Source organism: Zingiber officinale, chromosome 7B, assembly GCF_018446385.1.
Source record: "Zingiber officinale cultivar Zhangliang chromosome 7B, Zo_v1.1, whole genome shotgun sequence".
Classification (NCBI taxonomy): Eukaryota; Viridiplantae; Streptophyta; class Magnoliopsida; order Zingiberales; family Zingiberaceae; genus Zingiber; species Zingiber officinale.
In genome coordinates, this window is record NC_055999.1 from 7,227,189 (window position 1) to 7,365,743 (window position 138,555).

The following is a 138,555-nucleotide window of genomic DNA, read 5'->3' on the forward strand; positions in this document are numbered from 1 at the left end:
CTCCCCCTCAATCCTAGAGGTGGAGGCTTCATCATCTTGAATATGAAACAAGGAGTATGCTCCCTCCTTGTTCCCTTCGTTGCATTCCCTTGAGGATGAAGCTTCTTGGATTTCCTCTTCTTCGGAGGTTGAGCATCTCTCAACCTCGGAATCCTCCTCTTGGTCTTGCTCCAAAGAGTCACCCTCTCTGGATTCTGCTTGCTCTTGTACAGTGGAGGGGATCTCTTCATGAAGCTTGGCCAATTTGCTCCATAAGTCCTTTGCATCTTCAAATTCTCCAATTTTGCAAAGGATGGTGCTTGGCAATAAGTTGACCAAAAGCTTGGTCACTTTTTCATTGGCCTCGCACCTTTGGATTTTCTCCGAGCTCCATTTGCTTTTCTTGAGAAGCTTGCCCTTGGAGTTTGTTGGAGCTTCGAAGCCTTCCATTAGAGCAAACCATTGCTCTATCTCCATCATAAGAAAGGTTTCGATTCTTGATTTCCAAGAATCGAAGCTTGTGGATGTGTATGGTGGAGCCACCCTTGTGTCAAATCCAAGTCCATCTTGGAATTGCATCTTGAAGTTGAGCTTGATAAAATCTTGAACTTGAAGAATTTGCTCCAACTTCTTCACCCTCTAGCTTTTCTTGATATGCTTGACCCTTCCGGCGATGATTCCGGTGAAGAGCGGCCTCGCTCTGATACCACTTGTTAGGACCAAAAGTAGCTAGAGGGGGGGGTGAATAGCTCGTCGCGTTCGATCGATGCGCTTCGTTGCTTGGCGTTGCTTGGCGTTGCTTGTTGCTTCTTGGATGTGCAGCGGAAAATACAGAAACAAACACAAACATGCTAACACTAGGATTTTACTTGGTATCCACCTCACAAGAGGTGACTAATCCAAGGATCCACACCAACGCACACACCCTCCACTATGAATAACACTCCTTTATGGTAACTACCAAAGGCGGAGAAGCCCTACAACACTCTCAATACAAGAAGAAGAAAGGGAAATACAAGTTAAGCAGAAGCTTACAAGATGTGCAGTAAAAACCCTAACCCTAACTTCTTCCTCTTGCTATAGATCCGCCTCTTGACTTGGAAAGCCTCCAAGAACCTTCAAGAACTGGCGATCACGTGCTTGTAGAGAGCTGTGGAGGAGCTGGAATGAATCTGAGAAGAGCTCGTAAAGAGATGCCGAAGACCACGCTCGCCTGCGGCTTTAAACCCGACGCAACGGTCGGATCCCGATCGATTCGAATGTTCCGAATCGATCGGGGAGGCTTTGGATCGATCCACGGATCGATCAGCGCCTATCGCTCGAACGGCGGATCGATCCACGGATCGATCCAGCGCTTATCGCGCGAAGCAGCATCGTCCCGATCGATCGGCTGATCGATCGGGACCTCTGGATCGATCCACGGATCGATCCAGAAGCTTTTTGTTCGCTGGGAAGAATCTGGATCGATCCACTGATCGATCCACAGCCTGGATCGATCCACGGATCGATCCAGCACTTGGTTTTTGCCCAAAACCAAGTCCCAAACCTCCCTAACCAACATCCGGTCAACCTTGACCTGTTGGTACATCATGCCTCGCATCTGGTCACTCCCTTGACCTGCCAGGACTCCCCACCAAGTGTCCGGTCAATCCCTTTGACCCACTTGGACTTTTTACTCGTCGTGCCAAGTATCCGGTCACTCCATTGACCTACTTGGACTTCCACCAGATGTCTGGTCAACCTTGACCCATCTGGACTTCCTTCCTTGCCTGGCTTCACTCACCAGGACTTTCACCTAGCTTCACTCACTAGGGTTTTCCATCTGCCTAGCTTCACTCACTAGGACTTTCACCTGGCTTCACTCACCAGGATTTCCTTCTGCCTAGCTTCACTCACTAGGACTTTCACCTGGCTTCGCTCACCAGGATTTTCACCTGCCTAACATGCCAGTTAGGACTTCCCAGTCAAGTATCCGGTCAACCTTGACCTACTTGACTCTTCTTCGATCAATATCTTATTGTCAAACATCTAAACCCAAACCAAGACTCAGCTTGGTTAACCAGGTCAACCTTGACCTGAGGGATGTTGCACCAACACTAACCAGGTTTTTACTAGCTAGATGACTCAAATTGATCAATGTATGTTATTTAAAGCCCAGATTTATAGCGACGCACTGACATAAACATCTGAAATCTAGGGCTAGGTCCTAAGCATCTCACCCATTCTAAGTTATCAAACAAGTGATCCTACTGTGCTTGTGAGATGCTGGCTCCTAGAACTATAGGATCATGCAATTCTACGGTAAGACCTAGGCTATTCCAGAAAATGAAAATAATTTTGAAAGAATTTTTGAAAACCGAAATTTTGAAAGAGGTAATTTTTACAAAAATAATTTTGAAAAAGAAACTAAGTAATAATTTCCAAAACAAAAGAACCTATTCTATAAAATATAACCCTAATTGTCTTCTTAGATTACTAAATTCTGCTTCAGGTAAAGGTTTAGTAAAAATGTCTGCCAATTTAGATTTAGATTCAATATAATTAAGTTCGATATTCCCTTTAGACACATGATCTCTAATGAAGTGATGCTTAACCTCTATATGTTTAGTTCTAGAGTGATGTACTGGATTTTTCGTAAGATTTATAGAACTTATATTATCAATGCAGGTTTTTTACATTTTTATAATCTAGATTAAAATCTTTTAATGTATGAAACATCCATAACAATTGGGCTACACATTCACCCATTGCTATGTATTCGACTTCAGTGGTAGATAGGGCAACACATTGTTGCTTACGGTTAAACCAACTAACTAAAGATGATCCTAATAATTGACAACCTCCACTTGTACTCTTCCTATCTAACTTACACCCAGCATAATCCGAATCCGAGTATCAGACTAAGTCAAAATGTGGGGTTCTTGGGTACAAAATTCCTACATTAGTAGTGCTTTTTAAATATTTAATAATTCTTTTAACCAGTGAAAGATGGGTCTCTTTTACATAAGTCTGATATCGAGTACACATACTAACTGCAAATAAAATGTCAGGTCATCTTGTAGTTAGATAAAGTAAACTCTCTATCATGCTTCTGTAATACTTTAAGTCAACAGGTAGCTCATTATTTTCAAAATCTTTAACTCAATAAAGGTTTTCATTACTTAGAAAATTATTTTTCATATTTATGTATTTTTTTTTTGTAGATATTTTTTTAAATCTTCATCATACTTTTAAACTTAGAAAATTCTTTTTCAAAATTCATTCTTTTCAAATTTTCACTTAATACAATTCTTTCGATAGACTATCAAATTTTTTAAATATTTTTTAACTACTTATATTTTAAAAAAATTTCCAAAACACTTTTAAATTAGGAAAAAAAAATTTTGAAAATTTTTCAATATCCTTTTCAAAATTTTTCATAAAGTTTTTAATTTAGAAAAACTTTTTCAAAATTTTTCAATAAGCTTTTCAAAATTTTCATTAAGCTTAGAAAACTTTTCACGAATTTTTCTTTTCGACTTTTTCAAAATTTTCATTAAGATTTTTAATCTACCTTAATCTATATTTGTTCAAAATTTTCAAATAGTATTTACCTTAGGATAACTTTTTCAATAATTTTTAACTTAGTATATTTTTTTTTAAACCTCAAAAAGTACTTCTATTTTTGAAAACCTTGGTTGTTTCTATCTGATATTTTTGGTTTATTAGTCTGCCCCTATTTTTGATGTGTGTCAAAGGAGGAGAGATAGTGAATTCAAGGAGAGTTAGTTAACTCAAAGGGAAAATTAAAAGTTAAATTGCTTGTTTATTTACTTGTTGCATATTTTTAACTTAACTTTGAACCTTGGTTGCTAAACATCAAAAAGGGGGAGATTGTTGGTGCAAGCTGCACCAGAATCAAACCTGAATTTTGATGTTGTCAAAGGTTCAAGTTAAGTCTTGTTGTGATCTAACAAGTTGACTGAGTGTGCAGGATGTTTACTCAATCGAGAAAGCCCTAGCTGAAGTCTAAGCGGAGAAATCTTAGCAGATCGTGGAACCCAGGTGCAAATCCAATCAAGTCTAGGGGACCCAATGCTTGGTGGTATGATCGAGAGGTCTGGAGGGCCGAAGATCGAAGGAAAAGTCCTGGGGAGCCGATCAAGGCTGAGCGAAAAGTCCAAACTAGATCTGGAGGATCAAAGTTTGGCAGGTGGATTATGTAACAACCCGACCCTCTTGGCCCATTTGGCGACATCTCAAGTCGTCGGCCCATTTGACGACCTCTAATGTCGTCGACCGACGACCCTTGGGCGTGTCGTTACTCACTAGGACTTTCCACCCCTGGTCAGTGGATTTTTGCCTCCCCCAAGATTCAAACTCTAGACTTCCAGGCTTAAGTACTAGAGTTTATGAATCCTGATAACCAAGTGAGATCATCTCACTTGGTTACCAGGATTTATAAACTCTAGTACTTAAGCCTGGAGGTCTAAAGTTCGAATCCTCGGGGAGGCAAAAATCCACTGACCAGGGGTGGAAAGTCCTAGTGAGTAACTACACGGCTAAGGGTCGTCGGTCGACGACATTAGAGGTCGCCAAATGGGCCGACGGTCGACGACATGAGAGGTCGCCAAATGGGCCAAGAGGGTCGGGTCGTTAAAATAAAAGGCGCCTTTTTATTGTAACGACCCGGCCCTTTGGCCTCTTGGGCGACCCTTGTGGCAGCCCACTGGCGGCCCTTATGTCGTCGGCCCATTTGGCGACCTCTCATGTCGTCGACCGACGACCCTTTGGCCGTGCCGTTACTCACTAGGACTTTCCACCCCTGGTCAGTGGATTTTTGTCTCCCCCAGGATTCGAACTCTAGACCTCCAGGCTTAAGTACTAGAGTTTATGAATCCTGGTAACCAAGTGAGATCTCACTTGGTTACCAGGATTCATAAACTCTAGTACTTAAGCCTGGAGGTCTAGAGTTTGAATCCTGAGGGAGGCAAAAATCCACTGACCAGGGGTGGAAAAGTCCTAGTGAGATCATCTCACTTGGTTACCAGGATTCATAAACTCTAATACTTAAGCCTGGAGGTTTAGAGTTCGAATCCTGGGGGAGGCAAAAATCCACTGTCAGGGGTGAAAAGTCCTAGTGAGTAACGGCACGGCCGACGGTCAATGGTCAACGACTCGCCAAATGGGCCGCCAAATTGGTCGGGTCGTTACAGGTTGAGGTAAACAAACTGGAGGAGCGACTGTGAGGTCGAGTTCTAGAAGGGAACAACCCTAGGTCGCTGATCTAATTGAAGAAACCGGGAAGGTTTCCAAGTTGAGATCAAGAACAATTCTACTGTTATTTTATTACTCATTCATTATTATGTTGTGTGCTAACATCTATGTTGCAGGAAATTTTTGTTCTAACACTGTGCTGCAGGTCAGACTAGATCGGTCGACCGAACCAGCGGTTTAGTCGACCGAACAAAGCATAACAGACAAAATCAGAAAGAAAACAGCTCAGACCAGATCAAAGTCAAAACCAGATCAAAGCTTGATCGGTCGACCGAACAGTAAGATCGGTTGACCTATCCCTGGTGACTCAGCACAGACCAAGTTAACAAACATCGATCAGCATAAAAGGGAAAAGGCTGATCGGTCGACCAAACCAGATGACCGGTCGACCGATCCAATCAAAATTAATTGCAGCATTAATGAGGATCTCGACAGATTTCGACGAACAGGGAAATAGACTATTCGGTCGACCGAAAAATGGGTTCGGTCGACCGAACCATTCATGAGCATTTACTGCGACAGATCGAGCCAGCTACAGTCTTCAGTGAGGAAGGAATGGAGCTGGTTCGGTCGACTGAAAAGAGGGATCGGTCGACCGAACCTCCAGTACTCTTATAAATTGAGGCTCGAAGTCAGAGGTAGAACAAAACTTTCAAATCAATTCTGGTGCTCTTCTACAAGCTGCTCACGCCTACGATTTCAGCAAGCAACTTCATTCGTGCCGACCAAGCTTCGTCTTTCAAATCTTATTGTCGGTATATTTATTTTATATTGCACTTAATTTACATAAGATAGTAGGTGTGTTACTGTCTTAACATTCTTGTATCTGTACGATTCGCTTCTTTCCGAGGACTTCGGAAAGAAGGTTTTTAGTGCTTTGCCCATCGGTGCGGTCAAGGACTGCGGGCCTTCGAGTAGGAGTCGAGCTAGACTCCGAACGAAGTAAAATACTTTGTCTCCTTTTTATTTCCGCTGCACGACTTTGATTTGAAAGAAAAGAATAGTTTTAAAAAGTGTGATATTCACCCTCCCCCCCTCTATCGCTCCAAACGATCTATCAATGAGTACGCTGGCGGACGAGAAGCACACAGCGATTCTGAGGGACGAGAAGTCGGAGCGGAAGCTTGCTCGAGAAGACCGGAAGTTAGGTTCGGGTGAGGCTTATTCCGGATGACAGAAATCACCAAAGCAAGCGGAGTCGGAGTGAAAGACCCGAACCGAGGCGAGCAGCACCGGAGCAGAAGGCCCGGACCAGAAAGTCAACCTGGTTGACTTAAGTGGTCCGGGCGCCCGGATCCATTCAGGGCGCCCGGATCGTCCGGGCGCCCGGGACCATTCCGGGCGCTCGGAAGTGGACTTTTGACCGGATCACGTCAATCATGATCTGAACGTTGGGGGATAAAGTGTTATCCCCCCAGGGTGCACGGAATCCCTTCGGGGCGCCCCGACCAAGGTTATAAATACAACCTTGGTCCAGAAGCTTTTAATCAACTAAAACATTGTGATTCCAACACTTGTGTGCTTCTTTTAGAATTTAGCTTCTTTCTTTTTGCGCTTTCATTGCTGTAAGAGACTTCTCCACCTAAAGGAGATATTCTAGTGCGACATCTTCCTTGGATTAACAACCTCCCTGGATGTAACCAAGTAAATCTCTCTGTGTCTCGTCTTTTCAATTTTAATTTATTGCTTTCTTAATTTATGTTAGTTTAAGAAAGTTCGAGAAAGGTTTTTCTTTTTTGTTTACAGGCTATTCAACCCCCTTCTAGCCGGCCGCCGTGATCCAACAGTTTTAGTGTGATTAACAAGTTAAGTTAGGTCCTGTCGGTTTTTAAACTTATGTCTAAGTGTGCAAGAGCTTAGGAACACAGGTAGTCGAGCGAAAGACGCAGCTGGCGAGAAGGATGGCACGCGGTGCATCCGAGGGACGAGCAGCTATGGAAGAGTACACCGGCGGACGAGAAGGAAGCGTGCGTGGTTCCAAGGGATGAGAAGTCGGAGCGGAAGACTACTCGGGGAGCAAGAGACACAACTAGCGAGAAGGTCGGCACAAGGTGCGACCGAGGGACGAAGACTGCAGATGAGTACGTTGGTGGATGAGAAGGAAGCACACGACAATTCTGAGGGACGAGAAGCCGGAGTGGAAGCCTGCTCGAAAAGACCGGAAGTTGGGTTCGGGTGAGCCCTATTCCGGCTGGCAGAGATCACCCAAGCGAGCGGAAGACTCGGACTGAGGCGAACGGAGCCAGACCAAAAGACCCGTGCTAAAAAAGTCAACAAGGTTGACTTTTCCACCTAGGGCGCTCGGAACTGTCTGGGGTGTCCGGAACAGTCCGGGGCGCCCGAAACCCTTCCGGGCGCTCGGACCGAAAGTATATCCAGATCTCTGTCAAACTGATATCTGTGCGTTGGGGATAAAGTTTTATCCCCCAGGGTGCCCTGAACACTTCGGGGGAGCCCCGACCAAGGCTATAAATACAGCCTTGGTCCAAAAACTTCAAATCAACTCAAGCAATTCATTTCCAACACTTGTACGCTTCATTTCTAGATTAGCTTCTTTGTTTTTGCGCTTCACTGTTGTAAGAGGCTTCTCCGCCTAAAGGAGTATTTAGTGCTACACTTTCCTTGGATTAACAACCTCCCCGGTTGTAACCAAGTAAAAATCCTCTTGCCTCTTCTTTTTGTTCTATTTAGTTAATTTACTTTATGCAAGTGTTAGTTTAATAATAGTCGAGAAGGGTTTCGTTTCATTATTTTTCAGGTCATTCAACCCCTTTCTAGCCGGCCGCCGCGATCCAACATCATATTGGCATCGTCTATGGGAGCATATCCTGCATCCAAAACGCAAATATGGAGGATGCTGAACGACTCACTACAATGATGCTAACAAAGGAGGAACTGAACATGCTGATATAAGCCCGAGCGAATAAAATGATGGAGCAACAACAGTAACTGGCGCTAGTAGAGCGTTATGCGCAGGAGCCCGCAGCCTTAGCAACGGGTTGATACCATGGAGATGAAGACTTTGATACTATGTAGAAATTGATACCAAAGAAAAGTAATCGTCTTTATTGATGAATCCAAAAAAAGGGTTGTAAGAAAATAAAGAGTACAAAATCTTATATAGTGAATTATCAGAAAATCTAAATCATAAATTAAAAAGGTAAAAAACTAAATTGCCCTCAAGGTTATAAACAAATAATTCTAATTATATAATCTAACAGGCTTATATTTGTGCGAGCGGCCCTTGGATCCGTATTTGGTGCTCGGAGGTGCGGGACGCAATGTCGTCCAGAATGCATCACTTCTCGATCGACAAATGGATAATTGCCATTATTTGTCTTTGGCTACTCGAACCAGAGGGTTCTGAGATAGCTCTGTCTGTAGACTGGAGCGTTGGGATAGGTCGGATGAAGGAGACTTGGGCCGCTGGCATGGATTGAGGCTACATGAAGGTGAGCAGTGGTGCACAAATTGTTCCCTGCAGTAGTCCGGACAATGACGGTATCTGGTCGGATGACACGGAGGTGTGGAGCGCTGCGACTTCCTGCTCGAGAAGAGTAGGCATGGATGTCTCGTACCGCTCGGAGGATGGTCGTGAGGCGAGCCATGTCTAAGCTGACACGAGCCATGTCTTTCTGCAATGTTACACTTCTTTCTAATACTCGCTAGTCGTTGGAAAAATTGATATAGGATTCAGAGCTGGGGCAATTTCTGTATGAGGTTAATTGTATTCATTTCAACTATGTTGTTCAGGTTATAGATAATAAACATGAACGGCTTAAGCTACTTGTTTGCTTAGGCTGTTTGCATTTTAAACAAATAGTTTCCACAAGGCAATGCTTAGGGACTGTTAACTTCAATATCAGAGCATGATATCTAATTAATAATGTTTAAATCAAGAAAAAGCAATTATTAAGCTTCATGGGGAGATCACAGTCTGATAAATGTTGGTACAGTTTATACAGTTAGGAAGCTAATCAGCAACTCGTCCATCAGCTGTACTGATAATATGTAGCCTTTGGATGGCTTCATCATCACCTTGTTGTGAGGTCGATCCATTAACAGAACTTCCAATGGTTGTTGCAGTTAACACAAGTAACAAAAGTAGTCATTGGCTCATCGGCAGAACGCGTTTGCATTTGATAGTACGTAGTCTTCCTTTGTCCGCATCGCCCACATTTGAACTGATCAGTAATTGCTTTAGGAGCTGCTCGTCTCTCACATTTAAACAAGAGCTTCTCCTTTAGCTGTTTGTAGGCCGCTTTCCGATCATCACTCGCCATATCTTGGGTGGCCATAGTTGCTATTTCCTGTGGCTTCACATGACCAAGGAGAGCTCTTCGTCGAAAGTCTTTGTTATTGTTGTCCCTCAAATTGAACATTATAGATCTGTATTTGTATTTTTGAGAACCAGTTGAGAGGCCTAACTTCTCAAACAGAGCAGATTCCACAGATACAGCTACACGGATAGGATCGCATGCATCGACTTCATCCAGGATGTTCCTCACTTCGTCTGTTTTGCTTTCAGCTGTTTCCTTAGGAACTCGTGAAAAGGCTTCTGCAATAAGCTCTCGGATCTTATCACGCACAGGATCGTTACACTTCACCATTGAATTCAGCTTAAGTGAGTAGGTATCCAAGGGAGGTTTCTTTGAAAGAGTTTCCATATTCTCATCCTTGGAAAAGCCATCAGAATTGGCCTTCTCTGATTTGACAGACCCTAGTTTGGCCACTTCACCATTCTGTTTTACCCGGCCATACTGTGCCTTGTCAGTTTCAACACATTTCGATGCAGCTTTTGGATTCCTGTCAGCCTTGAGTTTCATTGCTTGCTCAATTTTCTTTTCAACCTTTGGAACAATTTTCTTGTTATTTTTCGATGACTCCTGAACAACTAGATTCTTCCAGTACTGAAGCAAATCATTTGCCACGGTCCGAATCTCACCCTGGGAATGTTTTGTCAGAAGGCGAAGTTTTTTGCCAACCTGCAATGCAAAACCAACTTAAGATGACACAAACCTAGAAAGCAGAAGAATGCAAAATATTCCCCAAAAAAAACATCCATAAACATTCCAATGAATATAAAAGAAACTATTGTTCAAACAAAGGGAGCAGTGAAGGCTGAAATGCAAAAGATAAATTGAAAGAGTGTAAGTGATTTACCAGGGTGGCCACCAAACTCTTCCTAGTAACCGGTATCTTCTTCAACCTCCGGAGAGCACTGACACAACGTTCCACCTCAGTGTACTTCCCGCCGTTCTGGGTCCTGTCCGCGGCCCTTTTCGCGGCCCCAAACGTCTCCAAGAGCTCCTCCTCCATCAGGCCTGATAGAAAGGGGAAAGCCATAAGCATGACAATGGCGCGAAGGATCAAAATGGGAAAAAAATTGGAAAAGAGAGAAAACCAACAATGGGAAAATCGAAGAAGAGAGCACACGAACGAACCTCAGAAAGAGAAAGCGGCGAAGAACTGCTTGTTTGCTTCAAGGGGGCGGAGCGCACCACTCGCCGGCTTCTGCGAACGGAGTGTCGAAGCGGGTGTTTGCGACGTATTTAAACAGAGGGGAGTTGATGCTTTGAACCCTCTACGTATTTATAAACATTTCAAAAAATATAAAAGTGAGTAAACTAACAACCCTAAAAAAAATTATATATAAAAACGAGGAACAGAATTTTTTAAAAAAATTTGGAAAAATAAATAAAACCGAAAAGAAACTTAACAGAAACTTATGAAAAAAAATATGTAAATTATTATACTATAGCTACAAAATCTACCGGAATTAAATTTTTAAGTAGAAAAATAGTAAATTAGAGTAAAAAATGAGTAGTTATGATAAATTTTTATCTTTTAATTTATCAAATATGATGTAAAATATATAGAAATAGCATTAGCAATTCAGTTGTTTTTCTCTGGAAAAAACAGATTAAGAGAGATGAGAAAAGTGAGAGATTTTTCTTTTTTCCACGGTACCATTAGAGCAGTAAATTTAGAGCCGATCCGTCTAATCCCACGATCCGCATGGATCACTCCGCGGTAGGCTTGGATTGACCTGTGGATCAAAAAAAAAAATATTAAAACTAAAATGGACTAACAATTATATACATCTCAAAGCGCAATCTTATTTGAACATGGAACATGTCTCCTTTCCTTTGGACTGTCAAGGGAAGCTTCAATCATGTGATTGAAGAACGACTAAGAAAATAATCTATTATTTATTTATTTCATACGGTAATTAAATCCAACCCAAAAGAAATCTTAATTATTAAGTTGATTATTGAGGAAAAATTATCTAAATTAATTAAAGTTTTTCAAATATACCAACAGGCATCCGAGCATGTAATGTAGGAGGTCTAAGTTTAAGTCCTCTAATGAATAACCAAGAAATCTAAAGTTCGAATAGCTACGGTGTATTATAAGAGATTTTCCAAAAGTGGACTTAAGAATACTCCAATAGGCATCCGAGCATGTAATGCAGGGGATCTAAGGTTAAGTCCTCTAATAAATAATCATGGAATCTAAGGTTCAAATAGTTACGGTGTACTACAAGAGATTTTCAAAAAGTGGACTTAAGAATACTAACTATTTGAATAGACCTCCATTAGCGCTTCCCGATTTCGTAGTTGGTGAGAAACTCTCTCGTTTAAGGTCTCGAATGTGCTAAGTGCATCCTTATAATATTTCAATTTGTAACGTGAAAAATTAATAAATTGTAATGTCATCAACCCCCTAATCAATAACCTAAATTTAAAATATTTAAATTATATATATATATATATATATATATATATATATTTGGTGAGCTCGTGAGTTGGTTTGTCTAACCTGCAACTCACCTTAAGTTGGGTTAGATTGAGTTGAAAATTTTTCAATCTTTTAATTAAGATAACGTGTTAACCTATCCCGACCTGCCAAATGGTCGATCCGCTACGGGTTGATCCGCCCCACCATAGCTCTAGTTACCATTTTGACCTAATCACCATTTAGTTCGATCTACTAGTCATAGCCTTAATTCAGTTAATAATGTTGGTGTAACATCCCTCAGGTCAAGGTTGACCTGGTTGACCAAGCTGAGTCTTGGTTTGGGTTTAGATGTTTGACAATAAGAAATTGATTGAAGAAGAGTCAAGTAGGTCAAGGGAGTGACTGGATACTTGACTGGAAAGTCCTAGTGAGTGAAGCTAGGCAAAAGGAAATCCTGGTGAGTGAAGCCAGGTGAAAGTACTAGTGAGTGAAGCTAGGCAGAAGGAAATCCTGGTGAGTGAAGCCAGGTGAAAGTCCTGGTGAGTGAAGCCAGGCAAGGGAAAATCCAGATGGATCAAGGATGATCGGACATCTGGTGTTGGGAAGTCCAAGTAGGTCAAAGGATTGACTGGATACTTGGCACGAGGAAATCCAGATGGGTCAAGGTTGACCAGACATCTGGTGGAAGTCCAAGTAGGTCAAGGGAGTGACCGGATACTTGGCACAAAGAGAAAAGTCCAAGTGGGTCAAAGGGATTGACCATACACTTGGTGGGAAGACCTAGCAGGTCAAAGGAGTGACCAGATGCTAGGCATGATGTACCAACAGGTCAAGGGTGACCGGATGTTGGTTGGAGAGGTTTGGGACTTGGTTTTGGACAAAAACCAGGCTCTGGATCGATCAGTGGATCGATCCAGGAGCTGGATCGATCCAAGCCTTTCCCAGCGAACAGAGAGCCTCTGGATCGATCCGTGGATCGATCCAGATGTCCCAATCGATCAGTGGATCGATTGGGACGCGGCTGCTTCGCGCGATAAGCGCTGGATCGATCCGTGGATCGATCCAGGCGCACAGAGGCGCTCTGGATCGATCCATGGATCGATCCAAAGCCTCCCCGATCGATTGGGAACATTCGAATCGATCGGGATCCGACCGTTGGCGTCGATAAAGGCCGCAAGCGAGCGTTGTCTTCAGAATCACTTCACCGATTCACTCCAGATCTCTCGCCAACTTCTCCACAGCGCTCTCAAAGATCAGATTGCCAGTTCTTGAAGGATCTTGGAAGCTTTCCAAGTCAAGAGGCGGATCAAAGGGAAGAAGAGAAGCTAGGGTTAGGGTTTTCTGTACTCATTGTAAGTTTTGCGCTTGTATTTTGTTTCCCTTTCCTTTCTTCTTGTACTGAGAGTCTTGTAGGGTTTCTCCGCCCTCGGTAGTTACCGAAAAGGAGTGTTTTCATAGTGGAGGGTGCGTGCGTGGCGTGGATCCTTGGATTAGTCACCTCTTGTGAGGTGGATACCAAGTAAACCAACCGTGTTAGCGTTGTGTGATTTGTTTCTGTATTTTCCGCTGCACATCTTAGAAGAAACAAGCAACGCCGAGCAACGAGCGAGCGACGAGCTATTCACCCCCCCTCTAGCTACTTTTGGTCCTAACAAGTGGTATCAGAGTAAGGCGCTCTTCACCAGAATCATCGCCGGAAGGGTCAAGCATAACAAGAAAAGCTAGAGGGTGAAGAAGTTGGAGCAAATTCTTCAAGTTCAAGATTTTATCAAGCTCAAACTTCAAGATGCAATTCCAAGATGGACTTGGATTTGACACAAGGGTGGCTCCACCATACACTTCCACGAGTTTCGATTCTTGGAAATCAAGAATCGAAAATTTCCTTATGATGGAGATAGAGCAATGGTTTGCTCTAATGGAAGGCTTCGAGACTCCAAGAAATTCCAAGGGCAAGCTTCTCAAGAAAAGCAAATGGAGCTCGGAGCAAATCCAAAGGTGCGAGGCAAGTGACAAAGTGACCAAGCTTTTGGTCAATTTATTGCCAAGCACCATCCTTTGTAAAATTGGAGAATTTGAAGATGCAAAGGAACTATGGAGAAAATTGGCCAAGCTTCATGAAGAGATCCCCTCCATTGTGCAAGATCATGAAGAATCCAGAGAGGGTGACTCTTTGGTGCAAGACCGAGAGGAGGACTCCGAGGTTGAGAGATGCTCAACCTCCGAAGAAGAGGAAATCCAAGAAGCTTCATCCGCAAGGGAATGCAACGAAGGGAACAAGGAGGGAGCATACTCCTTGTTTCATGTTCAAGATGATGAAGCCTCCACCTCTAGGATTGAGGGGGAGCAATCCTTGGTGACGCCGGATCAAGAAGAAGGAGAAACTTCTACATCCGGGTCATGTGAAGAAGAAGAAGATGGTGTCACCTCCAACATTCAAGAAATATCAAATGGAGGAGCAAGTGTCATCCCTACACAAGAAGGTATAAATGTTTCAATTAAAAATAAAAATCATATAATATGTTTTGAGTGTAGGGAAAATGGACACTACAAGAGCAAGTGTCCTAAATTAGCCAAGAAGAAGGGCCAAGTGGCACAAAAGGGCAAGAAGAAGCCCAAGGAGACCACCCCCGGGACAAAGAAGAGCAAGGAGCACATTGTGTGTTTCTCTTGCAATCAAAAGGAGCATTATCGAAGTCAATGCCCAAAGGGGAAGAAGGTGGTCAAGGCTCATGGAGGAAGCTCTAGTTAAAGGGGAGCCTCTAAGGTAAAGAAGAAGGTAACATTCATTGAGCCTATCCCGTTACATTATGGTAAAAAGCATGATAGTTCAAATTTTTATCATTTTAATGCAATTTACCATAAGAATAGAAAGCATGAGGACTTTAAGGAAAAACATGTGGCCTTACATGCCAAAACTACTATCCCTAAGGCTAGGAATGTAGATAAAAACATAGGCGATAACTCTAAGGATTCTAGATACAAGCCTAGAAACAAAAATGCTCATGGATCAAATACTAAGGACCTAGTGAGAGAAAATCAAGTCTTGAGGTCAAGACTTGATAAAATGGAAAAGACCCTAAAAAGGATGGGAAATATCCTATTAGGGCAAAATGAGCATAACTTAGGGTTAGGAAAATCAAAGTCATCCAATGGCCATAGAGGTTTGGGATACAAACCAAAAGCTAAGAAGGATGTGCCTAGTTATCATAGGGTTCCATATAGTTATGGAACTAACCCTAAGTCTAGAGGTCAAGTCAAGGATACAAGGGAAGATATCCCTAGAAGTATCTTTGCAACCAAAGTGACTAAGACTTCTAAAAAGTCACTAACAAGGTCACAAGGGAGGTCATCCCTAGAGTTGACCTAGAAAATGTGACCAAGGCTTCTAAGAAGCCCAACAAGGTCACTAGGAAGGTAGCTAGGGAAGTTATCCCTAGTGAGTACCTAGAGCATCCAAGGAGCACCAATAGGTGTTGGGTTCCTAGGAGCATCTTTTCTACCCCATAGATGGGTTAGAAAGTGTCAACTCCGATTAGAAGGGTAGTTAACCCAACTTTGAGGAAATTGACACTCAAGGAGCATTTTCAAGGTTTTTGTTAACCTTTGAAAATGGAATGGAATTATCGTTTACTCTTTGAAAGAGTAAAGTGTGCCAAATTTGAGTAGTTTTGGTTTTATTTTTTAAAATGGCACATATTGGAAAATAATAAGAACTACTAAGTTGGGATTTTGGTATGTTCTGAAGAAATTTAAGGTCAATCTAAGCCTTGATTTATGTGATTACTCTTGAAGAAAAAAAATGGAATATGCCAACATTTGAGGATAAGCTTAATTTAATTTGGCATATGTTAATCAAGAGAACTAGAAATGCCCAGTTAGGTTGTCGCACTCTCTTGAAGCATTTTGGGCAAATCTAGGGTTTAAGTTTTAGGATTAGCTAAGATTAACGATACTTAGATAGGTAATCTAGGTATATTTTATTTATGCTAAATCTTGTCATGATTGTTTGCTCATAACATATCATGGCATCATATTTTATCTTATTTGTATTTTGCATTCATGACTTATCATGAAAAATACAAAAATATCATGTCATGTCATACATACATCATGTAGTTATAGAAATCTTTCTTTTGAAAGATATTTTATTTTGATGTATGCCATAACATTATCATGCATTAGTTTTATTTCCAAAATTTAAGGACAAATGGCATTAGTTTAGCAAGTGGCATTTGTTTACAACAAGTGGAATAAACAAGTGGCATTTGTTTAACAAGTGAATCAACAAGTAACATCCTTTGTGGATGTCTACCTCTCAAAATGCCTAGATAGATATGCATGATCCCTAGAATAGGGCAAAACTAAAATCTTACATCTCACAAAGACCTATAAGATGACTTGTATGTGTTTCAGTGAATATTAGATACAAGTGAGATGTTAGGATGATGAACAAAACTCAAGATGTTGACTTAGTGCATTCTTTTGAGTTTTAAGCTCATCAAAACACATAGTTATGTGTTTTCCCATCATTGGGAAAGCTAATGTACAAGTCATGTGCATTATGCCCAAGGAACATGGTGGGATATTGGTTTTGAAAAATGTTTTAAAATGCTTTTGGAAAACCTTGGTGAAGGCTATCTTTTGATAGTAATCACCATTGAATAGTTAGACACAAACTTGAAGAAAACACTAAAGTTTTAGCAAGGTTTCAAGTTTGTGTCAATCTTTGAAAATATGATGTATTTTCATAGAAAACTATTTTTCCTTGATAAAGTTTGCCCTAAATAATGTCTACACGAAATTTCATGATTTTTGGAATTTTGTAGAATTTTCTAGGGGTTTCTGAAATTGGCTGAAATTGAATTTCAGCAATATCAGACCTTCAATCGATCAGTGGATCGATTGGAGTGTCTCAATTGATCAACCGATTGATTGAGAAGGAATTTCCTGCGAGCAGAAGCTCGCTGGATCGATCAGCCGATCGATCCAAGAAGACTGAATCGATCAGTGGATCGATTCAGAAGGTAATTCCTGCGAGCAGAAGCTCGCTGGATCGATCAGCCGATCGATCCAGGAAGTCTGAATCGATCAGTGGATCGATTCAGAGAGGTTCAATCGATTGGAACCCAACTCCAATCGATTCAAGTTGCTGATTTTGGCTGGGAAGGCCTGAATTCAGCATCTTTGAACCATGTTTAGTCTAGGTAACCATTCCAAACCTTCAAAATACATTTGTATACATAAAAAGGGTGTTTTCATGTTGAAAACAAGAATGGATCGGTTAAGGAAGACTAAATTGAAGTTTAGGTTGAGGTTTGTTTCAAATTTTGAACATTTGAACCTCAAAACTTCTAAATTTGGGTTTCCTAAAGGTTTAGGGATTCCAAGTCATTGTTGGTGCAATGACAGAAGTTTACCACCATGTCTTTAGGGGGAGGGACTCTTTAAAAACATGAAAATTATTATTCATAAACCTTGGAAGGTGGTTAACCTTCCGTTAAGAAATTGCTCATGGATGAGTGTCTGAACTTGAAATGGGGAGTGGATATCCTCAGTATTTCAAGTGGTCTCAAGTAGTTGAAAAATGCTCAAGGTTGGGCATTTGTCTACTTTGAGGAAGAAGTGAAGGATACATGAAGGATATGGGACTTTCATTATCGTGTTGATCACAACGAGTGATGTTGTGAACAACGATGGGCAACTCTTCAGGGGGAGAGTCAACAATGGATTTGTTGAAGAATGCCCGAAATTGAGGCATGGGTTGATGTGTGCCTGAAGATGGGTTGAGCAAGCCCTACGAGGGAGTTTGATGTGTGCCAATAGGGGGAGAATGAAAGAACTTGTAAAAGGGAGTAAGTTAGGCTTTCATTATCTAAGAGGGAGTTTTCCCTCTTAGGGGGAGAATGAAAAGCTTAACTTATGCTTTCATTACCTAGTGGCATGAAGAATGAGGCTATGGGATTAGTCTAACTTACATGTGGCATTGTAAGTGTTATTGTGGTATTGTCAAACATCAAAAAGGTTGACCTGTTGGTGCAACATCCTTCAGGTTAAGGTTGACCTGGTTGACCAAGCTGAGTCTTGATTTGGGTTTAGATGTTTGACAATAAGAAATTGATTGAAGAAGAGTCAAGTAGGTCAAGGGAGTGACTGGATACTTGACTGGAAAGTCCTACTGAGTGAAGCTAGGCAAAAGGAAATCCTGGTGAGTGAAGCCAGGTGAAAGTCCTAGTGAGTAAAGCTAGGCAAAAGGAAATCCTGGTGAGTGAAGTCAGGTGCAAGTACTAGTGAGTGAAGCTAGGCAGAAGGAAATCCTGGTGAGTGAAGCCAGGTGAAAGTCCTGGTGAGTGAAGTCAGGCAAGGGAAAATCCAGATGGATCAAGGATGATCGGACATCTGGTGTTGGGAAGTCCAAGTAGGTCAAAGGATTGACTGGATACTTGGCACGAGGAAATCCAGATGGGTCAAGGTTGACCAGACATCTGGTGGAAGTCCAAGTAGGTCAAGGGAGTGACCGGATACTTGGCACGAAGAGAAAAGTCTAAGTGGGTCAAAGGGATTGACCATACACTTGGTGGGAAGACCTAGCAGGTCAAAGGAGTGACCAGATGCTAGGCATGATGTACCAACAGGTCAAGGGTGACCGGATGTTGGTTGGAGAGGTTTGGGACTTGGTTTTGGACAAAAACCAGGCTCTGGATCGATCAGTGGATCGATCCAGGAGCTGGATCGATCCAGGCCTTTCCCAGCGAACAGAGAGCCTCTGGATCGATCCGTGGATCGATCCAGATGTCCCAATCGATCAGTGGATCGATTGGGACGCTGCTGCTTCGCGCGATAAGCACTGGATCGATCCGTGGATCGATCCAGGCGTTTTTCCCAGAGCACAGAGGCGCTCTGGATCGATCCATGGATCGATCCAAAGCCTCCCCGATCGATTGGGAACATTCGAATCGATCGGGATCCGACCGTTGGCGTCGATAAAGGCCGCAGGCGAGCGTTGTCTTCGGAATCACTTCACCGATTCACTCCAGATCTCTCGCCAACTTCTCCACAGCGCTCTCAAAGATCAGATCGCCAGTTCTTGAAGGATCTTGGAAGCTTTCCAAGTCAAGAGGCGGATCAAAGGGAAGAAGAGAAGCTAGGGTTAGGGTTTTCTGTACTCATTGTAAGCTTTGCGCTTGTATTTTGTTTCCCTTTCCTTTCTTCTTGTACTGAGAGTCTTGTAGGGTTTCTCCACCCTCGGTAGTTACCGAAAAGGAGTGTTTTCATAGTGGAGGGTGCGTGCGTGGCGTGGATCCTTGGATTAGTCACCTCTTGTGAGGTGGATACCAAGTAAACCAACCGTGTTAGCGTTGTGTGATTTGTTTCTGTATTTTCCGCTGCACATCTTAGAAGAAACAAGCAACGCCGAGCAACGAGCGAGCGACGAGCTATTCACCCCCCTCTAGCTACTTTTGGTCCTAACAAATAAGATTACGAATAAACTCACCATTTGCTAGGATAATTCAATCATTAGAAAATCGGATCATGTCACCACTTTTCAATCAATCCCTTCATTCGATTGATCAAGCCGATTGAACTGGGAACTGTCCCAACTGGTTTCAGCTGATGGGCAACAAAAGTGAGACATGATTGTGCTATAAAAACGGGAAGCAGTTATTGTTAAATTGCTGACTCTTTACGTGATGGCCGTGTTCTTGCATGTCCATTTTAAGGGTGTGGCCAAAGCGCGGTTAGGGTCCCCATGTGGAATAAACCAGGCGTTTTCCCACTCCGCAAGGCACTCAATCGATACGGGTAGTTCCATGTACTTTTCAGCACTTTGCGTTGGAGTTGATTCCATATGGCTAAGCTCTTGAAATACGTACCACAACAAAATCAAAGATATTGACTTGTCATTTTTCATTTGAATTTCCTACATTTCTTTTGTTCTTTCTCTCTATTTCCAAAGAATCCCAGCCTTAATAAGCGTTCTATATTCCTGACTAAGTCTAATGTTGCTCTAATTAAGAAACGAGTCACTCTGTTTATTCTACGCAGTCAGCCGCAAGCATGAAGCATTCAAATTTCAAAGATTGCTTATATACCGAGAGAGTCTTCCCAAAGACCCAAGAACGCGACCAAGTCCTACCCATTCAATACACTAAATTCTAGAAAATAAGACTGTTGAGGTTTAAGATGACCTCCCTTTCGCTCTCTGTCTATCCAGCTAGTTCAAAAAAATCTTACGCTTCGAATCCATTTGTGAGATTCAGTGGCACATGGAGGAGATCTTATCTCGAATCCTTGACGCATGCAAGATTGCAAGAGAACTGGAGAGCAGCCTTCTCCTCTACGTCGATGTCGCATCTGATGCGCATTACCTCTTGCGATCTTGCGAGGAGATTGTTGGTGCCTTCAACAAAGCCGTCCATGGATTATATGCCATGCAGAGTAGCCAAGCTCCTAGTGTCCAAATGCTCCTCATGAGTAGTGCCGGTGAAGGAACGGGAAATCCTTTTTGCACTGGTGTTCCAGCACCGGAAAACCAGCCGGCGGTCACAGAGTCTGAAGGTGGCTTAAGCTATGTTCACTCAGGGGCACCAGGTCAGAGAAAGGGCAAATCTTTGGTGCCGAGATCCTCCAAGAAGAGGTGAAAACCGAAAGCTTGATATCTTCGATCTGGTTCGTTATACTATTAAATTATTGGAAAGCTTGATCGCACCAGTTGCAGGAACGAAGGCATTTCAATTAAGTTGGTGCCGGCTCAACCTAACATGGAGAATCCTCCTGATGATGGATATACCTGGAAGAAGTATGGTCAGAAAGAGATACTTAATTCGAGATTTCCAAGGTAAACTAAACCCATTGTCGATTTAAAAATCAAATCTCCAATTGCATCTTATTCCTAGTAACGTTTTAATAATATTTTTTCCGCAACTACTTCCATTGCTAACGCAGAAGCTACTATCATTGCACCCATAAACATCATCATGGTTGCAAAGCAAAGAAGAAAGTGCAACGGCTTGATGATTATCCATCAACACTTGAAGTCACTTACTGTGGTGCTCACACCTGCCGCACCTCTCTAAACCAGATCCTGATCCCCAATGACAACAATAATAATGACGACTCACAGGGAGGGCATTTAGGGGCGCAGGCTGCCTTGCAAACAGTGGCATCACAACCCACTTTGATTCAAGATCATAACTGGTTCAACAGGGAGGATAGCAGCAGATATATAGAACAGATGCAGGGCGGTGGAGAGGTTGATTGCTCTGTAGCAGAATTTGAAGATGTCATGTTTACTTTAGGGAGCAATAGTACCTTGGATGCCATCTTCTCTCCAAGCCAAGGGAAACCGTAGGAGTAATTAGATACATTTTTTATATACTATCGTAATTTATTGTATGACATGCATTTATGTCTTTTAACTTGTTTTTTTTATTTTCCTTCCACTGAGTGGCTGAGTCTAACACTGTGCAATTATCTTATCAATGATACTGAACTCCAAATTCATTCTTGTCATATGGATGGAGTTCTGAGCATGGCACAATTGTACTCTTTATTTATTTCTTTAATGAAAAAGACATACAAAAAGGCACTAGTTCATGTTTACCATAATTTATAAGATGACAGTTCCTCTAATCAACTACTTTCTTTACTGCCCTTCAAGTAATATGTTTTTGTGAAGAACTCAGTTACACAAAAGCTTTGCTATTGCGTATTGGAATAAGGAGAATCGATAGCAGCAGCTTTAACTGAATTAGACCAGCCAGACGGGTTAAGTACAAAATTGTCGGTGATAAAAAAAACACCAGAACTTATTGTGCTGTTGGAGCTATGCTTAATAAATTTCAGGAATACTATTTCATGCTGAAAAGTTATAAATTAATATAAAATTCAAAACTAAAAGAGATGGAATCCAATCATTAGCACAGGATTCTCTCAAAACATGCAGAATTCACTTTAGCTTAACAGAAACCACATTTGCAGCTTATGGAAGTTTGTGTATCATGCACTTCCATAGTTCTAGAAGATCAAGTTTAACTTCCATAGTTCTATATATGTATAGGTGAAATTAAGAAACATTGAAATTAGACGAATTAATTAAGGACTAATCACAGTACTTAATTTACTCGTGCATTTGAAGATGAATTACACAGAACATCAAAGCTTTGAACGAGAGGAGGGGGGGAAAACAGGCAACCAAGAACATTCATGCATGGATTTGATTCTAATTATAATTCATTAAGGGAATATAATTAATTAATGATTCATATCTTCTTCACTGTCTTCTTCAAAGAAACAACTGACGGCACGCTGCACAGCTTCCTTCACCACCTGCGCTTCCATGCCTTGGGCCTGATTATTCAAACAAACTTTTAAATCATTTTTTTAAAATATGAATAAAAAAATTAAGGATTACTTGACTGATTAATTAATTAAAAGTGTCTTACTTCTCTTCCAATAGCTACTAGACGAAATGGATCGGTGCAGGAGGCCTTTGCTTCCACCACATGAAGACCCAACTCCTCAAACGCGTCTAGAACTGAAGCAAGCAGTCCTGGGCAGCTCTTCTCTGAGTACACGTTGATCAGAAATCCTTTCTCTAGGGTTTCAACAATCACCTTTAATTATTCTTACAATAAAAACAATCAATAACAATATCACATCAAATCAGGAAAAAGTAGAGAACGAATAGCGCAGGAGAAATAGATGATCACCTGAGGCGAACACAAGGTGCTGTTACTGCTTTGCAGTACTTGGCTTTGTTCGCATGCAGCTTCTTCTTGTTTCAATCTTCCAACTTTTTGCTTCAGATCTTGGATGTATTTTGAGGCATCTAATATGATGGAGGACTTTCTGAGCTGCCATGTATACAGATAAAAATCAATCATACACAAGTGATTAAATCCACAAAATCTGAAATATACATATAGTGTACGTGATTAATTATATAAATATTACTGCATGAGAGTCTGTGAGCGAGCGAAGGAGTTGCAGCTTCTCGTGGAGCGCGGCTCTCTTCTGCTCCCTCGAGACCATCTCCCAGTCGTCGCGATCGATCTCTGCAACCCCGCTATTACTATTACTATGGAAACTAGAAGAGATATATAGAGACTTATAAAGAGAGAGGAGGTAGCTAGCCTGTGTTGTGTGTCACTGCCACAAAACTTACCTGAATCAAATGTCCAAACCGCCCTCGTTCATTCTTTTTAATCTCTGCGCTCATCCAAACTGTTCTTCCTACTCATCGACGTTGTCTTTTATTCAGCGCGCGCGTCTTAAAATAATTAATATGGCGAGCTAATCATGCAACAAGCAGTAGAAGTACTGTTCAAGGCAAGTACCCCAGCAGATGATCCAAACCCCAACAGCTTTTACTTTACAGCTCCACGTACAATTAGTTTGCGAGATGAATCGTGATATAGGCGTTTAATTATTTTAATCAAATATATATGAGCTAGCGCGCGAGCGTGACGTGCCATGGAATATGTGGGGCGGTGTGGGGAGCAGCAGCGACAGCGTCGTTGGTATATAGTTTGTTTGCGAATGTAGCGGGAGGTGGTGCTGGTGGTGACCGGTGCGGATGAGCCGTGCGCGTGCATCCAAAAGCTTCCTCACGGGGAGGATTTACAGTTTGTCGGCTTCTGCACATTCCGGTTCTATCGCGGTCCCAGCCCCGGCGATCCTGGTGTATGTATGTGTCGATTTATTTATTCAGCTAAACCAAGTTAAAGGTTAAATGCATCAAGCTATTTAAATAATAATAATAAAAAAAAAGGAAATTATACTAATCGGGAAGAAAGTTAAACTGTCACGGTCGCGTGAATGAAATGACATGCCCGGAATATTCCTGTTCCGCTGACACGCACAGTTGGAGAGCGTTCATTTCGACGGGTGACAGAGATATTCGCAATCGGATTAATTACGATAATCAATCTTACGAAATACTGTTACTGCAATTGACATCTGCATTGCTGACGACTCTTGTCCGAACCATGGACTTTGTCTAGCCTTCACCATTAACCTTCACCGGTACTTCAATTAACTACGTGCCAACCAAACACCGAACGCTTAGCAGTACTTTAGTTAGACTACATGCACCGCCGGATCACATGCGTGCGTTCTATTTCCTAATCATCACAATCCGACAAACCATGCGTACCTGGCTCTTGTCCCTTAGCGCAATGCGACCCACTTCGTGTTGCATCAGTTCGCCAGTTGGATGGACCTCACTTTAACTCGGGAGCCAGTTCATTGGGAAAATTTTCCATCCTTAGTCGATCGATCGATCGATCGATCGATCTTGGTGTGAATTTTTTGAGTATCCAACTCATTTTAGTTGTTAATTTTTTCAGGGTTTAGCTGAAATATAACCCTAGCTACTGCATTCATGCGTTTCACCTCCAACTTCATAGGAATGCATATCAGAGAAATGTTTATCTTTATTATTGTTACTATTATATTAAATATATGTGATATTATGTGGATTGGTCACATGAGTTTGGAACGAATGGAAGTACAGGATCACATGCAGTTGCAAACAAACAAGAACAAGCTTATCAATGTACCCTACATATGAGTGTCTCGTTTACTCGCAGTCGTCTTCGTACCATTGCAGACTTTGCAGTCGCACAAAAGTAGATAATGTTAGACAAATTCTTATTTTAGTCGTCTGAATTATCTTAATAATCTAGAAGAATTGATGTATGGGATCATTCAGGCCCAATCTTGTGCCCAATATAAGTTTGGTATTTCACCAAATTAAACATGTTTATTTAAGCATGCATCCACAATCTAAAAATTAAAAAATTGAATCTACATGCTTATTTAAACCCGAGCTTATGGTACAATTTCTGAAGCAAAAATTAATATATTTAAGTTTCTTCTGAACTTATTGTGGTTAAAATTTTGTCACGCTTTAATCTTACATGTGCTTCAGAATTTGACCTTAAGATCAGCTTACATATTAGAAATGAAACAGAACTATATAATTAAAAGATAAACAAACCATGGTTTCTTTACCACCAAAACATAAACATTGTCAAATCCAATACATTGAGCAAAAAAAAGCGGGTAAACATGAGATCAGATCCGTTATTGATGCATTGCCGAAGAACTAATGACGAACATAGAGTTTACCGACGACATGTAGGAGAGCAACAACTGCAATAAATCCAATGCTCATAAAGAGAACAGTGTTGGGAGACATCCTGGCACCAGCAGCATCATCAGTGTAGAACTGGAGCATCGTACTGGCACCTCCTCCGGCAGCTGCACCACCGCCGCCAGCTGTTCTCCGCCTCCGCAAACTCGCAGCTGCTGCTGCACTTCCTCTGGGTGGACCTCCAGCATTAGCCACCATTTTGACTGTTGTATAATCAATATTTATTAATCCCAATTCGAATGAAGTATGCCAAATTGATAGAACACAATCATATCTTGTGAATGAAAAAAAGAAATAAATTCTATCAAAATCCAAATTCAACCGTTAAAATTAAACACAACCTATTAATTAAACTAAATCCATCGAAAATAAAATTCAACCATCATTATGAAAGATAAATATTTAGGTTATGGGATAAAATAGGAAAAGTCACAGAAATTAGAACTCAAAATTCTCAATAGCATAGATATGAAATGAAACAAACAGTACTTATGACCTTTTTTTTAATCAAAGTGAGATAGAGGAAACTATATTTTATTTGCTCATGAACCATGAAAAGTATGACCCATTTAACGCATTATGCTATTAAATAGTGATTACAATACCTTTCATAGTTTAGAAAGTAAACAATTATTCAAGACAGGAATCTTAAAATTATTTTATTATTTTTAAACTAAACCCCACGATTGATTATTTGATTTACAATTTGAAACTTCATCAAAGTGAACCATGCATGATACTCAACTTGAAAACCGGGGCGCAGGAATAGGAGCAGTGGCATTTAGAAGCTCGTACAAACCATTTACTTTATTTATACATTACTGAAATCACAAAAGTTCTTGTAATAAGGAAGCACTTGCGAGAAAAGAAAGATAAGATCCCAATTTTAGCCTAAAATGCCTCAATCACAATTCACGAATGAAAAAGTAAATAAAGATGAGAAAATCCTAGAAAGCGTGTCTCATATGAATTTTGCTAGATCCACAAACTGTATTATACATGCTAGTGAGTACCGGATCTTACATGCTCGAGCAATAACTAATGCGGCATGACAATTAGGACAGGAAGGGTGCAATAATCGTCATTAAAAAGCCAGTAAAGCTAGCTTTCAAGAATTTCCAGGTAATTAAATACACAATATCCAAGAATGTATTCATCAGCCGTTCAGTTGACCGCAAAATTCCCATGACTATGAAATTACCAGCTCCTAATGGTTTCTACTAATGGAAGAGCAGATCAAGCAATAAAGCATCATCGAAAAGCATATGAAGCTGCAGGATCTTTTCAGAATTGAAACGGCACTAGTAGTAAACAGATCTACGTTGCACAATCATTTGACATTATTTAACAACCACGATCATAAACAAGAAAGAATTCAAGGAAATAGAAAAGGAAGCAGAATGGAACTGTTCCTTCATCCAAAAGCTAGAAATTGTCTTCAAAGATCGAGATCCACAACTTAATACCAACAGATCATGCAAATCGAACTTTTACGAGGTGAGTTAAATATATATCTTCTCACATAACTCTAGAGAAATCTCAGGTCGAAATATCCGGTGCAAAAAGCATCCACCAATCTAGGAGGAACCGAACCAAGGAAGGGATAATAAAAAAAATTCTATAAGGGACGCATGCGAATCAAAATCATACCTTCTGTGACGGACAGAATCTAGGGTTTCCGAGGAGCTATCGCCGATGACGAAGGGGAAGGACCGTCTTCGTTGTGCTCTAAACGTTTCGATTGGACGTCTCTTATTCAAATGAGCCTTTATTGGCCCTAATGTCCATCTGCAGGCCCAAGGCCCAAAATGTATTCCTGGTTTATTCTCTCCAAAGCGAAACTCTTCCTCTCATTTTTTTCCCCCTCAAATATAAATTGGAAAAGCTTTCTTTAATCCTTTTATTCATTTCTTTTTCCTTTTTCAACAAATTACTGAAGCATACAGGCAAAATTGTCAAATATATCTATCACATAGATAGATAAGCTTTAAAATTAGAAAATAACATATCCCATGTTATTTTTACCCTTTCGATTCAATTATTATCATATAGCAATCGATTAAGATACGATTCATCATTATAGTAATATTTGAATAGATTGTTATATTATAATAATCGATTAAAAAATCTGATTCATATTAAAAAAAATTATTACTCTAATAGGATATATGAAAATGATATTTGAGGATATTAATATAATTAAAAGAATTAAATAAATACATAAGACTTATTATATATTATTTTGAACTCTTTTGGTTCATCAATTAATTTTGATTTAAGAAAATTCAGAATGATACGGAACCAAGTTATTTGTTTAGTTCTCTTTAATAATTTTTTAAACATAAATCAGATTTTTTTCAGATATATTTTTAAAAAATTGTATTCTTAATATGACATATAAAAATGATATAATAATTAATAGAACTAGATAAAAACATAGGACATGATTTCATATCATTCCGAATTCTCTAAGTTCATTAACGATTTTAGTCAAAATAAATTTATAAATCTAGAGAACTCATAATGATATAATCTAATATTATACTTTCATTTAATTATCTTGATTGTATTTATGTATTTAAATATTATTTCAGATGTTATATTGAAATAATAAAAACTTTTAAATATGAATGTGATCTTTTTACAACGGCTTTGATTACATTCACGTGATTCAATAATTTATCATTTTTCTCTATTTTTCTTTCCTATCCATTCACTTTCTCGATGGGATATACCAATCGGGCATCGCCGAACTTTACATGGACAGGCCCAAAGTCAACCCTAAATGTCAACAGCATTCACAATTCTTCAGTGGTTGTACGTCCTTGTTCTGGCCACCCAATAAATGTTGGGAGCTCCGTTACTTGTCTTTATTCATATATATATATATATATATATATATATATATATATTCATTGGAAGAATGGATGGTATCGCTCATGTCAAATGATAAACACCAGTATCCCATAATAAAATATAAATAAATAAATAAATTATAAAAAATATTTTATCTTATCATAATATCTATTTACACGAGGAAATTATATATCCAATGAAATATTTTATACTCAAAAATTTGAAAACATAATATAATTTTACACATTAATATGGCAAAATATTTTTTTGAAATGATATCTAAAGTCATACCGATAATGTTTTTTTTATTTTTTTAAAAAATGAATATTAAAATTAAACTAATTGCATATCGCGGTAGGTACAGGAACATGTAATTTTCCTCAATTTATTTAGTTGATAGGAACGGAGAAAGATGAAGGGATTATCATAATAGATTTATATAAGAACATAAATTATATACCCTCAAGTTCTTAAATAAATTAATTTAAAAAATAACTAAATATTATAGACATTATATTATTATTACTGAAATAACTTTTAAAAAATGTATTCACATTAAAAAACATATAATAATTTTGATCTACTTAAAAAGAAAAAGCATAGTTGAATAATGTTTTAAATCTGCAATTAAATGAACACCTACTCTGTCCTCACATTGCATTCAATTCAAGGTGGCTGCAACGACCTCCAATCCTACTGTATAATTACGCATTAAATTAGAGTAATATTGGAGCATATATAATTCAGCATGCTTCGTTTGAAAGATCTAGATCAAATAGCATAGGCATGCCCATTTAAATAGATCAAACGACCGTATCTACTCGTTCCAGCAGTTTTGGAAGTTTCCATTTTTGCTACGAGAATCCAAGCCGTCGTATATTAAAGTAATTTAGAAGAATCCGCCATGGATGTTGGATTTGGAGACTCGACCCATTAGATACGGCATTTGCCAGGTAATGATAATTTTGTTTTCGTTCCTGTACGGTGTTTCCGATTAATCAAGCTACTTTTACAGCTTCAGCCCCACACGCTTTAACTGACTGCAGAAATTCCTGCCAACCTCTTAAAACCTTGCAGTAATTAATTGAGACAACCATCATGGTGGCAGCAAAGGGAAAAAAGTTTAGCATAAATTGCCATGGCTGATAGGTCTTGCTCTTCCTCATCGGCAACTGCGCATTAGGTTCTCCACCTCAAGTGTTTCGTGGAAATTGATGTGTCTGCGTGTTTTTTTTTTTCTCTCCTCTTCTTGCAGAGAATGATGGGGGTTTGTGAATGATCCCCCTTTTGCTCAAGGATGTTTTTTTTTTCCTGTTCTTTCTTTGAGAAGATGAATCTTTGATCCCCTTCAGCCCCCAACAAGAGATTTCAGGTGAGCCTACTCTTCTATTCCATGATTCTGGGGGCCGTAGTTTCTGGTTTTTCTTAATTCTCTTTGCGTTTGGTTTGAGCGTGTGATGTTTGCAAAAAAAAAAAAAAACATTATTTTTTGCTTTGAAGGTTGAAGATGTGGTTTAGTTGAAAGAAATAGGAATTGAATCTTGCAGAATTTGACAGGTTTTCATTGGATATGCACTAATTTTTTATTTAGAACAAATTTGATAATGGAACTCTTCTCCTTCTTCTTCTTTTTTTGGGGTTTATCAGAGTACAAGTAAAATAACAAGATTGCAAGAACAACCGGTAACAAGGATAGATATAGTGGAGAGGGCATGAAAACAGATTTGAGGCAAAAAGGACTTGAAAACAGTATCTACTTGTGTGGAACACCTAAGGAATTAAAAACAAACTAGCAGAACACTCAAAAGGAGCTCAATTGATCTTATTAAAAAAACAACTTTGAGATAATTATTGGTAGATGAAAGTTAAGAAATTCTGCCTTGTTATTACTGCAGTTTTTCTTGGTTTTTGGGTTCTTAAAATAGCCAAAACATTGAATTTAGCATTAAAAAAAAAAGGCCTCTTCATTTTGTTGCATCTTCCTCATTTAAGGCTCTCTTAAGGGACTCTTACTAATTTTAAACTTCACCTATCTGTATGAAAAGAGAGATGATTCTGATTTTACCATCTCTTGGTTGCTTTCTTCATGCCAGTCTTGTGCTGATTAATTTTTTTTTTATCAATTGTACATGCAAATGAAAAAAAAAAGAAGAAGTGGTTATTGGTGTGACTTTTGCTCTTTGCTCACTATTTCAGAAGAAGAAATCAGACACAAGCTCTAGATGAGTTCATCTGAGCATGGCGAGTGCATAACCGATACGAGAGAGGATGTGCCTGATTCGATAACCAGGCTTATGGATTACATTCCCATCTGCATACCCACAGTCGACCAGGAGCTACCGGGTCAAAATCACTCAGAAAAAAGATTCCTAGATTTTCTGAGAGCTAAGCCATCCACAGATTGGTTCTTTACCCGTCGTCGTTTCCGCGTTCCATTTGTTCGAAAAATCGACCGGAGAGCATTGATCAGATACTTGAAGAAATGGATAAAGAACCCGGAGAACATTGCTCTTGTTATCTGGTTGATGTTTGTTGCAGCTGGTCTCTTCATGCTGTTTCTAGTTATCACTGGGAGTCTAAATCAAGTCATACGAAGTAGCACCGAAAGAAAGAAATGGACCGAGATCATCTATCAAATTCTCAATGCCCTTTTCACAATCATGTGCATATATCAGCACCCCAGATTGTTCCATCATTTGGTGCTTTTGTGCCGATGGAGGTTACCGGACAGAGTGGCACTACGGGCAGGCTACTGCAAGGATGGATCTCGAAGAGCTCACGAAAGGGCTCACATAATGCTAGTCGTCATCCTCCTCCACATAACTATCTTTTCCCAATATGTGCTCTGTGGCCTTTACTGGGGATATTCAAGGAAGGATAGGCCAGATTGGGCTGTTAATCTGTGTACAGGCATCGGTATCGCAGCTCCAATAATTGCTGGTGTTTACTCAGTTTTCGGCCCGATAGGAAGAAATTCTGATGATCCTGAAGATGCTACTGTCACACAAGAAGTTCAATCCGAGCTTGTGATTTATAACAACAGAAGAGTAGTTGTGACCAATCCTGAGTGGATCGGGGGGCTCTTCGACTGTTGGGATGATAGAACAGTTTGTTTGGCCTCATTCTTTTGCACATGTTGTGTGTTCGGATGGAACATGGAGCGACTTGGACTCGGTAATATGTATGTTCATATAGTCACCTTCTTACTTCTAATTGTGGCTCCTCTAATGGTCTTCAGCGTCTCTGCCCTCAATGTCGAGAACAATGCGATCAGGTACATCGTCGGAGTAAGTGGCATCTTACTTGGTGTTTTTGGGCTAGTTTATGGTGGCATTTGGAGGACCCAGATGAGGAAAAGATTCAAACTTCCTGCAAATCCCTTCTGCTGTGGCTATCCAGCAGTTACAGATTCATTGCAGTGGCTCTTCTGTTGGTCCTGTTCTTTAGCTCAGGAGGTGAGAACTGGAAATTTTTATGACATTGAAGAAGATAGCTTTTGTAAGGAGGCGAAAACTGAAGACGGAGTTTTGGTGCCTCTGCCAAGGGAAGATGGATCAGGTTTTACGGTTACGTCGAATGGGAAGCTTCTCCTTAGGAGCTCTTCTTGTCCGGCCACACTTGATCCTCCAAGTCACTTATCATACTTGAGATCTTCCACTCAACATGTTATGGTTCCACCTCTTCCAGCCCTGATGCAAATAGATGAAGACTAGTTAGCAAAGGACATACTTTTTGCTAGTGAACAAGCATCACAAATGTTCCAATCATCGACCGATATCTATAAGGTTGATCAGTTTGAATGACTCTTTCTAAATTCTTGAATCTCGAGAGACAGATCTTTTAAGAAAAATTCTTTTGTAATGCGATACTTTAATTTGCTTAGAGCAAATGCTTCATGTACCTTTCACAGAACTTGAAAATTGGCCTGCAAGAATTTGTAACTTGATTTTGGTGGTATATATAGTAGAGAAAGCTTAACAAAATCCTGAAAATACTCTCTTTTTAAAAAAAACATATTGGCATTAATCAAATGAACAAATAGTTTTAGAGATGATCAACAAAACCTATAGTTAAACATTCTGAAACACTTAAGAGTTAGTTACTATTATGAAAGAGAGATAGAGAGATTTTTGGCATTATAAAGGACAAAGATGTAATCAAACTCTTTATTAGTTCTGTAACGAAAGTTCTGGGAGCCTTCCTTTCATACCGTTCTCTCACCAATTAAATTATCTTCAAACTATTTTAACTGCGAGACTACCTAAATTTTTTAGGTAATGAAAATGAAAGTGATTGTTTTCAACATATTATATATAAAAAAATATATTTTTTTTTGCTTGGTACGACTCCGTAGGCGTCATCTTACCTGTAATGCCGTATAAATCAAATAATAATTAAGTTTAATTTAATCAATAATTTCAAAGCTGATGAGAATCATGCCGTACTCTGGTGTTCTTTACGTGATCCCAAAAGATGGGTGACATGCCCGCATGCATCATCAAAAGTAAGAACAGTATGGGAAATTAATTAATATTCTAGAACAATGATTAATATATATGTGTGTGTGTTATTTCATAATTATTTCACAATATGCGTAATTTCTCCTCCTTGAACGAAACTTTCTCTATCATATTTTTTTCGACTTTTTTGTGTGTGTATGTTTACAAAAAAGTATATAAAGATAAATTCAATTGAAAGTTATGGTTTCCCATTAATTCTCAAGAATTCAAGCATGATTTATATATCTATATTTTTTTTGCGATATTCAAGAATTATTTTTTGTTACTAACAATATATATAATTAGACTACCTCACATAAACACATATTTTAAAGCCTTCATTAGAATCGATTATACATGTACTATATTTATATATATAATTGTGTAATTTTATTATAGTTTTTCATGTATTAAATGACCAACACATTCATCACATTCCACTAAACTAATTAGTCAGTAAAATTTTAATTAAATCGAAATAATTTACTGAACCAATTTAATTAGAAATTTTAATTCAGTTAATTTTAAATTTTATTTTTAAAAAAAAATGATTATTTTGATTTATTTGATTTGATTTCAATTTTAAAATTCTAAAACTGTGATAAAATTCGTTAGGATTAGTCGACTCATGCATCCTAAGACTAACTTGGTCGGTGATTATTGATGAAGAAGTTGTCGATTTTGAATAATTCAATTGGTTAATGAATTAATCAATTTTATATCGATTCCATATCTATTTGATTTTTCTAAAAAAATTTAATTAATTCAATTTCACTTAGATTCAGTCGAGTTTATTTTAATAGAATGCTTACCTCGACGTGCCATGAAAAATAAGAAAGAGCCGTACCGACACCATTTCTTATTAATTAATTTAACTCCACATACACTAAACACATACACAAAACAACACAACTTAAAAACCCCCCCACAACTCCCAAATCCCATTTAACTCCTAATTAATTAATTACCTCCAACCGCCTTAACCTCAAACACAATCAACAACACAAACAATTACTCAAGGAACATATTTATTTGCATTTTATTATTTTATAATGATATATTAATTATATCGCAAGGACGAGGCCGGGCAGTGCCTTGGGGGATCGCTGGCTCTGCCACACCCGCACGCAGCACTGAGTCAACCCGGGCGACTCGTCGTCGGAACCGCGGGCGTCGCCTTCGACCCGAGTGACGGTGAGGGAGGTGTTGAAGTACTCCCGCACCTGGGTGATCACCCCGTCTGGGCCCACGGTCCACGCGTGGACCCACACGGCGGCGCCGGGACCGCCTCCCTCCGCCACCACGATGGAGCCGAAGGCGGCCACCTCCTGCGGCAAGAACTCGAAGGCCTCATCCTCGCCGGTGAGGAGGCGCTTCAGGTGCTGGCGATTGGGAGGGCCGTGGAACCACCACTCGAGGTCCGGGGCCAGCAGCTGGTTCAACGCCCCCGCGTCACGCCGCTTTATGGCCTCATACAGGGCTTTCACGGACGCCTCCGGAGAGATCGGAATCGCCAGCTCCGGTGGTGAGGGAGGATGAGGAGGGAGGGAAGAAGCAGGGCACGAGGTGAAGAGGGAGAAGCGAGTGGGGTGAGTATATATAGGCCGAGAACAGAGGAAGAAGAAAGGTGGATGATGAGTGGCGCTGGTGCTTTGGGTCCCACAGTAATGTCATTATTATTTGGTATTTAAATGGGTTGGATAAACTGTAAACGAGAATTATTTTGCTTCTTTGTCAATACATATATGAAAGGGATATATTATTGGAATGACATGACCCTGCGGCGTAATGTTTAGGTTAAAGGAACGGATCATCTAAAATATATTCAGGGTGGCTCCAGCAAATTCTCTTTTATGAAATCTGTAGTATTATGAGATTTTATCGATAGAGATAGAGGATATTATCCTTTATTTTTTCAGGATGACTCCAACGAATGCTATGAAATCTTTAGTATTATGAGATTTTATCGATAGAGATAGAGGATATCATCATTTGTTTTTTATAAAAATCATCCTTCCATATTTAAATTTCTAGATCTTGAATATATTCCAACGTACACTTAACATTTATATATACATATTTATATTTTTTTATATCCGGACTAAATATTTATTTATCATTTTTTTATATACGTAGGATTAATACTAAGAGACTCTTAAGATAATAGATTTATCTTTATTAAAGAAAATGTTTTATCTTTTTTTATATGTAGTGTAGATGGTGGACGTATAGTATCTTTGGCATAATAACTATAGGTTGATTTTTTTGATTTTTAAGAACTGATAATTTGAAGTTTACCCATCATACACCTAACGTTTATGTATTTGTATTTACTTTCCTCTATATCCGTAGGATTGATATTAGGAGACCATTAAGATAGCGGATCTATTTTTTTTATTAAAGAGAACATATTATTTCGAACAAATCCCGAAATTCAAAACTACCAGTTATCCAATAAAAACCTAAGATTCCTAATAATAAACCAAAATCCCCTACACGATTAGTTACAAAAGCTTTTTGACAAGCACTTGCTGTAGTCGGTCGTGTGAACCAAAATCCTATTAATAAATAAGAACACATTCCCACTAGTTCCCAAAAAAACATAAATTTTTATCAAATTTGAACTGGTAACTAATCCCAACATAGAAGCATTGAAAAAACTCATATAAGCAAAAAATCTTAAATATCCTTGATCATGGGATATATAATTGTCACTATAAATAAGAACCATAATTCCAATTATTAAGAACTTATGATATAGATTTTATCTCGTCATGTGATTAATATCTATATACTTATATTTACTTTTCTTTATATTTATGGAGCTAGTAGTCAATAGATCGTTAAGATAGCGAACCTATGATTTTTAATTATTAAAGGGAACGTTTTAGTTGAAAAGGGTACGTTTTAGTTGCTAAGTGAAGTCGATGTGGCCATTTTAAACGGCTGTCAAAGTGACGGTTTATCAAAGGGTACGTTCTACATTTTGCATCATTTTTATATGTTTTTTTTGCGGTGACAAAAGTTCACATATTCTATTCTAGAAGGATAATAAATTATGAGAGATTATTCCGTCATAAATCATCTTTAAACATAAATATGAGATAATTTAAAATAATATTTATACCTATCCAGAATTTTATCTGTTGATCCGGTGTGATTAGCAATAAAGGGTGAATTATCTGAAATTATAAAAATATTTTTCTCAAAACTTTTCACTTAAAATAAATAGCTCGTCGCGCTTCTCGTAGCTTGCTTCTTTAATAATGATATACAGTAGAATGAACTCGAAGCAAATTTACAATCCTAACATAAAAGATTTACTCGGTATCCACCTAAAAAAAAGTGACTAATCTAAGGATCCACACACACAAGCACTCTCCACTATGAAAATACTCCTTTACGATAACTATCAAGGCGGAGAAGCCTTACAACACTCTCAATACAAGAAGAAAGAAAGGGAAGCAAATACAAGTAAAATCTTACAAGATTTACTCTGAAAAATCCTAACCTTAACTTCTTCTTCTTGTTGTAGAACACCTCTTGACCTTGGAAATGCAGCAACACTTTGTTCCAAGAAAGCCTCAAGAACTTACGTCGATAGCCTAGAGTAATCGTTGGAGATGGCGTGGAGGAACTGGAAGCCGTGTGGAAGAAATCGCTCGCCAATGACTATAACTTGCGCAACGGTCAGATCCCAATCGATTGAGAGTCATTCAGAGCGCCTTTGTGCTCTCTGGAAATGGCTGAATCGATCGACCAATCGATCCAGCCTTTCTCGCGTCTATAAACAAGAAATCCAGTCCCCAATCGATCGGTCGATCGATTGGGCCACACCTTCTTCGCGGCACACATCCAATCGATCAACCGATCGATTGGACTACGGTTCAATCGATCGGTTGATCGAGTGACCCTCCTTTGACTTGTCTAAATCAAGTCCAAGGTTCCCAAACCCAACATCCGATCAACCGTAATCTGTTGGAACCTCATGTCTAGCATCTGACCAACCTTGACCTGCTATGACTCCTTCACCAAGTGTCCGGTCAATCCCTTTGACCCACTTGGACTTTTCTCCTCGTGCCAAGTGTCTGAACCTCCATGACCCACTTGGACTTCCACCAGATGTTCGGTCACCTTTGACCCATCTGGATTTCCTCGTGCCAAGTATCCAGTCAATCTTTTGACCTACTTGGACTTTCCAATACCAAGTGTCCGGTCAACCTTGACCACCTGGATTTCCACCAGATGTCCGGTCACCCTTGATCTATCTAGATTTCCTCGTGTCAAGTATCCGGTCAATCCTTTGACCTACTTGGACTTTCAATACTAAGTGTCCGGTCAACCTTGACCACCTGAATTTTCACCAGATGTCCGGTCACCCTTGATCCATCAAGATTTCCTCGTGCCAAGTATTCGGTCAATCCTTTGACCTACTTGGACTTTCAATACCAGGTGTCCGGTCAACCTTGACTCACCTAGATTTCCACGTGCCTGACTTCCTTTGCCAAGACTTCCTATCTGCCTAGCTTCACTCACTAGGACTTTCACTTAACTTCACTCACTAGGATTTTCACCTGCTTCACTCACCAGGATTTTCTCACTGCCCGACTTCACTCACCGGGACTTTCACCTAACTTCATCCACTAGGATTTTCCAACTGTCTAGCTTCATTCACTAGGTCTTTCACCTGGTTTCAATCACCAGGATTTTCCATCTGCCTAATTTCCAGTTAGGACTTTCTCAGTCAAGTATCCAGTCAACCCTTTGACCTACTTGACTCTTCTTCACATCTAACTGGTCAACATTGACCAGAGGGGAATTGTATCAGCAATCTCCTCAATCGGACGATTGCACCTGCAATCTTCATGTATTGTCAAACATCGAAACTCAAACATCAAGACTCAAGCTTGAGCCAACCCAAGCTTAGTCAACTAGGTCAACCTTGACCTAGGGATATTGCACCAATAAAAAGAATATGAGATAACCAGATTTACTTTGTTTGTAGTCGGGGATGTTACTAATCCAAGATAAATAAAGCGCATTTACGATACTCCTTCTTCGACACAAGTCGGAGGCAGAAAAGCCTCGCATAAGACATTAACAACTCAGAGAGTAAAGAATAGAATATAAAATTCGAGTACAGTAAGTGTTGTCTAAAAATTAGATAAATCAGTGCTCTATTTATAGTGCTCTGGTCAAGTCTATCCGTTGCTGATATGGCGGACTCCTGGCGCTTGGATGATGATCCAGGCGCTCCCAGCGTGGCAAAGTCTATTTTCACGAAACGGCTTCACAACGGCTGAAAGATAGAATTTTTCATGTCCGGGCTCCCGGACCGTTGCTGACGTGTAACTAAAGAGTGATCCACTGCAACGAGGCACCTGTTCAGCACCCTGGTCGTCTGGGCGTCCGAACGTTCTGGGCCCTCGGACCAGTCAGCCAGTGCTGACTCGTCCGGCGCCTTCTTTGGTCACTGACTTCTTCTCCGGTCAGTTGGGTGATCATTTGGCCTTCCGGAGTTGAGCACACCCAAACCCAACTCCGACCTTCTTCTCGAGCAGTCTTCCGCTCCAACTTCTCATCCCTCGGAAGCGCCACACGTGTCCTTCTCGCTCCACCAATATACTCTTCCGCAGCTTCTCGTCCCTCGGATACATTGAGCCCATCGACTTAATTCCCTTGTCATCCTTTTCGTTCACTATGTCTTCCGCTCGACTTTTTGCGTTACTAAGTCCCTACACACTCAAACGTAAGACTCAAATACACAAAACCTAACTTAACTTGGTTGATTATATCAAAACTAACATGAGATACTTACAATTTCTTTCTTTTTTATGTGAATCAACCCAAGTTAACTTAGAGTTAAAAAATAGTAAAGTAATGAATATATAAATTAAAGCATTTAATATACAAATTAAAATAGTTAATAAAAAAAATTATACCTCCTCTAAACTTAATCTTTTATCTCCTCCTTTGATCAAATTAAAAATGAGGCTGAACATTGAAAATAAATTTATAAAAAAAAACTAAGGGAAGCAGTGACTAAGACTTAACAAAAAAAAATTATGAAAATTATTTGTCGAAAATTTGAATTGTTACTATTTAAAAAACTTGTTTTTGAAAAAAAAAATAATTTTTTTAATATTTGGAAATTCTAAAATTTTTTATCACGGTTAAAAATAGTAATATGGAATAGTGATAAAATTTTCATGAATAAATAACGGTTAAACATAGTAATCTAGAATAGTGATAAAATTTTAAGAATAAACAAAATTAATATAACTGGTTATAAATTATTTTATATAGAGAGATACATTTCTTTTAAAAAAAATATTTAAAAATAAATTTTGAGCTCGAAAATTATTTTATAAATATTTTAAGTAAAAAAATAAAAATATATTGATAGAAAAATTAAATTTTTGAAATTTGAATTTTTAAGAATTTGTAATATTAAAAATTAATATTTTGATAAATAAATTATAGAAATTAATTTAACAGTCAGAAAATTTCAAAATTATTTATTCTAACTTAGAATTTGTTGTTTTGTGACTGTAAAAATTTTGAAAAAAAATACTGAAAGTAATCTTTGCAAAAAATATTTTTCTAAATAAAGTAATTCAAATCTAGTAAATCAATTAAAAAAATTAAACTAGACATAATTTTAGATCCCAATATAGGTTCTTACCTACCGGATTAACAAGATATTTTTTAGGAATAAATTTTTATGATACCTTTATAATTTAACCCTTATGGTATCTAAAATACCAATTAAGCCTACCGTAATTTCTAAAATTTGAATTTTGAAAAGAACTTAAATTTAAGCATGCATCATTCTTTTTCAATAATTCTATTTGTTCTTTTAATTTTTCATTTTCATTTTTGACTTTATCAAATTTTTCTAGTAGACATGTTTTAGCTAAAATTATTTTTAAATTCATATTTTCCTTTTTCACATTTATATTCTTAGTTTTAAGTTTACATAAAGATTTAGATATTGATTTTATACTAGAATATAATAGATCAAGAGGTAAAAGGCATACCTCACTTACCAAATCTGATCTGAAGCTGAATTCATCTTCTTCACTGTTGCTTTCTTCAAATGTAGCTCCTCCTTCATCAATACTTTCTTCTTAGTAACTCACTATTAATGCTAGTCCGATGTAGGCTTCAATTTCTGACTCTGATGACGACGATTCGACCCACGTCGCTTTAAAGTTCTTGTGTTTCGATTTGCTCAGCTCTTTGTTCTTTTCCTTCCTTTTCAGCTTTGGACAGTCATCTTTTATGTGTCCCTCTTCATTACAATTATAGCATCGTACCATTCTCTTGTTCCGTGGAAGCTTCTTGGCTTGAGACTTGTTGAATTTGTTAGTTTTAAAAAACTTGGAAAATTTTCTTACCACGTATGTTTTTTCTTCTTCGTCAAGAGATGCATCGGAATCCGATTCAACCTTTCTCGTATTTAGGGCGACGTTGTTGTTTGAGTCTTTGTCTTTTCTTATTCTTGCATATCTAGATTCATGTAATTCAATGTAGGAAATAAATTTTCTAAGCTACTTACCTAAAGGTCCTTGGAGATGTAGTAGGCGTCTACGATCAACGTCCATTCGGCAGTTCTCGGGAATGCATTCAATGTAACCTTATCAAGTCTCGATTCGTTACCACTTCTCCGAGGTTGTTGAGTCCGATGAGCAGTTCCTTGATCTTAGCGTGCAACTGAGCCATAGTTTCTCCCCTTTTCATCAGTAGATTTGTCACTTGATTCCAGAGCAGATCCCGTTTTACTAGCTTTGCCTTTGAGGTTCCTTCGTGCAGCTCTAGGAAGTTCTTCCAGAGTTCTTTCACTTACTTGTAATCTTCGATCTGATTGACCTCTTGAGGTGGTAGAATCCTCAGCAGATGAAACTCCGCTTTATTGTTGGCCGTGAAGTCCGCTTGCTCTTTGTTGGTCCAGTGATTTTCTTATTTTTCGTCGTCGTTTTGATTATGAGGTGCTACAAAACTATACTTTATAGTTAACAAAATATCAAAATTCATTTTGAAAAATACCACCATTTTTTTCCAGTTGATGAAATCTCCCATGAACTTTGGTGGATGAATACTTGCTCCGATCATTTCTTCACTACTTCAGTTGATGGTTAATTCTTCTGAGGCGGTCTGACTTTGATACCAATTGTTGGTCTCATGCGATTGACAAGAGGAGGTGAATTGCTTGAAATTACAAAAGTACCTTTCTCAAAACTTTTGACTTAAATTAGACAAGCACTTAATCAAATTAGAATGAAATAAAAAAGAGTATGAGACAACCGGGTTTACTTGGTTTGCAACCAGGAATGTTACTAATTCAAGGCAAATGAAGCGCGTTTACTAGACTCCTTCAACATAAGTCGGAGGTGGAGAAGTCTTGTATAAGATGTTGACAACTCAAAGAGTAAAGAACATAATAGAAAATTGGAGTACAACAAGTGTTGTCTAAAATCTAGGTGAACCAGGGATCTATTTATAATGCTTTGGTCAAGTCTATCCATTGCTGACTTGGCGAACTCCGAGTTCCTGGATGGTGATCCGGGCGCCAGCATGGCAAAGTCTATCTCCATGCAACGACTTCGTAATGGCTGAAAAATAGAATTTTTCATGTTCGAACACTTAGACCATGTCCAGGCACCCGAACCATTGCTGACATGGACCCGAAGAGTGATCCACTGTGATAAGGCGCTTGTTTGACACCCTGGTGGTTGGGCGCCCGGACGGTCTGGGTGTCTGGACCAGTCAGTCCAGTTCTAACTCATCCGGCGCCTTCTCCGGTCGCTGGCTTTTTCTCCGGTCACTTGGGGTGATCCTCCGACTTTCAAAAGTTGAGCTCACCCGAACTCAACTTCGGCCTTTTCCTCGAGCAGTCTTCTACTCTATCTTCTCATCCATCAAAAGTGCCACACACGTCATTCTCGCTCTACCTGTGTACTATTCCACACCTTCTCGTCCCTCGGATGTATCGAGTCCATTGACTTGATTCCTGTTTCTCGTCCACTGCGTCTTCCGCTTGACTTCCTACATTCCTATGTCCTTGCACACTCAGACGCAAGACATCAAATACACAAAGTCTAACTTAACTTGATTAACCACATCAAAATCACTACGAGGTACTTACAGAATCATGTAAAACTTCTCTCATGCCTCTTAACCATGTGACGGTCTACTATAAATTAATCATATAATTTATCTTTCTTCATATAATTTAGGAGAGACGGTGAGGAACACCGTATTTACCTTTTATTATCATTAATTTCAACTTTTATATTTTATGTAAAGATGCACAGTGTATTTATTTTCTAAAAAACTATTCTCTTTTTAAAAAATATAAAAAAAAATCTATGTCGATGGACTTTAAAACAGCTACCCAAACTTCTTAATAGATTACAAAAAAACAAAAAAAAAAAATCGTATTTTGGTGTGTGAAAAAAAGATGAAAAATCCTTTTGTTCTTGTACTTTAAATATACATTTCATGTTGGGTTCAACCCGTAAATAAGCGGGCAAACAGGTCGAGTTTAGCCGACGCCAAACTTCGCTTCGAAGTATTAGGCAGTCCACTCTCCGGCCTCCCTGACCCCCCAATAAAAATGTGACCCTTTCGGCCTTCTTCAGCTCTCGTCTCGCCTTCGCCCTCTCTTCCTCCGCCGACGCCGCCTCTCTCTTTCATCAGGCTTGTCGTCACCAGCGTGCCTGTAGAGCAGCATCCATTTCGGTCCGTTGCTTTAGGATCCGCAAAACCAAGGTCAGGTCACGGCAAAAACTCTGGCTTCCAATAAAGACTTTAGTTCCGCCACCGCCGACGCCCAAGGAAGCCGGGAGAAGGAGATGGAAGATCCGAAACGGATGGATCCCCGTGACCCCCTCAAGGACGTGGTGGCGGATTGCACTCGGCGGTGGTTCCAGGATGCGCTCAAAGAGGCCAAGGCCGGGGATGTAGCGATGCAGATTATGGTCGGTCAGATGTACCATGTTGGCTATGGCGTCCCCATAAATGAACAAAAGGTGGGTTTCTTTTGCGATTTATTGTAATATTTGTTTTTTCTTTACCATTCTTGTGTCGGACGGTTTAGTGATCTGGGAATTTTTCGCTCTCAACGATTCTGACATAGAAATTAATAAGAGTACAATGTTCTTCGGAAAATACAATTAGAATAAAAATGTAAAACTAAATAAAGATACGGAGACTTGAATGAGGGGTAAAAAACAAAAGGTAGCTGATATCTGTCCTGTGGCAAGATGTTGACACTCGGGCGGATTCAATTTGATCATACATCTTACATCTCAATCTGAAATGTTCCATTTACCAGCGGTGACAATGAGAAATAGAGTTTGCACTCTTTGCATCCTGGAACAGTGAGAAAAAGTTGGAAGGAGAATGGATGAAGAAGCAGTGGTAGGAGTAATTGTTGTGATGCAAGTCAAAGATTCTTAGGTAAAAGGTATTGATCCTATCTTACATCGGTGAAGGTTGGAGCACCGGTGAGTTGACCTGGAGGTTGATTGGAAGAAGACCTTGAACAAGGAATGCTTGCGAGCACACGAAGAAGGGAGGAAAAAGAACATTAGTAAACAGGCGAGGGGGATTGACGGAGCCACTTCGACGCTCAAGTAAGTGCAAGAGAGGAGAAAATGGCAAATGAGCAGTGGAGGACTGTTGAGTTTGTATGTAGATGATAAAACATATCTATGCCTGTGGGGGAGAGACCTTTTATAATATTTTGTAATTCCCGTATTAATTAGATGTTACATCTGTAATAAAGAATATGTCATGTCATAGATGTCAAAGAGTCATGTCGCCCATGTCCTCGTATTGTAGAGATCTTATGGGGATCACACTGTCACTCCTACCACTCCACGTGTTCTGACGACCCATGTATTCTGATAACACACATGTTTTGACAATCCATATGGAGCCCATGAGCTGCCTAGTCAGTCAGAATGACTAGTAGGTCGGCCTTGGAAGACTAGAGAGTTAGCCTTGGCAAGTCAGCCTTGATGGGTTGGCCTTGGAAGACTGGAGAGTTGGCCTTTGCGGGTCGGCCTTAGAAGATCGGTCGATCGACTTTGGCAGGTCGGCCTTGGCAGGTCGCCCCGTGGGTCAACCATGGAAGATTGAAGAGTCAGCCTTGGCAAGTCGACCTTGGAAGATTGAAGAGTCAGCCTTGGCAAGTCGACCTTGGAAGATTGGTCGGTTGGCTCTGGTGGGTCGGCCATGGTGGGTCAACTCAATAGAAAAGAGGTGGTCCCATTGGCCCTCCTTGATTTTAACCCGGCTCAACATCCGATTGACCATCATTTGCATTTGTGGCAGCTTTTCATACTCCCTGTATCACAAGTCTCCCCCTCAAACTTAGTTGAAGGAGGCACTAGTCTGATTGGCTAGAGAACCTATCGTAAAGCTAAATTGCTCCCGACTAAGGTGTCAGGAAGAGTCAAGCGGGAGCGGAGCCTATGAATTGAATGGGAGTCGAGCTCATGATTCAAGCTAGAGCGGTGCTTGAAATCGGTGGGAGCAGTGTCGGGAGTCAAGTGGGAGTGGTGCCTATGAGTCGAATGGGAGTGGAGTCCATGAGTCAAGTAGGAGCAGTGCCCTAAATCGGTGGGAGCGGAGCCCCGAGACGAGCAAGAGCGGTGCTTAGAATTGGCTGGAGTGGAGACCGGAGTCAAGCAGGAGCGGAGCCCGGAGTCAAGCAGGAGCGAGCCCAGAGTTAAGCAGGAGCGGAGCCTAGAATCGTCAATTTTGGTTGGGCTCGTTGGGTTGGCCCGCCCCGTCAAACAATTTAAGCGGGTTGGGTTAGAATTTTATCAACCTAAACCCGCTGCGGGCAGACCCACGATTGGCTTAGGTTGGCCCGCGGGTTGAGAAACACATACAAGCTAAGTTTTATGTCAATTTATTATTATTTTTTTTTGTATAATTTTGAAATAAAAATAGTATTTTTCATCCAATACAAGTATTCGTCTGTGTCCATTTATATTTCAAATACATGTTTATGGATACATTTGATTGAATAAACCTTTTCGAAATAAAACGTTGAAGATATGAAATATTTTTTTGATTTTTTTTAAAGATTTTGATGGGCCCATGGGTTGACCCGCCAAATCGCAACCCACCTTGGATTGGGTTGGGTTGGAAATTCCCAACCCGCCAAGTTGATGGGTCGGCCTGCCTGCCCCGCCAAATGGTTGGCCTGCCATGGGTCGACCCGTCCCGCCACAGGTCATGCGGTGCCTGGAATCGGTGGGAGTGAAGCTCAGAGTTGAGCTGTAGAAATACTCGGAATCGGTGGGAGTCGAGCCTAGAGTTGTCAGACGGGTCAACCCGTGGTGGGGCGGGTCGACCCGTGGTGGGTTAACCATTTGGCGGGGCGGGGCGGGCCAACCCCCCAACTTGGCGGGTTGGGAAATTTCCAACCCAACCCATTCTAAGGCGGGTTGCAGGTTTGGCGGGCCAACCCGCGGGCCCATCAAAAATTTTTTAAAAAATTAAAAAATATTTCATATCTTCAACATTTTATTTCGGAAAAGTTTTCTACAATTAAATGTATACATAAACATGTATTTTAAATATAAATGAACACAAACGAGTACTTATGTTGGATGAAAAGTACTATTTTTATTTCAAAATTATAACAAAGAAAGATAATAAATTGGCCTAAAAATTAGCTTACATGTGTTTTTCAACCCGCGGGCCAACCTAAGCCCGAGCGGGCCGACCCGCGCGGGTCGCGGGCCTAGGCGGGTCGACCCACGACGGACTTGGGTTGATAAAATTCCAAACCAACCCGCTTAATTGTTTGGCGGGGCGGGCCAACCCGACGGGCCCAACCTAAATTGACGGCTCTAATGGAGCCCGGAGTCGGTCGGAGTAGAGCTCAGAATTGGCGGGAGCTAGAGTTGTCAGACAGTCCGACCGGGGCAGGCCGACCCATGGCGGGCCAACCATTTAGTAGGTGGAGCAGGCCTACCCGTTAGAGCTGTCAGACGGGCCAACTCGTGACGGGGCGGATCGGCTCGTAGCGGGCCAACTATTTAGTGGGGTGGGGTGGGTTGACTCGTCAACTTGGCGGGTTGGGAAATTTCCAACCCAATCCAGTCTGAGGCGAGTTGCGAGTTTGGCGGGCCAATCCGCGAGCCCATCAATTTTTTTTTTTAAAATTAAAAAAATATTTCATATTTTCAACGTTTTACTTTGGAAAGATTTCATTAATCAAATGTATTCATAAATATATATTTTAAATATAAATGGACATAAACGAGTACTTATGTTGCATAAAAAATACTATTTTTATTTTAAAATTATAATAAAGAAATATAATAAATTGACATAAAACTTAGTTTACATATGTTTCTCACGTGGGCCAACCCAAGCCCGTCATGGGTCGACCTGTGAGGGTCGCGGGCTTAGGCGGGTCGGCCCGCAGCGGGCTTGGGTTGATAAAATTCTAACCCAATTCGCTTAAATTGTTTGGCGGGACGGGCCAAATCGACGGACTCAACCCAAATTGACGGCTCTACTACCCGTCACCTTGGCGGATTGGAAAATCCTCAACCCAACCTAACTCAAGGCTGCTTGTGGGTTAGGTGCACTAACCCGCGGGCCCACCAAATAAAAAAAAAAAGTCTGCGGTGGCTTGGGTTGGCCCCCAGGTTGTTCATCTAGTTAAGAGAAAATGTTCATGAAGCAAAATGAATTTAACACCTATTACTTGGGAAAATGCAAGTTAAGAAATCTTAACATAAAGATGATTATAAACCAATCTAGTAACCACAATTGCATCAATGCACTACAAAAGAACAACAATTGTGTTGTTCGCTCTAATGAACATGAGAGAAGCGCCAAGGGAACTCAACGACTGTTCAAGGTGCATGAGCGACTGCTTCAACATTTCCTTAACCCGCGGGCCAACCCAAGCCCGTCACGGGCCGATCCGCGTGGGTCGCAGGCCAGGCGGGTTGGCCCGTTTCGTCCCGCTTTTAAATGGATTGATAAAATTTCAACTCAACCCACTTAAATTGTTTAGCGGGGCAGGCCAACCAGACGGTCCCAACTCAAATTAACTGCACGAGCGAGAGCATAGCCTAGTTGACTGAATTATGTGTATAAGTAGGTCCGACTAAGAGGTCATTGGGAGAATTCTGTTGGAGATGCCCTTAGATTGTGCCATTGGTAACGAACTAGAATTTTGTACAAATGGATTGAAATTTTGCCTTCTTGAATGGGATTGGATTTGTGAATTTGATTGGATTTTGATTAATTTTATTTTAATTGGAATTTTCATTGGAAATGTTGAATGCCGAGTGAAGCCGATTGAATTCTTTCCAATTGAAGAATTGTCAAGAGGGCTGTCGAACGACATTTCCCGAGTGAAGCCGATTAGTCGAGCAAGGTTGCCATTTGGAATTAGTTGCATGACCTCGTGATTGAGAAGCTTCTAATTGCCAAGGAAGACTTGTGGGGTTGCTGATTGACATTTCCAATTGAAGAACTTTTTCGTTTGGCTATCGAACCAATTGAAGCCGCTAAATTGCTTTAGCCGATCGGACATGTGCTGATCGGTATGACCACTTGCTCCCAATTGAAGCCAAGTGGATTTTGCCACTTGGGATCTGTGGTTTTGCCGATTGCATCCGAGTGGATTTTTCCATTTGAAGCTGCTGATTAGCTTTGCTAATTTGGAAGCGTGAGTATTGTTGGTGGGTGGATTTGAGATGTTGAATGAAATTACTTGTTCAGTGGATTTTAACAATTGAATTTGGTCAATTGGAGATGTCGAATGCCGGGTGGACATTTTTCCGTTGAATTAGCAATCGGTCATTCTGATTAGCTTTTCCCACATGAGCAGTGATGATTGGCTTTGGTACATTGGAGTTTGATTGGCTACTGAGAATGTGCTTTGGAATTTTTGTCCCTTTGCAGTCGATCGGCTTATGTCATTGTTTTGGAAATTTTGCATGTGAAGTCATTGCCGATCGAATCCACCGATTGGGGTTGTCAACCGACGGGCGACGGCTACGATAGTTATGCTGAATAGGCGGTTGTAATGCTAATACCGAGCAAGCTGCTGTAATTTTGTAGTGTTGAGTTGGTGGCTGAGTAGGTGCCGTGCAAGCGACTGTAATGCTAGTACCGAGTGGGCAAGCGACTATAATGCAAGTATCGAGTGGGCGGTCATAACTTTGTAGTACTGAGCTAGAGGCTATGTAGGTGTGTGGGAGCACGCTTATAACCTGGTAGACATGAGACGCGAGAGTCTTTGGGCACGTAGGAACCACGTTTATAACTCGGTTGAGAGACGCGAGTCTTTGGACACGCGGAAACCGTGCTTATAACTCGATCAAGAGACGCGAGAGTCTGGATCGACCGGAGGGTCGTTGGGCACGTGGAAAACATGCTTATAACTCGCAGTAGATACTAGAGTCTTTTGTCACGTGAAAACATGCTTATAACTCGCAGTAGATGCGAGAGTCTGGATTTTCCAACGGGAGGTCGTTGGGCACGTGGAAACACGCTTACAACTTCGAGTAGATGCGAGAGTCTTTGGTCACATGGTGACATGCTTATAACTCGCAGTATATGCGATATACGAGAGTCTGGAATTTCCGACTGGAGGGTCGTTGGGCACGTGGAAACATGCTTATGACTCGCAGTAGATGCGAGAGTATGGATTTTCCGACCAGAAGGTCGTTGGGCACGTGGAAACATGCTTATAACTCAGTCGGGAGACATGAATCTTTGGTCACGTGGGAACACGCATGAAATTGCAAAGAAGAGCAACTCATATTCAAAAGATAGAATCATAGGCACTCGAACCTGATGCGCAATTTTGTGATTATCTTGTCACTGTTCTGGATATAATAGCGACCTCGCGACCTCCGATTATCCACGGAGTCAGGGAGAGAAATATAATAGAAAACCAAGCTTTCTATCGGCTGAGGATTTGACTCGATCCCTCAACTACCAAATGCTCGCGGAGCCGGGGAGAGAATACAAATAAGGAACTAGACTGCCGATCAAGAATATATTGAGATGGCTTGAGCTGGTAAGCTGCTAATGCCGGAGGGCGAGTGGAGATTGACTTTTCTAATTAAAGTTGATTGGAAATTCCCCATTGCCGAGTGAATCCCAATGATGCCGATTGGAAATTCCCCATAATCGAGTGATCCAAATGAAGCCAAGGGGCTACCACTTGGATTGTTCCTGTTGCGTTTGGATGGGCGTTGTGATCTTTGGAGTTTGCTGATTGGATGCTAATTAAGGTTTCCTTTGAATTGCCGAGCTGATTTTGAATGGGTATGGCCACTGGGATATTTGCTTTGGCCCCATAATGTTGACTTCGCTCCTTCATGGGATCGTTATCGATTGAAGCCGAGTTGAAGTTTGATGGGCCTATGAAGTTACCGATCGGATGCCACTTTATGCATTTTGATTGGAATTCCTGATCCAATTGAAATTGCTGATCAACGTATCTTTGCAAATTTTGACTTTTGCTAATTTGCATATGATGCCTTTGTAGTCGATCGGCTTTTGCCCATTGGCATGTGATTGGAAGTTAACCACTTTGGAGCTGACAAATGTCGAATGGAGAATGACTGAATGCCTAGCCAAGTTGATTGGAATTGCTGTTGGATAATTTCCATCCACGTTAATTGGATTTTTCCATTTGAAATTGTTGATTGGCGTTGCCAGTGGATTTTAGCAATTTTGACTTTGCTTGGAAATTCATCCCTTGAAGTTACCGATCAAATTCTGCCCGGAGTTGCCAATCAGATTCTGTCGACTTCCAATCTGGAGTTGTCGATGGCCATTTTGGAGCTGAGTAGTGCCCTCGACTCCTGAATGCCCACAGAGTCGGAGAGAGAATAAGGATCTCGTCAAGACGTAGACCCGTAAACTTCTAGCGCAACAATTGAACGAGGATGATGCCTAAGAAATTTCATTTTTCCTTCTGCATTGTGGCAACAATGTGTTTGTCGAAATCCTCTAGGGTCATGGTGATTGCAGAGAGTTTTTCAACATTATCCATTTCCACGTTTCAGATCAAGCGTACGTTCCCACAAATGGTGCTAAGTTTGATCCCGTCTAAAATTGGTGAATGCGGGGGTGTGAGTTGGCCTGGAGGTTGACTGGAAGAAGACCTTGAACAAGGAACGCCCACAAGCATACGAAGAAGGGAGGAAGAAGAACGTCAGTAAGTAAGTAGGCCGGGGGATCTCTGCACAGTCACTCCTATGCTCAAGTCAGTGCAAGAGAGGAGAAAATAGCAAAAGCGCAGTGGATGATTGTTGAGTTTGTGTGTGGATGATAAAACATACTAGAGGAGGGATCTTTTATAACACTTTGTAATCCCCGCATTAATTAGATATCACATCTATGATAAAGAATATGTCACGTCACATATGTAGAGGGCCATGTCCTTCATGTCCTATACTGTAGAGATCTTATGGGAATCACAGTCACTCCTACCACTCCACATGTTTAATCCACGTGTTCTAACAACCCACATGTTCTGACGACCCATGTGTTCTAACAACACACATGTTCTGACAATCCATATGGACTCATGTGCTGCTTAGTCAGCCAGAATGACTGGCGGATCGGCTTTGGAAGACTGGAGAGTTGGCCTTGGTAGTCAATCTTGGAAGACTAGTCGGTCGGCTCTATTGGGTCGTCCTTGGCGGGTCAGCCTTGGAAGACTAGAAAGTTGGCCTTAGTGAGTGGGGCCTGGCAGGTCGGTCTTGGAAGACTGGTCGGTCGGCTCTGACGGGTCGATCATGGCGGGTCAGCTCAGTTGAAAGAAGTGATCCCGCTGACCTTCCTTGACTTTAACCTAGTTCAGCATCCGATTGACCCTCGTTTGCATTCGTGGCAGCTTTTCATATATACTCCCTGCATCAGGTATCATGCTAGGGCCAGGTGAAATTATACTAGGTGCAGTCAATCAAGTTCGTTGACCGAATCATATGATTGAGCACAATTAAATAGACTTGCTTGCCAATTGAATAGACAGCTAGGATCTATCTTTGTCATGAATAAGCAAATGCTGAGTTAATGTTACAATTGATTTATATAAAGACTTTTGTTTTTTTTAAAAAAAAATCCACACACCAAAACCAGCACTGGTATCTAAATTTTAAACCTTGGTCTTTACATTGTTCTTTGCTCGGTAGGTGAGTGTTCAGGCTGATGTTTGAAGTATTGGATTCCTACATAGAGTTAGGGAATGTTGTGAAGTTGCAGTAGAATCCTTATTTTTCATAATTTCCTGTTAAAAAGTTTAATACCTGGGCGTTATGGTCACACTGTCATATTTTCAATTCGTTTATGCTGCGCTGCTAATTACTTCCCTTTAACTTCTATTTTGAAGAAGTATCCATGTCAGTTGACTTTGGAATTTCCTGAAAGGACTGTGTTTATGCAATGGGACACATGAAAATCTCAGATGAAGCCCACATATCAGATGGAGACCAAATCACCTGTCATATTTTCTGTATTCAGGGCCACCAAATATGTCACTTGAGAGACCTTGACAACGTGACATGTGCATGTACATTTACTTTTTTCAGTTAGAAGAAACCTTGCTGAATTGAAAAATCATCATCTAACTTACTTACTTTATGTATGTATATTTTTTGAGAGATGGTGCAACATTGATATAATGTTAGAGAATCTATGAAACCTTGTATATCTCCTGTATGTTTCGTTCATTGCTCTCTTGTATGTATTGGACTTTTCAGGCACATGCATGGATTACAAAAGCATCTAAGTATCGTTCATCATCTTGGAAGTTTAGCGGCAAACATCCAGGTTTTCTTCTTCTTTCTGCTGGGAAGAAAGTCAATCATGTATGAAGATCTTCAGTCTAAACTAATGAAATTTTGTGTATCTTAGGTTATGGTGCTAGTGACTCAGACTCCTCCGATGTGGAGAATATTGTGGTGAAATCATGATCAGTGGTTGCTCAGTTTTGAAGAAGGAACATTAACGTAGGTATCTCCATCCTCCTTTATATCACTTCTGCAAATGATGTTTTGGGTGGAATGATATTGAATGTTGATAGCTTAAGTAGTTGTTGACTAGGAACTAATTTGTTGATTATTCTTGCATATTGCTGGGAAGTAAATGGAGAGAAATTTTAAGTATGTTATATATGTGAAGAAAACCAAAAAGCATGTATAATTGATTTGGGTTGCACTTGTTTGGGTGGAGTCTTATTTGTGTCGAATAGTTGGTGAAAGTTTCACAAGTGAAATTGTGTTTAATAGTGACTGTTTTTTCTGTTTTTGGCTATAGATTGTTTTATTTTGTACATTTGAGTAGAACGATGTAGTAACAAGCCAGATCAGTTGCAAATTCTTTCATTGTATGCTTTAAATGTATACAACTGAACTTTTCCTTTAGTTTATTAGGCTTCTTGCAAGTTCATTTAAGAATGCTTGTGTTCTAAGAATATGAGTTGCCATGTACATTATCTGTCACCTTAGCTTTCTCTTTACATTCAAAGCACTTTGATAGCTTTTTCTACCATTTCGTTTGCATTGAATAAATTTGAAGCCTGAAATTCCACAACCAAGGAACGTCATTTGTTTGATAATATAAATAGTAGCATTTTTTGCAAAAGTAAATAGTTTTCGAGGACTTCTTTAGCTACCTTCTTTATAGAAGACTCACTTTTGGACATGCTTTACTGAGAACCTATCCAAAAATTCCTGTGCTACATCTTTGTAAAATAAAAGTGTTTTTAGCATTTCAAAACTTTGAATTCCCACAAGGTAAGAAATAATATAATGCACTGTATATAGCAAAAGGAAAGAAGTCATACCTTTGCATGATTTTCTTAATGATAAACTTATGTAAAGACTGTTGATTTTGTAAGTCCTAAGAATATGGATTTAGCAGGAGGAACTCAAACAATTTTGTGATTTTGAGAAAAAGAACATGGAGTTTGTAATGTTATATACTTATATTGTTATTTTGAAACCGTACTTTATTAGCATATGCATGTTTATTTCAGTTAATGTGCTTGATTAGAACTATTTTTGGATGCAGGACGGTTCTCACTTTTCTGGATCACACATTGACATCTATTGACAGCTCCATCCCATTACCCATGCCTATTTCTAAACTCCGGTGCTCAATCAAACTCGATATACATTGAGATCGATTGGTTTCTCCATGAGAATCCACTAGTTTCTTCTGCATCAGCTCATTTTTATTGCTTATTTCTTTTCGTTCGCTGAGAATTCTCGCACATGAATATTTGATGGCATTCGACTATTTGAGGTTTGGACGGCGTCGTGCCATCTTAATCTGGAATTTCAGGTAGCTAATTAATAGTTTCTGGATGATAGGTTTGGTGTCTCTTTCTCATTTAATTACAACTGTAGGAAGTAAGGATGAAATATGCACAATGTTTTAAATTCCCTCTATTTAAATTCTGTGTGACTTCTTGAATTTTGGCTTGCAGTCTGGTTGCATTAGTTATGCTAAATAATGTTACGAAAACTGTCGATGAAATATGGACTTCAGATTTTACAATCACACGCCTCAAAAATTGTATTTTTTACGAAATAGGGTCCCACACTATTTTTTACTGCTTGTCTATCTTTCAATTTATAAATCCTCGATTTTGAAATCTTTAATGTGTATCATGATTTTCACTTAGAATCAACTTGTTGGGTGTATTGGCATCCTCATTTTTAGGACCTTTTCGCTTTACAAATAAATCTTCATGCAAGGAGATATACAATTCAACTCTAAAGAATCTATATTCATCTAAAATGATAATTTTTTGGATAAATCAACATGGTAGGAAAATAGAGCAACGCAATTAAGATCCTGGCTCTCTAAAAAGGAATGAGCTTATGCAAACGTCAAATACCATAATTCTGGAGTCAAATTCCAAATTGAAATCAGCAAACAGCAAAACTTCTCAGCAAAAATATCCCTGCTTGTAGATTGAGTAACCGAACCAAACTACACATCAAATGATTCTAGGCATTTTCGGTAACAGGGTACTCAAATACCACGTCTTTCCCACAGAGCTTTCGATAAACTCCTGAGAACGTCGTGAGTTTATATTCAGTGTTGTTGCGTTCCTTCGGGTCAAGGAAGATCTGAGGGGCAAAAAAAACAATAATAAATCATTATTTCACTCAATAGAAGCAGCCGTGAATGAGTAAAGCAATAATTTTTATCCAATGAAGGAATAATTCATCATAGAAAATACACCTTGATGATCTTAGAGCCATCCAGGCGATATCTCACTCGCTTCCCAACAATTTCAGCCGGGTAGACAACATCTTCTAGGATGGCATCGTGAACTGCTGTTAGAGTGCGGCTGCGGGGGCGCACAACAGCAGAACCTTTCTTTGGCGGCCTCAATATCCTTCGCGTGGCAATAAGAACCACATCCTATAGGGTGAACCAAATAGGAGAAAATATTCAGAAAATAATAAGTTGAACATTCAAGAAACCAAAGAACAGGCTTCAAAGCTGAGGAACATAATGTGGCTATTTTGTATTAACCTGTAACAGAACTTGCTAGTGAAATGCAACACTTTTGCTACTTCTGGATTAATCTCATGGTACGTTAAAAATTCAACCTAGTGAATTAATCAAATAGGGAATCAACCTAACATTGTGACAGGCAAAGACCTCTATGAAACTTTTTTTCATTTTGGTGATTGTTGTCCTAAATCAACAACAGCCTTACAAACACGGGTGTCCAAGTTATAATGAAAATAATGTGCATCTTGCAAAATTAAATATTTATATATATATACCAAGGCCCCGGGGTAAGGTTGAGTTGACTAGTGCGAGGCAGAGTTGCTATCATAAGACAAGGGTTCAAATCTCGGCAAAGCCTAGGAAAAAAGCCCTACTAGCACTGGCTAACTACAACTTCCCGATTTACCTTCTTACAGATAGTCGTGACACCGACCGTGTGGGGCCGCTAGGGTGACGTATTCCACTTTTTGCTACCATTATATGTATACTGAGGCTCAATGTCAAACTGACTTAGGATCACGGTGTTTTCAGGTAAAATATTGAATGTGTATCAAAGAATTTTCACTAGTTGAGGGAAATGAGATTTCCTCTAGTAAAGGATCATAAAATGCAAGTCACATCATATTTTAGTATCTTCGTAACAATTAGTATCATAAAATGAATTCACGACTTATATACCTAGCAAAAGTAACTAACCAAAAAGTATTTTAAAAATCGCAAAATGGATAAACTACACATTATAAATTGTCCAAACAAAATGAAAATTTATTTTTCTTCAGCAAGCAACATTTCATAGCTGAATTCAGTAATGGTGCAAATAGAAGTTCATGCTTGGCTTACCTTCCCACTGAACTTCTTTTCCAACTCCCTAACCAGCCTCACATGAATCTTCTTGTAGGCTTTACGAAGTCTATGCGGTATATGGATAACCACAGCTTTATGATTCCCAGCAATATCCAACTGACTGCATAACAAAATTGAAAAGCGGAAATATTAATAGAAATCTATGCTTGAAAAAAAATGGCCGTGCAAAATCAAACTCACACTGCTGAATTGATGTAAAGGTCCTTCAAATCACTCTTTAATTCCTGATTTCCATTCTCAAGATCAAAAAATGCCTGAAACATATAGAAAATTTTCAGTAATCAGTATTATTTAAAATAATAGCAAACAAACGAGCAGAATCAATATTTGTAACTAGCCTGAGCAACTGTGTCCTCAAATTCAGTTGGCTCGAGACCCTTGTCCTTTTGGATCTTTTTCCTTGCAGTAAACATTTTGCACGCTAATGCTGACCGAGCCTACACAATGACACAGAAGGAATTCAAATTATTAATGTGCACATTCGGAAGGAAACACAAGGAAACTGCCACAATCTAAACATATCAACTTGACGTTGCCAGGATAGTTGCGCAAGTATGTGTTTTTATGCCTACTTATTGTTGCGTGTAAATTAAAATAAACCATTGTTTCACCTGCTATTCCTATATTATTAAGAAGCCCAAGAACCGATTTGGGGAAAAAAAGAATGTGCTTTAACATCGTATTTAAATGCAAATATAGGCATTATGCTCGAAGATTCAAAGTGAATTTTTCGGGAAAAAAGAAATATATATCTGGCGGAAACAAAATCATCAGTAAAAAAAATAGCCAGAATAATATTGCATAAGAAGCAATCGATCCTAAGCACTCTCAGGAAAGAAAAGAAAACAATTCATAGAAGTAAATCTATGAAATCAATGCTACAACAAGACAAAGAATATAAGATAAAAATTGGCGATGGAAGTGGAGTATTGGAGCCAAAGTAGTAAAGGGAGCACCTTGGCGCCCAGGGAGGCGAGGAGAGGATCGCTGCTGCCGGCGCCGCTTTAGGGCTTTCGTCCAAGTCCAAGAAAGGGACCAACCATTTGCTCGCGCTTTTATGAACCGCGCACAATACATGACGGCTTTCTTGAACCTGGGCCGTTGCCTACCAAGCAAATTTCATGCCGTCGGATAAAGATCAGGGCTAGCCAATCCGGATTTGAACGGCTCAGATACCGACTTGCCCGTGTCGCTCTAATGTTAAGTGTGATATATGGCCCGTTTTCTTTTTCTTATAATTAATATTCATTCTATTTAAATTTTAATTTTTCTTATTATTTTTACAGTTTTTATTATTTCTAAAAAATAATAATAATTCCAATTGTCCGTCCAAAAACCCAGCATCTTTTGATTGTCCCGATTTAAAGAAAAAATTCTTACAAATATGTCATAACTAATGATCAAATCACGAATGCCTGAATGATAACCTATATATCCTACTTCGATATCATAACCCTGGAACTAGTTTTTATTATTTCTAAATTTTAAAACAAGAGTGCCAATTCAGATAAATCATATTGAATTTGAATTGGATTTTTAAAAAATCATAAAAAATTTGAACCAGAACTCGAAATTGAATACAACTCTAAACCTCTAAATTCTAAATTTGAATTCAACCAATATGAATCCGACCCTAATAATTTGCATAATCTGAAAAAGAATAATAAATTATTTTTTTTACTATTTTCTTTGTATTTGTATTTCAACACTCTATCATTATTATACATATTGATCTACATCTTAATTTCAAAAAAGAATTGATTTAATTCTTAAAAATCATTAAAATCTAAATTCGAATCAATCTAGGTCGAATCCAATCCGAAAATCTCCAATCCTAAAATCTTGGTCGGATTTGAAAATTTTCAATCTATAATTAATTTTTTTTTCAAATCGACTTAGATTTATTTTTGACTAATCTATTTTAGATATTAGAGTACGTGCAAAATAATTTTTAACATAGCAAAATGCTTTTATAGACTATAAAAATCTTAGATTAGAGGAGTGTTTGGTAGAATCTTTCACAACGCACTTCTTAGATTTTAACTATATGTAAGGACTTTTGAGTATTTGTGGGTGCTAACTTTTGTTTCAACTTCTATAATTTTTATTCAACAATTGAAAGGAAAAATTATTGGGACCGAAATATAGCTAGAGAGGGGGGGGGGGTGAATAGCTCGTCGCGTGCTCGTGGTCGGCGTTGCTTGTTTCTTCAAAGATGTGCAGCGGAAATATACAAGAAACAATACACACAACGCTAACAAGTAAATTTATTTGGTATCCACCTCCAAAGGAGATGACTAGTCCAAGGATCCACTCATACACACACACCTTCACTAATAAACACTTCTTTTCGGTAACTACCGAAGGCGGAGAAGCCCTACAAGACTCTCAATACAGAAAGAAAGGAAAAGGAACGAAAGTATAAGCAAAGCTTACAATGAATACAAAAAACCCTAACCCTAGCTTTCTTCTTCTTGCTTTTGATCCACCTCTTGACTTGGAAGAGCCTCCAAGAACCTTCAAGAACTGACGATCTGGAGCTTATAGAGAGCTGTGGAGTTGCTGTCGAGGATCTGAGATGAATCGGTGAAGTTCTTAGTTCTCTACCGAAGGAATCGAGCGGCTGCAGCTAAATACGACGCTAAGGGTCCGATCCCGATCGATTGGATTGCTCCCAATCGATCGGGGAGGCTTTGGATCGATCGGCTGATCGATCCAGAGCGCCTCTGTGCTCTCTGGAATAGCCTGGATCGATCGGCTGATCGATCCAGCCTTTATCGCGTAAAAACGCGCCACCCCAATCGATCCACTGATCGATTGGGGTCTCTGGATCGATTGACCGATCGATCCAGAGGCGTTCTGTGCGCTCTGCGACTTGCCCACTCGAGGCTTGTCGCGGGGACCTTCCCAATCGATCGGCCGATCGATTGGGCTCCAGCCAATCGATCGGCTGATCGATCTTGCTGCTGGTTTTTGCTCAAAACCAAGTCCCAAGCCCCCAAACCAACATCCGGTCAATTCATGACCTGTTGGTTCATCATGCCTAGCATCCGGTCATCCTTGACCTGCTAGGACTCCCTCACCAAGTGTCCGGTCAATCCCTTTGACCCACTTGGACTTTTCTCCTCTTGCCAAGTATCCGGTCAATCCCTTTGACCTACTTAGACTTTTCTCCTCTTGCCAAGTATTCGATCAATCCCTTTGACCTACTTGGGCTTTCACCGGATGTCTGGTCAACCTTGACCTATCTAGATTTCCCCGTGTCTGGCTTCACTCACCAGGACTTCCCTTCTGCCTAGCTTCACTCACTAGGACTTCTCTTCTGCCTGACTTCACTCACCAGGTCTTTCACCTAGCTTCACTCACTAGGATTTTCACCTAGCTTCACTCACCAGGATTTTCCTCTACCTGGCTTCACTCACCAAGACTTTCACCTAGCTTCACTCACTAGGATTTTCCTTCTGCCTAGCTTCACTCACTAGGTCTTTCGCCTGACTTCACTCACTAGGATTTTCCTTCTGCCTAGCTTCATTGACTAGGTCTTTCACCTGGCTTCACTCACCAGGATTTTCCTTCTGCCTAACATCCTAGTTAGGACTTCCTAGTCAAGTATCTGGTCAACCTTGACCTACTTGACTCTTCTTCAATCAACCTGATCAGACCCTGATCAGAGGGGAATTGCACCAAACAATCTCCCCAAATGAACAACTGCACCTGCACTTGTCCATATCATCGAAGTCTTGTATTGTCAAACATCGAAACCCAAACCAAGACTTAAGCTTGGTCAATCAGGTCAACCTTGACCTGAGGGATATTGCACCAACAAAAATTTGATATTTTTTATGATCTAAAATTAAAAGTTAACATTTATGTCCGTAATAAATTTATCATTTTATATAATCGTCATCACATTTTTTTTATTGTAATAAATTTATCATTTTACATAATTACCATCCTACTTCTAGATATTTATTTTTTAAATAATATTTTATATTTTTATAGAATTTATATTTCTAGAATTTTTTATAATATTGTTGTGTATTTATATAAATTTAATCCGTTTTCATTGTTATTTTTATTATTTTTATATATTTTTTATTATAAAAAAATAATTTTGATACCATATTTAAAATATAATAATAATTATATAAACAGATTGTCTATCAAACTTATATTTAGATAATTTAAAAAGATTAATTTATATAATTTAAAGATATTATTATCGTCTAATTAAAAATTAAATAATAATCATTCATCAAATATTTTAACTTTACTTTATATTAATTTTTGATTTCTATTTCTAAATAATTCATACTTTAATTTCTCACTAAATTTAAAATAATCTCTATAAAAATCACTTTTAAATAAATAAAAATTCTCCCAAACACTCTATAACAGTCAGACTAAGTTTGATTAGATTTAAATATTAGTCAAACCCTTTGAAAAACATGAAGGTGATTTGGCAACAAAGATGATGCTGTTTTCTGCAACAATTTTATCTCTCTTTGTTTTTTTAAAAATATAAATCGTTTTTAATATAAAAAACAAGCTTACCTTTTTGTTGTTTTTGTTATGTAAAACAAGCTTAGGAGAAAGTGTTTTTTATTCACTTCCTCGTTGGATTCCAACCTCTGCGTTCTCGATTTCTTATGCCGGTGCGCGACAGACGCCGCCGCCGCCTTTGATCTCGTCATCGGTGGATCCCGACTGAGCGCTATCACCTCTCCCTCTCTCTCTAATTTGCCAAATTGTAGTATTTCCCCATCATCGAATCGCTTGCGAGGTAAGAATCCCTCCTCGACTGATAAATTAGCCATTCGTTTTCCATCGATCGATTACCGAACCACTGAGCTCGCTTCACTGTTATAAAGTTAGCATCTTGTTTTCGAGTATGTCCGCCCTCAATGATGGCAGTTCGTCCCCTCGATCGCAGGTCACCATTGAGCAGGTTTTTGATGCAAATCTTCTAAACATCCATAAGACTTGTGTAATTTATCTGGGGTAGGTTTGTTTGAATCCTTTGTTAAAAATGCCATTTTTCTGGTGATTTTGGTCGTCCAGCGTGCCTCTCGATGCTTCGATGATCTCCTCGAATCCATCATCGTGGATGTCGCATCGGAATGCCATCGGATAGCGAGGTTGGGCCTAGACCTCAATCTGGAAGTGGAAGAGGAGGAGCTTCGGCTCTCCGCGCAAGCCCGGATGGCGGATCCTAGCTGCAGTAGTGAATCAAATAGCAAAAATGTGGTGGACATCTTCGGCCAGACTCATCCACCCATCGCTAGCGAGACCTTCAACTGCATGAACTGTGGTCGGCCTGTCACGGCTGGAAGGTTCGCTCCTCACCTAGAGAAGTGCATGGGCAAGGTGAGCTTAATCTTGTCCTTTTCTTATCTAGTCGGAAAAAACAAAGGCTTCTTGCTTCTTTAAAGTAAAGCAGAATCTTGCCCCATTGGAATGCTAATTCCTAACCTCGTGCTAAAATTCAAGGTTGGACTGGTATATGATATCTGTTTGTTTGTTTGTTTTTTCCTTTTGTGTGTATGTGTGTGCGCGTGCTACGAGTTGCTTGTGCACTGAAGAACATCTTGAATGTTGTGTGCGCATTGCCTCAGGGCCGTAAGGCGCTCTCGAAGATCACCAGAAGCACTACAATTGCAAGAAACCGGCATGCTCGTGGCAGTCCAGTGACGGTCTATGCTCCATATTCCACTAGTACTAACAGTAACATAGTTCCCGAAGGCACTCCAAGGACAGCCAGGGAGGAATTTGCAGAATACACATTCGAGGAGCCGTGACATTTCTTCAAAGGTTTTGCATTCACCTTTTTGATGTTTTAATATCAAGCAGCAATTTTCTTTTTCTTGTTTTGGCATGTGTGGATTTGTCCCTTTTGATCTGGACTAAGTTTCCTACCGATCCTGAATAATCATTCAAGGTTTCATGACAGTTTCTTCAATTTGGGGAGAATGTCCAAAGATAACTTAGTTTTCATGTGCAGGCTTTAATAAAAAAATCCTGCTGAGTTCTGTTGCTAATTGAACGCTATTGTTCTTTATTCTTTACTTGTAGAAGGTTAAATAAATTTTGCCATAAAGAAGCACATATAAGAGTGTAGTTGGCTCAGATGGAATAACTTTTCTCCATTTAGGTCTTTTATGCCCTATTTAGTATGTGTTTAGGTTTCATATGGGTAATGGCTAGAGTGCAATGTGAGCCATGATCCTTGCTTGGCATGCTTGCTATATTGACTTGAGCAGAAAACCTCAATTATGATAATTACGATGCACATGTTCTTTTACCATGAAGAAAATTGTTTGTTTTTACAATATTGAACATGCCTTTTCAATTATCATACCGTGAAACTTTGTCATATTCATTGATTATCTTCTGACACTATTTTCTTTGATTAACAAGATAGTATTCATGTTGCTCACAAAAGGACACAGTATGTCCTCTTCAGTAAATCATTGCTGAAGAATGTGTGCGCCGTACTCTTTTCATACTTCCTAATCATTCTTTCCAGATCCTATAAATGGATCTATAACTTCACCTAGGTTATCTGATCTTCTAAAGTCCTTGACGAGTGTTTAAGCTAGCCAAATTGAAATTTGAAGTTTAGAATCAAAACTCAAGTGTGGTTGTACTTGGGGAAATTATTACCTTAAAATCTGTGCTTAGCCCCTCATTTCGAGGTTTTGACCATGGCTTCACCTCTATAACTTGACTATAGTCGGAATGAATGAAACAGGATGATGTATTTTATGTTTGGTATAAAGCAATGGGTTTTAGATTTTAGGTAGTATGATAAAAGAAGGAAAAGTAATTTTTTAGTTGTGCAAATGACAGGATGATGTTTGTATGTTGGCTACCCTAACTAGTTTTTAAATACTGGAGAAGAATTCCATGAGATGTATGTTATGTTAGGTATAATACATGATTAAATAAGGAAAAATAGCATTTCAGTTGATAGGATGATGTTTGTATGCTTCCTGTTCTTGGCAATGTTCTTAAAAATTAAATACTGCTAACCCGAAAATTGGAAGCTAAACAAGTCTGGTTGAATAATGAAAGAATTCCATGTGAACCAGATTTTGGACCTCTTTAACTAGAAAAGATGAAATGGCAGGACCGCTAGTTCACCCGCTCGTTCAGTTTAAGAAATGGTAGCCCGAGGAGCAAAAAGGACCCATGTTAACTGCAACAAGAATGGGGTTAAGATTTGGGTAGTCACATGACGAACTTACATTGTAAGAGGAAAGATTTGCAAATGGAAAAACAAGAGAGAATTTATAGAAGCAGCATATTTTCAATAACCGACTCTAATCTACTTGCCCAAATCTCCAAGTTGAGCTCACCTGACATGAGCAACTGCTAGAGAAGAAGACTCGGTAATGAAGGTGCTTGAATCCTTTTATTTTTGTGCCAATACATTGTTTCTTTATATCACTCTCCGATTTTCCTAACTAAAGCTGAATACTTGAGTTGAATATTTCAAGATACAGATGGAAGCTAGATTTGCATTCCCTCTTTTTTTAAAGAGCCTACTGTTTTATCATATTCATCCGTACGTCTTGTTACCCTTATTTTTTCATTATACTAAATATTTGAATCCGGTGTCAGGTAAACTTTCTTGTCATTACTTTAGCACAAAACTCAAGTTGTTTTATCGTATTGCAGAGTCCATTCAACTTCAAGATGGTTCATTCCCCTTATCAAGTTCATGAAGATTATGAGGTGCGCATTGTCCAAAAATTGCTATTGAGAATTCCGGATCGGCGCTTAGTTCACAGATTCATGTAAACCTTTTTCATGTTGAACCCGTGCAGCATGTTGTTTTCACTCATCAAAGCTGAAGTTTGTCAAACTGAATTTAGCTGTTGTTTTTGTTTGCTTGAGCCACAAATGGTTGCATTAAATACAAAGAGCATTTGTATCTGGAGGTAGATTTATTCTCCAAAATGGATAAATAGAAATTTTTATGGGTTTTTGCAGTAGAAAAGAGGTGTTTTGGTTGGCCAAAGTTTCTGTTTTTGCAATGGTTTGCAATTCTCCCACAAGTTATTGCTATCTGATTTGGTTATTCAAGGCTTTTGATAAACAGTATTTGATTATATCAAGAGTTGTAGGTCTATAATCGACATTTGAGTTTCTAACACCAGTACCCATTCATAAATTAATTATTTTATTAGTCACGAAGCAAGTAGAATGCTTTATGTGCCAAGACATGACCTTAAATATGCACTTTGAATTAAAAAAAATTAAGCACACATTCTTCAGAGCCTGAGCTTTCACTCATCACATTCTTGGTAGGCATCCCAGGTTTTACTCATCACACAGCCATGTCCAGAGCCTGAACTTCTAGAATTTTAGTTCCAATCCCCACAAGTTGGCATCAGTATTATTCATCAGTTCAAACAGCAATAGAGGCTACATTAAATGACCTTGTGAATCTGTTTCTGCTCCAGGAACGATGTAAGCATGAATCAAATACAGACAGTCTTATTGCTCAAGAAGCAGAAAATCACACAAAAATTTTTGCAGAACAAAGTTTGCTGTGATGTATCAAGCCATCTTTATTGTTGATAAATGTTGCCATTACAATTGGAGTGGCTTGTTCCCAAGTCAACTTCCAATATGCAAATCATAATTACATAAAAGTGAACCTAGGAAAATAGCATTGTCAAGTATATGAAATTTTAACCTTTGCTAACACCACCATGGAAATGAATTAATCCATGAGCTTGTATCTTTTTTCTTGAACACCTGTGACACCCATCTGTATCTCAATGATTGTGTGGAGTGGAACCTACATGGGTAGAAAGAAACTTAGTCTAAGAATCTGAACTGCTTTATCGATACTAGGATAATGCTGCGCTCGTAGTACTGAAACATTGACATAGAGCCTCAATTAATGTATTGACGTACCTCAATATGAGGAACTTCTTTCAATGGTCTATCAGCAAAATATGCGTACAATGCTCTCAACACTGCCTGCAAGATTAGGAGGGATTGTTATGTATTTCTCGGGGTTAAATATCCATAAAAGTAAGCATTCAGACAGCACCTGATGAGAAATGACCACAACAGGCGCACGCTGTCTTTCAAGCTCAATAATTACAGGTTCCAATCTGAAAGCATAAACATACCGATATCGAGTAGATATGGAGGCATTTATAAATTTGAGTCTAATGAAAAGCACAAACATAATCAATTAAATTAAATCACTTTAAAAACCTTTGAATGACATCCAAGTATGATTCTCCACGAGGGTATCGATATCTAAGCTTGTCCTTCTTACGCGATCTAAAATTAAGGAAAAGAAATGAAATGAGAAAATAATCAAAAGAAGAAATCATTGAATCAACTGGTATTCTTACAAGTGCAAAAAAATTGCCTTTGAAAGCACTGAGAGTAAATAGTTTTTTTTCTCTTCAAATGATCTCTACCCTAGAGGTGAACAAGAGAGTGAAAAGTACAATATAAAGCATAAAAAAGTGCTCCAAGAAATTCAATTCTACCAAGTACAAGGAGTACCTCAAAGAAAAAAAATATTGTCACTACATTGAATTGTAGTTACTAAGGTTTCTGATCTTAATCAACGAATATTTTCCACCGCCACCAGCTCCTATAAGCATTAATGGGAGAAGTCACCGTGCATAAGCATCTCCGAATAAAGAGTTGAGAGCTAATTTATGCAACTCACAGCATCCCCATGGAAATAGTTCTCTGGTAGTTTATTTTGGAGTAGGACCAAGATTTAACTTTCTGGGATAAGTTCCAGAAAGTTAACCAACCTTTCACTAATTTTTCTGAATTTTTTTTCCCGTTCAAGGAAACTTTTATATCTGCTTCACCCAAACAAGAGAAGGTAAAACCTAGTCCTTCTATTGAGCAAACAGTAAAAAATATACTTATTCTTCCATGTTAGAATATTTGGTTTTTGCAGACTATTTACAAGCAATAAATATGTCCTTAAGTTTTAATAGTTTCTTAGATATGAAAAAAGAGTGAGTACATTCCAAATTGAGTAACTAAAAGCATCCTTATGGAACCAACTTATCAAAATGAATAAACTAACACAGCATTTTGTCGCATACTCATATTCCTCAGGCATGTTTTTCTTTATTTCTTCGTAAGTCATTCCATCACATACTCCAGCATTAATCTCTTCAAGAGCCCTCCATTGTATCTAGTAATGATGATGGCATTAAATTGACAAAATTTAACTGATCAAAATTTTAAAAGTGCACATTATATCATCAAGCTTAAAATCTAAGTGTGGATCAACCGTACCTTTGGGAAACCAACAATTGGACTTGCTGTTAAAATTGTTCTTTGGAGTGTGCTAGTCCATATCTGAGATAATCAAGTAAAACTTGTAAGAAAATAGAACTACTTTTTCGAATATTATAAAGTTACAAGCTACGTGATAGAGTCATTTAACTACCTGGTCTCAATAACATTGGTAAGATCACAAAAACATTCATATGATATATGGCACCAATAAGCACAATTTTAGTAAATATGCCTATGCTAGCAGAATATATTTCACCTGAATCAACTTTATCCATGTGCTATGTCCTAACTTCTATTGATGTAATAATGTAGAAGTTGTGGAGAGAGCAATACTGAAGTGCTCTACAGAAGTTGAAATTTAGACAAGAAAAGGAAATGAGTTCTTACAGAAGCTGTCCTCTCAGATTTCAGTCTCTTCTCAACAAAGTTCGCAAGTTTCTTTGCATAAAGTTCCCCAGCTTCACTGCCCCAAAATTGAAAGATAACAAATTCTTATGCATGTGGAGAATTGGAGTTTGTTTAGAAGAGGTAAATATAGGGAAAAAAAAGTGAAGCAATTATCCTCAATTATGCAGGCGGACACTACAGCTCTACTTCAAATTTTTCCTAGAGGACTGAGAAAAGACTAGATGCATGGATGAGCAGTCTTGATAGTAGGATATTTGCTCTATCACTATTACATGACCATAGGAATTGCAAAAAGGTACGGTAATTTTTTAGGTAATGATTCTTATCAAGGCTATCATGAGATAATCATGTGAATTAACTATTGTTCTTTCCTTGTGGTAAATCATGAGATATAAAAAATTCCACTTTTCACCAAATGTGAGATACTTCAAAGAAGACAGATATTTTTAATGTATAGGTTCTAACACGAATGGCACTTCAAGACAATGTCAACATAAGATGAAATAATTACAATATATCCTGAAAAGACAAAAATATCTAACCTCAAAACCGCATCACCTCCAATTCTTCCTCTAACATTGCTTCGGCTTTCTCCATGCCGAGTGAGCAAAATAGGCCGGGGTGTGAGATGGGTGTTCACCTGCAATACAAGTTCAAATTGCATGAATGCCAAAAGCTTTTGCCTAAGAATCTATAGAAGATGTGTGATTTTCTCTAGTAATTTTAAGTTAGATAGCTATTAATTAATGAACAGTTTGATCAACTGGGTCAGAAAATGTAATCATGGCAAACATATGAGAGGGCTAATGAAGGATGAAAGACAGAATAAGAGATAGCGTTAAAAAACATCGTTCTGATCTTCTATAGATGGCATTTTAATAAACTGCAGGGTGGGATATAACATGAGGAAGCAGAAAATTTAAAAGTAACTTCTACAAGGTTGTCATTGAAATGTGTACCAAGAAGAAGACTATTCTTCCAGGAAGATAGCCACCAATATTGTTAACCTGAATAGGGGGAAGGGAAGGAATCATCAAAAACGTAAACAAACCTTTAAAACTTACAAAAATAAAACATTAGTAATTTAATACTGAGGAAGCACATTCAGCCTGTATAAATTTAACAATTAACTGAGACAGGACTACATGCTAAGTGGTACTCACCGAATATTGATTTTATTAAGAAGGCATAAGGCAATAATTTTTTCCAGGTAGCGAGAAGTGAGGTATGGAGGTCGTTAAATGTAACTGAGGCATTCAGACAGCAATAAGAGAGTTCAAGTGCCTTGAGCTAAGGGTTTCAAATGCCAGCCATGTGGCTTAGTATGGTCCGTTTTCACCAGTTTGACCAGGAACCATCGCATGGACTATACAATTTCCAATGTCCATGTGTCTATAATGTATAACTCAGTTCATAAGGTGCATATCGCTTAGCTGCACAGTACACATCTACAACCAACCTTCTTATTTTTATTTTACTCATCCGCCAACCAACACTCCTCTTAGCCTGCTTCCCTCTTTAACTGCTTGAAGCTCTCTCTCAGTTTTTTAAATTTCTAAATAAGCTATAATTTTCATCTTTAATTCTTCTATGACATCAAAAGTTTAATGAAGAACTGTCAAGATTGTGTCAATCCCTAGTTCGAGCATTTATTACTTTGTTTTTTGTGATCTCACGGAAGTTTAATGAAAGGAATGTGATACTTATAAAAAAATATATATAATGTCCTTGTGTGCTACATATTGGGTGCAGGATATTTCAGTGTATCTTTATGGTAGGAGCAACTCATATATGAACAAGCATTAGCCTTGTACGATTATGTATATGTATGACCATGAAATAGCAAGTGGCTATATCCTTACCACCTTACCACAAAAGGATCTGCTCAATTCCAACTCTCAAAGCATAGACAACAGGACATGCCTATGTGTCATCTGACAAAGCCCAATCCAGTTGACTTGGGACCATTTGCTCTGGAAACCCTTAACGTCAAGCTGGTTCCAAGGTGTTGGCCATTAGACTCCAAATTGATATGGATTCTAATATCAAGATTTCCGATTTTCCTTTTTGAAAAACATAGAGCTAAGGCTTGCTTTATGACTGCTACAAAAATGTTAAATTGGTGCGATAAAGGAAAGAGGGAAGCTGCTTTGATCAAAGTAGATTATGAAAAGCATGGGTAGTGTCAGCGAAAGCCTCTTTCTAGTTCTCAAATTGCATGGCTTCACACTCGGATGGCTGAAATGTATGGAAGAGCTATCATTAATACTTAATAATCATGGTCTGACAAATCTCATACTGCACCAAGTAGCAAAACAATCTGTCTAAAGTAAATAAAGGCCTTACATGCTGCTAAAGATTGATAAGAATTGGCCCCATCTTTAGACAGACCTATCAATAATCAGGGAGTTTATATCTGTAGGTTTGGATAGGAAAATTGGAGATGAAAATATTACATTTTGATGGTTTGACAGATGGTCTACAAATCCTGTTTTAACCACAGAATTCCTTGAAGTTTAGAGTCTGTTCAATTCCAGAAATAAGGATGAATGAAGTGCAATTGGAAGCATTGGATCTGGGATTGGGTTTATCAGATAGAACACCATTGGCACATCTACATCAGCTTTAAATTATTAAAGATATAATCAACAACCTGAACTGGAACTACAATTCAGTAGATTCACTGGCTTGGCAGTGGACAGACAATGGCATTGTCAGTGATAAAACAGCCTACAAATTTCTAACTGAAACAGCATCTGCAGGATCCTTTTTGTCAGATTTAGGGCTTTTTTCGCATCTAAGAAAGTGAAAATCTTGACCTGGATAATCCTGAAAAATGTACTCAACACAGAGGATATGCATTTCAGGAAAGGCATGGCCATTACTGATCCGAGGTGTGCTTTCTGCTCAAATAAAGAATCTGCATACCACCTATTAGGTCAGGGCTCACTAAAACTGAATGGTACATAATTGCTGCTAATCTGGATCTCAAGTTGGAACTTTGCTTAAACAGATTCATTATAGATGATTTATATGGCTTTTCTAGAATCACCACTCTATCCTGGTGCCAAGCTTGGGTATGGAATGTCTGGTTGCAATGAGACAATTATTTTCAATCAAACTACAAGAGAAAGCCCACCCTTATGATTGGTACAGGACTAATAAATTATGGCTAGTATGATTAGGATAGAAAAAAAATAACAAAAAGCAAAATTTTCCTAAGCAAAGTCACAAAGCAGATTTATGTCTTGATAAAGAATAACTGAACAATGGAAAGCAGATGAATTCAGCTTCTGCCAATCTCCAGTGTTTTAAGATTCAGTCAGTAAGGTTCGTATTCCAGGCTCCTTTGATTTAGCAAGACTGGTACACGATTAGTTATGATATCTCATTCATTTTCAATTCAACTATACTAGTAACTCAATTAACAGTTGCATTATGCTCTTTCTGATCAGTACTAAGGAGGTGGTCTAGTCTCACCACAGGTGTAACTAGTCTTGTTAGCAGCTGAATCTGTAGTTGTTTAGCTGCTTTTACCATAGATACCTTATCTTAGCTAAACTAGGCCAACTTACTTTCTCCTACTTGGAGCATCATATTATCCTGGCGGACACTGTAAGTTTTTTCACTCTCTCTCTAATAGAACAGATAGATGTAGATATATATACTAGATAGTGGTAGGATTCTCTCCTAACTTTGATCTTTTTCTGGAAAAAAGGACAACTAGGCATCCAGGGATATAATTTTCACACTTCCATATTAGTTTGCATGGGGAATTGAGCTCTGGATCTCACCTGCTTTTATTTGGAAATACTTGTCCCCAACGTCCTGTTCACATAGTTGATCAATGAAATATTTACGAGTGAACAGACTGTTCATTCAAACCCTTTTTCAAAATAAATAAATAAATAAGAAGAAGCAGAAGAAGGGTGCATCCAACTATTAATATGAAGAAATAAACTCACTTGTATCTGCCCACCTTGTCCACTGGTCATGTCAATCATTTTGATATAAGAACCCTCTTCCACAGGCTCATAAACCTAGAAAGGAGAATATATTTTTCATTTTGATTAATGAGCAACTGAAAGTGAATACCATAAGATATAGATCTAGAAGAAGTGAATTCTGTTTAGAACCTTTTCATAATTGGCTAAGCGCTCTTTAAAATCTCTCATTCCAGCTTCAAAATCTGGTCTGCAGAATAATTGCTGCACTTCGGATCATGGCATATGAACATATGGTTATCTAAAAGTACAAAATAACTCACTCTTCTGCATAATCAGGGCTTTGTTGAATTTTCAAGCGTATATTTCTTTCTATTATGCGCTCATCATTGCATATTGTTTCCAGGAATATGATCTACAAAGTCAGATAAACATTCAGAAATGGAAAACAGAAAATATGCACATTATTTGAGACAATTAACAAGTCAATGAAAAACAGTAGGGACATTTTTCAATTTGTAAAGCGCATGTGATATAACAAGATGAAGGACCAAGGAGTTTCAAGTTTTATCTCATCATAATAGTTACAAATGCACTTCTTGAGTTTATGCACTATTTTCTGAAATTCGTTGAATCAGAAACAACTCAAATTAGGATATTAACCAACTCCATCACTTCTTAGATTTAAAATAGGTAGGCATAGTCACGGGAAAAAAAGACCAAAGATGCAACTGAATCTGGTTCTTGTGAATATCTAATTAAATGTGGATACTTTCTGATAATCGGTAGCAGCTTCACTAGTGCAAGAAACTCTCTTGGCAAAATTGACTTGTCTAGTAACTTGAAATTTAAGAACAAAAGGTAACAGATAATAACACAAATTGATCGACTCGTATATGCACCTTGCATTTTCCTTCAGACATTTTCATCAGCATGTTCCTACGATTTCTGCTGCAATTTGTGGCATCAAAAATACCAACCTATGAAACACCAGAAAGAGAATGAATTATCATCTTATTACCACTTTTATCACAAAATGATTAGAAATTTACCTGACCTCCCTCCTGCATCCACGCTATCATATCATCCATAGCCAAAGCTGCCACCTAGATAATGAAGTTGAGTACAATAAGTGTGGTCCAGGTACTTTTTGTGAATACATAGAAATAGTTTTAAAAAACTGTAGAAGGAAAATAGAAGCATATAATACAAGTAAAATGTAGCTGAACCCATGAAAAAACCATAACAAACAGACTGACATAGATATTTAGCACCTCTGTGATTCGTGATCAAAAGCAAACAAAGAGCAGCTGTAATGTCGTGCTTATTCCTAACCTCATTGCGAGCTTCCATACCTTCTGGATTGTCCCCACGAAAAAAATCAGCTGACTGCATAATGAAATGTGATTTACTAAGCACTATAAAAGGAAGAAACTTAAGAAATCGATGAATGAAGAACTATGGAAGAACATCGCAATCAATATATGTGAGAGAAATAATGCATTTAAATGTCACAATAAGATGTTTGTAACTCAATCCATGTAGTTTAAAGTCTACATGTGCTTTTAGGCTATGTGATAAATGACCCAATCAACAAATATCATAAAAAAAAAAAACAAGTCACCTAACATACCTGATTTGTCCCAAGCTTAAGACGGCGATACTGTTTGCCAATGCACATGCAAAAGAAAAGCAGGTTAGTGTTTTATCAGATGAGATCACCTAACAAAACTTTAGTTTAACAAATTTGACTATGTCATGAAGGCAAAATCAAGAAAATAGAGTCTTTACCTTCCCAACATTGAAATGTTTTGTTTCATGACCTAGCCATCTCAAATACCTAGTTAGCTTGGCTGCCGTGAAGGTCTTTCCTCGGGCTGGCAAACCAACCTATAGGAGCACAAGATGATAATGTAGAGCATAGAAGTAAAAAGAAAAAAAAAATCCGAAGAAGAAAGTACCAGTTTGTTACCAGAACAATGGCCAACCTACTATCCTCCTTGGGCCCAAGCATTTGATCAGCTACAGCTGCAGCTGCAACTGCTCCGGCAGCTGCTGGCATTCCCTTCAAGTAATCAATGAATAAGAAGAAGAATCAGATTTTTTTTTCCCTCAAAAATTGTTCTGGCTTGCACCCATCCCCAAAAGAGCACTGTGAGATGGCATAGTCAAAGAAATCCAACAAAATACAGCAATCTATACGGTTTTCTACTATTTAGGCAGAGCAGTTCTCATGCGTCAGAAAGGAACAAAGGAGGAAGCTAGTTGAGAAAGTTCCGCAAGCAAAGAAGCTTGCATCCAGGGTCATGCCCACATGGCAGTGAGACAAGTTTATGCATTTAGGAATTTAGTTCAGCGATATGGTTTACCATCACACCAAAACTCACATCTTGAAGTACAAGCAAGTTTGTTGAGAAAATGACAAGATCTTGCAGAAGAAGCATGTGATTAGTGCTCAGACAGAATATACTGATTAGAGAAACAAACAGACCAACTAATAATGACAAAACAAATCAATGCCAATTTTTCACGAATAAACAAGAGGACTCTTTCTGATTGAACAAACCTTTGTTTCACTGTCCAACTTGAGATCAAATGTGAATGTGCCTGCACTAGCTGATTTAACAAGTCTAGGAGATCCAACACCCCTATCTACAAAGAGTCCTATCTGACCATCTTGCTTTGGCACTGGTGAGAATGTGTCCACTGACTTTGATTCTACCATACCAGGAACTGGAAGAAGTTTAGGAGGATCTGCGACAAAGTTATCCATGTCCTGAGGAAGAAAAGAAGAAGAATATCTGGAATGCAGGATTATCAACTAACTTGGTACCAAAATACAGATATCAGAAGATCAAGTATATCATCAAACAGCATAGAAATATAACACAATGTCAGTACCTTGCAACTGTTAGAATAGCCACCAGCTTTACTTAAGTCGTATAAACCACCGGTTGAGGCATCATATTTGGAGAAATTCCTACTAGATAATGATCTTGGTGTCGCTGCCAAGTTGGCTGCATAAAAAGCACCAGTAATGGGAGATGGTGCTGGAACAACATAGTGTTCTAAATCAAGCTCCAAGGTAGAGGGTGAACCATTCTGTAGGAAGAATGGATGAGTATGAAATTGCAGCATGCTTACAACAATGTCAATTGGCAATAAGCAATGGATAGTCAAGGGTAACAATATCGATATTAACACAAATTGAAAAAGGAAATACAAATTAATATTGTCAAATCTAAAATGAGTAAACCCAAGTGTAAGTCTGTAAACTTCTTATTATTGAATTTAAAATTGCTACTTTACCATCTGAAAGCATCACACCAGAGAATTGAGATACAATATATGAAACATTATTATCCAGGATATTCAAATGCAAATCACAACAAAAGATAAGGTCTAGAGAGATCTATCTAAAAATGGTCACAACAGTTCAACAAGCACTAACTAGAACTCGAATGTCATTATAGGTGTGCCATTCTGAATGCTTCACAAACCAACATTGACATCCTGTAACACCTCAAATCAGCATTATCTGAACAGATACATCACAAGTTATTTAAGGTAATATTACCTATATAGCAATGCAACACTTGCGCATGTCATTCAAAGCATTACGCCTAAGGTAATAAAAAGACTGAAAGGACATAAAGATCAACTCGTGGATAGCTTCACAAGCTATTATGATTTTTACCAAAATATCACTATTATAGTTTTTTGTTGGAAATGCTTATTTGTAAGTAGGAATTTAGGGATGTTAAGAATAATCAGAAAAAATGATTCAGCGAGAAGCAAAAACTTTTTTTGACCAAACTACTCCTAAAAAGAGCATCAAGAATCGCATTTTCTTGAACACAATACAATAATTGCAAAAGATTTAGTTAGACAAGATTCAGCAGTCCTTTCTTATATTACCAAGGATTGGATGCCTACCAGAGTCAAAGGTTTATATGCGCTCAAAGATTAACTACATCCCTAGAAGGCAAAATAAACTAATGATAATAATTTCTTTAAAATATCGTAACATTTATTTCCATTAAATTTTCTTTTCTTGTAAGCAGAAGATCATGACCTTTTTCTGTAACCAGAACTCAGAAACTGGAAGGGAACCAGGAATAAATTTAATCTATCGGGTAGACAATTCCCATAGATATATTTTCTTCTAATTCATAAGATACCATGTTAACTACCATGGTGAATTGTTTTGCGCAATTTCTCTATAGGAAGACTATTCGTGAACAGAAATAGTGTATCTTCTCCTAGTAAATTGCTTTCGACTGCATAATTTTGGAACACTGAGCAGCAGCAGACGAGCAACAAAACGAAGTTACTTCCAGAAGTACCTCCACACCCATCTCAGACGCCACATTTATACTGACATCTGGAATCCCACGAACTCTTGACGGTTCAATATTTTCCTGATAAGATCTCCAGCTTGCAGCAAGATCAAACGGGGACAAAATGTCGACTTTGATGAACACCCTAAACTCGAGCGCCTCCTCATCACCGCTAACCTTGAACAGTGCCGGCCTGGAATCCCCCTCCTCCAGCGACCCTCCTGTGAGAAGCCGGCTCTTCCCCTCCTCCACCACGAACGGCCCTGAGCTGTACTTGGGCTTCAACAAGAACTTGAAATCTAGCGTCTCTACAAAACACCAACAGCCAGGCAGTTACAATTCAAGACATGAAGATACAATCTCGCGTGAGACAATCGAGGTCCAAGTAGAAAACTTTACCATGATTATGAGGCACGACGAAGCTGAGTTCCCACGACGAGGCCGATTCCCGCGCCATCGAGAGCTAAGCGGAAATACAATCGTCGAGCAACAGGAATCGTCATAAACCAATAATAAAAAAAAGAGTATGAAATGGATGAGAATAGGGAGACGATGTTAAGAAATCGTACGGCTTTGGCGGAGTCCCAGGAGCCGGTGATGGGAACGGAGCCGTAGACGTGAGGGATGAGGTCTCCTCGGACGTTAAAATTTTCCATCTTGAGGGCGACGTAGAGCTGCCCCTCGCGGCCTCCATGGGAGCAGTCGGAGTTCTTCGAGGCGCCAGTCCCCATGGAGGGAAGAAGGCTTCGGGTGGTGGAGATTAGGATACGCAACGGAGCAGATGGAGCAGATGCGATGGAGGAAGAAAGACGAGACGAGGAAGTAGTCACGCGATGCCTGCCGGTTAATTCAATTACGTGAACATCTTCGAAGCCCGAAGAGGGCCTGAATGAATAATTCTGGGCTCTAGCTCCGTCCGAGTCTGGGCCCAAGAACAACTGGGCCCAACATAAGATTGCATTTTAAATAAATAAATATAAAATATTAATTAGAATAAAGTGATTTTTTTTTCTTTTTTTCCCTTTGTTTATAAAATAACACGAAATTACCTCAATGTTATAATTTTAATGCTTAATAATATTTTTTCTGATTATTTTTTATATAAAAAATTTCTTAGAATTAAAAATAACTTCAGCGAAGAAATTTCTATAAATACCTTGGACAAACAAAATTAAAAAAAATACATATTTCTTAATTTTTTTACTAAAATCAAATATAATATTTATTTTTAATCTTTTAACTAATATCAAATATAATGTTTATTCTTATCCATTTAATATCTTATATATAAAAAATAAATTTATACTAATTTATACTGCAATGCATAGTTTGTAGAATCGCGATCCTACGGATCGATTTAGGGTCAGGATCGGATCGGTCAGGATCGGATCGTAGAATCGTACGATCCTACAAAAAACCCTTAAAATTTTATTATACATGATTAATAATTGAAAAAAATACCTAAAAAACTCATTTATATATAAATAAATAACTAATTTTGTATATATATATATAATTATTTACACTCAACACATCAAATTACATTACTACATGTATAAATTTAAATTAACTTGTAATTCAACTATCATTCTCGCATAGTAATAATATTTATATTTTCATATCGTAAAATGAAAAAAATATAAAATATCTATTAACACAATAATAATAACACATATAATGTCAAAAATATTTCCTTGATTTATAAGATAATTCAATTTAAATGTCAACAAAGCATCTAACGTATATAACAAAAGCTGTTGAATCCTTTGATTCAAATATGAATGCCGGAAATAATCTTCTAAAGACTGGTTGATGCCACACAATACTAGACAATAGGCATCCAAAAACTTATTATTTTGAGAAAAATAAATGACAGAATATTATTGATAAAAAACTAACTCAAAAATAATTAAACATATATTTAAATAATTTAAAACTCTAATAAGATGAAAAAAAAAGATAATGGTTAAGGATAAACTTTGAAATTTATTAAAGATCTCTGAACGAGCTTTAATTTGATATATTATAGGCCCCATGGTTCAATCCGAGTCAAAAGTTATGACCTCTCAAAGCTTCCACCGATCCTGCTCCTATTCTGCTCCGATCCTGTTCCGATTCTACCGATTCTACTCCGATCCTACCGATCCTGCTGCGATCCTACTACAAAAATGATTCTGCACGATCCTGGATCGATTTTGAGTTTCCGGATCGTAGGATCGTACGATCCTACGATCCGAATTGTGATTTTATAAACTATGCTGCAATGTATGTCATCGATGATTAAGAAATTATTATTATTATATCTTGAATTTTTTTCCCACCGTGATCCATGCTTTCGAATAAACGGAAAGGAGAAAGCGCTGCGAATCCAGAGAGGCGCAGACTCTAATCCAGCTCGACGTCACACGGGTATGACATGCATGCGCCGCAGTCAAAGCTGGCATGTACCTGCACGATGCCGCCATGCGCCGCACAAGAATTTGGCAGTCCAATTCCGTGGACTCTTGCCACATAATTTTTCGGTCAAAACAGCGGGCAGCGTTCGCCAGGATCGGCTTGGCGCTCAAAGGCGTTGTTCTCATGAATCATGCACCGCCGCCGCTGCTCACGCAACCCGACAACGCAAAACGACAAAAAAACGACAGGGCATCCAACTTACCGGAACGAGTTAATCAACAATTCAGTCAACGAAAAATAAATGCTAAAAATTAGGCGCCATGTTTATTTGCATTTATGTATCATTGGCACATTCTGAATGTAAGATTGAAGGTTTATAAATTAAAAATAGTAATGAAATTTTAAATCTACTTTTTAATCTTAAAATTATCAATATAGATGGATCAGTAATTTATAGAAATATCTCAAATTTTATATAGGAGATGGCCTTATATTTTTTAACCAAACTAATATTTAGTTTATAAAAATGTTATGACAAATCAAAATGGATCTTTCCCTTGGCTGCGTGTTATTTTATTATATTGGATGAGATGGATCCCTAATTAAGGAATCAATTTTTGATTCTACGAATCTTCCTATACATAATTAATTGAGATGCGTGGTATTTTTTTTTAAAAAGGTAAATTTTAAAATAAATTAAATATTTCAAATCGACTTGACTAAAGTTAAAAAAAATTAATGACTAAACCAGATCTCGTCGCACAGTTAACTGAAGCAGCTTCGCGGAGGTGGAGGGAGGTAAGGGTACCGGGAAGGATCCTACTCCGCAAATCCGGCGATCTGAATACCTCCTCCAGTTCGCAGTCCCCATCGCCGCCTCTGGTTTCACTTTTTGGCCTGACAACCAAAAATAATTTTTTCAAACAACAAATGAAAATAATTTTGAAGCTGCTATAAGTACTCCCGTTTGATTCTCGAGAAGAACACAAGTCAAAGGAGAAGCGAAAAAAAAGGGTTTTCTGAAGCAAAAAATTGAGAATTTTCAGTTTCGTTTGTTTTCTCGCGTTCAGTGGCCATGGATACTAGGATTGGGTCTGTTGACGCGGCGGCGGAGCCTACTGCGAAGAGCGTTTTGGGCTGTCCTCCGACGGCGCACTGCAACCACATCGCTCCCTCGGCGCCGGTCGTGACGCCGGAGGCCAATTTAGGCCGCCACCTGGCACGCCGCCTCGTGCAGGTGGGTGTCCGCGACGTGTTCTCCGTCCCCGGCGACTTCAACCTCACCCTCCTCGACCACCTCATCGCGGAGCCCAACCTCCGCCTCATCGGTTGCTGCAACGAGCTCAACGCCGGGTACGCCGCCGACGGCTACGCCCGCGCACGAGGCGTCGGAGCCTGCGTCGTCACTTTTACCGTAGGCGGCCTCAGCGTGCTCAACGCCATCGCCGGCGCCTACAGCGAGAACCTCCCGCTGATCTGCATCGTCGGCGGCCCCAACTCCAACGACTACGGCACCAGCCGCGTCCTACACCACACCATCGGCCTCCCCGACTTCTCGCAGGAACTCCGCTGCTTCCAGACCGTCACCTGTTTCCAGGTAATTAAAATGAATCGTCAGTTCTTCTGTGTTAATTAAAAAAATTGAATTTTGAGCTGTTTTCGAGACTAATATTGAACAATCTTAAATGTGTTGGAGTACAGGCGGTGGTGAACAATCTTGAAGACGCTCACGAACTCATCGACACCGCCATCTCCACCGCGGTCAAGGAGAGCAAGCCAGTGTACATCAGCATCAGCTGCAACCTCGCCGCCATTTCTTACCCCACGTTCAGCCGCGAGCCCGTCCCCTTTTCCATCGCCCCCAAGTAAGTAAACTTCTTGTTACCGAAGCAGAGGATTTACCCACAGTCTGTTCGACGTAAGTACTAAGCACTCAACGTGTAATATTGGCGCCAGGTTGAGCAACCAGATGGGTCTGGCTGCGGCGGTTGAGGCGACGGCGGAGTTCCTGAACAAGGCGGTGAAGCCTGTGATCGTAGGCGGGCCCAGGATCCGCGTCGCGAAGTCCGGCAACGCCTTGGTGGAGTTGGCTGACGCCAGCGGCTATCCGGTCGCGGTGATGCCGTCGGCTAAGGGGCTCGTGCCGGAGCACCACCCGCGGTTCATTGGCACCTACTGGGGCGCCGTCAGCACGTCGTTCTGCGCCGAAATCGTGGAGTCCGCCGACGCCTACGTCTTCGTCGGCCCAATCTTCAACGACTACAGCTCCGTGGGCTACTCGCTGCTCCTCAAGAAGGAGAAGGCCATCATCGTGCAGCCGGATCGCGTGGTGGTGGCCAACGGCCCCGCCTTCGGGTGCGTGCTCATGAAGGACTTCCTCCGCGCGCTCGCCAAGCGCCTCAACAAGAACAGCACAGCCTACGAGAACTACCAACGCATCTTCGTCCCCGACGGCCAGCCGTTGCAATGCGCGCCCAAGGAGCCGCTGAGGGTGAACGTGCTCTTCCGGCACATACAAAATATGCTCTCCGGCGACAGCGCCGTCATCGCCGAGACCGGCGACTCCTGGTTCAACTGCCAAAAGATGAAGCTCCCGGAAGGCTGCGGGTATAATTAAATTAATCCCAGCTCATACTCAACTCAACTCTTCATCAACGCACAGATTCCAATAAGAATCTAAGCTTTTCTTCTTGATTAGGTACGAGTTCCAAATGCAATACGGATCCATCGGTTGGTCGGTCGGAGCAACGCTGGGCTATGCGCAGGCCGTGAAGGGGGCGAAGCGTGTGATCGCCTGCATCGGCGACGGAAGCTTTCAGGCAATTCCCGAAAAATAATTCGACCCTTAGATATATTTGAACTTATAGTATTAATTATTCGCAATTTACATGAAACTTGCAGGTGACGGCGCAGGATGTGTCGACGATGCTGCGGTGCGGGCAGAACAGCATCATCTTCCTCATCAACAACGGAGGCTACACGATCGAGGTGGAGATCCACGACGGGCCGTATAATGTCATCAAGAACTGGGATTACACCGCCCTGGTCGACGCCATCCACAACGGCGAGGGCAAGTGCTGGACCGCCAAGGTGATCTCATCACTCAGACGACAAAATCCGATCAAAATTGACTATAATCTTTGTTGCTGCATGGATGGGTGCAGGTGCGATACGAGGAGGAGCTGAAGGAAGCGATAGCGACGGCGTTGGGGCCGAAGCAGGACTGCCTGTGCTTCATCGAGATCATCGTGCACAAGGACGACACCAGCAAAGAGCTACTCGAGTGGGGCTCCAGGGTTTGCTCTGCCAACAGCAGGCCACCAAATCCGCAATAAATCATCGTTGCATCTTTCTATTCTTAGTAAAGCTCAAGTGCATGCACTGTTTTCAGGATGAGATTTTCATCTACTTTGTTGTTTTTGTTTTACCATATAAGAAGCTGTGTCCAAGTGTAGTCTTTGTTTGTAACTTTAGTTGCCATCGTAATAGAGTCCGAGATTGCATTTTGATGTCTACCGATCTTCACAATACTAAAAGAAAGGCCTCAAAGAGTTTATTGATATTTCATTCAACAGACACTGCCATTACATTAACTGAAACTTCACTCGTTACTATGTCAATCACTCAAATACCTTGATTACAGTAGTAGGTTGTGTTTTCTTAAGGACCTAGGAACTTATAGTGAGCTCTGGGGCCTTCACTTCCATCATCCTCTGCTTCTTGTTGATCAGCAATGCAGGATTGGTTCCAGCTGCGATCGAAGATGGCACGGTGGGATCGTATGCCGAAACATGGACCCCGAGCGCAGCTCTGCCCGAGGGATCAAGATTCTTCGACCACTGCGCGTCCCACTCGATCGCCTTTGCGGTGCTACAAGCCACACTAGGACCCCCAGGCACAGTCAACCTTGCAGAGTTCTGCACATACAAATGGATTCAACATCTCGACAATGCTCATGGTAATAGCTAGGAGAGTCCATAATTGGGTTTGGAGTGCAATTCTATACCTGTGGGAAGAACCTTTCAAAGATCATTCTGTAGTAGTAGGCTTCTTTTGTGGTTGGCGTGTTGTGTGGATATATGTTCTTTGCATTTTGCATCATTTTGTTAGACACCTGAAGCAATTTTTTGGGGGGAGATTAGTAGTTTTTTTATTTAAAGGAATTAGACCAAAGGATTGAAAACAAAGTGTTACATGTTCTGCAGAATGAGCCTTCAGTCCATCAATCCAGCTATAACCAACACCATCACTGAATTGCTCCTTCTGCCTATAAAGAATATGCTGCAAAACAAAATCCTCGTTAGCTCTTGCAACAACTCGAAAGATCTCTAATGAGCAAGACAACTAGGCGAACACCTTTGGCAGGTAGGGGTTCTCCTCGTCATCGAAGGCCTTCCTCAACACCCACTTTTCAATCCGACCGAGATCAGGCTTGATCTGAATTGTAAAGAGAGAACAAATCAGAATACTGTGGATCAAAATCAAAAATCTTGTCGACTTTGCACTTCACGTACCATTTTTGATTCAGGATCGATATTCATTGAGACATCGATAAACTCCTTATCCAAGAACGGCACCCGAGCTTCTAAACCCCATGCTGATGTTGCTTTATTAGCTCTCAGGCAGTCATATTGATGCAGAGCTTTTATCTAGTGCACAATATAAATCAAGATGATTGTTTAAGGAAATGGCTATTGCCACATGAGACTAGCTAAATACCTTGCGACAAGTCTCCTTGTGTAGTTCTTCCTTGTTTGGTGCCTTGTGAAAATACAAGTATCCTCCAAAAATCTCATCTGAACCCTCACCGGAGATCACCATCTTCACTCCTAGTGCCTTGATCTTCCGAGACATGAGGAACATCGGTGTACTGGCCCGAATTGTGGTCACGTCGTATGTTTCTATATGGTAGATCACTTCCTCTATAGCATCAATACCATCCTGATAACAAGAGACAAATCACAAATGATAAGATTTAGTACTTGTCCAGTGACAACTATTTGAGATCAATATGATAACAATACCTGAACAGTGAAGTGGAACTCATGGTGAACTGTTCCTAAATAATCTGCGACCTCCCTTGCTGCCTTCAAATCCGGTGAGCCCTGCAATACTAACAGGATAAATAAATCTGAACAAGAACTCCACTTCTTTCCTTTTGTGTTAAAAGATGAGCTCAGTTTGCTGACCTCTAAGCCAACACAGAAGGAGTGGAGCTGAGTTCCCCACTGCTCTGCGGCTTTTGTGCCGGCCAAGTGACGAGCAGTCACCGCCGCAACGAGTGATGAATCAAGGCCGCCGGATAGCAACACTCCAAACGGAACGTCAGTCATAAGCCTTTTGATCACAGCCTGCACAAGTGAGCAATTAATTACCAAACGATGCAACTTCTTTATTTCGTGATCTCAAGTATTGACTTGAAACATTGATCGGTTATATTACCTTCTCGAATGCTTCTCTGAGGACAAGGGGATCATAAGGCACTGAAGGAATTGCCTCAGAGAACCAGGGTGGGTTGTACCATCTCTTGTAGCTGCCTTCTTTGCTGGAGTACAAGTGGCCAGGAGGAAACACCTCAAAGTGCTCACAGTCATCATTCAATCCTTTCATCTCGGACGATATCCAAACAGATCCTGCACCATGAAGAACATATTCAGAGTCTAAATTTTAAAACTCTTTATGGATACTGAGAGAAAAGGTCTTCCAAATTAGTGATCCAAGTAGAAATTCACCATCAAGTCCCCATCCAATGTAAAGAGGAGTGATTCCAATTGCATCTCGAGCAGCAAGGTAGCTGTTGTCGCGCGTGTCTAGCAACACAAATGAGAATATTCCGTCCAACATATCGACAAATCCTTCGCCATGCTCCTCATACTAAAAAGTTAATCATATCGAATAGGAAATTGTTAGTTTTTAACCATTGTTTTCGAGATGTATCAAGATATATATATATTTTTTCTCTTGATTTACCAGATGGGCAATAACTTCGCAGTCGCTGCCCGTTCTAAATTTGTGATTAGGCAAGAGTTTCCTCAGCTCTTCATGGTTGTAGATCTCTCCGTTCACCTGTGTTTTGAACAAGCTCCAAAGTTAAAGATAACTAAATCACTGCATATATCCACAACAGATAGAGAACAGTTTCAAAAAACAGATCCATTGACAACCAAAAGTTATATATTTTTTAAAAAATTTCTTAAATTAGTGGTGAAGTAAGCCTGTGGAGTTGGAAATACAGCCAATTTTCGAACCGCAGCAGATAATTAATATTTAGGATGTCAACTCAAAATTAAGGATTGTAAGATGAGATTTCGCTTTCCCTTTTTGTCTCCATGCAAACAATTCACACAGCCAAACCTGATGTGGATTAGAACAGCTCTATCATTTTTGTCAAATTTGTCAGTATCATTAACTACTGCGAGATGATGGAAAAACAATAAGCGTTTCTTATGTATTTTTAAAGCTACCCAATCAAATCTTTAATGACAAAAACGAGATGCAAAGGGGCATAATTCTGATACCGTAACGACTATGCTCTTATCCTCGTTATACAAAGGCTGGTCTCCTGAGGCAGGATCGATAATGGCCAGCCTCTGGTGTGCCAAGTAGCAGTCGCCAAACTGGTGCAGCCCACTCCAATCTGGACCTCTATGCTTCAACCTGTTTCCAAAGACGATAAACGATAAATTAACACTTCTTTTCATTCTTCGAAAAATAAACCATATTTGAAAAAAAAAAATACTCTATTCTGAATTTAAATCAACATCAAAATCCAAGTTTCGTGCACGAATGTTCTACTTCCCTATTTCTTAACAGAGAGTTGAAAAAAAAAGGTCCTTTTTAATGAAGATAACTTTTGATTAATTTTATCCAACTCTGCTCTTTGCAGTCTTTTATGAGGGAAACCGTATTGTGATCTGTCATCTGTCCTGTTTCTTTTTCTGCCCTTTCTTTCTTTTACAAATATGTTAAAATTTAGTGAAACGTACTTCTCTTCTCTGAGACTACCAAATCAAAGTAAAAAAAAAAAACTTAAAACAGTGCTAAAAAATCACAATTGAACTACGCATCAAGAACAGAGTCCGTGCGTGAGAGAAGAAGAAGAAGAAGAAGAAGAAAAAAAAAAGGAGGTTTGGGGATAATTGCCTGCGAGAAAGCTCAAGGACTCGGACCCTTTTGGCCTGAGATTCATCTGAGCAACCCAGCACTGCGAGTATCCCACACATTCTCGATGGAAGAGGAAGAGAAAGCGGGGGGAAGGACAAATCGGAGATACTGACACTGTGAAGCTACGAATAAGGAGAAACAGGTGTCGGTTTGGTGTCCAAAATAGTGGCGAGGTGTCCGCCTTTTATAGGCAAATCTCCGCGGTGACGGAGCGGAGGGACGCCTCGAACCGCAGCAGCTCGGGCGCGAACCGTCGCCGTGTGTGTGTGTTCTGGCACGCGTACGCTCCTTCAAGCCTTATCCAGGTGACTCAGCTGGTCCCGGCGCTGTCGGTTAGCACGCTCCACGTGTCTCCAAGAACTCGTCGGGAGTCTGACAAACCCAATTTGACCACCCTACATTTATTTATTTTTTTAGCAAAGGACGAGAGGGGCATACTAATTTATTATGTACGAAAGGATAAATTTTTTATTTTATTCTTCTGATTATTTTAGTATTCGTTTTTTCTAAAAATATTTCAATACTTTTAATAAGTTGGAATAAATAAAGAATAATATATTTGTATTTCTTACAATTCAAAAAATCATAAGAACTAAAATAAATGTAAATTTATTCGTAAAATATTGATGTACCTCAAGAACTCCGATTGTACTCATTTTAGTTCGTGTGAATTTTTGAGATTGTAAGGAATTTAAATATTTTATCTATTATTTATTTCGACTTCTCAAAAGTATTAAAATGTAATAAAGAACAATTATCAAAATTCTTCACGTTGAATTTGGTATGATTTCATATCAGATTAGAATTTTGATGATTATTTTTTATTAAATTTTAATACATCTAAGAAGTCGAAATAAATAATGGATAATATATTTGAACTCCTTGTAACCCTAAAAATCCATAAGAACTTAAATGGATGCAATCGAAGCTCTCGATGACCATCAGCGTGTTTCGATCAAAATCTACTAATAGATCTAGAGAACTTTGATTAAACACATTTCAGTTCCTATGAATTTCTAGAGTTACAACAAGTTTAAATATGCTATCTATTATTTATTTCGGTTTCTCAAATATGTTAAAATATTTTTAAAAAAATCGACGTGTAAAAAAAGAGGAGAAAAGAAATAAAGGAAAGAGAAAAAATATTGTATGCATAGGAATAAAGAAAAAAAAATAACAAGAAAATAAAAAGAAAAATAATATGAGAATAAAATAATAAAACATTATAAAAAATGTACCTTTTATAAATAACGAAGTAGCATCTTTAGTAAATTTAAAAATTTTAATACGTGTAATTATTTAAAAAATAATAATTTTTACTAAATTTGTTAAAATAATATTAAGATATATTTACTTCTAACGTTGAATGACCATCCAAAGATTCGGCGGTGGCCTGCGGAGGGCTGAGCATGATTTTGGGTTTGAAATGGACAGCTGAGATCGGAGCTGGTGGGGGGAATAATTGTGCTATTATTGTAAAAGAGGCGTGTTTGGTTTTGTGAATAAAATAATTTATTATTATTATTATTATTATTTAACAGAGGAGAATTGAGGGAAGACAAGTGCGAACCTTATCGGCAGTGACGAGGATTTCTCGACTTGCCCTTCGTCCTTATCTCCTTGAGCTCGTATTTACTTTTACATTAATTAAATCGTACGGTTTCCATTTTCTACATACGTTATGAGTTCCTCTTGATCATATTTTAGTATTCCGTCAGTGTTACTTCTTCTCGATTGAAGTCGACAATCTGGAAAATTACGTTCGTTGAATGTGGACATCCATAAAGAATATCTCCCAAGAGGTATCGAATATCCGTCCAGGTTCATAACTCATTCATACTCGATAACTGTAGTAATGATTAAATCTTACGTCAACACGATAATGATTTTATTCTAGATTTTAAGGTTTTCGATGTCTCCGCTTTGAGTTTCGTAAGCTTTGATGTCTTCTGAGTTAGCCGATCGAGCTATGAGCTATCCTCTTGAGTTCAACAGGTTGGGTTTTCTCAAAGCATCATTATCATATGATGCAGTAATAGAAGGGGTCTATCCGATACGGATTAACTATCGAGGTAAAGGTCAAAGTTAAGATGGTCAACATTAAAATATCAAAAGGCTCGTCTATAATGACCAAGCGGAAGACGACTACAACGACCGGTTAAGACAATCAGGGTCCAATCGACAAAAGGCTACAAAGGCCAATCGGGTAATAAGTGTCCGGGTGGGCCAACCATCTAGCTCGGATAATACGGTAACACAGTAGACGCTCAGTATGGAGCAGCAGGACACTAAGGAGACCAAAAAGCTTGTTCGAACAGGAGGGGCACACTACTATACTTAATCACAGCAGGAAAGAGCAGCTGAGGTCGATAGAGCGGAGGAATGTCGGTCAAGCGGCTATCCCGCTTGGCTAAGCAGCAGGACCTGGGCATCGAAGGAGCGGAGCAGTCAAGGCCGAGCGGTTACCCCGCTCGACCAAGCAACGGGACCATTGTCGTATCTCTCGATATCCTTCTGGGAGATAGTGTCGCTGACACGAGGCATAATCGACAGGTGGATCGGTGGACGGAAGCTTCTACTGTATTGTCAAGGATATGCATACCTCGTTAAGGTATGATGTCAAAGGTACTTTTCTAACAGGTCCCTTCGTAAGATATATTGGAGAATGTGTGCACGTCTCGAGGAGCGTGCACGTTGGCCACCGGGGCTCCATATAAAAAGGGGCCATCACCAGCGGAGGTATGCGTGATTACTATTTACGCTTACGTTACTGTTGCTCCGCTTTCCTCTACATTTCCGGTGACTAACTTGAGCGTCGGAGGACCAACGCTGAGGACCCCTTCCTTGGCTCAGCACTAGCGTTACTTATTTTGCAGAGCGGAGCACGTTCTATAACCAGTTAGCGAAGCAGCTACATCCCTAGCTTTCCACCCTTCTGTTTTTGGTCATGATCATTTAGCATCGTCTGTGGAAATGTAGCATGCATCCAAAATGAGAAGATGAAAGACGCTGGACGACTCACCACGATGACGCTAACAAAGGAGGAGCTTGATATGCTTATACAAGCTCGAGCGACAAGGATAGTGGAGCAGCAACATCAACAAGCGCTGGTCGAGCGGCAAGAGCATGAGCCTGTGGCATCAGCGGCGAGGCATCAAGTAGGATATGAAGACCGAGCGGAGCATGTATCCGTTCGGGAAGAAAACAGGAAGCTGACTGTTAGATCATAGATTCGATAGAGGAGGGGGTGAATATCGATTAAAAACAAATTCTCGAGTAAGCAGCGGAATAATAAATGCGAAAAGAATGACACAAGTAATTTTACTTGGTTCGGAGCCTGTGTCGACTCCTACTCCAATGCCCGCACGCAAGAGTGCTTTTGATGGACAATTCACTAGCAATTCGAAATAATTGTTTACAACTTAAAGTACACGAAAGCTAATGAAAAAACAATACTGACATGAAAAAGAAGAATGAAAAGAGCAGAGCATTGTCAGACTGTCTTCGCAGAGTCGCAAGAACACCAGAGAGCGAATCGTAAGTTGTTGTTAGAGCTTCAGCCTTTACCCTCCTTATATAGGAGGTTCAGGGCGCTTGGAACCTCCAAGGCGTTGTGAATATGACGTAACCGAGCCAACCAGGGCGCTCCACGTGGTGAGATGACGTTGCAGATAAAAGTTCACCTCCGGGCGCTCGGATCCCTCCTAGGCGCCCGGACCCTAGTTTTCTAGCAGCTTCCTTCCTGCAAGAAAACGTTAGTCCGGAAGCAAACATATGATATATATATCCTGCAAACAAGGTGTTAGCACAGTTTAAAGTTAATAATCAGAGTATTAGCTAGATTCCGTCTCCTCGAGACCGGAATCTAGTCGCGATCTCGACTTAGAGATTCGAAATAGGTCTAAGTCGGATCGACGCCTAATGTTCCCTTCCCGGGACGCGTCCTCACAGTCACTCCCCTCCAGTGACTTACCTTCACTTACCTGCCAAACGTCCGGTCATCCTTTCGACCCGTCTGAGTTTCGTGCCAGTTATCCGATCAGCCCGTCGACCTAGCTGGACTTCGTGCCAAATGTCCGGTCAACCCGTCGACCCATTTGGACTTCGTGTCAGACATCAGGTCAGCCTGTCGACCTATCTTCGTGTCAAACATCCGGTCAACCCGTCGACCCATTTGGACTTCGTGTCAGACATCAGGTCAGCCCGTCGACCTGTCTGGGCTTCTCCTGCACACTCGGTCAAAGTGTTAGATAACAACAAAACTAACTTAACCTATTTTGTCATCCATCAAAACTTGAGTTAGACCGTTAGTGCTAACCGCACCAACAATCTCCCCCTTTTTAATGCAATGACAACCTGATTAAGTTAGTAAAAAATATGCAAGTAAAAATAAGCATAAGGTTGTTAAGTTAGCTTTTTAAATTTTGTTATGTTTGTTTTACTAACTTAACCACCTTACCCTCCCCCTTTGGCATTCATCAAAAGATTAACATAGAACAACTTGTGATTGAAAAATGTAAAGTAAAAACAATCTAGAAATGTAAGTTAGATTATCTTGGAGGAGTATAACATAGAAAAATAACTGAAGCTTTTAACTTTTATCTTTTTCAAAAAGTAGCTACATTTAACTTTAGAAAGATAATTGTAATTTTAACTTAATCTTTCGAAAAGAGTTTTATAATTTGAAGACATAATTTGCAAAGATAGTAAAAAAATATTAGGGTTAAGTTCAATTTAGAAATCAAGTTTTTAACACTAAGTAAAATCAAGTTTTAGTTTATAAAACTTAACAAAGTAAAACTTATTTTTAAATATGACTTTGTAATCTTTTAGATAAATTTCCCAAAAATATGTATTTTGAAACCCAAGTAGAATATGATTTTCAAAAATACCATAATTTTCAAAATGAAGAATCCAATTTTCAAAAATCAAGTTTGGAAGATTTAAATCAAAAACTAAGTTTAGTAGGTGTCATTTTCAAAATTGAATTTGAAAAGTTTCAAATTTGAAAGTAAAGCTAATTTTGAAAAATGATTTTAACTTTCCGGTCAGCCCGTCGACCTAATTAGAATTCGTGTCAAACGTCCGGTCAACCCGTCGACCCGTTTGGAGTTCGTGTCAGACATCATGTCAGCCCGTCGACCTGTCTGGACTTCTCCAACACACTCGGTGAGAGTGTTAGATAACAACAAAACTAACTTAACCTATTTTGTCATTCATCAAAACTTGAGTTAGACCGTTAGTGCTAACCGCACCAACACTGACCAGTACATATGGGGAGGTACCCAATGCACCAATTCCTTTTCATCGAGCATTATTCCGGACTCCATAAGAGGAACGGGGATGAGCAGACAAGGACCGGGGGTCTTCCTCGGATGATGACCCATTCGGGACGTGCGAAAAGGAAAGGCACAAAGAGAAGATGATTCGCCCGAGCGGATCAATCAACAATTCTCGCAGGGGATTCCGAACGATCCTCTACCGAGGCACTATACCCTGCTAGTGGTTGGGGAATACAACGAAACTATCGATCCAGACGATCACTTGGGCAAGTTTAACAACATGGTCATACTTCATCGGTGCACTAATGGGGTGAAGTATCAGGTCTTCCTCACCGCCTTATTCGGATTAGCACAAAGGTGGTTCAAGAGATTGCCGAACGAATCAATCCACAACTTCAAGGACTTCCGAGCGACGTTTCTGCATCACTTCGCTAGTAGTAATCGCCACCAGAAGACTAGTGTCAACCTGTTCTCCTTGAAGCAAGGGCTCAGGGAGGCAATGATGGCCTACATCGAGCGCTTCAACTAGATGGCTATGGATATTCCTTTGATGATCCACAGAAGTATTGGTGAACACATTCTCCCAGGGCCTCACCAAAGGCGAGTTCTTCCGATCACTCATCCAGAAGTCACCGAGGGACTTTGACCATATGCTCAGGAGGGCCATAGAATATATAAACGTGGAAGAAACCCAAGCGGCTAGAAGAAATGAGGCGCCTGTCGAGCCCCCAACAACGCCCGAGCGGCAACCATTAAGTAGCCTTTAACCCCCAAAGGGGCCTCGATCGGGAGGATCCCAACAACACCAAGAGCCGAGAACACAATTCGTGCACCATGTAGGGGCTGGTCACCTAAAGGTAGCAAAAGGTAAGGCATGGATGCCACTATTCTACTCCTTCCATCAGTCGGCGATGTACAACACGTGTGATTGCTATGATTTAACGTTGATTGTAAGCTTACCGGCTCCACGAGGATATCATCGTCGGTCACCATCACCCCGATCGGCATCATAGATGTCGGTCAACTGGTCGGAGGGAGGAAGAGAAAGGGGTGTCTGAGCGCCGACAACATCAGCCCCAGCGGAGGAACGACACGAGCCCCGCCCGAGCTCTTGCCAAGCAGAACAAAACCTCGGCTCGAGAGGAGGAGAACATGAGCAACGCCGCTCAGGGAGAGATTGGAATGATCGTCGGTGGGCTGACCGACGGTGATTCCAACTGAGCGAGGAAGTCGCACCCTCAGTAATTAGAGATCCACAGTGTTGGATGCAGCAAGGAGAAGGTCGAATAACCTGAAAAAAGCTTTGACCTCCGAGACTTTGAGGGAGTGGAGATCCCTCATGACGACGTCTTGACCATCCGAGCGGTAATCACTAATTATACTATTCACCGGACCATTATTGATACAGGGAGGTAGGTGAATATTATATTCAAGAAGGTGTTCAACCAGCTGCAAATCGACCGGAGCGAGCTGTAGCCAATGACGGCAACAAAGTGTTGCTGATCGACCAGACACGACTGACCATCTCGCACAGAGAGGAGCCGCTGAAGGGGGCGAGAATCACAAACTTCATTGTGGTGGATGCGTCGTCCACCTATAACGTCATATTAGGCCGACCGACCCTCAACGAGCTTCGAGCGATGGTGTCCACCTTCTACTAAAAGATTAAGTTTCCGACCAGTTGGCCGCTGGGCGATGCTACGTCAAGATGGTCAAGTCCAAAGCAAGGGCCGCTCGGAAGAACTCGCGCTTGGAAGTGAATGTCATCAGGGAGGAACCTTTTTAGTCGATCTATGAAGAAAAGGAGGAGGTCCAGATCCATCCTAACCGGTTCGAGGCAACTATATTTATCGTCGTCGACCTGGAAAGTGAAAAGAAGGCAGAGTTGGTCGTCTGCCTTAGGAAAAATCATGATGTGTTCGCTTGGTAGACACATGAGTTCCCGGACATATCGCCGAGCATGGCTCGGCATGAGCTTCATGTCTGATCGGACGCTCGGCCTGTGAAGCAGAATAAGAGGGACTTCAACGCTGAGCAAAATCAGATCATCTAGGCGGAGATAGAAAAATAGATGGAGGTCAGTCACATCTGAGAAGTTCAATTTCTGAGCTGACTCGACAATGTCGTGCTGGTCTCCAAGTCGGGCAACAAGTAGCGGGTCTGCATCAATTTTCTTGATCTGAATAAGGTGTGCCCGAAGGATTTCTATCTGTTGCTGAGAATAGATCAGATGGTGGATTCTATGACGGGATGTGAGCTGATCTGCATGCTCGACGGACACCAAGGATACCACCAAGTGTCGTTCGCCCGAGAGGATCAAGAGAATGTCAGCTTTATAACGACCGACGAAACCTATTGTTACAATGTCATGCCGTTCAGATTGAAGAACGTCGACGTCACCTACTAGAGGCTAATGAGCAAGGTGTTCCAACGATAGATTGACCGCAATATGGAGGTATATGTCGATGACATATTAATAAAATCCTTCCGAGCTATTGACCTTTGTGCAGACGTCGAGGAAACTTGCCAAACCTTGAGGGCCTACGGAATAAAGCTGAATCCGAACAAATGTTTGTTCAGTGCAAGGAGTGGTTACTTTCTCGGATACATCATCATCGAACGGAGCATCAAGGTGAATCCGAGCAAGATGAAGGTGGTACAGGATACGCCCCTGCCCCGTAACTTGAAGGAGGCCCAACGATTGATCGGGCAGATCACTGCACTGTTAAGGTTCATCTCCAAGTCATCCGATCGGAGTCATCCATTCTTCAAGGTGCTGCACCGAGAGACAAAATTTCAATGGGATGTAGAGTGCGACAATGCGCTGGAGGAGCTCAAGAACTACCTTAACTCTTTGCCTGTACTGGCCAAGCAGAGTACAGGCGAACCGCTCTAGAACTACTTGTCGTCCACCGAGTATGCTGTTGTCTCGACATTGGTAAGGCAGAACGGACATGAACAACAGCCTGTATATTTTCTAAGCCATGTATTAAAAGATGTAGAGTCTCGCTACACCTGTCTTGAAAATTTGGCTTATGCACTAGTGCTTGTCGCTCGAAGACTCCGCCTTTACTTTCTTTCGCATCCCATCATCGTGATGACCAACAACGCCTTGGGAAGGGTCCTTCTCAACCTAGAAGCGCCCGGGTGGCTAATTAAATGGACAACTGAGCTGAGAGAATTCAACATACAGTACCAACCCCGAACGGCGATCAAGACCCAGGCCTTAGCTGATTTCGTTAGCGAGGTCCAGAATGCTGAGCTAGACGCAACGTGGAAGATATATAGGGATGACTCCTCCACTCGGCAAGGTAGCGAGATCGACATTCTTTTGATTTTGCTGCGAGAGGATAGGATGCAACTGTTCGTTAGGCTAGATTATCGGACGACGAATAATGAAGCTGAATATGAAGTCTTGATAATCAGCTTACAGGCAGCTCAGCATGTCGGAGCTACAAGAATTCGCATTCACTCGGACTCTCAGTTGGCCATTCAACAGCTATTAGAGACGTTTGAGATAAGTAGCTCTCGACTCAAGTTGTATGTACAAGCTTTTGAGAAGTTGAATGTCCATTCGGTTTTCAAGAGGTGATGATTCAGAAGATTCCCCGGTCGAAAAATCAGGTTACGGATGAATTGGCTAAGTTAGTCAATTCATTGTCCCCGATCATGATAGAGCAGTCGATTGAGCAAGTCTGATTGGTGGCGCACATTGACAGGATGGATGGAATAACTTTCCCGAGCGACTGGAGGACAACTCTTATAGAGTTCCTCCGATCGGGCATCACACCTGCTAGTCAGGAGGAAGTCCGCTTACTGAAAAAGAGGGTCGGACGATTCACCATGATCTGGGATCATCTGTATAAAAGAGCATTCTCCAGGCCCCTGGTGAAGTGTGTTGGATCGGAGAACGCAGAATACATCCTTCAGGATAGTGCACCAAGGCTTATGCGGAAGTCATCCATGTGACCGATCACTAGCCCGAAAGATCCTCCTCGCCAAATATTTCTGTCCTACACTTCAAGATGATGCTGCTCGGACAATAGTCACCTGTCTGTCATGCCAAAAATATCACAACATCCCGCATCGACCGACCGAGCAAATTAAGGCATCCATGGTGTATTGTCCATTCGACCAATGGGGCATGAACATCATTTGGCCGTTTCCAATGGCGACCGGTCCGCGAAGATTCCTACTTGTAATGATGGATTATTTTTCAAAATGTATGGAAGCCGAGTCACTAGCAAAGATAACAGATAGTCATCAGGTTTATTTGGCAGAATATCTTGTGTCAGTTTGACATCCCTCGTTGACTCGTCGGCTCGTCTCAAATAATGGGAGGCAGTTCCCCGAATGGAGGCTCAGAGAGTGGTGCAAAAGTTATAACATTCAGCAAGCCTTCACCTCAGTAGCCTACCCCAGAGCAACGGTCAGGCGGAAGTCACAAACCGAGAGATCCTCAGAGACTTACGGGCTCAGCTCGACCATGCAGGAGACAGCTGGATCGATGAACTTCCTGTTGGTTGCTACTGGGAAAACCTAATGGTTCCACTGTATAAAAATTTTATACAAAGGTCTGAACATTTTCCTAACTACCATGTGTTCTTTTAAATTAAACTTGGATCGCCTGCGAACTTAACACGTTTGATCCAAAGTTTAATCTATTTGTTCTTTTAGGTTTTGACTTGGATCTCTGCGGAACTTAACACGTTTGATCCAAATCACCTAGGTTATTAACTCCATTAAATATTAGTTTCCAAAATTGGCTCCCAGTACTGACGTGGCGAGGCACATGACCTTCTTGGATATGGGAACAACCACCACGACTAGACAAAGCCTTTTAAGGAAAGTTAATATTTAATTTCCTAAAATAACTTTAGGTTAACCAAAAAGAACAATCAAATCACAAGGAAAAGAAAAACAAAGAACACAATATCGAAAACAAGTTCAAAATACTAGAATTGTATGCCTCTTGTATTTGGTATTTATTTCCAAAAATAACTAGTATGATGCGGAAAAGAAAAATACTAGTTATACCTTTTAGAAAGACCTCTTGATCTTCTATCGTATTCCTCTTCTAACCTCGGACGTTGTGTGGGCAACGATCTTCCAAGATGAGAAACCACCAAAGCACCTTCTTCTCCTCCTTGCTAGGTTCAGCCAAATCAAAAGCTTCACCAAGGATGAAGAAAAAACACCAGCCAAACTCCAAGGGATGAAAGCTTTCTCTCCTTCTTCTTCTTCTTCTCCAAGTAGTATCCGACCACCACAAGAGCTCCAAGCAAGAGAGGGTTTCAGCCACCACAAAGAGGAAGAGATGGAGAGAAGATGGCCGACCACAACACCAAGGAAAAGAGGGAGAGAATAATAAAAGTTGTCTGTCATGAAGGCACCCCCAACCCCTTCTTTTATATTCCTTGGCTTTGACAAATAAGGAAATTTAATTACAATAAAATTTCCTTAACTTTCCTTGATAACAATTAATTAAGAAAAAATAAATAAAATTTCCTAATCAATTGTATATGGCCGGCCACATTAACAAGACCAAACAAAGCAATTTCAATCACCAATTAAAATTCCTTATTTGTCTTCGGAAATTTTAAAAAAAATAAAATTTCCTTTTAAAATCCCTTCATGATTGATAAAAAGAAATTTCTATAATTTTAATTAATCTACATGTGAATAATTTATAAATAAGAAAAATAAAATATCTTTCCAATCTACAAATAAGGAAAGAGATCTAATCTCTTTCTTTAATCTTTTGTAGATCCTTTTAAAAGAGATATTTTAATTTTTAATCTCTCCAATAAATTATATCTTTCACATAAGAAATATTTAAAATTAAAATTCCTTTTAATTTAATGGGGGCCGGCCACCTAAGCTTGGGTTCAAGCTAGGGCCGGCCACCCATGAATCAAGGCTTGGCCGGCCCTAGCTTGAACCACAAGCTAGCTTGGCCGGCCCCTATATCATGGGTACGAAGGTGGGTATAGGTGGGTATAGTACTCTATAAATAAGAGGCTACGATAGGGACCGAGAGGAGGAATTGGTTTTGGTCTCCCGATAAAATTAAGCATCCCGTGTTCACCCCGAACACACAACTTAATTTTATCAATAATAATTCATTTTACTAGAGAACTATTATTGAACTACCGCACCAATCCCAAATTACATTTTTGGGCTCCTTCTTATTATGAGTGTGTTAGTCTCCCTGTGTTAAAGATGTCAAATGTCCACTAATTAAGTGAGTTACTAACAACTCATTTAATTAATATCTTAATCCAAGAATAATACCACTCAACCTCATCGTCATGTCGGACTAAGTCCACCTGCAGGGTTTAACATGACAATCTTTATGAGCTCATCTTGGGAACATTATCAACCTAGATTACTAGGACACAGTTTCCTTCTATAATCAACAACACACACTATAAGTGATATCATTTCCCAACTTATCGGGCTTATTGATTCATCGAACTAAATCTCACCTATTGATAAATTAAAGAAATAAATATCAAATATATGTGCTTGTTATTATATTAGGATTAAGAGCACACACTTCCATAATAACTGAGGTATTTGTTCCTTTATAAAGTCAGTATAAAAGAAAACGACCTCTGATGGTCCTACTCAATACACTCTAAGTGTACTAGTGTAATTATATAATTAAGATAAACTAATACATAATTACACTACGACTTTCCAATGGCTTGTTTCTTTCCATTTTGGCCGTGAGCTATTGTTTATAATTTATAAGGTACTGATAACATCATCTTCTGTATGTGACACCACATACTATGTTATCTATAATATAAATTAATTGAACAACTACAACAAATGTAGATAATTTGACCAAATGTGATTCTTTATTCAAAATAAATGCTTACAAAAGCTTAGGCTTTCAGTATACACTCTAACACTTCCTAGTAATCTATGGGCTCTTCGCATGACACCAAAAGAGGGGATCGGCGTCACACCATTCCAACTGGTGTATGGCAGTGAGGCGGTGGTCCCTGTTAAGGTTTGAGTAGAATCTGATCGGGTGCAACTCTATAACTAGGGGAACGCTGAGCGGAGACTCATGGAGCTTGATTTGATGGATGAAGCTCAGGATAAGGTCGTCGTCCGGCTCACGATGTATAGACAACGAATGAAGCAAAACTACAATCGGAGGATGATCCCGAGGTCCTTCCAGATAGGTGATCTAGTGTGGAAAAGATTAAAGCCGATCGGTGACATTACCAAGCTCGAAGCCCCATGGGTGGAACCTTACAAGGTCATGCAGAAACTCCACTCGGGAACCTACTACCTGTAGGACGAGGAAGGAAGAAAGCTCGATCGGCATAGGAGCGTGAACCATTTCCAACCCTATTGGCCCAGTTGAGAGGTGTATGGTTAAATACAAATAATAAAGTAATAGAGTATGTCCTGTAAACACATGTGAATGATGAATAAAATTCACAAGTATCCCAGACTCTTGTGTAGGTACACCAAGTTAAAAGTCGAGCGGCCATTATAAACTCTAGTCTACACCAACGGTCGAGCGGTGACCTTAAACCCCTTTCTACATCAATGGTCGAGCGACGACCTTAAACTCATGTCTTCATCAACGGTCGAGCGGCGACCTTAAACTCTTATCTTCGTCAACGGTCGAGCGACGACCTTAAACCTCTGTCTTTTTCAACGGTCGACCAACGACCTTAAACCCCTGTCTACATTAACGATCATGCGACGACCTTAAATCCATGTCTTCGTCAATAGTCGAGGCGATCTTAGACCCAAATCTTCGCCAACAGCTGAGCGGTGACTATAAACCCGAGTCTACAATGAGTAATGACTGATCGATCGCTCTAAAAATAAAGTCTATGACAAATGAAGAGGATCGACGAATATATAAGCCGAGAGTAAGGCTGACTAGGAAACGTGTTGCTCTAAGAAGCAGTTCTCACTAAAATAAGGTCGTTCGACAGCTTTGGAGTGATCGCTCGACATCCTAGTGACCGGTTACATTGATGATCGAGCGAACATGGAACCACACTTAGAAATTTTTCACAAAGCGTAAGTGGTTTGTAGTCCTATGAGTCGAGCGACGATGCATGAACAGATGCGACAACCAACAAAGCAAAGAAATGTCGAACGACGATGCATGATGAAATACATAATCAAATAAACAAGGATACGCCGAATGGGCAATCAGACATTAAGACTTAGAATATTTTTACAAGCTTGTAAAAGGCAGTACAAAAGAGGCAAGCGTCGCACAGGACGAGTTCACTCCAGGTAGTTCAACACATCATCGGGCAGCGACTCATCCATCTTGTCCTGATTGATGACCTTGTTGGTCAAGGAGGATGGGATGTAGTTGTCGCCCTTCAGCTGGTCGAGCGCCCCGTCAATACCGAGATTGAAGAGGCGGAGTGCTCCGTCGGTGAGTGAGTCATTGAAAGGGTCCAAGCGGAGGTAGTCTCGCTTCAGAATCTCGAAACGGCTTGAATCAGTGCCTTGATAAACTTCTAATTTCGTTCGGGAGGCCTCCAGCTCAGCCTTCAAAGTAGCTAGCTCGGCATCCTTAACGACCAGCTGTACTTGCGCCGCTGCTTATTCAATTGATCAGCTGTCTCATTCGGCATTCAAAGATGTGACCGCCTCCTTCAGGTTTTGAGCCAGGATCCAAGCCTCTTTGTTCTTGATCTCTAGGTCCTCAATGGCTCGAAGCTTCCTGATATTGGCCGAAAGGATCTTCGCCTCAAAGGAGCTGGCCTACTTATTGAGCCTCGCCAGTTGCGAAGCCTTCTTGGTGCTCTTGCCCCTCTCAGCCTCTAGCAGCTCGACGCTCTTTTATAGATCGACCTTCAGTTGAGCGGCCTAGACAGTCAGTTGCTTCAAGCGCGCCTCAAAAGCCGTCGACTGGCCGCTCAGAGCGCAACTTCGTGCTGCAAAAATGCGAGCCTCTGGCACATGGCTAGACTCTCAAGCCGATTGGATAAAAAGTAGTAAGTACAAAGGCAACATACATACCCCAGTGGACATCTGTGTACAACTATTCGCGAGCTCCTCTAGAGAGATGACCGTCGTACGAGCTCCGACATCGGCCCATATTTATACAAGAGGCCCTTGGACCCGTATCTGGTGCTCGGGGGTGCGAAACATGATGTTATCTAGACTGTACCACTCGTCGGTCGGCAAATGGATAATTATCATTGTCTGTCTCTGGCCGCTTGGAACAGAAGGTTCTGAGGTAGCTCTACATGCAGACTGGGGCATGGGGACCGGTCGGATACGGGGCACTTGGGCCGCTGGCAAAGATTGGGTTGGCATGAAAGCTGTCGGTGGTGCGCAAATTTTCCCCAGCGGCAGCCTGGACAACGACGATGTCCGATCGGATGATGTGAGGTGTGGAGTGTCGTGGCTCCTTGCTCTGGAAGAGCAGGCATGGACATCTCACCCCACTCAGAAGATGGTCGTGAGCCGACTTAGGTTAGAGTCTGCAGAGCGGAAGTGGTGGAACGAGAGGACATTTCTGTGTGGCGCATCTTGCACTGTTGTAGGGGTTCGTCGGAAGTGGTCGACTCAGAAGCTACCGCGATCGACAACATCGAAGGTCGTTCGGGAGGAAGGTTCGCTGTAGCGGCCGCATCACTAGTCGTAGTTCGACTTCTTCCATCCTCGCTAGTCGTCGCTTCCACTCCTTCGGCCTCGCCAAGCAGATCATCGTGGGAGCTGACCGGCTATATGCCTCGGCTCTCCAGTTTGGCCACTATCACAACATTGATCTCGACGTCTGTGAGTTTGCTCTTGCTGGCCAAATGCGCCCTTAACATGATTCAAGTTGCAAAAAAGAAAAAAAAAGAGTTAAATTCAAGGATGAAGGGAAGAAAGAATATACCTAGGCTAGACTGAAGCCGTATGCAAATCAGGCTCAAGCCGAACATATAAAGAACGCCCTCCAACAACAACTGGTGAATATGATATTTCTGACTGACCAAACAAGAAGTTTCTTAGAGAAAGTTCGATCGACCTCTGTACTCCCCGAGCGAAGGGAGATTTATCACTTCCATCTGTCAGCCGGTCGGGAAGTCTGGCTGCTCGGGAAAATAAAGAAAGAAGTAGTGGTCCCTTCAATGATTATTGGAGGATGATATTTTATCAAAGAAGACCGAGTCTACTTAGGCTTGAAGCAAGAAGGCCCCCGGCTTGGACAATTTAGGATGATAAAAATAATAGAAGAGCCTAGGAGTCAAAGGAATGGCATGCAGGCGGAACAAGACAACGACCCCGCACAGCAGTCTAAAGGAGTTCAACACTAACTACTCAAGGGAAATATGGAAATATTTGCAAACAGTGAAAAAGAATGAATGAACGGGGAACCACAAGGCAGCGGTAAACTGGTCCTTAAAAAATACAAAAAACACAAAGGTGGTTCGTGTGGTTGGTCATGCGTAGAAGGAATAACAACTTGGTAGTCGGATGAAAATTGATAGGCGAATTTCAGACTTTCAATATCATCCCCACCAAATCTGGAGTCGATGGAAGTATACCAAAGCCTAGGGACAGGGACGAGGGGTTGCGAATAACTAGCCATCAAAAATAAAGATGTAGGAAGAAGCAGCGAATGTATTCAGATAAGGAAAAGGTGAAGAAGCTTACAAAAAAGATCGCTGGAGAAGAGGAAAATGTGAAGCGTCGCAGAAGGCTCGAAGATGAGAAGGCACACGGAGTGAAGAAGACGGCGAGGCAAGCAAGGTTTATAAACCTCGTGGTCGATCACCTGAGCCGTCTGATCCAGGGTTCGAAAAGACAAGAGAAGTGTTAGAGTGTATGCTAAAAGCCTAGCTTTTGTATAAACATTTATTTAGAAATAAGAATCACATTGGTCAAGTATCTACATTTATATATACTAAGTGTAGTCGTTCAATTAATTATATTCTAGATAACACGGTGTGTGGTGTCATACACAGAAGATCATGTTATCATTTCTTTATAAATTGTAAATAGTTGCTCACGACTAAGATGGAAAGGAACAAACCGTTGGTAAAGTCGTAGTGTGATTAGAGATTAGTTTATCTTGACTAATAAATTACATTAGTACACTCTAAGTGTATTGAGTAGGACCATTTTAGGTAAGTTCTTTTTATACTGACTTGATAAAAGAACTAGACCTTAGTTGTTATAGAAGTGTGTGCTCTTAATCCTAATATAAAATACAAACACATATATTTAATATTTATTTCTTTGACTTATTAATGGGTGAGATTTAGCTCAATAAATAAATAAGCCCGATAAGTTAGAAAATGATATTACTTATAGTGTGTGTTGTTGATTATAGAAAGAAACTGTGTCCTAGTAACCTAGGTTGATAATGTCCCCAAGAGGAGCTCATAAGGATTGTCATGTTAAACCCGGTAGGTGGACTTAGTCCGACATGACGATAAGGTTGAGTGGTACTACTCTTGGACTGAGATATTAATTAAAATGAGTTGTCAGTAACTCAATTAATTAGTGGGCATTCGACATCTTAAACACAGGGAGACTAACATACTCATAATAAGAAGGAGCCCAAAATGTAATTTGGGATTGGTGCGGTAGTTCAATAATAATTCTTTAGTGGTATGAATTATTATTAATGAAGTTAAGTTGTGTGTTCGGGACGAACACGGAAAGCTTATTTTCATCGGGAGACCAAAACCAATTCTTCCTCTCGGTCCCTATCGTAGCCTCTTGTATATAGAGATTTATATCCACCACATACCCACTTCTTACCCAACCCAAGGGGGTCGGCCAAGCTAGCTTGGAACCCAAGCTAGGGTCGACCAAGACCAAGTGGTTGAGCCAAGTTGGTGGTCGGCCAATGCTTGGAATCCAAGCATGATGTGGCTGACCACATCACATTAAAAGGGATTTTATTTATAAATTTTTCTTATGTGGATTCCATGGTTTTAAAAGAAAGTTTAAAATTTAAATCTTTCCTTTTATAGCTTTCTACAAAAGATTAAGAAAAGATTTGAAATCTTTCCTTATTTGTAGATTGAAAGGTAGATTTTAATTTTGAGAAACTTTATTTTTTAACCATGTTTATGATTTAAAAGAGAGTTTAAAAATTAAATATTCTCATTTATAAGTTTCTACAAAAGATTAAGAAAAGATTTGATATCTTTCCTTATTTGTAGATTGAAAAGAGATTTTAATTTTTAGAGATAACTTTCCTTTTTGGAAATCATCCACATGTTTAAAAGAAATATTTTAATTTATAAAATTTCTTTTTACAATCCACCATGAAGGGAAAAATTATTGGAGAAATTTTTTATAAATTTTCGGAAATAAATTATGAAGTTTTAATTCTTGTGTTAATTAAAATTCTCCGTGTTTGGGATTAGAAGGTGGCCGGCCATGATGTTTAAGAAAAGAAAATTAATTTTTAAATTAATTAATTTTTCTTTTCATGGAAAAAGAATTAAGGAAGTTTTTATTTAAATTTCCTTATTTGCCAAGGCCAAAGATTATAAAAGAAGGGGTAGAGGTGCCTTCATGAATGCGAACTCTATTATTTTTCTTCCTCTCTTTTCCTCCTTTGTGTGACCGGCCCTAGAGGTTCTCCCTCTCCTCTCTTCTTCTTTAGTGGCTAATTTCATCTTTCTTTTGGAGTTGGTGATGGTGCCCGGTTCTAGCTAAGAGAAGAAGGAGAGAAAGGTGGCTTTGTTTCTTGCATCCCTTGGAGCTTGGTGGCGGTGGCCGGACCTCTACTTCTCTTGGAGAATTGATGGTGGCCGAATCTAGCTTGGAGAAGAAGGAGCTTGGTGGTTCTCGTCTCGGAAGATCGTTGCCCACACAACGTCCGAGATTAGAAGAGGAATACGGTAGAAGATCAAGAGGTTATTTGCTTATAAAGAAAGGTAAAACTAGTAATTATTTTTCGCATCATAATAGTTTTCTTTGTATAGTTATTTTTGGAAATACCAAACACAAAAGGCATATGATTCTAGAGTTTTTGGATTTGTTTCGAATTTGTGTTTCTTTTGTTTTATTTTTCGAATTTGTGATTCGATTGTTCTTTTTGGTTAAACCTAGAGTTATATAAGGAAATTAAATATTAGCTTTCCTTAAAAGGCTTTGTCTAGGCGGTGGTGGATGCTTCCATACCCAAGAAGGCCATGTGCCTCGCCATGCAGTCTTAGAAGTCAATTCTGGAAATTAATATTTAATTAAATTTATAACATAGATTAATTTGGACTCCACCATAATAAGTCAACATCGGGGTTTTGTGTTTACTTTAGGAGGTAAAGTCATAACTATGGAAGAGTGATAAGCATAGGTGTTTTTCTGGACTCCACCATAGAAGTTTAGTATATGGCAAGCCTCTGAGGTAGTCATAAAAGCTGAATGACTCAATAACCTCAAGATAGACTTAGATATGATTTCTGGTTTGTCCAAAGATTATTACAATTTATTGTAATAATATTGGTGCAGTAGCAAAATCGAAGAAATCATAAGTCTATAAAGGCAAGTAAACACAATAGAGCGCAAGTACCACCCAATACGAGAAATCGTATAAACGAGGAGAAGTTGTTGCTGCCTAGAATGCATCAGATGATGATCTATAGATCTTTTCACTAAGGTCCTTAAGGCGAGAGCTTTTGATGGACATGTTGAAGGGTTGGGAATCAGATGAATGGCAGCAGATATGGCAGCTTAGTCTTTTAGTATAAGTGGGAGATTGTTAGAGTGTATACTAAAAGCCTAGCTTTTGGTATAAACATTTATCTAGAAATAAGAATCACATTGGTCAAATGTCTACATTTATGATAAATGTAGTTGTTCAATTAATTTATATTGTAGATAACATGGCGTGTGGTGTCACACACAGAAGATCATGTTATCGGTTTCCTTATAAATTATAAACAGTAGCTCACGACTAAAATGGAAAGGAACAAACCATTGGAAGGTCGTAGTGTAATTATGTATTAGTTTATCTTAACTATATAATTACACTAGTACACTTAGAGTGTATTGAGTAGGACCATTAGAGGTCGTTTCTTTTATACTGACTTTATAAAGAAACAAAGACCTCAGTTATTATGGAAGTGTGTGCTCTTAATCCTAATATAATAACAAGCACATATATTTGATATTTATTTCTTTAATTTATCAATGGGTGAGATTTAGTTCGATGAATCAATAAACCCGATAAGTTGGGAAATGGTATCACTTATAGTGTGTGTTGTTGATTTTAGAAGGAAACTGTGTCCTAGAGATACTAGGTTGATAATGTCCCCAAGAGGAGCTCATAAGGATTGTCATGTTAAACCTGCAGGTGGACTCAGGACATGACGATAAGGTTGAGTGGTACTACTCTTGGACTTAGATATTAATTAAATGAGTTGTCAGTAACTCACTTAATTAGTGGACATTCGATATCTTAAACACAGGGAGACTAACACACTCATAATAAGAAGGAGCCCAAAAATGTAATTTGGGATTGGTGCGGTAGTTCAATGATAGTTCTCTAGTGGAATGAATTATCATTGATAAAATTAAGTTGTGTGTTTGGGGTGAACACGGGATGCTTAATTTTATCGGGAGACCAAAACCAATTCCTCCTCTCGGTCCCTATCGTAGCCTCTTATTTATAGAGTTCTATACCCACCTATACCCACCTTCTAAACCTACCCAATAGGGGTCGGCCAAGCTAGCTTGGGAACAAGCTAGGGCCGGCCTAGGTATAAAATTGGGTGGCCGGCCCTAACCCAAGCTAGTAGGGCCGGCCAAACTAAATTAAAAAAGAAATTTAATTTTAATTTTTATGTGGAAGATATAATTTAAAGAGAATTAAAATTAAAATATCTCTCTTGTAATAGATCTACAAAAGATTAAAGAAAAAGATTAGATCTCTTTCCTTATTTGTAGATTGGAGAGATGTTTTATTTTCTCTTTAAATATTATCCACATGTTGATAAAATTAAAATTATAGAAATTTCCTTTTTATCAACCATGAAGGGATTTTGAAGAGAAATTAAATTTACAAGAACAAATAAGGAAATTTTTGTTGATTGGAAATTTTTTCTTCTCTTTAAATTGTGGCCGGCCATATGAATTTAATGGGGAGTTTTTATTTTATTAATTCCTCATTAATTCATATTAAGGAAAGCTATTGATATTATTTTTAATAAGTTTCCTTAATTGTCAAGGCCAAGGATTATAAAAGAGGGGGTTAAGGTGCCTTGAAGAGAGACAATATTTTTATTTTTCTCTCCCTCTTTTCTTCTTCTTGTGGCCGGCCCTAGCCTTTCTCCTTTTCTTCTCTTTTGGTGGCCGAACCATACATCTCTTGGAGCTCTTGTTGGTGGCCGGACCTAGGAAGGAGAAGAAGAAAGAGGAGGAAGCCTAATCTTGAAGATCCTTTGGAGCATTGGTGGTGATCAAGTTCTTCTTCCTTGGAGGTGGTTCTTCTTGTGGCCGAACCTTGCTTGGAGAAGAAGAAGGTGCGTGGTGGTTCTCGTCTTGGAAGATCGTCGCCCACACGACGTCCGGGATAAGAAGAGGAATACGGTAGAAGATCAAGAGGTTTTTCTACAAGGTATAACTAGTAATTTCTATTTCCGCATCATGCTAGTTATTTATGGAAATAATACCAAATACAAGAGGCTTACGTTCTAGTGTTTCGAATATGGGTTTCGAAGTTGTGTTCTTTTGTTTCTTTCTTTTCCTTGTGATTTGATTGTTCTCTTTGGTTAACCTAAAGTTATTTTAGGAAATTAAATATTAGCTTTCTATTAAAGGTTTTGTCTAGTCGGTGGTGGTTGCTCCCATATCCAAGAAGGCCATGTGCCTCGCCACGTCAGTACTGGGAACCTTTTATGGAAATTAATATTTAATGGAATTAATAACTTAAGGAGACTTGGGTCAAACGTGTTAAGTTCCGCAGGAGATCCAAGTCAAAACCTAAAAGAACAAATAGATTAAGTTTTGGATCAAACGTGTAAAGTTCCGCAGGCGATCCAAAATTTAATTTAAAAGAACACATGGTAGCTAGGAAAAGGTTCAGACCTTTGTACAAAATTTTTGTACAGTGGAACCTATAGGTTTTCCGAGTAGCAACCAACAGTTTCAATGTTTGACAATACAAGACTTCGATGATATGGACACGTGCAGGTGCAGTTGTTCATTTGGGGAGATTGTTTTGGTACAATTCCCCTCTGATCAGGGTCTGATTAGGTTGTTTGAAGAATAGTCAAGTAGGTCAAGGTTGACCAGATACTTGACTGGGAAGTCCTAACTCGGATGTTAGGCAGAAGAAAATCCTACTGAGTGAAGCTAGGTGACAGTCCTGGTAAGTGAAGCCAGGCAGAAGAAAATCCTAGTCCTGGTGAGTGAAGCCAGGCAGAAGAAAATCCTAGTGAGTGAAGCTAGGTGACAATCCTGGTGAGTGAAGTCAGGCATAAGAAAATCCTAATGAGTGAAGCTAGGTGACAGTCCTGGTGAGTGAAGCTAGGCAGAAGAAAATCCTAGTGAGTGAAGCTAGGTGAAAGTCCTGGTGAGTGAAGCCAGGCAGAAGAAAATCCTAGTGAGTGAAGCTAGGTGAAAGACCTGGTGAGTGAAGCCAGGCAGAAGAGAAGTCCTAGTGAGTGAAACCAGGCAGAAGGGAAGTCCTGGTGAGTGAAGCCAGACACGGGGAAATCCAGATGGGTCAAGGTTGACCAGACATCTGGTGAAAGCCCAAGTAGGTCAAAGGGATTGACCGGATACTTGGCACAAGGAAGAAAAGTCCAAGTAGGTCAAAGGAATTGACCGGATACTTGGCAAGAGGAGAAAAAGTCCAAGTGGGTCAAAGGGATTGACCAGACACTTGGTGAGAGAGTCCTAGCTGGTCAAGGGTGACCGGATGCTAGGTTTTATGTACCAACAAGTCATGGTTGACTGGATGTTGGTTTAGGGGGCTTTGGACTTGGTTTTGGGCAAAAACCAAGATCTGGATCGATCAGCCGATCGATTGGATCATGCCAAATCGATCAGCCAATCGATTGGGTGAGTCCTCGCAACTAGCCTTCTCCCAATCGATCAGTGGATCGATTGGGGAGAAGTGTCACGTGAACAGAACAGCTCTAGATCGATCAGCCGATCGATCCAAAACCTCCAATCGATCAGTGGATCAATTGGAAGGCTCGATTCTGCAAGATAAGCCTTGGATCGATCAGCCGATCGATCCAGACAATTCCTGAGACCACAGAGGCGCTCTGGATCGATCAGTGGATCGATCCAAAGCCTCCCCGATCGATTGGAAGCAATCCAATCGATCGGGATCCGACCGTTAGCGTCGTATTTAGCTGCAGGCTTTCGATTCCTTCAGCAGCGCTTCACCGATTCATCTCAGCTCCTCGACAGCAACTCCACAGCTCTCTTTAAGCTCCAGATCGCCAGTTCTTGAAGGTTCTTGGAGGCTCTTCCAAGTCAAGAGGCGGATCAAAAGCAAGAAGAAGAAAGCTAGGGTTAGGGTTTCTTGTATTCATTGTAAGCTGTGCTTATACTTTTGTTCCCTTTCCTTTCTTTCTGTATTGAGAGTCTTGTAGGGCTTCTCCGCCTTCGGTAGTTACCGAAAAGGAGTGTTTATTAGTGGAGGTGTGTGTGTGTGTGTGTGTGTGTGTGCGTGTGCATGGATCCTTGGACTAGTCACCTCTTGTGAGGTAGATACCAAATAAAATCCATTTGTTAGCGTTGTTGTAGTTGTTTCTTGTATTTCTACTGCACATCTTTGAAGAAACAAGCAACGCCGATCATGAGCACGTGACGAGCTATTCACCCCCCTCTAGCTACATTTCGGTCCCAACAGGACTTGTAGCCTTCTTCGACTAGACTTGAGGGGTAAACTTATGATGCGGTGATAGAGGGGGGCCCACCCGGCACGGGTCAATTGCGAGGTGGAGGTCAAAGTCAAGATGGTCAACTCCAAGGTGTCAAAAGGCTCACCTATGGTGGCCGAGCGGAGGACAGCTACAGCGGCCGATCGGGGCAATCAGGGTCCGATCGGCAAGAGGCTAAAATGGTCGGTCGGGTAATAAGTGTCCGGGCAGGCCAACCGTCTAGCTCGAATAATAGGGTAAGACATCTAGACGCTCAGTGTGGAGCAGCAAGACGCTAAGGAGACTTGAGAGCTTGTCCGAACAGGAGGGGCACGCTACTACACTCTGTCACCACAGGAAAGAGCAGTTGAGGTTGACAGAGCGAAGGAATCTCAGTCGAGCGACTTTCTCGCTTGGCCAAGTAGCGAGACCTGGGCATCGACAAAGCGGAGAAGTCTCGGGCGAGCTGCTACCCCGCTCGGCCAAGCAGCGGAACCATTATCGTATCTCTCGATATTCTTCTGAGAGATAGTGTCACTGACATGAGACATGGTCAACGGGCGGATCGTATAACGGAAGCTTGTTCTGTATTATCAGGGATATGCATGCCCTGTTAAGGTATGGTGTCAGAGGTACTTTCCTGGCAGGATCCCTCATAGGATATATTGGAGAACGTGCCCATGCCTCGAGAAAAGTGCACGTCGCTCATCAAGGCTCTATATAAAGGGGGGTCCATCACCGTTGGAGGTACGCATGATTACTATTTGCGCTTGTGTTGCCGTTGCTCAGCTTTTTTCTATATTTTCGGTGACTGACTTGAGCGCCGGTGGGCCAACACCAGGGACCCCTTCCCTGGTTTGACATTGACGTTACTTGTTTTAGAGAGTGGAGCGCGTTCTACAGCCAGTCAGCTTAGTAGCCACATCCCCAATTTCCACCCTCTCGTTTTCAGACAAATTCATCATATATATGCAATTATTGACAATAAACAGACGATTGAGACTCCCTATATATCCTCACATGATCTCGCTATGATCATCATTTATAAAGTTAATAGTTAATAAAGACCAAGCGATTGACATTATTGAAGACAATTGTGACTAATGTTAGCTGGGATTAACGGTTGGAGTAGTTGAAAGATTTTTCAATGATCATGATTACTGATCCTGTCCAATGCTGAATCAACGGACGCTGGGCACGTGGCGCACCCCAGCTGCTGACGTGGGTCTTCGATTGGTTACACGAACCTCCGGCGAACCTGCACAGAAGTCGGGCCGGGAAGGGGTTCCCGGCGACGACCCTCCGACGCTCAAGTCAGGCAAGCAAGCAGCAAAAAAAGTGGCTCCAAAGGTGTTGAACGCGTACCTCCGGCGAAGGATGAGGGCCTTTATATAGGACAGCGGAGAAGCGAGTGTACACATACCGAGGTGTACACGTGTCCGCGGCCCATACCCAAGTAAGGGCTTGTCAGTGAGCTTACCTGACCCATACTGCTACAGTCCAAGCATGTCCTCGATGGGACAGCGGAACCCCCTGTCATAAGATTTGAAGTATGACCTACACGTGGAACATACCCGCTGTCAGAAAAAGATGTCACTTGTCCTTTGCTTACTCTGAGGCTTTCTAGGGGTGTTACGTATGCGGTGGTTTACTTAGGGAGGTTCTCAATCACGTGCTTTGTGGAGACTATTAGCAGTATGCTACCTGATTGTTTTGGCCGAGCGTGCAATCCGATTGGCTCTGCGATCTCGTCCGCTGAGCGCCGGAACCCTGACTTTCGACGAGACACCTTTAACCAACTAGACACCGGTCGACCGCCCGGCCGGTCGAACCCGCCCCTCGCCGCTCGGCCACCTGCCACTTTGACTTACACGTGGCGTTGACCCCACCGGACGGGGGGCCCCTGTTCTTACAACCGGATCACTTGCCTCCCCTTCAAGTCTAGTCGAAGGAGGCGATTAGTCCGACTGACTGGACTACTAGCCTAGCCGGTCGGCACCTCCAGGCACTCCTACTCCGCTCGGCTTCCCGCAGGGACGACCGTAAGGTCAGTCAATCCACAACCTTCCTCGGATCTCCTCGTAACTTGCGCCAATCCTCGACATTAAGGCTGAGCATGCGCTCATTAAATACCTCGAATGACTGAATGCCACGTGGCACACTGTCGTCATCGTACGGTGGAGGCGGCGTGGGGCTTTGATGGGATCGAGGCGGTTCGAAATGGACGGCGCGATGTGCACTTTGACTCCCGTGACCTGGATCCAACGGCGGAGGCCGCCCGGCCCCCGCCATATAAAATCTTCGCTCTCTCCCATTCCCCTCACTTGCTTTCGCGATTTCAACCCCTGCCCCCAGCGCTTGGAGCTCCGGCGATACCGTTTCTGTTCTCCGACACTTTCCGGCGCCTCTTCCTCGATCCTTTTTCCCCGCAGTAAGGCTTTACACCTTTTCTTTCTTGCTTCCGGTGTTTACTCCGTATTTGTCTCCCCAGTTTCAATCCTTGAAACCTCTTCTCGCTCGTTGTTTTTCTCCTGCCTTTTGCTTTTTTGATTTCTTCTGATCAGCCCATGGCTAGCTCTTCCCATCCCGAAGACCAGTCCCTTGGTCCTTGGTACACCACCATGCAATCACGATTTGATCAACGTGACTTTGACATTCTAACCGATAATTTTGAAATCCCCGAAGATTTTGAACTTCTTTTAGTTGGTCCTTCCGCCCGGCCGCACCGGCCGCCGCGCGGAGCTTTCTGTGTCTTCCGCGACCAGTTTACTGCCGGTCTGCGTTTCCCTGTACATCCGTTCATCATAGACGTTTGTAATTTTTTCGGTGTGCCGCTCGGCAGTCTAGTACCCAACACCTTTCGTCTCCTCTGCGGTGTTGTTGTTTTGTTCAAGATTCACAACATCCCCCTCCGACCGGATGTCTTCTTTTATTTCTATTACCCCAAGCAAGCCGAGCCGGGCACCTTTATGTTCCAAGCTCGGCCCGGCTTAGTCTTCTTCAACAAACTACCCACTTCCAATAAACATTGGAAGGATTATTTTTTCTACATCCGTATGCCCGATCAAGCCAACTTCCCGACCAAGTGGCAGGTCAACTTGCCCCCCACTCCCCGAGCTGAAGAAGTTCAAGACTCGACCGGACTACCTCTATGCGGCAAATATGCTAGCCGGTCTGCGGCTTGACATCAACAAGCTTCTTCACGAAGTGGTGATGTACATCTTCGGCCTGAGTCCAATGCGGACTCCCCTTCCGAGCGGCTTTGGTAATCATTTTACTTGGTCCTTTATTTTGATTGCTAACTGATTTCTCTCCTTTCCTTTGCAGCGGACATCGTTATGGAGTCGGTAATGGCCAGCATTCTGAAGAGAAAGGCGGCGGCGCTCGAAGCCGCGGCAGCCAAGGAGATGGAGGCGCTCGGCATCACGCCGGTCGACTCGCATGAAGGAGAGAGTGGGACGCATGCAGAGTCGGCCGCTCAGGTTTCTCAGCAGCATGTGGCAAGTGGAGCCACCCCCAGCGGAGGACCAACAGTCCAAGAAGAAGGTTCCGCTCTGGAAGAGGGACAACTCGCCTCGAAGAGGCGCCGAGTGGAAACTCCACTCCGCTCGGCAACTTCTGCCGTTCAACCGTCCGCCCAAGCTACTGCCCGTTCTCGCGGCAAGGCTCCAGAGGTCGAAGCTATTTCGTCAGACCGGACGCCTTCTGAATGGGACGAGCCAGCAGCCCCGGTTGAGGCTATTCCGGTCAGCACCCTTCCGCCCACTCGACAACCAGTTAAGCGCTCGACTATTCATTCTCAATTTTCGGCGTCGGCCTTTGATCCTCTTCCGACTGCCGGGCTGCTGCCAAAGGCCGACCGCCTGACCATGCCCGAGCATACCATCACCTTGAAGGGGCCCCTAGCTGAGATGTGGGTCGACGCTAGGGCGCGCGTCGCGCTGATCCCCCTTCGAAATTTGGCCAACAGCCATATGCAGGAGGCCACGGGGGTAAGTTTGTTTTCTTTAAAGTATTGTACACATTGTTTCCGATCGGCCACTAATAACTCTAATTTCCTTTTGCCAGAGATGAGTGGAGGAGATTGCAGTCTCCAATAGTTTAGCCCTGGTGGATGAGGAGTTAAGGCAACTGAAGGCGGCTAGCGGTCCGGCTCTCAAGGCCCCTCGTATGCCGAGCTGCAAAAGGAACTGAAGAAAGCTCAAACTTTGTTGGCGGCCGAGCAGAAAAAGACGGCTGATCAGGCCCATGCCTTGGCCGAGTCCGAGCGACAAGTCAAGTCGCTCGACACAAAAATAACCTTGGCCACCACTCGAAAAAACACGGCCATTTCCGACTTAGAGAAGAAGAACGTGGAAGCCCGGGGCCTGGAGCTGAAGGTAAAGGAGCTGACAGAGCAGCTCGATAAAGAGAAGGCGAGCCGCTCGGCTGATGGGGAGAAACTTCAAAATCTGCAGGATTCCCTTACGGCCTCCCAGGCAGCTCTTAAAGAATATCAAGAGGCCGAGCCGAGTCGGGTCGCTGCCTTGAGACAGAGCTACATCCGGTCGCCTGAATTCTCAGAGAAAATTTGTGAGCGGATGTACACAGCCTTTGACATGGCTATGACCGCCACTACTACATATCTGAAATCTAAGGGTCTCCTTCCAGAGTCCACTACCATTCCGGCCGGCGATCAAGTAGTGCTCCTGGAAAGCATCCCCAAGGACCTTTATGATTACATTGAGTAGACTGTCTTTATATGTAATTAGGCCGCTCGGCCTAAAGTTTTAATCTTAATGCAACGCTTTTCTTTCACGTATTGTCTTTTTGCTAGTGAATATGTATGTTGCCCGCTCGCCTATTATCACCTCTCGGGTATTCGAAAAGTTACCAAGTATTTGGCGTTTCCCTGCCGCTCGGCTTAATACGTAATATTTCTAAATATTCCGTTTTGACGTCGGTCGAGTACCTTTAGGTGCTGGGCCGAGCGGAACGTAGAGATGATCCAACACTATTGGAGGCGAATTTCTGGGGTAGTTACCTTCTTTTAATTGGCATATTCCGCTCGGCGAATTTATAGACGCCGGCTCGTCTCTCGATATTTAACGTCGGAGCTCGACGGTCTTCCGCTCGGATGATTTATAGACGCCGGCTCGTCTCTTGATATTTAACGTCGGATCTCGACGGTCTTCCGCTCGGATGATTTATAAACGCCGGCTCGTGTCTCGATATTTAACGTCGTAGCTCGACGGCCTTCCGCTCGGATGATTTATAGACGTCGGCTCGTCTCTCGATATTTAACGTCGGAGCTCGACGACCTTCCGCTCGAATGGTTTATAGACGCCGGCTCGTCTCTCGATATTTAACGTCGGAGCTCGACGGCCTTCCGCTCGGATGATTTATAGACGCCGGCTCGTCTCTCGATATTTAATGTCGGAGCTCGACGGTCTTCCGTTCGGATAATTTATAGACGCCGGCTCGTCTCTCGATATTTAACGTCGGAGCTCGACGGTCTTCCGCTCGGATGATTTATAGACGCCGGCTCGTCTCTCGATATTTAACGTCGGAGCTCGACGTACTGCCGCCCGCATGATTTATAGACGTCGCCTACTCTCCCGTTTTTTAATGTCGGAGCTCGACGGTCTTCCGCTCGGATGATTTATAGACGTCGGCTCGTCTCTCGATATTTAACGCTCGGAGCTCGGCGGCCTTCCGCTCGGATGATTTAGACGCCGGCTCGTCTCGATATTTAACGTCGAGCTCGACGATCTCGGATGATTTATAGACGCCGGCTCGTCTCTTGATATTTAACGTCGGAGCTCGACGGTCTTCCACTCGGATGATTTATAGACGCCGGCTCGTCTCTCGATATTTAACGTCGGAGCTCGACGTCCTTCCGCTCGGATGATTTATAGACGCCGGCTTGTCTCTCGATATTTAACGTCCGAGCTCGACGGCCTTCCGCTCAGATGATTTATAGACGCCGGCTCATCTCTCGATATTTAACGTCGGAGCTCGACGGTCTTCCGCTCGGATGATTTATAGAAGCTGGCTCGTCTCTCGATATTTAACGTCGGAGCTCGACGACCTTCCGCTCGGATGGTTTATAGACGCCGGCTCGTCTCTCGATATTTAACGTCGGAGCTCGACGGCCTTCCGCTCGGATGATTTATAGACGCCGCCGGCTCGTCTCTCGATATTTAACGTCGGAGCTCAACGGTCTTCCGCTCGGATGATTTATAGACGCCGGCTCGTCTCTCGATATTTAACGTCGGAGCTCGATGGTCTTACGCTCGGATGATTTATAGACGCCGGCTCGTCTCTCGATATTTAACGTCGGAGCTCGACGGCCTTCCCCTCGGATGATTTATAGACGCCGGCTCGTCTCTTGATATTTAACGTCGGAGCTCGACTACCTTCCGCTCGGATGATTTATAGACGCCGGCTCGTCTCTCGATATTTAACGTCGGAGTTCGACGGTCTTCCGCTCGGATACAGGAGCGTTCCCACAGACGGCGCCAAATTGATCCTGTCCGAATGCTGAATCAACGGACGCTGGGCACGTGGCGCTCCCTGGCTGCTGACGTGGGTCTTCGATTGGTTGCACGAACCTCCGGCGAACCTGCACAGAAGTCGGGCCGGGAAGGGGTTCCCGGCGGCGACCCTCCGACGCTCAAGTCAGGCAAGTAAGCAGCAAAAAAAGTGGCTCCAAAGGTGTTGAACGCGTACCTCCGGCGAAGGATGAGGGCCTTTATATAGGACAGCGGAGAAGCGAGTGTACACATACCGAGGTGTACACGTGTCCGCGGCCCATACCCCAGTAAGGGCTTATCAGTGAGCTTACCTGACCCATACTGCTACAGTCCAAGCATGTCCTCGATGGGACAGCGGAACCCCCTGTCATAAGATTTGAAGTATGGCCTACACGTGGAACATACCCGCTGTCAGAAAAAGATGTTACTTGTCCTTTTGCCTTTACTCCCCGGAGAGAGTCTGGACGCCCAGCTTCCGCGACATCCGGCCGGACGTATGCGGTGGTTTACTTAGGGAGGTTCTCAATCACGTGCTTTGTGACTATTAGCAGTATGCTACCTGATTGTTTTGGCCGAGCGTGCAATCCGATTGGCTCTGCGATCTCGTCCGCTGAGCGCCGGAACCCTGACTTTCGACGAGACGCCTTTAACCAACTAGACACCGGCCGGCCACTCGGCCGGTCGAACCCGCCCCTCGCCGCCCGGCCACCTGCCACTTTGACTTACACGTGGCGTTGACCCCACCGGACGGGGGGCCCCTGTTCTTACAACCGGATCAATTACAATCTAGATTGCAAACAACTCTCATTCTCATATTTATAGGGGCTCTTATAATTTCTAATAGTTACTCTTTGCATAGTACAACCACTAGGAGTGTTGCCACAGATAAGTCTAGGGTTAATTTTCAATTGGTGAGGAATGCCTTGTTGATTGTCTCACCCCTTCTTGCATGCGTTATTATTGTTGGGTGAAACTCTCCACAATTTCACCCTTTTCAGAAAGTGTGTGGAGACGCCCTGGAGGGACTGTCAAAGTGATTATTTCACCTTTTACCACATACTAGTGGTGTAACCATCGAAGGGCCTTTGTTAAACAACTCTGACGTCCTCTAATGTTTTCATTGAACAACTCTAGCTTCCTCTAACACTTATTCTAATGTGCATAGTATTAGGATACGTAGAGAATTAGAGGGGGTGAATAGTTTTGATCACTTCTTTAAATTTGATGTTGCAATGAAAAACTTGAAGCAATGCTAACATCTTCGTTGTACTTAGTATCTACCTCATTGAGGTGATTAATCTAAAGGTCCACTCCTCATTCTCATAGATGTACTATAAAAACCTCTTTCCAGAGATAGAGATGTCTCGTACAAACTCAAGCACGAGAATACAATAAGAAAATAAGAACACAAACACAAAATATAATAAATAATGACTGTTAGGGTTTACAATGAGGAACCTTGCATTGCTTGCTCTTTTCTTGCTTTGGATTGCCTCTTGGTGAATGTAAATACGACAACACTTTTAACCAAAACTCCTAAGAACTGGCTGAAATAAGTCTACTTTAAATCATCGTGAAACCCACTTTTCTAGTGTTAATTTGACGCTTCCTAATCGATTGGCTTACAACCAATCGATTGTCATGTCAGTTTGACTGTTCAAAACCTACATAATAGTTCATTTTTTCTTGACTAATCGATTTGTGAGTCATATCAATCAATTTAACAACTTTTAATTGATTGCTCAATCGATTCAGAAGTTTACAGTTCTTGCGAGAATATCTCAATTGATTTCTTAACCGATTCTAGCACCTACTGTGCTGTCACGAATAGGCTTAATGAATTACCCTAATCAATTGGCGAAACCTGAATCGATTGTCCCAATCGATTCCAAACTCTTTTGTTCTTACACAAAAATTGTTGTGTCCAAAGGATGCCCACATATCTCCACAATGAAATGATATTGTCTACTTTGGGCCTAGACTCTCATGACTTTACTCTTGGGCTCTCCTCAAAAGACCTCATGCCAATGAAAATATCCTACATCCTTTTAAACTCATGATCTTTACTAAATCTTTTCAATGTGGGATTTTAATTGAACCCCAACAATCCTCCCCTCAAACAAAGGACCACAATTACTCTCATGGTCCGGGCCTCCCCATGAGCATCCGGTCACCCTGACCTGCTCTGGGCCTCCCCGTAAGCATCCGCACCCGGTCACCTTGACCTACTCCGGGCCTCCCCGTGAGCATTCGGTCACCTTGACCTGCTTCGGGCCTCCCTGCAAGCATCCGATCACCCTGACCTACTCCAGACCTCCCCGCAAGCTTCCAGTCATCTTGACCTGCTCTGGGTCTCCCCGCAAGTATCCGGTCACCTAACCTGCTTCGGGGCCTTTCCCACAAGCATCCGGTCATCTTGACCTGCTCTAGGCATCCCTGCGAGGATCCGGTCAACCTGACTTACCCTGGGCTGACCCTTAACTTCGTTCAAGGTCACCCCACATTGCATCTGGTCTGGACCATGACTTTGATACCATTTGTTGGGACTGAAAGGATGTCCACATATCTCCACAATGACATGATATTGTCCATTTTAGGCCTAAGCCCTCATGACTTTTCTCTTGAGCTCACCCCAAAAGGCCTCATGCCAATGAAAATATCCTACATCCTTTTAAACCCATGATCTTTACCAAATCTTTCCAATGTGAGACTTTGATTGAACCCCAATAAAAACACTCTTAATCGATTAACATAAGGCATAATTGATTAGCCAATCTATTTAAAGACTTATTGTGCTTCGCGAAAACCTTCCAATCAATTAGGTAATCAACCTAATAAATTAGAGTAGATCTCTACCTAATCGATTGACCTTGGGATAATTAATTAAGCTAATCAATATAATTGTCCAACCATGAACTCTGAACTTGAGTTTAGGGTTCCTTTACCTAACCCTAAAGTCATCGGTGACTCGTTGGGACTTCTTGTTGTCTAACATTCGGTCAACCTTGACCCGCTAGGATTTCTTCACCAAGTGTTTGATCAACCATTGACTCACTTTAACTTTTGATCTTATGTTAATTTCTCATTGGACTTTTGATCATCAAGTATCATATCAACTTTTGACTCACTTGAACTTTTTATCTCATGTCAACTTCCCGTCGAGGAGGAGCCTGAGGACGAGGAGCCAGCTGTAAGCATGTTGACGTACTCGTTGATATAATCCCTCCATCTCCTGCAGTCTCTCTATAGTTGGACGATTGATACTCCAGCCTTAGACAAGAGATGCAGGAAGGATTTTAGCATCTACATAAGCAAATGAATGAGCAATTTGATAGCCTAGTAAAAAGTCAGCCGAAGATGTTTGACTTTATGCGAGCTACACATGAGTCAATAGCCTACTCCATCGTAGATCTTAATTTATCTGGCTTTTATTTTGCTATATTCTGAAGTTGGATTACTAGGTACCTTTATTTCACTCTATGCTATTCAGTTATCTTGTAGTTTGACTTGATCATGTTTTACTTATGTTGGTTATGCATTTTCAGTTTATCTTTTGTATGCCTTGTCTTCAAAAGTTATCTTATTACACTCTTTTGTCAGTTTTTTTTCTTTTTCTATGATTATGTAAAAGATGAAATTTATCATTCTTACAATTCATACTATTGGGAGGGAGTAAATTAGGAAATTGAAGTTAGTCATCATAAGTTATTTTCTTTTTGATATATGTCAAGGGAGAGAGAGGTTAAAGTGAACTTCGATAAACTTAAGCTAATGATATACAAGTTAAACTCTTAAGCACAAACTAACCACTTTTTATTTTTTCTTAAGAGCAATATATCAATTTACTTTCAAGGTTAAGTACTTTAGATATATTTTATTCAAACCATGTTTAATTAGGTTGTGAAAGTATTTTTATCTAACTTTCAACTATGTTGCCAAATATAAAAAGGGAAGATTGTTAGTGCAATTAGCACTAATAATCTAACATATATTTTGATATATGATAAAAGGTTTAAAATTAGACATTATGTATTTAATGGGTAAACTAAGTGTAGGTCCCTAAACATGGAAAACTCTATGGGTCAGGAAGATCAGACATTAGACATCAGAAAGACTTAGTGGGTCAGAACGACAAAATGCTAGGCAAGGAGTCTTGGTGGATCAGAAGAACCAAATATTAGGTGATCCGGTAGTAAAAATCCGGAATCCCATAAGGAGTCAACGCTGAGGGTAGGTCAAAGGATCTAGTGGTTCGCCGGAAAAGGACAAGCCGACCGGACTCAGAAGAAAGGGAAATCTGATAGTAAAAGGCACCCTGGTAGGGACCAGGGTTCCGACGCTCAAATAAAACAGTGCGTAAGGACCGAGCGGAAGGAAGTGCCGCCTGGACGGCGCAAAGAATCAAGCTCGTCCGGACGACGTTCATCGCCCGCTCGGCGGCCCGGACACCCCAGTCAGACGGCGGGTAAAAGACGGGGATATCTGCTGACAGCCGTCAAGTCGTATGGCTATGCCATGCTTCTAGTCTGACAACGGGTGGTCCTGCCGTCACATCAAAGAACATGCTCGACTGTGGCAGCATGGTGTCAGGTAAGCTCTCTGACAAGTGCATACCAGGGTATGGGCTGCTGACACGTACGCGCCTCGGTATACATGCATCAGTTCCTTCTCCATCCTATATAAAGAGGCTATTACTTCGCCGAAGGTACGGGTTCTCTACAAATTTGGCAGCCACTTTCTCCACCACTTACCTGACTTGAGCGTCGGAGGGTCGTCGCCGGGAACTTCCGGGCTAGACTTTTGTGCAGGATCGCCGGAGCTTCGTTCGACTAGCCGGAAGTTCACTCCAACGATTGGGGCGTGCGCGTGCCCGGTGTCCCTTGGTTCGTGATTCGGACGAGGATCAAATTGGCGCGTGGGAGCGCTCACGCATCCGATCGAAACAATGGGCGAGTGGGCGACAACACAGGTGGCGCTTTCTAGGGAAGAACTCGGCGCTCTGGTCGATAAGGGCCGCCAAAATTGTTGAACAAAACAGAGAGCAGCGGCCAGAGCAACAAGCAACATCTGCGTCGGGTGGCCGAGCGGAAGCACCTCCACCACCGTCGCATTCCACCGGCCTTATTTCGCACCCCTGAAGCAGCGGAGAGATAGAGACTCTTCTTGAGACGAAATGCCAAGGCGAGATGACGAAAGGGAAAGCTCACCGAGTCATACTCCGAGCGGACCAATCGCCAATTCTCGGAGGCTATTCTACGAGACCCTCTACCCAAGCACTACGTGCCTCCGACGATAGGCGAGTACAATGGAACAACGGACCCGGATGACCATCCGGGTAAGTTTGACAACACTGCCACGCTCCATCAATACATCGATGGAGTGAAATGCCGCGTCTTTCTTACCACTCTCTCGGGATCCGCTCAGCGGTGGTTCCGGAGGTTGCCAGACGGATCCATCACGAGCTTCAAGGAATTCGACGGCCTTCCTCCACCACCGCCGGTAGTCGGTGGTATCAAAAGACAAGTGTCGACTTGGCCATCAAGCAAGAGCAGAGAATCGCTTGAGCTTACATTGATTCAACCAAGTGGCGATGGACATCCCAACGGCCACCGGAGACGATGATGAACGCCTTCACACAAGGCCTTGCGGATGGGGACTTCTTCCGGTCGCTCCGAAAGCCGCCCGAGATTATGATCACATGCTACATCGAGCCAACGAATATATAATGTGGAAGAAGCGCAAGCTTCGGAAAAGGAAGCTCGGTAGGCGAGCATCTACTCATGCCGGCGGAAGCGGCACACCGCTCAGCCCCCTAGAGGACCGAGGGCCGATGCAATCCCCCCATGCAAGATCTCACGTACAAGAGGTGGCTGCCGCCGCCCAAGCCAAAGAAGAGGTGGACCCCTATGTTCGCACCCTCCATCGACGGATCGCACAACACGAGGATTGCGAAGCCTTCCTTTGTATCCAATCCTGCTCCGGAAAGCGAGCGACGATCTCCTCCCATCGACGGAGACATAGGACCCATGAAACGGACGGACCCGCAGAGAGACGACATCGTGAGACACCGGCGGCACCGATCTCAGGCGGGAGAATCGCGGGCGTCGAGAGCAGTCACGACCGTCCGCTCGGGAAGAGGAAACCGAACAATACTTCCGGGCGAAATCGGCGTTATTGCGGCGGACCGAGGAGACTCAATCGAGCCGAAGGCGGGCGTCCGCAGCAGATCCACGCGGTGTAGCCAAGAGCGGGCAAGTGGACCGAAAATCACTTTCGGACCCGAGGACTTGGAAGGAGTAGAAGTGCCCCACGACGACGCGCTGCTCATTAAAGCGGTAGTAGCAAATTATACCATTCACCGCATATTTGTTGACACAGGGAGCTCGGTCAACATCATATTCAAGAAGGCGTTCGATCAGTTGCAAATTGATCGAGCTGAGCTGCTGCCCATGACGACCCCGCTCTACGGGTTTACTGGCAACGAAGTTCAGCCGGTCGGACAGATCCGGCTAGCCACCTCACTGGGAGAGGAGCCGCTCAGGAGGACCAGGACAATAAACTTCGTGGTGGTCGACTCTCCATCATCCTACAACGTCATTTTGGGACGACCGGCGCTCGGCGAATTCCGAGCGGTTGTCTCAACCTTCCACCAGAAGATAAAGTTCCCCGTGGAGGACAAAGTAGGAGAAGTGAGTGGAGATCAGCTAGCAGCTCGGCGGTGTTATATAGAGATGATCCGAGCAGAAGCTTGCTCCGCTCGGAAGGCGCCCCGAATCGAGAAATGAAAAGTCAAAAGAGCGAAAATAAGGCATTATCATCGAAAAACGAAGGCCCCGTGCCGCTCGGCCGGAGGTATATGGGTCGAGCCAAGTGCACGAAAATCGGGGGCCCCGTACCGTTCGAACGGAGGTAAATTATCTGAGCCAAAATGCTCGACGAAATAGACCATGAGCCGTTCGGTCGGGAGTACGTTCTCCGCGCTGGGTGACAGGTGCGCTAAATATAAATGTATATACTTTTTCGTCGCCTATATGCTTGCGATGCAGGAAGCAAAAAGATAAAAACACATTGAGCATTCTCCGATGAACGGTTCACCGTTCGGCCGTAAGGTTCATATCCGAGCCGGGAGCTTGGACTCGAAGACCCCAGGCCGCTCGGCCGGGCTGCGTATAGAATATAAGCATCGTTCGAACTTGAAGACCCCGAGCTGTTCGGCCGGGCTGCATACTAGGGTGGCAGAAAGAAAAACCAAAACCCTGCGCTGATCAGGGTGATAGCGGGAGGTTATTGCCTGGAGCGAAGGCCTGAGCCGTTCGGCCGGGTGTAGTCTCCGCGCCGACGAGCCCGTCGTTAAAAATCGAGTCGCTCCGGCTATAAAAGCGTCGAGCTCCGACGATAAATATCGAGGCAGGCGTCTATAATTAATCCGGCGGACGCTTGACGAGCCCGTCGTTAAAATCGAGAGCCGGCTATAAAACCGCGCGTCGAGCTCCGATAAATATCGAGAGGCAGGTCATAAATAATCCGGCGGACGTCGAGCCCGTCGTTAAAATCGAGAGCCCGGCTATAAAAACCGCGCCGTCGAGATATCGAGAGACGAGCAGGCGTCTATAAATAATCCGAGCGGACGCGTCGTTAAAATCGAGAGCCGCGCCGACCGGCTATAAAAACCGCGCCGTCGAGCTCCGATGAAAAATAGAGAGACGAGCCGGCGTCTATAAATAATCCGGGCGGACGCCGACGAACCCGTCGTTAAAAATCGAGAGCCGGCTAAAAACCGCGCCGTCGAGCTCCGACGATAAATATCGAGGCGAGGCGTCTATAAATAATCCGGCGGACACGTCGACGAGCCCGTCGTTAAAATCGAGAGCCGGCTATAAAAACCGCGTCGAGCTCGACGATAAATATCGAGGCAGGCGTTTATAAATATTCAGCGGTAGCGAGCCCGTCGTTAAAAATCGAGAGCCGCGACCGGCTATAAATACCCGTCGAGCTCCGACGATAAAGATCGGAAGGCGAGCCGTCTATAAATGTCCGGCGGGAAGCGGTGAAAATCCAAAAACCCCTTTGGTAGGCGAAGTAATAGGCAGTTGTCGAATTAAAAAAAAAAAAAAAGGGCGAACAAGTGAACGAGCGCCATCAATGGTGCCGAGCGGAAGAGTTTTAAGAAACACTTAAAAGTTGGGACGAGGGAAAAATTTCTCGCTAAAATAGGAAGGAACCGAAGATTGTCTAATATGCAAGCCGAAAAGGTCATTACACAGATAATCGGGGCCGAACGGCGGGAATTCAAAGAGAAGTTAAACAGAAACGCTCCTCACACATCAAAATCAAAAAGAGCGTCGGGGATGTTGTCCATCACGCTCGCCAGGTCCTCGTCGGGGATGGTCAGCTCGGCAGGCAGATGACCTTTGGTCTTCAGATAGCCCACCGCCGCCTTAATGGCCTCCTCGAACGTGAGGGATATCTTGTTGGTAAACTTCTCTCCGAAGTATTCTGAGCGGAGGAACGCCTTCCTCACTTCGTCCGAGCGGGCCGACTCCCCCTCTTGATATTCTTTGAGCGCGGCGTGGGCAGCGTCGCTAGCAGCTTGGAGATCCTTCAAGTCCCCATCGAATCTTTGGAGATCAGCCGAGCGGCTCTCTTTTTCGGTGGCCAGCAGAGCGTCGAGGTCCTTGATGCGTTGCTCCAGCCCCCGGATCTCCACCTTCATGTGGTCCATATCGTTGATGGCCTGTTGCTTCCGAGTGGTCACCGTCCGGATCTCCTTGTCTCGTTGTTTAATCATTGCTTCGAGCCGAACGACCTTGCTCGCCAGATCAGCAGCTCGTTTTCGCTCGGCTTCTAGCGATTTCTTGGCCTTCTCCAGAGCGGCCGTCGACTGCCTGGCATCCCCCGCCGTTTTTTGTTTCTTCAGTTCCTCCTCCAGCTCGGCCAACCGATCGCTAATGGCGATCTGCTCCACCCAGTTCTGCTAGCAAACACGAGCAGGTTAAAAACTTCAAATATGAGAGAAAGGAAGGGGAGGGGCTATACCCCGGTAGCCGATTGAAGGTTGCTGTCGCCGAGCTGCCCGGGAGTCAACTTGGCTATACGACTCCGAGCATCTATCCAAGCTTGCGCGAGAGGACCCGTCAGGGTGATCATCTGCTCAGGAAACACCGGCCGATCGGCGGAAGCCATGTACGAACGGTTTTAAGTAGATTCAGCCGCTCGGCCCGCTCTGAGATGGCCCGCCAGCAGAAGAGGTGGGTAGCTCGCCTAAACGCCTGAGACGTCGTCGAGTCATCAGGACGGCGGAACTTCAGAGCTGGCCCTCGGAGAATCACGAGGGGTAGGGGTACTCTCGAGGGAAACAGCACCTGCGCATCTACACCCTGCTCAGGTTGCGGCTCATCAAGTGTAGAGGCAGGTGCGGATTCCGGTCGCCGGCGTTTCCGAGTGCGCAGCGGCACATCATCGGCCGAACGGCCCTCTACTTCAGCTTCACTCGCAGGTTCTGTATTGCCCATGGCCTCATCAGGAGGGGCGGGGGCGTCCGGGGCTTCTGGGACCGTTGGCGTCCCCTCACCTTCTTCGCCGGCCGGATCAGCCGGAGCAAGACTCCGTTCGGCGGCCTCCTTGCTCGTCACCGCCTCAATCCGAGCGGCCTTCAGTTTGAGCTTCTCGGTGGCTCTGGCCTTCCACATGACCTCAGCTGCAGAAGCAGAGAATAAATCAGTTAGGCCAAAATAAGGGGGGAGGGAGGGAAGCGTACTCATGCTACAAGGCGGATCGGCTGGTGTAGAAGACAAGCCGAATATATGCATTACTCCTGCGAGAAGCATCTTGTCAATGTGATAGCGCTGACCGACTAGCTGTTCGGCGGCGTGGGGATAGGCTGCGTCACCTCTAAACTTGCCGAGCTCCGGTTGCGCGGGCATAGCCGTCTGCCACTTGGTGCGGAAAGTGGGCCGCTCGGGAAAGCGTATGTAGAAAAAATGCTCCTTCCAGTGTTTGTTGGAGCTCGGCATATTATCGAAAAGGACGAAGCCTATCCTAGATTGGAAAACAAAGGTGCCCCACTCGGCTTGCTTGGGATAGTAGAAGTAGTGGAAGATTTTTGGGGTTAAGGGAATGCCGTTCAGTTTGAACAAAACTACCACTCCGCTCAGAATCTAATAGAATTGGGAACTACTTGGCCGAGCGAAATGCGGAAATAGTTGCAAACTTCTAAGAAGAATTTGTGAGGAGGAAAACGTAGTCCGGCCAGGAATTGATCACGAAAGAAGACAACAGTGCCGGACGGAGGATCATTAGGCCGATCGGAAGGCGTGGCTAACACTATTTCGTGGTCGGTCGGTAGGTCATATGCTCGAGTAAGTCGCATGGCGTCTTCCTCGTCGAACCGACTTTCCATGTTCGAGTACCAAAGACCCGGAACACCACCGGTTGACTGCGAGGTACTGGTCATGATCGAAAGGCCAGAATGCAGGATAGAAGAAAATGGTTCAAGCGATGGGAGAAAACCGACTGACAAGGATGATTAACAGAAAGAGGAATGCGTCTGGAGCGAGAAAAAGGATCTTACAAACGCGGGAGATGATCGGGAGTTGCCGAGCGATCGTCGGAAAATCTGAGCACGAAGTCGCCGGCGAAGGGAGGAGTGACAGGAATCTGGAAACGAAGAAGACGAAATGCGGCGGAAACGGAGTCAAGGGTCTTATATCGCCGCCCGGAAACGATCTCCACCGTCCGATCCAGGTCGTCGATATCGAGGTTGTCATCGGATCGTCCGTTTCAAACGGCGGCTGTCCCATCGGAAGTGACGCAACCGCCATACTCTGACAAATGCACGGTCGCCACGTGTCAGCCGGTTACTAGCCGCATTTAATGAGCTCCTCTTACCGTGCGCAGAGCACGTGATGGGTAGTGTGGGAGAACAACGGACATCGATTCCAAGAAAATACAAGGCACGGACAAAGTATCGCCGAACGGACCGATATCGCCGCTCGGAGGAGCATCCTTATGCATGACCGAGCGGCCTAAGGCAATGATCATTGTTCGACAGATCGACGGTCCAGTCAGTCGGACATTGCCTCCTTCGACTAGACTCGATAGGAAGGCAAGTGATCCGGTAGTAAAAATCCGGAATCCCATAAGGAGTCAACGCTGAGGGTAGGTCAAAGGATCTAGTGGTTCGCCGGAAAAGGGCAAGCCGACCGGACTCAGAAGAAAGGGAAATCTGATAGTAAAAGGCACCCTGGTAGGGACCAGGGTTCCGACGCTCAAATAAAACAGTGCGTAAGGACCGAGCGGAAGGAAGTGCCGCCTGGACGGCGCAAAGAATCAAGCTCGTCCGGACGACGTTCATCGCCCGCTCGGCGGGCCGGACACCCCAGTCAGACGGCGGGTAAAAGACGGGGATATCTGCTGACAGCCGTCAAGTCGTATGGCTATGCCATACTTCTAGTCTGACAACGGGTGGTCCTGCCGTCACATCAAAGAACATGCTCGACTGTGGCAGCATGGTGTCAGGTAAGCTCTCTGACAAGTGCATACCATGGTATGGGCTGCTGACACGTACGCGCCTCGGTATACGTGCATCAGTTCCTTCTCCATCCTATATAAAGAGGCTATTACTTCGCCGAAGGTACGCATAATACAAATTTGGCAGCCACTTTCTCCACCACTTACCTGACTTGAGCGTCGGAGGGTCGTCGCCGGGAACCCTTCCCGGCTAGACTTTTGTGCAGGATCGCCGGAGCTTCGTTCGACTAGCCGGAAGTTCACTCCAACGATTGGGAGCGTGCCGCGTGCCCAGTGTCCCTTGGTTCAGCGATTCGGACAGGATCATTAGGTAAAGACCATATGAGCTGATATGACAGTACACTTGATGAGTTTACTGGACTAGACATCAAGTAAGAAAAGTCCTGGTAGAATGATCAGATACTAAACAAAAGATAAAGTCTAAATAGGTCTGAAGGACCAAATCATAGGCGTTAATCCGATTGAAGAAACCAACAAAGTTTTATATGTCAAGATCAGATAGTCCTACTTGTCATATTAATGTATGCATATTTACTTGATTTTAAATATGTTTTACATAATTATTATTATTATATCGTGCTAACTTTATTTTGTAGGAAAACAAAGTTCAAGTAATTTAAAAGAGATCCGATCAAATTCGAATTAAGCAGAAAATGAAAATGTTGATTCAGTCGACCGATAGATGATTCAATCAACAAAATATAGTTTGGTAATTCTAGATCAAATAAGATCGGATCACACAACAAAGGAAGTTAAAGAGTTTGGTCGACCAATCAAGGTGTTAGTCGATCAAACGCTTTTGGCAAGAGTGGATTGAATTGTGATGAAGAAGGAAATTTGAAAGTTTCGTTAACTATCGATACATGAAGATTTCATGAAAGATATGATCTGGGCAAATGTTGAACATGGATGTGAAATTGGGCATATTATAGAGTTCGGTCGATCGAATAAAAAACTTATAAAAGAGCCTCAAGGTCAAAACCTGTAACATCCACTTTCAAAATGATTCATCTTGCTTTTGCTTCTCAAAACCTGCAAGTGCTGCTACTATGACATCGAAAGGCTCTTCAATAATCTACGCTCATTTTCTACTTCTTCGATTGTCAGTATACTATTTTTATTACTTACATTTACTTAAAAAGTGATAGTAGGTTGTTACTATCCATCTTCATTCATTATACGAGTTTGCTTCGTCTCATATAGTAGATTGTCCATCGAAGCGGTCAAAGATTATAGGTTTTAATGGAGTAGTCAGCTAGGCTATGAACCAACTTAAATCGCCTGAGTCATTCTTGTCTTATTTTATTCTTTTCGCTACGCATCTCTGTGTTTGCATTTAAAAGAAAAAGAAGGTTTTTAAATTAGCGATATTCGACCCCTCCTTTTATTGCGTTTTTTGGTCCTACATATAAATGCAACAACACTTTGCACCAAAACTCTCAAGAACCGGCTACAAATAAGTTCTCGCGAAAACCCTTCTGTTCTTACACGAAAACACCCTTAATCGATTGTCCTAATCGATTAACATAAGACCGGTACCTAATCGATTAGTCAATCAATTTAGAGTCTTACTGTGTTTCACGAAAGCCTTCCAATTGATTAGGTAATCAACCTAATATATTAGAGCATGTATATGCCTAATCGATTGGTGTTGGGCTAATCGATTGAGATAATCAATTGTGCAATCCTAAACTCTGAACTCGAGTTTAGAGTTCCTTTGCCCAACCCTAAAGTCATCCGTGACTTATTGGGATTTCCTTTTACCTAGTATCTGATCAACCTTGACCTGTCAATGCTTTTTTGCTAAGTGTCTGGTCAACCTTTAACTCACTTGAACTTTTCATTTCATATAAACTTTCCATTGGACTTTCAATCACCAAGTGTCCCGTCAAGTTTTGACCCACTTAGACTTTTCATCTCATGTCAACTTCTTATTGGACTTTCAATCACCAAGTGTCTGATCAACTTTTGACCCACTAGAACTTTTCTCTTACCTAGCCCCACTAGGGCTTCCACTGCCTGATTTCCAACTAGGTCTTCACTGTCTAGCCCCGTTAGAACTTCCATTGCTTAGTTCTTCACTATGTCTTCACTGCCTAGCCCTGCTAGGATTTTCATTGTCTAGCTTCACTAACTATAATTTTTTTATTGTCTAACATACGATTAGAACTTTCCGTTGTTTAACATCCAGTTAGGAATTTCTATTACATAACCTCCGATTAGGACTTTCCCAGATAAGTATCTGATACTCACTTGATCTACTTGACTTCTCTTTCATATATTGTTAAATATCGAAACTCAAACTCAAACTAATTCGAACCTAATTAAATTGATTAACCTTAACCCGAGGACAATTACATTAACACAAGTCAAACAATTATTATGTAAACGATCAATATATAGACCTCTTCATTATCCCCTCCACCTAACAGCATCTACCGTCATGAGAGTTTTCCAAAAACTCATTTAATGTCACATCAGTGTTATGTCAAAAGCAAAATTTTTTACAAATCTCTCCGCTATTAGCAAAAACTCTCTTAACAGCTCCTTCCATCTTATTTTTTAATAAAAAATTAAAAAAATATTTTAATAATAAACTCGAATGAAGGGCTCCGTAAGACAGTTCTTGTCCAAATCGAAGGAGCTCCTCTCACTCCCTCCCCTTGACCATGTAAGTAAAGTCATAGATTTATGAAGCATATAGTTTTTCTTATTATTTAAATGCGCGACTAATATAATCGTACCTTAATTAGGAAGGATGTTTAAATAATATAGATTTGCAATTATTTGTCTCGTATTAACTTCAATGCGTTTCCCATCAATTATTTGGGCATCCATTAAAGAATATCCATCCAAAAGTCAGCATACACCTGTTCGACCAATAATTATAATGTATAAAGTGATATATATTTGTATCATTTTTCTTTTGGCCGTAACAGTGTATTGGGGGAAATTCCAAAACTTTATTTTCATGTTAAATGTTAAAGTGAGTGACGTTGAATATTGATTTCTTATATTATATTTAAATGCGACTAGTTGAACAAGTAAATTGATGAAATAAAAAGTTTTATTTTTTTTGTGTGGCCTCAACTTGACATCGCATGATAAATATAGAGAAAATTATATTTTTAGACTTAAATTACACTTTTTCAATTTTAATCCGATTATCTATAAAATCAAATTATCAGTATATTAACTTATATTATTTTTTAATTTCAATATTTGTTTATCTAAAATTCAAATTGTCCACCGGTAATTGCCTAGATAACGACGGCGATGATATTGATATGAAAAATGAATTTAAACATTTTTATTTTTATGACAAATTGCCTTTGTTATAATTATTTTAAATTTACCTTGGTATTAAAATAAATAAGAAACATAAAATCTAAATAATATCATCTTACAAATAAAATCAATAAAATAAAATTCTTAAAAAACATATTACAGCCATCATATTTTTGTAATACATTATTCAACATTTACAATAAAAATAGATCAAATAAAAAGTCCCTAAATACATTAAAAACTTCAAATTTACAAAATCACCCATTAAAACATCCACAAAACAAACAAAAGCATGACAACACAACAACCAGTAACTTCATAGCTTTTATTCTCCCTCGCCAATTTTCGACTTTCTTCTTTGCACAATTAACTTCTATTTTGATCTAAGAATTATGGGCGTAACTCTATAGCATATCGGTGGATCTTCCCAAATAAAAAAATTATAATCATCCTTCTATCAATAACGAGAGTGTGAGACATAAACATTCACAATAACGTCAATAATGATTAAGAATAAATGAATGAAATAAAAAATATCACATTCCAATCAATGTAGTCATGAAACCTCCTACCGGGATTATCATTTATCTAAGAAGTTCGTAACACTACTTTCGGAGGATAAAAACGTCTTGCTCTTTCAAAAAAATATTATAGATCCAAAAGTAAATGTTGCTTCATTATCTACCTACTTTTGTGAGACAACTAAATTGGCTTGGGTTAAGTTACAGGGTTTTTGAATCTAGAGTTTATGGTGAAGAAGAAGGAGGGATCGTTGGTTTGAGGAAAGATAAATGATGTGTGTAATATTTTTTAAAAGAATTTTATTTTATTGATTTTATTTTCAAGACCAATAAAAATCGTTAGAATGAGGGGTCCAATAAAATGGATCAAAGAAATCGCTCTCCATTATATATCTATCTTTTTCGATAAATTAAACTGGATTAATTAATAATGTAGAAGCATGCCTGGTCGGCCAAGCGCACATGTAAAAACGAATCTTGTTCATGTGCGCCCATAACAAATAATTAATTATAACTGTCCGTGTCCTTTTCTTGCTGCATCATCGTTATCTATCCAAACTTAATCCATATTAAATAAACGTTTATAATGCGGTGATTAATATGGACCCTTGAGTCGGGTCAAAGTTTAGAAAATTTATTAGTACGATGATTAAAGTTAAAAGACGTTCAATATTTTGAGTCAGTCTATCCGATCGGATCAATATTTTGATCTAGTCTATTCGATCGGACCTTTTGGTTGATCGAGTCTCGAGCCTTGATTTCCTAAACTTTGAGGAAACGCAAAGCCAAGAATTAACGAGTTTGACCGAGTGCTCTAGTTGTCCACCCGAGCAAAGATCAAGTCATCAATTACATTCACCAAAGTCGACTAGGTGACTCTTGCGAGTGATGGTCGGTCAGATTATATTAAAGACTCGGCTTACGGGGTAAGCCTATTGTGGGCCCTCACGGTCCAATGAAGAATAGAAAATATTCTATATGTAAGCTACATATTCGAAGATTTTAACTTGTCAATTGGAGAAATTGTAAGTCCATTTTAAAAAAAATGTCAGAATCCTTTTATAGTCTATCTTGTTTTAGAAATACTTGTATAAATATAATATAACATTACAAAAAGAGTCTCCAGCTACACATGTAAATATGTAATATTACATAATTTTACATACTCACTTTTATTATTTTTTTCACTATTAATTCTCAGAAATTAAGTACTGACTTAATATCAAAGGTTCAATAATATCGAAGATCCCCTGGCTAACCCGATACATTCTATATGGGACCATAAATAGTCTTTCCGAGTTAACTTCAAAGATACGTTTAACCAGCCGTCTTCTTTCGTTTCGAAGAAGATCAATTTAGACATACGTACCACATACAACCTGTAATGGATAAGATGATTTTACATAGATAATAAATATATCCTTGATAATTATAGCCACAAAAGTCCTTATTTTGTTCTTTACCCAAATACCATAAATGACAAGTCAAAATCAGATCGTAATGAATTTCAGAGACCACCCATAAAAAAACGCATCGATTTTCCTCACACGCAACTACCGTATAATTAATTCGAAGTTGGGACCAATTCGATTCGATGGCTTGGAGGAATTGTTCTCTCTAGCTCCCATGATAAGGGACTTCGTCTACTCTCACCGTGGCGACCCTCCAATGTCTTCCACGAGTCGACGTCATTCGGATTCCACATTTTATCAAAGGAGCCATTGGAGTTTCAAAATTTGTTAAAAGGCCCATCGTACTTTTATATTTTTTCAAAATAATATTTTTTAAAAATATTCTTCTGAAAAAATATGGTTGTGGGGCCTCCTCCCGGCCATGGTCTCTTGGACGCGTGGCCTTGCGACCTTTGGCCGTGTGTGAGCGTTTGGCTACGTGTGGCCGCATGCGACTTGGTCCAGAGATTGTCTAGCCACATGACTGCTTGGCCTAGTAGCCATTTGGACTAAGGATCGTCTGACCACAGATATTTTTTAGAAATTTTTCAAATAAAAAAATGTTTTAAGGGAATAAAAAGTATGTTTTGGGGGAATCATAAAATTATAATGTGCTTTTTGAGAAATTGCCGAATATACTTTCTATTAAAAAAAGGAATTGTTGATTATGTAAGTAAATCTCTTGTTAGTCAATTCATAATAAACAAGGCGCAAGAATTAGTCATCGTCTTTATTCAATACTTAAATTCAATTATTGTATGCTGTCTTATCACCCTCCTGTTTCAGTTCTCAATACACGTCTCAATCTTTTTCCTGCCCTTTCGTGTCAGATCAATAAAGATAATAGTTAAATATTAGAAAGTCTGATGATTCAAAATTATTTAATAAGAAAATATCCTATCATTTATTGATTAGATGAGTGAATTTTATTTATTTAAATGGTGAGATCTAATTTATCTAATCAATGAATAAGGAGAGGATCAAGAAATTTCTGTCCAAATATTAGATATCTAAATTTAATAAAATATACTTAATAGTAATAATAGATTTGAATAATTGATCTTGGATTATAAAGAAAATAAAAGATTCAAATATATTTAAAAATTCAGAGCTAAGAAATATCTAAAAAATAAAGTTGATGTGTGATAATCCAAATTTGTGTAATTAGTTACCATTTGCCTATTGATCAGTTTGTCATTGATTCTTTCATGTGATTGAATATCGCAAGCACATGATCATCTCATATGTTAAAGACAACATAACATGTGGGAGCATTTATGAAAGCTTTGTCAGCTCCATATGTGAATGTTAGGTTGTCCTTTCGGGATGGTACGTCAGTTAAAATATAAGGTATTTTCGTATAAAGTGTAATATTTCGATTCTGATATTCTGATTAAGTATGATTTAAAAGGTTAGATGGTATTATTCATATTATCAATGTGCATATTCTTTTTCGAAAGCCCAAATTTAGGAATTTCAAAACTAAGTGTGCTTGGTTTAGAGAAATCTGAGGATGAGTGATCTTCTGGGAAATTTTTCAGATGGACAATTTTGATGACGTTCTCGGTTCGATCCGAGTGGACCCGCCTTGATCGAGGCGTTACATAAAATCTCGGGATCAAAATTTGACATATCTGATCATATTTTCTCTATATATTGGCCACTTATATTCATGATTAATAATTATCCGTGATTTAAATTAATTGATGGACATATGAGAGATGGATGAATCTTCGTTTACCTAGGTTAGCATGTCCGAGTGGGTGTGACCGATTGACCTTAGACATGCAAGTCACATCATTTTAGGTCAGAATATTTTTTAAATTTAAATTATACGATTAAAAAATATATATTTGAATGCAATTGTTAGATAGATCTAAGATAACGAACAGTGTTGGATGGATTATTTAAAATAATAATAATAATAATAATAATAATAATAATAATAAATAATAGAGATAATGAGATTTTTTTTGTTAATGATTAGAGGTGAGATGAACTCATTAAATAATAAAGATTTAAATCTGATAGAGTATGTTGGATGTGTTTAAAATTTATGACATTGAGCCGTAGGTTAGAATTCATTTATATTTTTTGATTTACTTTAATGACCTATGAAAAAATGACGTGAGGTTGAGTCATCACCTCCGAAGTTAGTCGATCGTAAAAGTTGAATATAATAATAATAAAAATAAAAAAAATAAAACCTCTCAAAGCACATCACTACGATAAAAGGTAAAAGAAGCTCACATGCCACGACAACTCAAAATTCACATAGGTCATTTTATATGTCAATGACGTTTGAACTACCTATGATGTTGGGTTATCCATAAGGATCCATTTGTATTTATCATATTTTCTCTAATGATCGGTGAGAAATTTTCACAAAGCTGAATCGATCATTTCTAGAACTAATATGTTAGAAAAGTTGTATACCCGAATTATAAAAAAAAAAATAGAACTCTTGAGGCATGTTGTGATGGTAAGTGACAAGGTTCATTCTCATGCATGTAACGGAGGTTTGAATCTTCCGTTGGGCTCACAGAGTCATTAGTAAAGTTGGCCATCAGTGTTTTTCTGATTTATCTAATAGATGATTCATAGACCTGAACTATCTACATTTAGGATTAATCGGATTGTAATAGCGGGAAAGGAAGTCACAACCTAGCTTGCACCCAAGAGTGAGGCCTCCCGTGGTCACGAAGTCACTCACAGTTATTAGCGAAGCTAAGTAATGATATGCTAATTTCAAGAAAATACTCAAAGATAGACACATAAATTCATAGCCCACTATTTCACTTTTTGTGGGCTCTATCATTTTATGTGTAGCATGTCCTTAAGATACTTTCGCTGTGCATATCATTTTTTTTATTTTATAATAAGTAAACAATCAATTAGTAATACAGAACCTTCCCCTCGCTTAGAGTATCCACATTAATTATCTCATCCAAAAATTTTATTTTAAATTTCGGATAGAATACCTAAAAAACTTTTACATTAGCTGCCTTATTGATTTTTTAAATATAGTATTTATGAATCGTACTTTTCTAAATTTAGTAACTAAAATTTATTTCCTAAATATTATAAAAGAGAGAGAATAAATATGGTAGTTGATATACTATAGAGTAAAAAATAGATATTTAATTTTAATAAAGTAATTTTTTTTACTCTAAATTATATATTTTGGATAATTATATATTTTGGATAAGAAAACTTATATGAATATAACAAATGAAACTAGTACTTTAAACAGGCTCATCCGGCCCATTAGATTTGTTTGAAAAATAATAAGGTTTGGGCTAAGTTGTTAAGATCCAATGATGGAAATGGATCTGACCCAACTTCCGCTCTTCCACCATGCTCTCCTTCGATCATAGAGCTAAGGAGTGATATCACTGATTCCTTCTCCATCGGGAGGGGTGCTCACCGGCAGGCGATTGTGTACTTGCGACCATCAAATTCCCACGGTGATGGATCCAGAAATTTAAGTATAGAGGGACGATTTTTACGTGAAACAAGAGACAACATACTATTAGGGGTTTCATTATCAGTATGAAAGGGCGACCACCGATGCTGCCTCCCTCTGGATCCACCTCTACTTACCGGTCTCAGTTTACCGATAGTGATGGCCTTCTTCGGTAAAGTAGCACTAGCAACCGCAGCGACTCGGATCGTGTCGACATCTTTTGCCCTTTAATTTGAGTATTTCCTTAATCCTTAGTTTTTTTTTTTTCTCTTCTAAGTCTTGCGCAACCTCATGGTGCTAATATTAGGAATACAAATAAAAGGGCGCCTTGGAAATTTTGCCGTTATCTACAGTGACACCAGTCGGAGAAGATCTGCCCAGTTTGGAGACTTGTAGTTTATTCCTCTTCCACGTCGACCCGCCAACGTCACTAATAATGGGCACATCCTGTCGTCGCTGATTGTGGTGAGAAAACGAGCCAGTCTGACAGAGATAGGTCAAATTATTCTCGAACACAAATATTCAAAAAATGTATTAAAAGTGTTATTGGGTAGATATTATTTCAAATATCATTTTATTTTTTTATTTATTTAACATATCAATAATACTTTTATTAATAAATATAAATTTATCCTAAATATATTATAATCATAGCTTTTATATGTTTTAATTATATATATATACAAACTGCATCCTAGTAAATAATGACTAGCATCGATACAAAACAATGAGGTATCAAAAAAGATATTTTCTAGATAATATCGTCTTGGAGAGTTTTTTTTTTTAAAAAGTCCGTGTGATATTTATCGAGACACATTTTTGATTTTTATCCTTAAAATTTTTAAACGTAACCAAGCCAGATTCCTTAGAAATATATATCTAATAGGTAAAAGAATTCCACCCCACCAAGTCTCTTTCCCAATCAGTGTTTAGAACAGACAAGGGAGAGGAAGCAGCGTGGTAAAGTGGTGCATACCATGATACCAGTGGGTGGATGAGATGAGAGCCTATTAAACTAGAATGCCGACCTGCCTCTGGATTCTGATCCTTTCTTCCTCCTATAACCTACACGACGAGGAGATAGATAGAGGGGATTGGGAAGGAGGGAGGGAGCGAGCGAGAGAGAGAGAGAGAGAGAGAGAGAGAGAGAGAGGGCCGGGAAAGCACGTACCTTGGGCCCCGGCGATGGCGAGTTGGCCCCTCTCTCAACGCTGCGTCTTCAGGCCTCTCCCTGCTGCCTCCCCTCGCCCCAAATCCGGTAGCTCACCTGCCTCCGGCCTTTTCCCTCCGAGTCGCGGCCCCCTTCCCTCCGCTGTCCCCGGGTTTTCACGCGGCGCTGCCGGCGGCATCGATATCCGCCGCTCCTTGGGCCGCTGGGAGTGGGCGTTCCGGGTCAGCGCGCCGTCACGCGTGGCGCCGCTGGAGGGCGAGAGGGAGTCGCGCAGGAGAAGCGAGGAGCCTACCGTCGCGAGTGGGGGCGATGAGAAGGAAGAAGCTTTTGATCCAGCGATGCCGCCGCCGTTCGGTCTGGCGGAGATCCGCGCGGCCATTCCCAAGCATTGCTGGGTGAAGGATCCGTGGCGCTCGATGAGTTACGTGGTGCGCGATGTGGTGGCGGTGCTAGGGTTTGCGGCGGCGGCCGCGTACATCAATAGCTGGATCGCGTGGCCACTCTACTGGGTAGCCCAAGGGACGATGTTCTGGGCTCTCTTCGTTCTCGGCCACGATTGGTAAGTAATTTTTATTTTTTTTTAAAAAAAAAAATTAACTTGTGGATCATATAAACATACCTCCGATTTTGTGACAGTGGGCACGGGAGTTTCTCCAACGACCCAAAGCTTAACAGCGTGGTTGGCCATTTGCTGCACTCCTCCATTCTCGTTCCCTACCATGGATGGTAGCTTCTTTCTCAAATTCTAATTTAGGTCATTTTTATCCGCATCCCATCACTAATGTCGATTAATCCTTCCTATGCTTTTGAGCTCTTTAGGAGAATTAGCCACAGGACTCATCACCAGAATCATGGGCATGTCGAGAATGACGAGTCTTGGCACCCAGTTAATGGCCCATCTTTCATCCTCGTTTAAAACTTGGGATTAATTAGTGAAAGCTAATTCATCTTGCTCTTCTGCTTGCAGTTGCCTGAGAATTTATATAGGAGTTTGGATTCTTTAACCAAGAAGCTTCGCTTCACACTGCCGTTCCCCTTGCTTGCTTACCCTTTATACCTGGTGAGCAACAAAGCAGATGTTAATTACATTTCGATTATGCTCAGACTTAATCTCGAACTCTTGACAGTGGGGGAGGAGCCCTGGGAAGTCTGGTTCACATTTCCACCCGAGTAGTGATTTATTTGTTCCTAACGAGAGGAAGGACGTCACAACATCGACTATCTGCTGGACAGCAATGGCGGTGATCCTTGCAGGGTTAACCTTTTTGACGGGTCCTATTCAGATGCTTAAGCTTTACGCTGTTCCATATGGGGTTGGTTTCTCTCTGTTCTTCTTTCCATCTTTCTGTGAATAGACACAGCAGCCGTATGATGTTGAAATCCCTTGGTTCCAAAATAGATTTTTGTCATGTGGCTGGATCTTGTGACATACTTGCACCATCATGGACACGAGGAGAAGCTGCCTTGGTACCGTGGAAAGGTATAAAGTAGTTTCAACTAGCCAAATGGCATTCTGCTGTTTTGATTGCTAGAGAAATTAACAACCATAATCTAGTTTCTTTGTTGTCAGAAGAGCAAATCTTGTTGTCTGATAATCTCGTGCTCTTGTTATATGCCAGGAGTGGAGTTATCTTAGAGGAGGATTGACTACACTCGATCGAGATTATGGGTGGATTAACAATATCCACCACGATATTGGGACGCATGTGATACATCATCTCTTCCCACAGATACCGCACTACCATTTAATAGAAGCTGTGAGTACTGCCAGCTTTCTTCTAAGTCAGTTATCGCATGGCTATATTCGACAAGCGTTGCTCATAAAAAAAACTTGTGTTCTTGCATCAGACTGAGGCAGCAAAGCCCGTGCTTGGAAAATACTACAGGGAACCAGCAAAATCTGTTCCTTTGCCATTTCACCTATTTGGGGTGCTACTAAGGAGCATGAAACAAGATCATTATGTTAGTGATACTGGAGACATTGTTTACTATGAGACTGATCGCCGACTAAGTGTGGCTTCTGAAGCCGAGTGACTTTAGGAAATCAAATCAAATCAAATCTTGGATGCCTGTGCCGCCGCATTCTTTTCTCTTTCATTATCAGAGAGAGATGTCTCTGTCTCATTTGACGTATTTTCTACGTAATTACCCTGGAAGTGTATCGATTCATGTTGCCTATTGGCCTCGTCAACATTTTAGAAGCTATTAGTCATTGAGGTAAGACGTCGAAGGAGAAAGAAATGTCATTTGCCTATTAATTCTAGCTCCCTTTGCTCCTTATTGTCATTTGGTTTCATGACTTTCATTAATTTCACGAGGATGAGAATCATAACTTTCGTACCATTATTATGTGAAGATAATACTGGCCCTTGGTTGATGAAGCGTCTTATCTTTCTGATGTGACAACGCGCTACAGCCATTTGAAACTGTGGTCCATTTTATTCGTGTGTCAGAGGATCGGAATAGAAGACGACAAATAGCTTTCGTCGTGGTCGGCGAATGATAATGTGCTGCATTTGAGAAAATGATACCTATCTGTACTTTATAAAATCGTGGTGTAAATGGCTGACACCGCACCCCCTCTCCCCTCCTCCTCCTCCTCCTCCTCCTCCCTCCCTCCCTCCCCTGTCAAATGACAGTTCTATCCCTTTTTTTTTCTTTTTATTTTATTTTCTTAATTATTTTTTCATCAATACCTATATATTTTTTAATTTTACTTTATTTTATTTTTTTTAAATTAATTTAAATAATTATTTTTTAATATTTATTTAGTTTTATTTTTTTAGTTAATTTAATTTATTATTTTTTTAGCAATACTTATATTTTTTTTAAATTTATTTTTTTAATTAATTTTGATTATTATTTTTTAAATTTATTTAATTTTATTTTATAATCAATTTTGTTTATTGTCTTTTTATAATTTTTTTATTTTATATAATTTTTTCTTCCTTTAAATTACCTTCATAATTCGGCATTTAAATTATCTCCATCCAACTCTTTACACATGTTAGAACTTTATCTCTCTTTAAATTATCTCATCCTCCAACCATTGACACCTGTCAAAATATCTTCCCTTTAAATTACACCTCTTCAACCCTTGACATATGCCAAAATCTCAATTTCCTTTAAATTACCCCTCTTCCAACCCTTGACATATGTCAGAATCTCAATTCCCTTTAAATTACACCCCTTCCAACCCTTGACACATGTCAAAATCTTTTATCCTTTTAAATGACCCCACTTCCAATTCTTGACACATGTCAAAACTTCTCACTCTCTTTAAATTACTCATCCTTCAATCCTTGGCACATGTCAAAACACCCCTCTCCCTTTAAATTACCCCTTCCAATACTTGACACATGTCAGAACCTCCACTCCCCTTAAATTACTCACTCTTCAACTTTTGACACATGTCAGAATCTCTCCCTTTAAATTATTCTCTCACACTTTATTTTTAATCATTCTTCAGTCACATCTCCCTCACTACTATCTCTCTCAGTCTCTTCTCTTCTTCTCTTTTCCTGAAACATAATTATCTTAATCATTACAAATATTAACTCCTAAAATTTATAACTAAAAGTAAACAAAAAAAATTATAAATATATAATAAAAAATTATTAAAAAAAAATAAAATTGATAAAAAATAAAAAAAAAACTGATTAGAAAAAAAAAAAACTTTTTTAAAAAAAAGGGAAAACGAATAAGGGACAAAATTTAAAAAAAAAACGAATAAAGGAAAACAAATAAGGATAGAAATGGAATCAAATGAAAATAGGAGGTGGGGCCTGGCGGAGGGGCGTCTGAGGGGGTGCGAAAAGCAGCCCTCAATCATGGTTCATCTTAGGGACCGTACATAATGAAAAGGAAATGGAACATTTTGGCTTTTTTTACACTTGGACAAAGCCAAAATTGTGATGACTAATATTTGACTAACATAGTTATTGATTCGAAGAGTTAACGCTATAAAGCTAAATAACAAGTTCTTGAGTTTTGGGATACAATCACGTGGAAGCTTGATTATTGTTATGTCGAACGGTAATTTATTATCAAAAGCA

General features: G+C 41.0%; 13 protein-coding genes across 22 annotated transcripts; 6 read left to right on the forward strand and 7 right to left on the reverse strand.

Moving 5' to 3' along the window:
• Window positions 1-9,293: 9,293 nt before the first annotated feature.
• On the reverse strand, window positions 9,294-10,557 carry LOC122003545 (transcription elongation factor TFIIS-like). Its single transcript, XM_042558648.1, has 2 exons — window positions 10,399-10,557; window positions 9,294-10,220 (listed from the first exon to the last, which is right to left on the reverse strand). The coding sequence occupies exons 1-2, from the start codon at window positions 10,552-10,554 to the stop codon at window positions 9,294-9,296; spliced, it is 1,083 nt and encodes a 360-aa protein (XP_042414582.1). The 5' UTR covers window positions 10,555-10,557.
• A 9,683-nt stretch (window positions 10,558-20,240) lies between these two features.
• LOC122004127 (WRKY transcription factor 55-like) lies at window positions 20,241-21,325 on the forward strand. The gene is made up of 3 exons (XM_042559057.1): window positions 20,241-20,611; window positions 20,687-20,812; window positions 20,920-21,325. Exons 1-3 carry the CDS (start codon window positions 20,241-20,243, stop codon window positions 21,323-21,325), a joined length of 903 nt encoding a protein of 300 aa, XP_042414991.1.
• Window positions 21,326-22,068: 743 nt separating this feature from the next.
• LOC122005220 lies at window positions 22,069-23,255 on the reverse strand. Of its 4 annotated transcripts, none has more exons than XM_042560173.1 (5): window positions 23,141-23,255; window positions 22,930-23,030; window positions 22,686-22,824; window positions 22,419-22,589; window positions 22,069-22,323 (listed from the first exon to the last, which is right to left on the reverse strand). In XM_042560173.1, exons 1-5 carry the CDS (start codon window positions 23,192-23,194, stop codon window positions 22,228-22,230), a joined length of 561 nt encoding a protein of 186 aa, XP_042416107.1. In that variant the 5' UTR covers window positions 23,195-23,255; the 3' UTR covers window positions 22,069-22,227. The 4 variants fall into 4 exon arrangements, with proteins under 4 accessions (XP_042416107.1, XP_042416108.1, XP_042416106.1 ...); XM_042560174.1 differs by having other exon boundaries at window positions 22,686-22,829; window positions 23,141-23,252; XM_042560172.1 differs by having other exon boundaries at window positions 22,686-22,829; window positions 23,110-23,169.
• A 1,704-nt stretch (window positions 23,256-24,959) lies between these two features.
• LOC122005222 (protein transport protein Sec61 subunit beta-like) lies at window positions 24,960-26,904 on the reverse strand. The gene is made up of 2 exons (XM_042560177.1): window positions 26,783-26,904; window positions 24,960-25,335 (listed from the first exon to the last, which is right to left on the reverse strand). Exon 2 carries the CDS (start codon window positions 25,328-25,330, stop codon window positions 25,085-25,087), a length of 246 nt encoding a protein of 81 aa, XP_042416111.1. The 5' UTR covers window positions 25,331-25,335; window positions 26,783-26,904; the 3' UTR covers window positions 24,960-25,084.
• A 2,166-nt stretch (window positions 26,905-29,070) lies between these two features.
• On the forward strand, window positions 29,071-31,929 carry LOC122005221. The gene is made up of 2 exons (XM_042560176.1): window positions 29,071-29,360; window positions 30,185-31,929. Exon 2 carries the CDS (start codon window positions 30,211-30,213, stop codon window positions 31,699-31,701), a length of 1,491 nt encoding a protein of 496 aa, XP_042416110.1. The 5' UTR covers window positions 29,071-29,360; window positions 30,185-30,210; the 3' UTR covers window positions 31,702-31,929.
• Window positions 31,930-33,343: 1,414 nt separating this feature from the next.
• Window positions 33,344-39,604, reverse strand: LOC122004128. Its single transcript, XM_042559058.1, has 2 exons — window positions 39,537-39,604; window positions 33,344-34,137 (listed from the first exon to the last, which is right to left on the reverse strand). Exons 1-2 carry the CDS (start codon window positions 39,602-39,604, stop codon window positions 33,552-33,554), a joined length of 654 nt encoding a protein of 217 aa, XP_042414992.1. The 3' UTR covers window positions 33,344-33,551.
• Window positions 39,605-42,047: 2,443 nt separating this feature from the next.
• On the forward strand, window positions 42,048-52,974 carry LOC122005223. Of its 2 annotated transcripts, none has more exons than XM_042560179.1 (4): window positions 42,048-42,521; window positions 51,258-51,327; window positions 51,412-51,510; window positions 52,570-52,974. In XM_042560179.1, exons 1-3 carry the CDS (start codon window positions 42,345-42,347, stop codon window positions 51,468-51,470), a joined length of 306 nt encoding a protein of 101 aa, XP_042416113.1. In that variant the 5' UTR covers window positions 42,048-42,344; the 3' UTR covers window positions 51,471-51,510; window positions 52,570-52,974. The 2 variants fall into 2 exon arrangements, with proteins under 2 accessions (XP_042416113.1, XP_042416112.1); XM_042560178.1 differs by having other exon boundaries at window positions 42,050-42,521; window positions 51,412-51,506.
• A 389-nt stretch (window positions 52,975-53,363) lies between these two features.
• On the reverse strand, window positions 53,364-55,972 carry LOC122005224 (40S ribosomal protein S7). Its single transcript, XM_042560180.1, has 6 exons — window positions 55,851-55,972; window positions 55,233-55,331; window positions 55,075-55,148; window positions 54,871-54,994; window positions 53,752-53,934; window positions 53,364-53,636 (listed from the first exon to the last, which is right to left on the reverse strand). The coding sequence occupies exons 2-6, from the start codon at window positions 55,305-55,307 to the stop codon at window positions 53,514-53,516; spliced, it is 579 nt and encodes a 192-aa protein (XP_042416114.1). The 5' UTR covers window positions 55,308-55,331; window positions 55,851-55,972; the 3' UTR covers window positions 53,364-53,513.
• A 3,525-nt stretch (window positions 55,973-59,497) lies between these two features.
• Window positions 59,498-62,832, forward strand: LOC122005225 (SAGA-associated factor 11-like). Of its 5 annotated transcripts, none has more exons than XR_006118351.1 (7): window positions 59,498-59,677; window positions 59,766-59,842; window positions 59,956-60,261; window positions 60,510-60,705; window positions 62,024-62,461; window positions 62,575-62,631; window positions 62,724-62,832. XR_006118351.1 is itself a non-coding variant. In XM_042560181.1 (5 exons), exons 2-4 carry the CDS (start codon window positions 59,786-59,788, stop codon window positions 60,690-60,692), a joined length of 546 nt encoding a protein of 181 aa, XP_042416115.1. In that variant the 5' UTR covers window positions 59,498-59,677; window positions 59,766-59,785; the 3' UTR covers window positions 60,693-60,705; window positions 62,575-62,832. The 5 variants fall into 5 exon arrangements, 1 of the variants encoding a protein (XP_042416115.1); XR_006118350.1 differs by having other exon boundaries at window positions 62,024-62,294; window positions 62,400-62,461; window positions 62,575-62,832; XR_006118348.1 differs by having other exon boundaries at window positions 62,575-62,832.
• A 618-nt stretch (window positions 62,833-63,450) lies between these two features.
• On the reverse strand, window positions 63,451-74,709 carry LOC122005226 (6-phosphofructo-2-kinase/fructose-2,6-bisphosphatase-like). Of its 2 annotated transcripts, XM_042560182.1 has the most exons (23): window positions 74,455-74,708; window positions 74,285-74,348; window positions 73,892-74,193; window positions 72,447-72,647; window positions 72,112-72,321; window positions 71,518-71,610; window positions 71,337-71,435; window positions 71,179-71,208; window positions 70,881-70,934; window positions 70,598-70,651; window positions 70,448-70,525; window positions 69,869-69,960; window positions 69,738-69,795; window positions 69,567-69,641; window positions 66,561-66,608; window positions 66,144-66,241; window positions 65,581-65,656; window positions 65,191-65,253; window positions 64,995-65,086; window positions 64,132-64,200; window positions 63,962-64,025; window positions 63,823-63,888; window positions 63,451-63,703 (listed from the first exon to the last, which is right to left on the reverse strand). In XM_042560182.1, exons 1-23 carry the CDS (start codon window positions 74,614-74,616, stop codon window positions 63,626-63,628), a joined length of 2,226 nt encoding a protein of 741 aa, XP_042416116.1. In that variant the 5' UTR covers window positions 74,617-74,708; the 3' UTR covers window positions 63,451-63,625. The 2 variants fall into 2 exon arrangements, 1 of the variants encoding a protein (XP_042416116.1); XR_006118352.1 differs by lacking the exons at window positions 63,451-63,703; window positions 63,823-63,888 and having other exon boundaries at window positions 64,976-65,086; window positions 74,455-74,709.
• Window positions 74,710-77,257: 2,548 nt separating this feature from the next.
• LOC122005227 (pyruvate decarboxylase 1-like) lies at window positions 77,258-79,797 on the forward strand. The gene is made up of 6 exons (XM_042560183.1): window positions 77,258-77,879; window positions 77,984-78,147; window positions 78,239-78,889; window positions 78,981-79,101; window positions 79,184-79,372; window positions 79,447-79,797. Exons 1-6 carry the CDS (start codon window positions 77,358-77,360, stop codon window positions 79,615-79,617), a joined length of 1,818 nt encoding a protein of 605 aa, XP_042416117.1. The 5' UTR covers window positions 77,258-77,357; the 3' UTR covers window positions 79,618-79,797.
• Window positions 79,798-79,813: 16 nt separating this feature from the next.
• On the reverse strand, window positions 79,814-83,617 carry LOC122005228 (asparagine synthetase [glutamine-hydrolyzing]-like). The gene is made up of 13 exons (XM_042560184.1): window positions 83,426-83,617; window positions 82,801-82,939; window positions 82,253-82,348; window positions 82,015-82,156; window positions 81,725-81,915; window positions 81,472-81,633; window positions 81,307-81,387; window positions 81,002-81,223; window positions 80,797-80,931; window positions 80,639-80,719; window positions 80,477-80,563; window positions 80,289-80,396; window positions 79,814-80,199 (listed from the first exon to the last, which is right to left on the reverse strand). Exons 1-13 carry the CDS (start codon window positions 83,503-83,505, stop codon window positions 79,951-79,953), a joined length of 1,773 nt encoding a protein of 590 aa, XP_042416118.1. The 5' UTR covers window positions 83,506-83,617; the 3' UTR covers window positions 79,814-79,950.
• Window positions 83,618-134,321: 50,704 nt separating this feature from the next.
• On the forward strand, window positions 134,322-136,786 carry LOC122005229 (omega-3 fatty acid desaturase, chloroplastic-like). Its single transcript, XM_042560185.1, has 8 exons — window positions 134,322-135,059; window positions 135,137-135,226; window positions 135,320-135,386; window positions 135,468-135,560; window positions 135,628-135,813; window positions 135,900-135,980; window positions 136,120-136,257; window positions 136,349-136,786. The coding sequence occupies exons 1-8, from the start codon at window positions 134,350-134,352 to the stop codon at window positions 136,532-136,534; spliced, it is 1,551 nt and encodes a 516-aa protein (XP_042416119.1). The 5' UTR covers window positions 134,322-134,349; the 3' UTR covers window positions 136,535-136,786.
• Window positions 136,787-138,555: the final 1,769 nt, after the last annotated feature.

Coding starts and splice junctions, on each gene's coding strand:
- LOC122003545 (XM_042558648.1), bottom strand. CDS start 10,554: ATGGAGGAGGAGCTCTTGGAGACGTTTGGGGCCGCGAAAAGGGCCGCG. Junction 10,221..10,398: donor AGAGTTTGGTGGCCACCCTG/GTAAATCACTTA, acceptor TTTGCATTGCAG/GTTGGCAAAAAACTTCGCCT.
- LOC122004127 (XM_042559057.1), top strand. CDS start 20,241: ATGGAGGAGATCTTATCTCGAATCCTTGACGCATGCAAGATTGCAAGA. Junction 20,612..20,686: donor CCGAGATCCTCCAAGAAGAG/GTGAAAACCGAA, acceptor TGATCGCACCAG/TTGCAGGAACGAAGGCATTT. Junction 20,813..20,919: donor CTTAATTCGAGATTTCCAAG/GTAAACTAAACC, acceptor TTGCTAACGCAG/AAGCTACTATCATTGCACCC.
- LOC122005220 (XM_042560173.1), bottom strand. CDS start 23,194: ATGAGCGCAGAGATTAAAAAGAATGAACGAGGGCGGTTTGGACATTTG. Junction 23,031..23,140: donor GGTTTGGACATTTGATTCAG/GTAAGTTTTGTG, acceptor GCGGGGTTGCAG/AGATCGATCGCGACGACTGG. Junction 22,825..22,929: donor CGCTCACAGACTCTCATGCA/GTAATATTTATA, acceptor ATGGCAGCTCAG/AAAGTCCTCCATCATATTAG.
- LOC122005222 (XM_042560177.1), bottom strand. CDS start 25,330: ATGGTGGCTAATGCTGGAGGTCCACCCAGAGGAAGTGCAGCAGCAGCT.
- LOC122005221 (XM_042560176.1), top strand. CDS start 30,211: ATGAGTTCATCTGAGCATGGCGAGTGCATAACCGATACGAGAGAGGAT.
- LOC122004128 (XM_042559058.1), bottom strand. CDS start 39,604: ATGAAGGAGGAGCTACATTTGAAGAAAGCAACAGTGAAGAAGATGAAT. Junction 34,138..39,536: donor TCAGCTTCAGATCAGATTTG/GTAAGTGAGGTA, acceptor TGGGACCCAAAG/CACCAGCGCCACTCATCATC.
- LOC122005223 (XM_042560179.1), top strand. CDS start 42,345: ATGGAAGATCCGAAACGGATGGATCCCCGTGACCCCCTCAAGGACGTG. Junction 42,522..51,257: donor TCCCCATAAATGAACAAAAG/GTGGGTTTCTTT, acceptor TGGACTTTTCAG/GCACATGCATGGATTACAAA. Junction 51,328..51,411: donor GTTTAGCGGCAAACATCCAG/GTTTTCTTCTTC, acceptor TGTGTATCTTAG/GTTATGGTGCTAGTGACTCA.
- LOC122005224 (XM_042560180.1), bottom strand. CDS start 55,307: ATGTTTACTGCAAGGAAAAAGATCCAAAAGGACAAGGGTCTCGAGCCA. Junction 55,149..55,232: donor TTGAGGACACAGTTGCTCAG/GCTAGTTACAAA, acceptor TATATGTTTCAG/GCATTTTTTGATCTTGAGAA. Junction 54,995..55,074: donor CTTTACATCAATTCAGCAGT/GTGAGTTTGATT, acceptor TTTGTTATGCAG/TCAGTTGGATATTGCTGGGA.
- LOC122005225 (XM_042560181.1), top strand. CDS start 59,786: ATGTCCGCCCTCAATGATGGCAGTTCGTCCCCTCGATCGCAGGTCACC. Junction 59,843..59,955: donor CGCAGGTCACCATTGAGCAG/GTTTTTGATGCA, acceptor TTGGTCGTCCAG/CGTGCCTCTCGATGCTTCGA. Junction 60,262..60,509: donor TAGAGAAGTGCATGGGCAAG/GTGAGCTTAATC, acceptor GCATTGCCTCAG/GGCCGTAAGGCGCTCTCGAA.
- LOC122005226 (XM_042560182.1), bottom strand. CDS start 74,616: ATGGGGACTGGCGCCTCGAAGAACTCCGACTGCTCCCATGGAGGCCGC. Junction 70,652..70,880: donor GTATGGAAGCTCGCAATGAG/GTTAGGAATAAG, acceptor TTCATTATCTAG/GTGGCAGCTTTGGCTATGGA. Junction 69,961..70,447: donor TGTCTGAAGGAAAATGCAAG/GTGCATATACGA, acceptor CTGACTTTGTAG/ATCATATTCCTGGAAACAAT.
- LOC122005227 (XM_042560183.1), top strand. CDS start 77,358: ATGGATACTAGGATTGGGTCTGTTGACGCGGCGGCGGAGCCTACTGCG. Junction 77,880..77,983: donor AGACCGTCACCTGTTTCCAG/GTAATTAAAATG, acceptor GTTGGAGTACAG/GCGGTGGTGAACAATCTTGA. Junction 79,373..79,446: donor GCAAGTGCTGGACCGCCAAG/GTGATCTCATCA, acceptor GGATGGGTGCAG/GTGCGATACGAGGAGGAGCT.
- LOC122005228 (XM_042560184.1), bottom strand. CDS start 83,505: ATGTGTGGGATACTCGCAGTGCTGGGTTGCTCAGATGAATCTCAGGCC. Junction 81,916..82,014: donor CATTGGATGGGGACTTGATG/GTGAATTTCTAC, acceptor TTCATGGTGCAG/GATCTGTTTGGATATCGTCC. Junction 80,720..80,796: donor TCGATCCTGAATCAAAAATG/GTACGTGAAGTG, acceptor TTTACAATTCAG/ATCAAGCCTGATCTCGGTCG.
- LOC122005229 (XM_042560185.1), top strand. CDS start 134,350: ATGCCGACCTGCCTCTGGATTCTGATCCTTTCTTCCTCCTATAACCTA. Junction 135,227..135,319: donor CTCGTTCCCTACCATGGATG/GTAGCTTCTTTC, acceptor TGAGCTCTTTAG/GAGAATTAGCCACAGGACTC. Junction 135,981..136,119: donor TGCCTTGGTACCGTGGAAAG/GTATAAAGTAGT, acceptor GTTATATGCCAG/GAGTGGAGTTATCTTAGAGG.